At 40.6% G+C, this 144,179-nt stretch overlaps 3 protein-coding genes, 1 long non-coding RNA gene and 1 pseudogene across 8 annotated transcripts in view; 3 read left to right on the top strand and 2 right to left on the bottom strand.

Annotated features, from left to right (window-relative positions):
• The first annotated feature begins 11,735 nt into the window (after window positions 1–11,735).
• LOC108716733 (guanine nucleotide-binding protein G(I)/G(S)/G(O) subunit gamma-4) lies at window positions 11,736–37,818 on the top strand. Of its 3 annotated transcripts, none has more exons than XM_018263115.2 (4): window positions 11,748–12,207; window positions 12,756–12,894; window positions 25,137–25,244; window positions 35,456–37,818. In XM_018263115.2, exons 3-4 carry the CDS (start codon window positions 25,146–25,148, stop codon window positions 35,582–35,584), a joined length of 228 nt encoding a protein of 75 aa, XP_018118604.1. In that variant the 5' UTR covers window positions 11,748–12,207; window positions 12,756–12,894; window positions 25,137–25,145; the 3' UTR covers window positions 35,585–37,818. The 3 variants fall into 3 exon arrangements, with proteins under 3 accessions (XP_041418722.1, XP_018118604.1, XP_018118605.1); XM_018263116.2 differs by lacking the exon at window positions 11,748–12,207 and adding an exon at window positions 12,275–12,668; XM_041562788.1 differs by lacking the exon at window positions 12,756–12,894 and having other exon boundaries at window positions 11,736–12,207.
• Window positions 37,819–53,433: 15,615 nt separating this feature from the next.
• Window positions 53,434–54,164, top strand: LOC108716324 (annotated as a pseudogene).
• Window positions 54,165–75,099: 20,935 nt separating this feature from the next.
• Window positions 75,100–86,033, bottom strand: LOC108716732. Its single transcript, XR_001935739.2, has 2 exons — window positions 85,928–86,033; window positions 75,100–75,792 (listed from the first exon to the last, which is right to left on the bottom strand). It is a non-coding gene; the product is annotated as an uncharacterized LOC108716732 (long non-coding RNA).
• Window positions 86,034–86,084: 51 nt separating this feature from the next.
• On the top strand, window positions 86,085–121,218 carry b3galnt2.L (beta-1,3-N-acetylgalactosaminyltransferase 2 L homeolog). Of its 3 annotated transcripts, none has more exons than XM_041562145.1 (12): window positions 86,087–86,327; window positions 94,163–94,310; window positions 96,098–96,198; window positions 96,376–96,566; window positions 104,816–104,911; window positions 105,914–106,024; window positions 107,090–107,168; window positions 115,423–115,606; window positions 115,821–115,946; window positions 116,822–116,981; window positions 119,615–119,671; window positions 120,508–120,966. In XM_041562145.1, the coding sequence occupies exons 1-12, from the start codon at window positions 86,255–86,257 to the stop codon at window positions 120,565–120,567; spliced, it is 1,386 nt and encodes a 461-aa protein (XP_041418079.1). In that variant the 5' UTR covers window positions 86,087–86,254; the 3' UTR covers window positions 120,568–120,966. The 3 variants fall into 3 exon arrangements, with proteins under 3 accessions (XP_041418078.1, XP_041418079.1, NP_001084830.1); NM_001091361.1 differs by lacking the exon at window positions 120,508–120,966 and adding an exon at window positions 121,036–121,218 and having other exon boundaries at window positions 86,123–86,327; XM_041562144.1 differs by lacking the exons at window positions 119,615–119,671; window positions 120,508–120,966 and adding an exon at window positions 117,459–119,594 and having other exon boundaries at window positions 86,085–86,327.
• Window positions 121,219–125,220: 4,002 nt separating this feature from the next.
• tbce.L (tubulin folding cofactor E L homeolog) overlaps window positions 125,221–144,179 on the bottom strand; it is a 47,458-nt gene continuing 28,499 nt past the window's right edge. Inside the window, exons 11-17 of the mRNA NM_001095061.1 lie at window positions 141,942–142,003; window positions 140,866–141,018; window positions 139,256–139,409; window positions 138,730–138,798; window positions 137,873–137,932; window positions 126,510–126,601; window positions 125,221–125,556 (exon numbers count right to left, since the gene is read on the bottom strand). Coding sequence (NP_001088530.1) covers window positions 125,464–125,556; window positions 126,510–126,601; window positions 137,873–137,932; window positions 138,730–138,798; window positions 139,256–139,409; window positions 140,866–141,018; window positions 141,942–142,003 — 683 coding nt within the window. The 3' untranslated portion in view covers window positions 125,221–125,463. The remainder of the gene's footprint in view (window positions 125,557–126,509; window positions 126,602–137,872; window positions 137,933–138,729; window positions 138,799–139,255; window positions 139,410–140,865; window positions 141,019–141,941; window positions 142,004–144,179) is intronic.

Below are 144,179 nucleotides of genomic sequence, written 5' to 3'. Positions count from 1 at the left end.
TTCGGAAAACTTAAGCGCCGCGTGTGCTTTAGTGCAGGTGACTTTTCATCATAGCAGAAGGGAAGACACGTGAAGGCAGTTCAGGGAGATTGTCACCCAGAAGAAGAAGGCGATTAGTCGCCAAGCGACTAAATTTCCCCGAATTTGCCTGTGTGTCACAATCCTTAATAAGACCTGAAACACTGGAAATATTCCTTAGGCATTAAAGAAGACATCAACAGTCCCAGCTTTAAGTGGAATAAGTGGAATAAGTGGGGGACTCCAACATGAAAACCAGATGTCTTAAAGAGAGGACTAAAAATGTAGGTAAGAAAGGAAACTTCTAAACCTGCCTTTTCATCCTCTGAAATTCCTTCAAAGGAATAGAAGGTTTGGATGTCTCTCCACAGAAGTCTCTGAGGATACCAACCAAATACAATGTAGAATGCAGGGTATAGAGTTAGTAGCTTTAGAATACCTGAGTACCTAGAATACCCTGAAGACTGAAAGGTATAGCATGTCCTGAAGAAAGTGGAGAGACTGTCTAGACTTTTTTATTTGAAGGCAACCCTGGAATCCAGGGGTCTCTTTCCTTTTCATGAAAATTACCTACAGTCCGGCGCTGACCAAACCATCAACGGAGTTGCTGCTTTGCTTTATCAATGCAGCTTTATTAAACATTCTGTGTGATATACATTGGCAGTGGGTATGCAGTGAAACTAACTAGTTTCGTGCCCAAGTCTCTCGGCACTTCCTCAGAGTCTTCTCAGCACCAGAGAGACTTTTATAACAGGTAAACAGACAGTTTAATAAGGAAAACTCGCTGTTTTCTCTCTGATGAACTGTGGAAGAGTCTTTTCACAAGGACAGTCAGAGCTGTATCTTAAAGTTTGATATTTCTGATTATAAAGTCAGGATATTTTTGGCTATGCCAATGATTTTGACAATAGACTGTCTATGACCTACTGTAATAAGATTACCTGGGGTGCGGCTCCTGGTCCGGCGCCATCTTGATTATTCTAGGGCGCGCCTCTTAAAGGTACAGGCGCGCTGGCGTGATTGCGTCAGCGCGTTTTGACGCTCGTTTTGGCGCCAATTTTGAATGTATTTAAAGCCCATTCTGACCCCCAGCCAGTGCCCGTGATAGAACTTGTTTCTAGTGGTTTCCTGAGCCTTGTGCATCTGTTCTGAATCTCGTCTGTCTGATTATCCGTGTTTGACCTTGCCTGTATCCTGACTATTCTGAAATCTGTATCCTGACCCTTGCCTGCCTACGACAACTCTTCCTGCTTAACCCCTTGATTGACAACCCGGTTTGACCCTTGCCTGCCTGATGATTCTGATATCCGCCTGCCTCGACTCTGCTTGTCTGACGATTCTCTTGCCTGCTCCATTTGTACCGTGACCTTCAGCCCAAAAGACTCTGCTAACTGCCGTGCCCCTTCGCCAGCCAGAACATCTTGCCTTGCACCCCTCGTTAAGTCCAGGTGGCACCCAAGTAAGCTGAGGGCTCCTCCCGAAGCCCAACAGTGGTCACACTACTGGTGAAGCCGAGCCGAGACCAGGGTGCTTGGCATTTGTTCTGGTATCGGATGCCGGTCGTGACATTATCACGGGCCATGGAGGACGAAAGTCACGATGAAGCTGCTGCCGCTGCTGCTCCTCCAACTACCACCGAAGTGCTGCTTACCACTCTGTTACAGCGCTTGGAGGATCATGAACAGAAGCAAAATTACCTCCTGCAGGGTTTCCACAATCTAACCCGACAGCTGGAGGGTACGCAAGCTTCGCAGCAGCAATCTGTTCCTGTTCCAACACCTTCTGTGGGTTCCTCTGCCAATTGGGGAGACTCATCTAAACCCCATGAACCCAAAATTGTGTTCCCCCGAAAGGTTCAGTGGGGATCGTACTAAATTTTTCGTTTTCAAAGAGGCATGTAAGCTGTACCTTAGTTTCTTTCCTCATTCTTTCCAATCTGATGAGGAGAAAGTAAGGTTCATAATGACCCTGCTTTTGGGTGACCCCCAAATTTGGGCCCTCAGGCTGCCTTCCTCAGACCCTGCTCGTTATTCCCTAGAAACCTTCTTTAACAGCATGGCCATTCTTTACGATGACCCGGATCATGCATCATCTGCCGATACCGTGATTCGTAAGTTGCGCCAAGGGAAAAGGGATGCGGAGGTGTACTGCACCGAATTCCGCCGGTGGGCAGTGGAGACTGGGTGGAATGATTTGGCTCTAAGGAGTCAATTCCGGTTGGGGTTATCCGATTCTGTAAAGGATAGTCTGGTTAATTACCCCCTGCCTTCTAACCTGGATGGTCTTATGTCCCTCGCCATCCAGGTTGATAGAAGGCAAAGGGAGAGAAGGGGTGAGAGGAGTACAAACTTCCCTGGGGTTACCAATATAAGATCCAATGTGGTGACTAATGTGAAATCTCCTAACCCCTCTGTGCCTCTGCCTCAGGAGGAGCCTATGCAATTAGGCATATCCCACCTAACTCCTGAGGAAAAGGCACGCAGGCGTTCCATGGGTCTCTGTATGTACTGTGGTGAAAAGGGACATTTTCTGAACCAATGTGTTAAGAGGCCGGGAAACTCCGAAACCTAAATGGAGAAGGGGAGCTCTATTTGGGTGCAGGAGTTTCCTCTCCCCAATCTGCCTCTAAAATTTTGTTACCAATTAACTAACTTGGCCTACGGGCTCTGTTAGACTGTCCGCATTTGTGGACTCTGGGGCGGAGGGTAATTTTCTGGATACTGCTTTTGCAGCTAAATTCTGTATCCCTGTAGTTCCTCTAAGTGCCCCCATGAGAATAATGGCTGTGGACAGAAGACCCTTAAGGTCAGGTGTAATCTCTAAGGAGACGGTAACTCTTTCCATGTGTATTAATAACTTGCATTGTGAGGAGATAGCTTTTAACCTCATAGAGGGTGCTTCCTCTCCTCTTATTTTGGGGTTACCGTGGCTCCAGAGGCATAACCCTCTGATTGACTGGGTCTCAAGGAAGGTGGTTCAATGGGGTACTATGTGTGGTGGGGTATGTTTTCCCTCTGTAGTTGCAACTACTTCACTTGAAGGGTTACCTGCTGCATATGCAGACTTCACTGATGTCTTCTCTAAAAAGGCAGCAGAAACCTTACCCCCACACCGGCAGTATGACTGCCCAATAGATCTGGTCCCTGGGTCAACTCTTCCTCTTTCTATCCTCTTTCATTGCCCGAAGCCCAGGCAATGAAAGAGTATATAAAAGAGAACCTAGAAAGGGGTTTCATCAGACCTTCTAGTTCCCCTGCGGGGGCGGGCTTCTTTTTCATTGGGAAAAAAGATGGTGGTCTTCGCCCCTGTATTGATTATAGGGGGCTTAATAAGATTACCATAAAAAATCGCTATCCTCTCCCTCTAATTTCTGAACTTTTCGATCAAGTTAAAAATGCAAAAGTCTTTACCAAGCTTGATCTCAGGGGGGCTTATAACTTGATTCGAATCAGGGAGGGGGATGAGTGGAAAACAGCGTTCAACACCAGGGATGGCCACTACGAGTACTTGGTAATGCCATTCGGTCTTTGTAACGCCCCCGCAGTGTTCCAGGAATTTGTCAATGATATCTTTCGGGACCTGCTGGGGATATTCGTAGTGGTCTATCTTGATGACATTCTTATTTTCTCTTCTAATCTAGTTGAACATAGGAATCATGTTTGTGAGGTTTTACGTAGACTGAGAGAAAATAATCTATATGCAAAACTTGAGAAGTGTACTTTTGAAGTTACCTCTGTTCAATTTTTGGGTTTTAACATTTCTAACAGGGGTCTTGAGATGGATCCAGGGAAGGTGAGAGCAGTCCTGGAATGGACCCAACCCCTTTCTTTACGAGCAACCCAAAGATTCCTCGGTTTTGCAAATTATTACCGCCAATTCATCAAGAATTTTTCCCTGGTAGTTGCCCCAATCACCAATTTGACCAAGAAGGGTGCTGACCCTAGTATTTGGCCCCCAGAGGCAGTTCAAGCTTTCGAACGCCTCAAAAAAGAGTTCAGTACTGCCCCTATTTTGCAGCATCCTGATACTGCTTTACCATTCATTGTGGAGGTAGATGCCTCTGAGGTGGGTGCTGGGGCAGTCCTTTCCCAAAGGCACCCGATTACCAACAAATTACATCCCTGCGCTTTTTTTTCTAGGAAGTTTTCGCCTGCAGAGGCAAACTATGATATTGGGAACAGGGAATTGTTAGCTATCAAGTGGGCCTTTGAGGAATGGCGGCATCTACTTGAAGGTGCTAAACATATGGTAACCGTATATACAGACCATAAAAACCTGCTTTACATTGAATCAGCCACACGGCTAAACCCTAGGCAAGCTAGATGGGCATTGTTCTTCACCAGGTTTAATTTTTCTTTAACATATAGGCCTGGATCTAAAAACACCAAAGCTGATGCACTCTCTAGGAGTTTTGAATCTACCTCCTCTGACTCTAGTGAGTGCATCCCCATCATTCCTAGGGAGTTGATTGTAGCCGCATTGGATTCTGACCTCTCCACCTTGTTGTCCCCTGTCCAATCTTCTGCTCCTGCAGACACTCCTTCGGGGAGGATGTTTGTGCCTGAGGAGTTGAGGGAACAAGTTCTCGAAGAGGTTCATAACTCCAAAATGGCTGGGCATCCTGGCATTTCCAAAACTATTTCTCTGTTAGCCCGTCATGTGTGGTGGCCTTCTTTTAAACAGGATGCTAAGGTTTTTGTCAAAGGTCTAAATCCTCTCGTCAATTGTCACAAGGTCTGTTGAATCCGTTACCAATCCCTGAGAAGCCATGGTCCCATCTTTCGATGGATTTCATTGTAGATCTGCCTCCTTCCCAGGGTAAAACTGTAATTTGGGTGGTGGTGGATAGGTTTAGTAAAATGAGCCATTTTGTTCCCCTTCCACACCTCCCTTCTGCCAAAACCTTAGCCGATCTGTTTATCTCTCATATTTTCAGGTTACATGGGTTCCCTGTTAACATTGTATCTGACAGAGGAGTTCAGTTTGTCTCTAAGTTTTGGAGAGCTTTCTGCTCGTTAGTTGGGATTGATTTATCCTTCTCAACTGCTTACCATCCCCAAACCAACGGACAAACGGAAAGAGTGAATCAATCCCTTGAGCAATATCTCAGGTGTTACGTTTCTGATAACCAGTCCTCTTGGGCTGAATTGTTGCCCTGGGCAGAGTTTGCCTACAATAATGCCACTCACTCCTCCTCTGGGGAGTCTCCTTTCTTTATTGTAAATGGGCTACATCCAAAAGCATTTTCTTTTACTGGTTTAGATTCCTCTGTACCCTCTGCTAATTCCTCTGTCGATCATTTTTCTAAGGTTTGGGCCCAAGTTCATCATTCTCTTTCTGCAGCTTCCTCTGCTCAAAAGAAAGCTGCAGATAGATCTCGTAGAGTGGCTCCTCAATACAAAGTGGGAGATTCTGTTTGGCTATCTACCAAAAATATTAAGTGGAAGGGCTATGGCTCTGAGGAGAACTCCTGGGTCTCAGTCGATGATATCAAGGCTGATCAACTCAGGAAGAAATTCCATCAAAAATTTCCTGGGAAGCCTGGGGGTCCAGTGGCCCCCCCTAGAGGGGGGGGGTAATGTAATAAGATTACCTGGGGTGCGGCGGCGTGGACGGCCGCCACTCCGCTGCGCTCCTGGTCCGGCGCCATCTTGATTATTCTAGGGCGCGCGTGGCGCGCCTGCGCGCCTCTTAAAGGTACAGGCGCGCTGGCGTGATTGCGTCAGCACGTTTTGATGCTCGTTTTGGCGCCAATTTTGAATGTATTTAAAGCCCATTCTGACCCCCAGCCACTGCCCGTGATAGAACTTGTTTCTAGTGGTTTCCTGAGCCTTGTGCATCTGTTCTGAATCTCGTCTGTCTGATTATCCGTGTTTGACCTTGCCTGTATCCTGACTATTCTGAAATCTGTATCCTGACCCTTGCCTGCCTACGACAACTCTTCCTGCTTAACCCCTTGATTGACAACCCGGTTTGACCCTTGCCTGCCTGACGATTCTGATATTCGCCTGCCTCGACTCTACTTGTCTGACGATTCTCTTGCCTGCTCCATTTGTACCGTGACCTTCGGCCCAAAAGACTCTGCTAACTGCTGTGCCCCTTCGCCAGCCAGAACATCTTGCCTTGCACCCCTCGTTAAGTCCAGGTGGCACCCAAGTAAGCTGAGGGCTCCTCCCGAAGCCCAACAGTGGTCACACTACTGGTGAAGCCGAGCTGAGACCAGGGTGCTTGGCATTTGTTCTGGTATCGGGTGCCGGTCGTGACACCTACTTTATGGTCCTACCTAGATGTATGTAATAGGGTGATTAGCTTATTATTCTACCAGTATCTTCTAACATGTGGTGCAAAAGGCAGCTGTCTGAGCTTGCATTCTCAACAGTGACATCTGGTCTAGTGTGGAGGCACAATCAACTCCTTGTGTTTCTGTGGCAGTCTTCAGTAGACTCTCCCCAGCTCACCATCTGATACTTTCATTTTCAAATTAAACATGGAATCCAATTTCTATTTTTTATTAAAGCATCCATAGCTGTTGTAATCACATTTAAAAATCCTAGCTGTCAAATATATCAAATATTGTTTGCCCCCCCCTATACCTTAGGCATAGAGGCGGGGCAGACAATTACTTTTACTTTCCATTCAGCACTTCCTAGATGTCACTGCCCTGCACACATTCCCCCTGTTCTCTTCACCATTTAATTGTGTAGCCAGGGCAGGGGGCTGGACATCAGGTCCACCATTCCCGTGCACAAACAAGATTCTGAGATGATGCAAGGCTTGCCTTCCACAAAATGGCCCCTGCCTGCTTGCTATAATTATGAATTCCCAGACGGAAGGAAACAAGATTCAAAAAATTTATATTGTGTAATTAAAGTTCATTTTGCTTGATTAATGTGATAAAATAGGATTTTGAATAATTTTTTTGGGTGACGGGTCCCCTTTAAGTCTACTAGAAAATCATGTAAACATTAAATAAACCCAATAAGCTGATATTGCTTCCAATAAGAATTAATTACAAGGTACTGTTTTATATTACAGAGAAAAAGGAAATCATTTTTAAAAAATGTGGATTATTTGGATAAAATGGAGTCTTTGGGAGATGACCTTTCTGTATTTGGGTACTTCCTGGATAACTGGTCTCCGGATAACAGATCCCATACCTGTATATTTTAATAAAATCACCTTATTGGGCAAGGAACCAAGTTAACAATTTAAAGTCAGCACCTGTGTTTATTATCATACAGTTCTTAAATGAAACTACAGATCAAATAGTCATCATGTTACACAATATCATATACAAAGTGGGCTGCTACTGCTTCAACATTACTCAAAAACCCTACAAATTGATCCAAGAGAAAGGCAGACAACAGCCCTAAAAGGCCAGTCACCAGTTTAGCCTCGTTATATTCGGCCTTGCAGCATATGCACAGGATGATTTCTAGTTCTATGCAGAATCACTTGGTTCACCTTTAAGTTAACTTTTAGTATATTATAGTATGACCATTCTAAGCAACTTTTCAATTGCTCTTCATTATTTTTTTATAGTTTTTTTTTAATTATTTGCCGCCTTCTTCTGCTTTCCAAAGGGGCTCACTGACCCCATCTAAAAATGAAAGCTCTGTAAGGCTACAACTTTACTGTTATTGCTACTTTTCATTACTCATCTTTCTATTCAGGCCCTTTCCTAATTATATTCCAGTCTCATATTCAAATCAATGCATGGTTGCTAGGGTAATTTGGACCCTAGCAACCAGATAGCAGAAATTGCAAACTGAAGAGCTGCTGAATAAAAAGCTGAATAACGCAAAAACCACAAGCAATAAAAAATGTAATGCAAATTGTGTCAGAATATCACTCTCTACATCATATTGAAATATAACTCCTCCTTTAAAGGGGTTGTTAACTTCCAAACACTTTTCCAGTTCAGTTGTTTCCGGAAATCAAGACTTTTTTCAATTACTTTCCATTATTTATTTTTTACTGTTTTTCCAAAATCTAAGTTTAAAGTTGAATGTTCGTGTCTCTTGGGTTTGAGTCTGGCAGGTCAGTAATTCAGGTGCAGACTCTAAACGGTTACAATTTTGCAACATTCAGTTGATACATTTGTCTGCAGCATCTCTGGAGTATTAGCAACTATTGTATCAATTCTAACAGCTACCTGTAATGAAACCCAGAGATTCTGCTCAGCAGGGACAAAGATAAGAAATGTATCAACTAAATGTATCAATTTAGAACAGTTTCCAGGGTCCGCGACACTTTACACTTCAATGTTGTTTGAACTAGTTATAGCCTATGATTAAGTAGCTGAGTGATATGAAATGCGTAAGGCTGTATCCTTGTGTACTGAAATAAACTACTAAATGATTTGATAAGCCTGCCTAGAAGACTGGTCTCTGCTAGTGCCTGCCTTTTTGATTTATATGGTGGTCCGCTCCCCAAGCTGAGGGTTCAGGGCAGTGCACCTGGACCACCCTTTACAACTGGTGAGTTCTACTAAGAAACCTGAGATTTTTCTACTGACTACTATCAACATAAGTGTGTGATCTATATTATTTGTTTGAAGGTGAACAACCCCTTTAAAGGACAGTGATGTTTATCTGTGGTCCAGACTGTCCATTGTTAAAATTTTCCAGAATTGTTCTATCAGGATTCAACTCAATCACTCTATCAATCACCCTGCTTTAGTTTGTCAAGTGTATCCAGAAGTGTAAACTTAATACATTCAACCCAAATCATATCCATATAGCTGTTTTTGGGTTGCACCCAAAAGGTACCTTCCCAATCTCTGAAACTAGACTGTCTGTTTACTAGTGGTAATAAAGGTCTGTGACAAACATCTATTTTAGCAAATACTTCATCCCCTTAGACAGGTAACAACCCACTCTATATACACAACAATAACTATTTCTTACCCAACTCGATAAAGGGTTGTTATACCCGAAACATGTTGTGTCATTAAATGCACATTGCTGTTATTCTGCCTTTGGCCGTATACTTTCCTAATATTCAGTAATGAAGTTCCACTCTATATATCTGTTAGACCACAGAGAAGAATTAGCAAGGCTCTTCAGAACCGTGAACATAGAATTAGCAAGGCTCTTCAGAACCGTGAACATAAACATCTAATGTAGTGATGGGCGAATCTGTCCTGTTTCGCTTTGCTAAAAAATTTGCGAAATGGTGAAAAATGTGTGAAACGCATTGAAGTCAAAGGGTGTTTAAATAATTTTGACCCCTGACAATTTTGACACAAGTGACAATTTTTATAGTGCTACTATTTTGTCCAAACGTATTAAAGTCAATGAGAGTCCGAATAATTTTGACACGCCACAATTTTTATTTTTTGTAATTCGCTATACTTGTGGGTGGCAAATCAGGCTGCAGATATTATTTATCATTGCGTCAAATACCCTGTAACCTGCACTTAATGCCCCTTAAAAACACTCCCCTTAAAAAGTGAACTCCAAAAGTGAGGAACCGGTTGTTCCCACAATGTCTCCATTAGAATCTATTCCTATAGTAGATATAACCAGTAAACCCCCGATTCTCTAAAGAATCGTTAATGAAAGAATGGTAACAACAGTGAGGCAGCAAAATGCGATGGGTGCTGATTCACTCGGCATCCCCAGGCAGCAACTGGCGACGCTAATTTGTGGGGATGTAGAGTGAATCTGTGCCTATTGCTTGTTATTACCTATCTGCTATTAGAATTCTTAAATTTTGAGTTTATTGGTAGTAAAGTGTTACTGAAAAATTTCTTTATAAACAACATTTTTTGTGAAAATGTTCTCCTGTCCTTGAATGAGTTCTCCCTGGTGAGCTGTACTTAAAATCTTGACTTTAACATCAGATGAACGCTGCACTCTTGAAAATGCAACATAAAGTTGACCATGACCAAACACAGGCTCAGATAGGTAAATGCCGACTTTATCCAATGTTTGTCCTTGTGATTTGTTGATTGTCATGGCAAATGCAGCCTTAATGGGGAATTGTCGTCGTTTAAGTTTAAAAGGTAATTCCTGGTCAGAACTGGTAAGGTCAATTCTGGGAATCAAAACAGTATCACCGCTATGGGATCCTGTAAGCACTTCTGCCTTGATAACATTTTGTCTCATGCTCTTCACAACCAACCGTGTACCGTTACATAAACCTTGCTTAGTGTTAGGGTAGGGGCACACGGCGCGATTTCGCCGCGATTCTGCGCTGGGCGAGTTGTCGCTGCGTTTTTTAAGCCGAAATAGCTTTGCTAACTTTGGCGCTGGCGTCAATGCAAATCGCGGCGAAATCGCTGCGCTAATTCACACGCGGCGATTCTTTTTCTACTGTCGCCCGGAAACGCTCAGCGAGGCAACTTCGGACGACAATAGAAAACGAATCGCCGCGTGTGAATTAGCGCAGCGATTTTGCCGCGATTTGCATTGACGCCAGCGCCAAAGTTAGCAAAGCTATTTCGGCTTAAAAAACGCAGCGACAACTCGCTTAGCGCAGAATCGCGGCGAAATCGCGCCGTGTGCCCCTACCCTTAAGGTTTCTTAACAGCATGACTATTGTTCCTACTTTGAGTATAAGATTGTGTTGTGGTAATCCAGCATTGTTGATAGTGTTTAAATATTCTAATGGGAAGTTAAGTTTCTCACTTTCGTCTTCAGAATCAATACAGTCAGTACTCAGAAAGACACAGCTTTGTCCAGGAAGTAATGCAATCACTTGGTTGTTTATCATGTCAACATCAATATTTTTTGGAGATAATATAGCCCGTTTTGCTAAAAATGGCCACCCACGCAGGTACGCAACCGGTTCCCCTCCTAGAGTGACGCTAGCGCCGCCATTAGACAAACTTGCAAAGGAGTAGCAAGATGGCCGACGCTTATACAGACTTTAGTGGGCGGATGACAAACTCGCAGAGGAGTAGCAAGATGGCCGACGCTTATACAGACTTTAGTGGGCGGATTTGGCAGTGGGCGGATGACAAAGTCGCAGAGGAGTAGCAAGATGGCCGACGCTTATACAGACTTTCGTGCAGGTACGCAACCGGTTCCCCTCCTAGAGTGACGCTAGCGCCGCCATTAGACAAACTTGCAAAGGAGTAGCAAGATGGCCGATGCTTATACAGACTTTAGTGGGCGGATGACAAACGCGCAGAGGAGTAGCAAGATGGCCGACGCTTATACAGACTTTAGTGGGCGGATTTGGCAGTGGGCGGATGACAAAGTCGCAGAGGAGTAGCAAGATGGCCGACGCTTATACAGACTTTCGTGCAGGTACGCAACCGGTTCCCCTAGTGTGACGGTGAGCGCATCTGCCTCCCTAGATCCTAACCTTCCAGCGGTCGCCGCCTGAGTGAGCAGGAAAGAAGAGGCGGCGGGAGGCAGAAGGAGACGGTGAGCGCATCTGCCTCCCTAGATCCTAACCTTCCAGCGCATCTGCCTCCCCGATCCTAACCTGTTCTGATCCTAACCTTCCAGCACATCTGCTAATCGAAGGCCGCATCTATGTCTTTCGGCTGAAGTTGCGCGCGCATCTCATAGATCCTAACCGAAGTTGCGTGCGCATCTGCCTCCCCTCCACTCGGGACATAGATAGGCCTTCGGTTAGTATATAGGATTCCATAAAATTCTCATATCACCAGCTAATCATGTGCAGCAGTATATCACTTGCTGTTCCTGGGGCTGCTGCTGTTGACGTCAGCAGAAGAGCGGGGAAGCCGCGGAGGATCCGATGGTTACGTCACCACGCGCAGTCACAGCAAGCGGGTTGTTACGCCTGTAATGGACTGGCTGAGCACAATGCCCTTTGGTACCCAAGCAGGGAAGCAAGACTAGAATGCTGTCACGCATCTCCCTCTCATGTACCTGTGAAGTGCACAGGAATCCCTTGTATCGCCATTAGGGGTGTGGGAGCGCGAGGGAGCGATTTTTGGGAAGGTCTTCCCCAGGGCACTGCCAGGCTCTGCTGCTGGTTTATATGAGGGGGAGGTTTCAGCGTGGGTGCGAGGGACGGCGCGTTTCCATAGTGAATCAATTAGAGGTGTATTCAAGCCTGGGAGCTGGAATAAGCAAATCGCTCTGGCCATTGCTTATTTTACTGCCGTGCACGCTTAGTCGCACCAGGCATAGTCCTCTTTTGTGCGACCGGATGCACTGACTTGTCTCAGGGAGGATGTCAGATTGCTCTTCCACAGCCTTTCGTTAGGTGAGTTTTGGGTTCATGACAATAATATAGATATTGATATATATATTTACACACACGTCTGGGTCGGTTTCTTTTATTCGAGCATCACGTTAAGTCGAAACCGTATCTGTGGTACTGGGAAGCAAAAGGGAGGAGCCGGGTGGAGAAACACAAGCAAATGGAGATTTCCCTGGGTTAGGAGATTCGTGTCAATGGGTGTGAATGGATGATGCTTCAGAGAAAGGAAATGTAAAGGGTATACGGAGTTTCCTGCTTTATTTAGACATTTCGGCAGGATGATTGCGATGACAGAACGTTTTCCCTGATCTATTATCCGATCCATTCTAGCTGTTGTCGAACTACAACCACAATCAGCTTTTATAAGTGGGAGAATTGTAGTTGATCTGCACCTGGAGGGCCCCTGGTTGGGCACAGGCATCAGTGGATTTGTCGGCGGTGTCAAGCTGGCTACTGATATCTAGGTCATTCTCTAAGCATTGTGCAGATACTTCAGTCTGAAAGCCCACTAAATTGCTCATGTTTATTTTTTAACCCATATTTGTTTGCAGGTCATTTCCCCTGGATGATGATGTGACTTTGGTAACCCTGCAGCTGCCCAAAATAAAAAGGTTTGCATGAAAAGGACTACTTTGTGCTTAGATATTCACACCTAAGCCCTCTCTGTAAATTATTCAACCCCAGGCACTGGTGAGTTCTGTTTCTTCTGCTACACCCACTGTTCAGGCAAAGTAATATATGCTTCTAGTGAAATTAACCCACTAATTTACGTTTATTAAATCATGGTTTGCAATGGAAATATTAAACTGTAATTTGGGATTGGAGAGAGGAGCCATAGCAACTGCCTCTAGAAAAGAATGTCAAACAAGCTAAATGGTAGGATTTGGGCGGGCACTTTACAGCTGCAATTAACTGTACAGGAGTTGTATTCATTCTGATTATGTGTTAAACTGAAATTAATGTGATTGCAATTAGGAGCCTTAAGAGTAATGGCACAGGGGGTGATTTAAAGCATTTTGTCATCCCAGTGGTTTATCATTCTGGGTTTGGGAGACAAAATGCAACAACTCTCAGTGACCGTGAAACACCAATTATTCGCCTTCTCCTGCTTAATGACACATACCAGTCAAAAATGTGCGCCCTTTCATTTTCAAGCAATACACTCCTGTCACTAAGCAGGGCAAAAACAAACACCACATTTACTATTCACATTTAAGGGGGGGGGCAATTTGCAGCATTTGCTCCCCCCTACTCAGAGCAATATGCACAATTACTAGAGCCTTAAGACCTACTAAATTAGCCTTTACAAAGCACAAACACCTAGCCTTTGTACAGTGCAAACTGTAATATTTGCCTAATGCCAGGAAGAAAAGGTTTAAATGCACTTGCAGGTGTGCCCTCTTGTATGTTATGGATAATATACAAGTGTCAGCCTTCTGAGAACCCAAAGGGTATACAATTTACTATCAGGTGCAACTCTGTCAGATGAAAGTGTAAAAATTATGTAGCCTTGCAATCTGTATATTTTAATGATTTGAAAGTCAACCTGCTACATGTTTAATTCTGTGCTCAAGGGTTCTAAAATATATTGGTTAATTATTACTATGAAATAATTCTTGAAAAAGAATTGTGTGTAACCAGTTAGCATTATTGTTTGGGGAGGTTTGGAATCATTGATGCAAACTGCATTAAGCCTTGGTAATTGAGCAGAACTCATTTATTCTTGCCCTTTTATTAGGTTAAGCAGAAACCCTTTAGGTGTATTTCAAAATCCACCCTCAATTTTGAATCTTGTTCCATTTAGAGCTTGATGGCCCTTTCTCAATAAAAAGGTTTCACACAGTGAAGACATTTTGAAGGAAAACATGGTTAAACTGCAAACATTTTAAAGGAGTAATTTAATGTTTTATAGTGAACAAATCAAAAATTGACCCGATACGATATTGGACAGTAGCACTAGGAATAAATTAGTACACAAATATTGTCATAGAAAAGAGAATGAGTAGATTGTATTATGAGAGATATATCTTTATGCAATATACAAAAATTTTTAGTAAAATATTTGGAATAATGAGGAAAATACACCATATTTAATATTGTTTCAGTTATATATTGAGATAAACAGGCCAAGTGGCCATATTTGGTCCTTGGAAAATAATTAGTTTACCAGTATAAATTACCCACCCTTCACCCTGTATTGTGATTGTCTTGTTAGCAGGAGTTTGGTGTGCAGGGGTATTGTCTGTGCACTGATAATCTAATTATCTACCTCTTATGGACTAAACATGTCCTTCAGATTCCTGATTTGCCCCGTTTAGCTCATGAACTATCAAAAACCATAGATGTATTTGTGATTAAAATAATAGACAAAATGTATGTTCAGCACAAGCCCTATTAATTGAACTCATGTTGAACCACTGGGTATACTGCCCCTTTATTGAGAGAGAATATATTATTTACCAGTTGGAGCTATTTGGAAATGGTGCATAACAATTCTTTTTTATACTTAGGAACACTAGAATTTTAGATTAGATTGCAGATCTGGAAAGTATAAGACCATCCTTATCTCCCAGAAGGTTAGATAATGCTTATTTTAGGGCAAACGAGTGAACAGCAAATCTAGAAATGAATTCTCCTTGCCAGATCATATGGATATCTCCAGCATGTTCTTAATTGCACCTATGACCGCGTTCCAGCAGCTTATCTGTCAACTGGTGCAGGATTTATAGAGTATTGTTATATCTGTTATATAGATCAAGGCATAATATGTTTTTCAAAACCTGATATCCATTGTGCTGCTTTAAAGTTTGAGTAAGGAATGTATGGCTAAAATGAAAGTATGTCCAAGTATATAGCCTACTCCTATTTCCTTTGCATGGCAAATACCAGAAGTGAAGTAGGCTACAGAACTGATCCACAGAGGCATATTTGACAATGGAGTTTGTGGTGTTTATACAAATGGCCTGTAGATGTCACTGTGCTCAAGACTTATACTGTGCATACTTTCTATACAGCTTGTGGTGTTAGAGTTGTTTACTGTTGTATAATGGTTGCATGAGCCTGCTAATAAAGCACTGTTATACTCTACTCATCCTCGGCTACCAAAACATAACAGAGTTTAGAAGATATAGTTAGCATCACATAGTCACGACTCCTGGTAATGGAATATAATCAAACTTAGACCTATATGTAAGCCTTTTTATAAGCTGCTAGTTTACATTGCAGTATAACATGGAATTTGTCTAAATCTGATAGGGCCCACAAAGAGATGAAAGTTACATTGGAATACAAGGTAATGTAAAAATAAGTGGTGTAAGCATCTACCTTAAGTAATCAGTGGACAATCACTGTTTTCCAGATACAAGGTTTAATAAATGTATTCTGGGACATTAAAGAAGAAGGAAAGGCTGTTTGCACTTGGGGGTGCCAAATGTTAGGTACCCCCAAGTGATTATCGTAGCCAATACAGAACCTCTTGCGGTATGCACTTTATGGCTCAGTCGGCAGCGGTGAAGTTAAAAACAATTTTATTTACCGGACAATTTGTGGAAAAGGATTGTCCGGTAAATAAAATTGCTTTGAAACTTCACCACTGCTAAAGGAAGAGGATTGTCTGGTAAATAAAATTGCTTTTAACTTCACCACTGCCGACTGATCCATAGAGTGCACGCCGCAAGGGTTCTGTATTGGCTACAAAAGTCTCCCAAAGCTGCAGGTTCGGGGCGTCGCACCCAGGCCAGAGATCCAGAGCAGTGAGTGACCTGGTTACCTCTAATGCATATTGATCATGGTGTATTAAGTGAAAGGCCAGGGGCAGTTGCACCCGGACCCACCCGGGAGAAGGGTGAGTGTCGCAGGAGACAAATTAGCCTGTAATTTAAAGATTTGTGATGGTGTTAGAATTTGAGCACACCAGTGTACAGTGTAAACCCCCAAGTGATTGTATAGACTTACTTGAAACCCCTATGGCCAGAAAACTGCACCGGCCTGGGTTTATACCAGTGAGCACCATGAAGAGATGCTTCCTCTTTGTTCACGTGGTTGCACATGCGCAGTAGAATGAAAAGCCAAACTTTAACTAAAAAGTCGGCTCACTAGAGAACTGGCCCAGGGTTTCAGGTAAGTAACTACAATCACTTTGGGGTACCTAACATTTGGCACCCCAAGTGCAAACAGCCTTTCCATCTCCTTTAAATAGTAGATACGGGCCAAAGATATACCAAATTAAGAATATTTTTTTTACCTGAAATCACTAGTGGCAATTTAGACCAGTGGCTATATTTAGTAACATTGGTATCTAGCACTGGGTCTAAAGTATTATATACATTAAGTTAAATGTGTATATGCATTCTCAGATCATGAAATGTGGATTCTTATGGAAATTAAGGTTTGGGTTGCATCTGATACAATGGACCAAAGTCTAATTGACATAAGGATAATATGTTCTAGTTGATTTTATGTATTGAGTAGAGGCCAACTGGTCCACCATTAATTCTAGGGTTTTCAACTAAGGGCCAATGTTGAAAGATATAGCAGCATAAAATAAGATTTACATACTTTGAAAAGTAATCAAGTTCAATCTTAATATGTCAATCACTGCCCTTATCACCCTTATTTGTAGTGCCAGTTTCTCTGTGGCCATGGAAAATATCAGGGTACAATAGACACCCCTTTCTAAATTTGTACTTAGCATGAATGATTTGGTAACCCTGACCATGCAGTTGGTTGGTTCAACTGTTATCTAGCCAGGATTACCAATAGATATTCCCATTTTAGTCAGTTGACTTCTAGCATATCTGTTGAAAGTACTACTCAGGAACCAGTATTATCATGAGTAATTTGCAGATTGCAGAACAATCTTTTCAGGTTAATACTGTATACGTATCTGGCATAAAACCAGTATGATTTGAATGTTAGTATTTTTGCCTCTGTACTTAAAGGAGCTGTTTATCAGTTGAGTTGCTTTCAGATTGTATACCAGATATAAATACATTTTTAAATGGCTTTCCATCTTTTATTTTTACCATTTTTCAAAAATTTAAGTTTAATGTTTCTGTCTCTGGTGTTTCAGTTTTGTAGCTCAGTAAGCCAGGTGCAGATTCTGAACTGTTACAATTTGCTACAATAGTTGCTACATTTAGTTGCTACATTTCTCAGCAGTATCTTTGGAATATTAGCAACTATTGTATCAATTGCAAAAGCTGACTTTAATGAAACTAAGGGATTCTGCTCAACAGGGCCAAAGATAAGAAATGCATTGATTTAGAACAGTTTAAAGAGTCGGCCACCCCCTCCCACAGCTGCTTTAGAAAGACTTAACGCTTCAATATTAAAAAACACACACACAGAAAATATAAAGTTACTGAAAAAGTCTTTATATCTGGTGAACTATGTGAAAACAACTGAACTGAAAAAAATGTTTGAAGGTGAACAGCCCCAATGTGATATGGGTCGGATTGGCAGGGATTTCACCTAGTTAAAAATGAAAGCAATGTCCTTTGGGTCACATATAACTGCAGTAGATTGTTTCTAGAAAGTTTTGTAGATGTTGTGTTGAGTAGTATTATAGTATATGGAAGTAAACTGCAAAGCCCTTTATACATGTGTGGGTGCTTTGAATACAGAAGCATTAGGAGCTTGTATATGGGAGATAGCAGTGTATATGGTTGCTGATTAGTCACTAGACATTCAGGGAGAGAGGTCTTCACCATTAGTCTTCTGACACTCATTACAAAGATTGGGTGGTCATTTACAAAGGTGGAGTAAGAAAGTAAGTAAGTCGGAGAAATAAAGGATTAGGTTAGACAACCTCGCTCAGACCATTTTATACAATTTGATATTAAGTTGTTTTTTCTTAGATGAATCCTTATTTCCATTTAAGAATCATGTGACTTTGTCAGAACACCTTACAACAAATTGAAGTTCTTTGAGTGCTTTGGTGATATTGGGAATGATGGGTTATCTATTGGGGATGATTGGGGATGAAGCAATCTAACGCATGGGTTAGTAAATCAGCACATTGACTCCATAATAATTTGTAATAATTCAAAAAAGTGGATTTAATTGTTGGAACTTAGTTTGAGTTAATTGAAGTTACTCCAACTTTTTGATGTCCAAAATACCTTTTTTATAAAAAGGTATTTCAGGGGTATTATAAAAAGGTATTTGTGAATTTGGCATTAGGTGGTGTACATTAACATTTTACTCTACTTTACCTCTGCTTTTATTTATCCCCCCCCCCCAAGATCTACGGATGAAGGAGCATGAAATTAACTGATAGCAATGGACCATTTGGCAGATAGTGATTCTAAACTAAGCTAAAATGACATAGTAACAATTTCAGATTAATAAATTAGTTTGTGATATGGTCAGAATAAGATAAGCTGCATTGGTTTTTTAATGAAATCATTGGGTCAAGTTAAATTAATTCCTTCAGGTAAAAAAAATGCCATAACATATGCAGAGTGCAGGCATGCAGGCAGAAAATTTGCTGACACATTTAGCTCTCTGCTGGATTTCAGGTTATAGTAGTGCTCCGCTTACTGAATTGTGCATGTTTACAATGAAATGGCAATGAATTCTTTACTGTCTCCTCATTTTGTAATCGTTAAATGCAGCATTTTTCACCTAATTAGTCAGGCATTTCAATTGCAGTTTTAACTGTTTGCAAGATATAAGCCCAATGAAAATTTTCAAAGCCAAGGGTCATGGAAATGTTTTAACCCTGTTTTTCCAAGAGGAAATTTTATCCCAATGCAATTTACTGAATCAAATCATTAAAACACATCAACATACGTTATTCAGTACAAACAGAACATTGATTAACTTCTTATTTGTATTTATTTAATATTTATAGTAGTTTTGCTGCTTCCTTTATAAGTAAAATAACATATGATCCATTAACTCTAATGAAGCAGATGCTGATCAAATAACCATTTCAATGGCAGCTATGTAGGCAAAAGCACCCAGCAAAGGAGAAGTGCTTTGTATGCATCAGTTCATGTGCTATTTTAGGTGCATTTCATTGAGATTTGTAATTATATTTTTCCACTGCACTGCAACAAAGCAGTATCCAGGCATTCAAAAGATCAGTGTAATAATAATTTATTTTCAGAGTGTCCCTAGTTATAGGCCCATTTCATTTTAGTTATGATTAGTACAGAGAAAAGATGATTACATGTTGATTGTGGGGTTTGTGGTTATCCTTGTAAGAAAATGCAAAAGAGATCTTAATCTTGCTCACATTTCTTGCATTAATTTTTTTTCTTTATACACGCTTGTGGGAAAAAAATGCAAGATTAAGATATCCATGAAACCCTACAATCAATGGATAATAAATCAGCTTCCTCCATACCAAGGTGTAATAACTCAGGTCATAACATGTACAAAGTTTGTACTAGCTGTAGTAAACACAGAAATCAATTAGTAGCTATGTGTTACTAGACTTGTCTTTTATTTTCTCTCAAGCAAATTTATGGAGGTTTTAGTGTTTTCTCCCCCGCTATTTCTATATATTTTTCTCTCTTCCTGTTTCCCTTATATTAATCATATATTCATATTCAAAAGGTCAAGTTGCAAACGTAAATGACCCCTCATGTCTTTGCTAGCATAAAAACAGCTATAATAAAGCTGTTATAAAGATGTTTTAAGTGGAACAAGTTCTACATATATTTTAACATGTTTCAATTTAAAGCGATCCTTCACTCAAAAATATAATTTTTCCATAATGAAAGAAAATGTGTTTCCAACTTTCCTACAGAGGTGTAACTACAGAGGAAGCAGACCCTGTCAGCTTTCCTTCTGTGTCAGCCAAGTCCAGCATTAAAAAAATGCTTTCCTTCCCCCTCGCCAACAAAACCCACTGTGTAGGCAGGAGATTCAAATGAGAATCAGACTTCTGCAGTTGATTTAGTGCTCTCTCCATCCAGTGCTGGGATGCATCCATGGCATCCTGGAGATGGGGCTCTGTGAATTTTTGATTGTATCCCACATTCATTAAAATTTTTAACTCGCTACCTGCCTGAGCCATGGCGTTCCTGCCCTAGCTGCTGCTCGCTTCTACAACTGAAATAGAAAGCAGCAGCGAACGTGCTACTGGTGCCTGCAACTTACAAAACCGGAGAGGAAAATCCTGGGGGGGGTTTGGACCCTTGGCCCCCCATTTCCGACATCTATGACCCATTCTACTTTATAGTGACAATACCCATGGCACTGAACCACTAAATACAGGTGTGATGCAACATGCAGCATTCAATCAGCATTCAGTGGTGCAGTGGGTACTGACAGTATAAAACAAAATGGGGTCTGCTAACTCATACCTTCCCATGCCTTGGAAGGCATTAAAAAGCCATCACATACAGTAGGATTGAATGAAGGGATATCTGTGCGTGGCCTACCATTACCCCTTCTCATTGGGTGGATGCAGAAATGACAGCTGTTACGCTAATGCCACATGGGGGCCTGTTGAAACATGTGTGCCTACACCAGACCCGACACAACTGTTCCTGATGCAGGCTGGAGTGGAGGCTGATACCACGTAGGGGCTGATTTTTTACCTGTGTATATCAGTAGACAAATTTTGGCCCAAGTGTTATGCAGGTTCATTCCAAAATATTAGCTACAATAGTACACTATATTTATTCTGTAGAATGCTTACCAACTGGCTGCATATCAAACAAGTTACCTCATGTATAGCCACACTAAAATATACTAAAACATGGGGCTTATTTATGAAAAAAAGGAAATATTTAAAAGTATAAAACTCTGCAAATCATTCTCAAACTAACAAAAATAATTTTTTTCTGTTCATTCAAACTTCAGTCAGTTAATTTGGTGACATGAGTATAAACATCTATACAAAAACAATTAATGAAAAATCATAGTTTATACTTTACAGATTTTTATCTACTTTTGCAGTAAACATACTTCTTTTTATACTAGAAAACACAGATTTACATTTGTATTCTAAAATCATAATTTTCAATAAGGTCTAGATTAAAAAATATATTGGTATATGTGCATGTATTTATACTTGTATTTTTTTACAGTTTGGTTGGCAGATGAGATTGTCCTTGTAATTCGAAACAGCTGCTAGTTCTATAAATGTGTTAGCTAGATCATACTGACATAATACAATTAAGTACATAATGCAGTAGCTATTTTTTCCTTCATGAATATGCCAGTAGTGGAGAGCTCCCTGCTGTGTTTATGCCATAGGCCACATTGTTAACACAATGCTAAGGAAAGGAAAATAAGGAACTTCGGAAAAAGTTTGTAAAACAAATTAAAAGAACTCGTAGTGTTCCAAACACAAATCAAACCTAAAGTAACTTACTTTAACTCCTCAGCCAATAATTTGGTTCCTTTGTGTTTGTATATAATACAGCATTATTTTAAGACTTGGCTTTGCTTACATAAGGCTATGCAGTCATTTAGAAACTATAACACATTGCAAATACACCACACCCATTGCCACCAAAGGATTATGATGGTCTAAATACAGTAATTTGATGGCATAAAATACACAATTGTATTTGATCATTTTACACAGCATTATAAATAGGCCCTCTATAGTACATCTTGATAGAGTCCTTTATGAAGGAAAAATACAGTAGAAGGACACACTCAAATGGCCTTAATGCATGCTTCATCTTAGAGATTGGCAATCATAAATTAGTCTTATTTTTCGCAAACTATGATTGAGATCTGGTAAAGGCTGAATGAATATTTTTTCTTTTAAAAGAATTTGTCATAGCTATAAACCTACAACCCGCACTGTGGTAAATGTTTGAAAAAAACTTAAACTGCATTCATTTTTTTTTGCATATCCTGTAGATATACAGTATATATGGGGTATATCAGTGTGCTGCATCAAACTGTTTGAGGCAATTTATCAGATTGAAAGTTTTTTCTGTTTTTCAAATGTTCTGTCATCTTCTTGACAGAGATTTTTCTGCAAAAAAAAAAAGGATCTTAAAGCTTCCAAGATCCATTCAAGCATTTCTTTTTTTCTGTACTATAATTTTTATTTGTTTTTTAAACTTTCATTTCTCATAACTGAATTTTTTTTCACAGTATCTGACAAAGAAAATGAGATAAAGATAGACAACTTCTAATATCACTGTGTTTTTTTAAAAAAATCCAAAGCTTTTTGAAAATATTTTTTCCCAATAAAGTCTCTAGGAATCGCCAATTCATATTTTATATTACTGGTAACTTTATTTTATTATTTGAGCAGTGTTTGACACAACCTGTTTTCTCCAGTTTCTAGCAATCAAAATTCTGCAAGCTTTTAGAACTTGAAACCTTTCAAGCATTTCTTAAACATTGTCACAATTTCTCTGGTTGGCTTACTGTTCTGTATGGGAACCATGCAGAATTCTTGAGAATTTTTACACAAATGACATAATAAATTTTTTTTAAAAATTGTCTATTCTGGCTTTTATGTTTGGAGATCGACATTACATCCCAATTTGTCTGGTTACAGCCAAATGCTCATCTACAGTCCTGTATTCCAATTGCTTTGTGATATTATGGCATGGGGAAATTGTATGCCTAATTCTCACGCAGATAACAGTATGGGATCTATTATCCAGAATGCATGGGACCTTGGGGTTTCTAGATAAGGTTTTTTTTCCTATTATTTTTATCACCATACTTTATATGGCTAATATTTATTAGCACTGGAGACTGTTGCCTATATCAACCAATCAGATTGTTGCTTTTGTTTTCTAGTAGATGACTGTTCAAATCAAAATTCTGTTTGGTTGCTATGAGAAAACTCTGGTTTATATGATATTCTGGAATGGGAGAGATTAAATTATAACTGAATTTACAAGGGGCTTTGTGCTAAGATGAGAGTATTTGGGTTATTGTGGCTTTGTTAAGGCTGCCAAAGATACTATAAATAAAGTACTAGGAATCCCCCGACTTCACCTTTTCTGGATTTGGCCAAATACTGTATTCTCCATCAGGGATTCTATTGAATCAGAGCCCTCATTTGCATATGCAAATTACTCAAATACCTTACATTATTTTTTGGTGTAAAGTTATCCAATTTTAAGTCATAAAATTCAGTTTAGCCAGGCACATGAATATGGACAAATTCAATTCCTGCTGCTTAATTTCACCCGAATCCAGAACTGAATCTGGGATTTGATGCATCCCTAGAAAGCACCAATATTTCTTACAGAGCTGCGTAAAAAGAAGGCTTCAATGGGTTTTTTCCCCTTTAAATTAACTTTTAGTATGATGTAGAGAGTGATGTTCTGAGACATTTTGCAATTGGTTTTCATTTTCTATTTGTGGTGTTTGAGTTATTTAGCATTTCATTCAGCAACTCTCCAGTTTTCAATTTCAGCAATCTAGTTGCTAGGGTCCAATTTACCCTAGCAACCACATATTGGTTTGAATAAGAGACTGGATTATTAAGAGGAGAGGTCTGAATAGAAAGATGAGTAATAAAAAGTAGCAATAACAATACATTTGTAGCCTTACAAAGCATTTGTTTTTTTATGGGGTCAGTGACCCCCATTTGAAAGCTAGAAAAGGTCAGAAGAAGAAGGCTAATAATTCAAAAACTATAAAAAATGAATTATGAAGACAAATTGGAAAGTTTCTTAGAATTGGCCATTCTATAACATACTAAAAGTTAAATTAAAGCTGAACCACCCATTTAATGCATTTATGATTACAGTCTAAAAAAAATCTTAAAATAAGTTTGTATTAGGTTGTTCAAAATGAGTTGCTGATTTGCTGCACCTTAGCAATTTAGTGCCTATGTTGCACAACCAGCCTTAAGTGATATTTAGATATTTAGGACTGTTTTACTTATTTCAGCTGGTGCCTGATGACATGCTGTCATTGGATGAGCAGTTAGATGATTTTGAGGTTTAATTGATGTTGGGTTTTTTTTCAGGCCTTAAAGGACATGTAAACCCACCAACTCAAAAATATAATCGCTGAACAGCCTCTTAGAAATCTTTAGATAACTGCCACTCTGGTAGTTAAAAGGTTAACAGTAAGGCTACAGCATCCCCTTAATGACTTAGACATCCTTCTGCTCCTTTAACCCCCTCTGCCCCTTCCCTCAGGAATTTATTTTGGCTGTTGACTTATGAGCATGCTCAGTTCTTCTCAGCTTAGATGACTCAACAGCAATGAAGAGATAGCATTACTGGTTACCATAGAAACTCTAGCTGGCTGATCCTATTTTTTTCTCCTAACCACCTCTCCTGAGCTCAGCTTAACCATTACAGTGCTCAACCCCAGCAGAACTTTTTATCAAGGTATGTTGTGCCTGTATAAACCTGCATTTTGCATTGCATGAACTTTACAGCATACATGGCCTGTTTCAGATGTCAGTGTTACTGAGGATGTGTCAGAGGGAAAATGGGTGAAAGCTGCTATTTGTTTTGGGAAAATGTGATGGTGCTGGTAAATGGAGGGGGTATATGCAGTACAAATGATGTGGCTTGGGTGGTGAAGATATGTCCAACTTATATACATGGAAGGAAAATGTAGGCTTTACATGTCCTTTAAGGGAGCTCCTATTGTTACATTTTAACCAGAAGGGCAACTGCACAAGCCCCCAATGCCCCTTCCCCAACCATATAAAAGTGACTCCCAAAAACTGCCTTTTCCCTGTACCTGCAAGTCAGAGGATAACCTGTGCTACATGGTTGCTGGCTGCCAGGTTTGACCATATCATTTCCAGTCCCAGACTTCTGGTGTTGATCACTGACCAGGAGCATGCACACTGAAAGCTACTGCCTGGGGATGGGTTGAGGAGATGTGCAGGGATTTACATGGTTAAAAATTAACAGGGGGTTAGTTTCCTTTTAAAACACAGTATTCAACACCACCTTGTATATAATATATAATTAAACTGTGATATAACTGTGATATAACAAATAATATATCTTATGTTTCAGAAGCAGACAATGAAAGACAGCATGTCTAACAATAGCACAACTAGTATATCTCAAGCAAGAAAAGCAGTGGAACAACTTAAAATGGAAGCATGTATGGACAGGATTAAGGTACTAACTATGCAAACTGTTTTCAATTGCTTTCTGTTTTTCCAGAATGGAAATTTAGTTTACTGTTCCTGTCTCTGGTGTTTCAGTCTGGCAGCTCAGTAATCCAAAAGTAGAAAGAAAAGTGGTGCTCCAGAATAAATTGTAAATAACTCACCGAATAGTAAATGTGGTCCGGGTGCTCTAGCCCCAGACCCTCAGCTTTAGGGAGCGCCACGGCAGCAAATATGTAGAAAAAGCAGGGCACTCAAATGGATCCACAGGACCAAAGGAATGTAGTTAAAAAACATTTTTATTTGTACAAAGTTAAAAATGTTTATTTGCATCTCCATCCGCCCTACACGTTGCGCACCCACTCAGGGCACTTAGTCATGGGCCAGTGTTAAACTGAAAAATGTCAAAAAACAAAACAGTAGGATAATTTGATCCATCATACAGCCCCATACCTTTGCTAGCATGCCCAGCAGACACCCATCATACAGCCCCCCGTACCTGTGCCAGCATGCCCAGCAGACACCCATCATACAGCCCTCCTGCACCTGGCACACACGCCCAGCAGCCAGCATATTGCCTCCAATCTTTACCTGTGCCAGCAGCAGCCAAAAATAAATCAGATCACAATTATTGCCCAATTTGCCCCCAACTTATGTACTTGTGCCAGCAGCATAGTTACATAGTTAGTTACATAGTTACATAGTTAAATTGGGTTGAAAAAAGACAAAGTCCATCAAGTTCAACTCCTCCAAATGAAAACGCAGCATCCATACACATACCCCTCCCTACTTTTAATTAAATTCTATATACCCATACCTATACTAACTATAGAGCTTAGTATCACAATAGCCTTTGATATTATGTCTGTCCAAAAAATCATCCAATGATCTCATTGTTACCAAAAAGACTTGACGAAATGCATGTGAAATTTAGAGAACGTGGATATCCTAATGATCTGCTTCAATTCGAACGTAAAGAGATAGAGAAACTAGAGAAGAGCAGTATGCTCCAGGGCTGCAATAGACAACGGGAGGATCGTATCCCTTTTGTCTCAATATCACACTTTGTCTGAATATCACACTTTAAGCCACCAGGTGGCACATATTGTGAGAAAACATTGGAAAATTCTTAAGGAGGGTCTCCCCCAAGTGCCTAGTTTTGGGAAACCACCTTATGTCCTACAAAAAAAGCAAAAGCAAAAACCACCTTATGTCCTACAAAAAAAGCAAAACGGTGGCTTCCATGCTGGTAAAATCTGACATAGGTGGTCGAAAAGAATCACAAAGTATGTTGCGACCAGCCAGGAATGGGACATTTCCATGCTTGGGATGCAGCTGCTGTTCCAATTGCCAAAAAGGTGACGTGGTATACCATCCACGAAAAGGAACCCCCATTAAGATTCGGGGGTACTATACATGTGTGTCGAGTTTCGTTGTCTACATTATAAAATGCCCTTGTGGCTTATTATATGTGGGGCAAACGTCACGTCCCGTCCGAGAACGGATGAGGGAGCACAAATCAGCAATCAGAACCGGCAAAAGGGAACAAGCAGTTGCATCTCATTATTTGGAAGCTAGTCACGGCATACACCAGTTTAAATATCAGGTGGTCGACCATGTCCCTAATCTGAGACGTGGGGGGGACCGGGTGGGAGCATTACTCAGGAAAGAAGCAATATGGATTCGAAAATTAGAGACACTTACCCCGTAAGGGTTAAATAGGGAGTACGATCTCCAAGCTATTTTTCGCTAAAATTTTTGTTTTTAAATTGTTTTTAACATTTGTCTTTCAGATTTTTTCTGAACAAGTGATGGGGCCTGTTTTCCATACAGAATTTAAAAAAGTTCCTACTATTACTGTGACATTGTATTCATTTAGTTACTAAGGATTTGTAACAATTGTATAAACGACATATATGGTCATGTTAGTTGTAACCAGTAGGTGGCGAAATATTGTCTATAAAAGGGCCAGCTGGCCAGTGTTAAGTGAGCTTGATAAAAGGCCACATATAGGCCTGAAACGTTGCTGAACGGGTCTGCCATGTGAATTTGAATAAAGGCATTTTTAACCTCAAGGTGCTGTGCTGAAACATTTTTACTACAAAAAATCATCCAAGCCATTCTTAAAGGCATTAACTGAATCAGCCATCACAACATCACCCGGCAGTGCATTCCACAACCTCACTGTCCTGACTGTGAAGAACCCCCTACGTTGCTTCAAATGAAAGTTCCTTTCTTCTAGTCTAAAGAGGTGGCCTCTGGTACGGTGATCCACTTTATGGGTAAAAAGGTCCCCTGCTATTTGTCTATAATGTCCTCTAATGTACTTGTAAAGTGTAATCATGTCCCCTCGCAAGCGCCTTTTTTCCAGAGAAAACAACCCCAACCTTGACAGTCTACCCACATAATTTAAGTCTTCCATCCCTCTAACCAATTTAGTTGCACGACTCTGCACTCTCTCCAGCTCATTTATATCCCTCTTAAGGACTGGAGTCCAAAACTGTACTGCATACTCCAGATGAGGCCTCACCAGGGACTTATAAAGAGGCATAATTATGTTTTCATCTCTTGAGTTAATGCCCTTTTTTATGCAAGACAGAACTTTATTTGCTTTAGTAGCCACAGAATGACACTGCCCAGAATTAGACTTGCATTTATATTATTTTTGCCAAAGTGCATAACCTTGCATTTATCAACATTGAACCTCATTTTCCAGTTTGCTGCCCAGTTTTCCAATTTAGACAAATCACTCTGCAAAGTGGCAGCATCCTGCATGGAACCTATAGTTCTGCACAATTTAGTATCATCTGCAAAAATAGAAACAGTACTTTCAATGCCCACCTCCAGGTCATTAATAAACAAGTTGAAAAGCATGGGACCTAGTACAGAGCCCTGCGGTACTCCACTAATAACACCAATTAGAAAATGTTCCATTTACCACCACTCTTTGTAGTCTATCTTTTAGCCAGTTCTCTATCCAGGTACAAATACTATGTTCCAGGCCAACATTCCTGAATTTAACCAGTAACCTTTTGTGTGGCACTGTATCAAATGCTTTAGCAAAGTCTAAGTAAATCACATCCACTGCCATCCCAGAATCGAGGTCTCTACTTACCTTCTCTTAAAAAAAAATTAAGTTAGTCTGGCAAGATCTATTACGCATAAAACCATGCTGGCACAAACTCATAGTATTATGATTTGCTATGAAGTCCAGTATCTTATCCTTTATTAACCCTTCGAAAATCTTTCCTATCACTGACGACAGACTAACTGGCCTATAGTTTTGAGGCTGAGAACTTTTTTGAATAGTGGCACCACATTAGCAATTCACCAGTCTCTCGGCACTATGCCAGATCTCAATGAATCTGAATCCTGAAAAATTAAGTAAAGAGGTTTGGCAATCACAGAGCTAAGCTCGCTAATTACCCTAGGATGAATACCATCTGGCCCCGGACCTTTGTTAATCTTAACATGTTCTAGTCTCTTTTGAATTTCATCATGTGTGAACCATGCATCATTAGTTGTATTACTAGAATTGGTACTGTTAAGAAGGAAACCTTCACTTACTGGTTCCTCATTTGTGTAGACAGATGAAAAATATGAGTTCAGAATCTGCGCTTTTATTTTGTTTTCATCAACCAGCTGACCCCCCTCTGATAGTAAGGGTCCCACCCCTTCCTGCTTCATTTTTTTACTATTAACATATTTAAAAAATAATTTTGATTTTTTTTTACTGCTTGCTGCAATATCCTTTTCTATATCAATTTTAGCTTGCCTTATAGCTTCTTTGCATGATTTATTGGCCTCCTTGTACCTTATAAATGTTTCGGCTGTACCAGCTAACTTGAAAGCCTTAAAAGCACGTCTTTTCTTACCCACCTCAACACCAACGCTTCTATTGAACCAAAAAGGTTTTGCTTTGCAACGACGTTCCCTGCTTACAAGTGGAATATACTGACAAGTATATTTATAAGGCAGCATTTTAAAGACTTCCCATTTTTGTTCTGTGTTTAACCCTGTGAAAAGCATTTCCCACTTAATATGTTGAGCAACCTGATCCAAACATATATCAGATCACTGTCTGTGATCACATCATATTTCCCCCAAGTATTTATTACCTGTGCCAGCTCCCAGCCCAGCAGTAATAGAAAAAATATGGCCCATAAATCTGGAAGCTTCACAGACTAGCGTCTTGATATAGAAGAATATCAATATTCCTTCAGTTCAGGCTGAACTGAACTCAACTGTCTGTGAATACTGAGCCTGAGACAGAGGACAGAGCAGCGAGGAGTGCAAACCTCACCAATGCACCTAGTCTGCCAGCTCTCTGTCTCTCTTCATTGGTGTAATGGAATCTACCTCAGGTCGTCAAGATGGCGTCCAAGATGGCGTCCAAGATGGCGACCACCTGTCTCACCACATGGCTCCTGCTGGGCACAGGTCTATGACCTCACCTTCTTCCCACTCCAGGATTGGTCGTCGGCGACGGAACGGACGCCGGCGTCAGAATCGGGCGCCGGCGTCGAGACGTCAGCGTGAGGACGCTGGCGTCTGCGTCTGACGCAAGCGCGTCAAAATTTGGCGCCAAACCAGAGACTATTTAAACCTACTTCCCCTTCCAGTCCTTGCCCAACTATAGGTTCCTGTTACTGAGTTCCTGGGTGTTATTATCTACTTGATTCTTGTGTACCGATTCCTGCCTGTTCTTCGATTTTGCTTGTCTTCTGCCTGGTCTGACCTTTTGCCTGTATTTTGATGATTCTTTGGATAAACCCTTTTGTACCTCGAACCTGGTCTGGTCTCCTCTTTGGTCTACACTATTACTGTGCCTTCGGGCCCGTTACAGTATAGTTGGGCCATGGACCCTTCGGAGGAGGCTCCAGCTCCACCTGATGTCGGTGGCGCTATCCGCGGTTTGGCTTCCCGCATGCAGTCATACGAAGCCCAGCAGTCACACTTCGGTCAGGCTCTGGAAGCTATCCTAGACAAGTTGTCGGCATTGTCTCCTGTGGCCCCGGTCCCTGTGGCCGTTCCTGCAAGCCCACTTCAGCCTTCGGAACCCCGCATTTCTGCGCCTCCCCTCTACAGCGGTGATCCTGATGCGTGCAGAGGTTTCATCAACCAGTGCGAGATCCAGTTTGCCCTGCTGCCAGGTCAGTTTGCATCCGAACAAGCTAAAGTGGGGTACATGATTACTCGCCTGCAGGGGAAGGCTTTGGAGTGGGCATCACCTCTGTGGGAGAAGAGGGACCCTTTGATTGACAACGCCAGTGCCTTCATCCGTGAACTTCGGGTTGTCTTTGATGCCCCTGGCCGAGCTACGGCATCCTCTGCTCGCCTGTTCCAGATTCAGCAAGGCACTCGCTCTGTTCCAGAGTACGCTATTGAGTTCCGCACCCTAGTGGCGGAGACCACCTGGAACAATGATGGGTACCATGCAGCCTTCTACAACGGCCTAGCCATGCGGATCAAGAACGACTTGGTCTCCCGGGAAATTCCTTCTCGGTGGGAGGATCTGGTGGCGCTGGCTATAAAGGTTGACACCCGACAGAGGGAATTTCAACTCGAGCTCGACAGAGAGCGTTCGAAGAAGTTTCCCCGGTTCCAACCTACCCTGGCTCCTCGCTTCCAGAGACCCCTACTCTTCAATCCGGCTTCTGCTTTCCCCTCTCCTACTCCTGCGGCTTCTGCTCCCTCTGTTCCATCTACTGAGGAACCCATGCAGATTGGACGGGCTCGTCTTTCCGAACAGGAGAAGCTACGGAGAAGGGCTGCCGGCCTATGCCTGTATTGTGGGGGCAAATCGCACTTCGCCCATGAGTGTCCTGTGAAGCCGGGAAACGCCAGCACCTAGGTAGGTTTGGGGAGACCTATCTGGGTGGTGTTTGTCATTCTCCCCAACCCTCTACTCAACGCTTCCTTCTTCCAGCACAGATCCAATTCGGTTCCCAGAAGATCCCAGTGCAAGCTTTCCTGGACTCTGGTGCTGCCGGAAATTTCATGGACAGAGTTTTTGCTGCTCGTCATGCGGTTCCCCTACAACCCTTGGCCTCTCCTCTGCGGGTGTTGGCTATTGATGACCGCCCTCTGTCTTCGGCTATTATCTCTCAAACCACCGCTGAACTTTCTCTTAGAGTGGGCACCATGCATCTGGAGAGATTGGCCTTCCTACTCATCGATTGCCCTTCAACTCCACTCGTTTTGGGACTTCCCTGGTTGTGCACCCATAATCCAGTCATTGACTGGTCCTCCTCTCAAGTCTCCCGCTGGAGCCCCTATTGCCAACGGAACTGTTTGCCTGCTGTACCCCTTATCAAGGTTTCTTCTGTTTCTTCCAAGTTGTCCCTTCCATCCGTCTATCAAGATTTTGCTGATGTCTTCAATAAGGGCTCTGCAGAGACCCTTCCTCCTCATCGACCCTATGACTGTCCGGTCGAACTTCTTCCTGGTTCCATGCCTCCCCGGGGTCGCACCTATCCTCTTTCCCCCTCTGAGACGGCTGCCATGAAGACCTACATTCAGGAAAATCTCCAAAGAGGCTTCATCCGCCCTTCTTCCTCCCCTGCTGGTGCTGGATTTTTCTTTGTCGAAAAGAAGGACGGAGGTCTGCGACCATGCATCGACTATAGGGGGTTAAACAAAATCACCATTAAAAACCGTTACCCTCTCCCCCTAATCTCCGAACTCTTCGATCAGTTAAGAGGGGCCAAGATCTTCACTAAGCTGGATCTTCGGGGTGCCTATAACCTCATTAGAGTTCGTGAAGGGGACGAATGGAAGACCGCCTTCAATACCCGAGACGGGCATTATGAATATCTAGTCATGCCGTTTGGACTATGTAATGCCCCCGCGGTCTTCCAAGAGTTCGTAAATGATATATTCAGAGACCTGTTGGGGCAAAGTGTTGTCGTCTATCTGGATGACATTCTTGTCTTTTCCAAAAAATCTCCTCGAGCATCGCTCCCAAGTGAAGGAAGTTCTTCTTCGCCTAAGAAAGAATAATCTCTTCGCTAAATTGGAAAAGTGTTCGTTTGAAGTGTCTTCCATCCCTTTTCTTGGGTACATCATCTCCCAGCAGGGTTTCAAGATGGATCCAGCCAAGGTTTCAGCAATTCTTGATTGGCCCCTCCCCACAAGTGTCAAGGCTATCCAAAGATTTATTGGCTTTGCCAACTATTACAGACAATTTATTAAAGGTTTCTCTTCCAAGATCTCTCCTATCCTGGCTCTTATCCGCAAAGGGGGTAAACCACAACACTGGCCTCCGCTAGCCTTGGAAGCCTTTGAAGCCTTGAAAACTGCCTTTTCTTCTGCACCTATTCTCAGACACCCCGAACTTCTTCTTCCCTTCTTCCTCGAAGTCGACGCCTCAGATGTGGGAGTTGGAGCTGTCTTGTCACAGAGATCATCCTCGGATGGGAAGTTACATCCCTGTGCATTCTTTTCTAAGAAATTTTCCTCCTCCGAGCAGAACTACGATGTGGGGAATCGTGAGTTATTGGCAGTGAAACTCGCCCTGGAGGAGTGGAGACATTTACTGGAGGGATCCTCCATTCCCGTGACCATCTTTACTGACCATAAGAACCTTGAATTTATCCAGTCCCTCAAACGTTTGAATCCTCGACAAGTCAGATGGTCACTGTTCTTCTCCCGTTTTAACTTTGTCATCACCTTTCGTCCTGGCTCTAGAAATAGAAAGGCTGATGCTTTGTCAAGAAGTTTTGTTCCTGAAGTTCCCTGCTCCGAAGATCCTGAACCCATTGTGCCTTCCTCCAAGATCGTCGCTGCCCTATTTCCCTCCTTGGCTTCGCAAATCCTTTCCGCTCAAGCTTCTGCTCCTGACAATATTCCTCTAGGGGTTGCCTTTGTTCCTCCCGATTGTCGCCAGTCTATCCTATCCCAGGCTCACAGTTCCAAACAAGCCGGCCATCCCGGAGTGGAGAAGACTACCGAACTCCTTTCTCGCCTGGTGTGGTGGCCATCCATGAGAAAGGATGTTAAAGACTTTGTTTCTTCTTGTACCATCTGTGCCATTTCCAAGTCTGGACATTCTCCTCCCAAAGGACTCCTTCTTCCATTACCCATTCCATCTCGTCCTTGGACTCATCTTGCCATGGATTTTATTGTGGATCTGCCTGTCTCCTCCGGTCACACTGTCATCTGGGTTGTCGTTGACAGGTTCAGCAAAATGGCTCATTTCATTCCCCTCCGCAAACTTCCCTCTGCTCCTGAACTTTCCAAGCTTTTCATTCAACATATTTTTCGTCTCCATGGGTTTCCTGCCGAGATCGTCTCTGACCGTGGCTCACAATTCGTATCTAGATTCTGGAGATCCTTGTGCAAAGCTCTCAACATTTCTTTGCAATTTTCTTCTGCCTATCACCCACAGTCCAATGGAGCTGCTGAGAGAGTTAACCAGGCTTTGGAACAGTTTCTTCGCTGCCATGTTTCCCTGTGCCAAGACGACTGGTCGGATCTCCTTCCCTGGGCTGAGTTCGCCCATAATAATGCTTTGCATTCTTCCTCGCATCAGTCCCCTTTCTTCTGTGTCTACGGTCAGAATCCTTTGGCGTTCCCTCAGGATCTTCTCCTCACTAATGTTCCTGCCGCCAACGATCAGGCTGCCCACATGATGGCTATTTGGGCTGCTGTTGCCTCTAATCTGCAGAAGAGCTCCCTGGTCCAGAAGAGGTTTGCCGACAAGAAGAGGGTTTCCGCTCCACCCTATGCTCCTGGTGACAAAGTTTGGCTTTCCACCCGTAACATCCGCCTGAAGATTCCTACCCCAAAGCTTGGTCCCAGATTCATCGGTCCCTTTCCTGTCATTGAAATCATCAATCCGGTGGCGGTTCGTCTTCAACTCCCTCCAGAGATGCGGATCCCGAATGCCTTCCATGTCTCTCTCCTTAAACCTGCTGTGTCCTTTTCTTCTTCTTCTTCTTCCCCAGCTCCAGTCCTGGTTGACGATCACCAGGAATTCGAGGTGAAGAGGATCTTGGACTCTCGTTTTTCCAGGGGCACTCTTCAATATCTCATCGAGTGGAAGGGGTTCGGTCCCGAGGAGTGCTCCTGGGTCAGGAGCTCAGATGTCCATGCGCCCATCTTGGTTCGTAGATTCCATAAATTATTCCCTCTCTCCCCTAGACTCGGTGGTCCTGAGGCCCCCCCTAAGGAGGGGGGTACTGTAATGGAATCTACCTCAGGTCGTCAAGATGGCGTCCAAGATGGCGTCCAAGATGGCGACCACCTGTCTCACCACATGGCTCCTGCTGGGCACAGGTCTATGACCTCACCTTCTTCCCACTCCAGGATTGGTCGTCGGCGACGGAACGGACGCCGGCGTCAGAATCGGGCGCCGGCGTCGAGACGTCAGCGTGAGGACGCTGGCGTCTGCGTCTGACGCAAGCGCGTCAAAATTTGGCGCCAAACCAGAGACTATTTAAACCTACTTCCCCTTCCAGTCCTTGCCCAACTATAGGTTCCTGTTACTGAGTTCCTGGGTGTTATTATCTACTTGATTCTTGTGTACCGATTCCTGCCTGTTCTTCGATTTTGCTTGTCTTCTGCCTGGTCTGACCTTTTGCCTGTATTTTGACGATTCTTTGGATAAACCCTTTTGTACCTCGAACCTGGTCTGGTCTCCTCTTTGGTCTACACTATTACTGTGCCTTCGGGCCCGTTACAATTGGTGAACCATGTCAGTGACTCACATGCACATGCCGTGCCGCTGCACCAGCAGGAGCTGTTGCTTGCCGGCAAGGGGGAGGTGACAGGTGAGGGATGGATGGATTCCACCCACGCCAGCCCAGGATTACTACTTAAAAAAAATTAAATAAGCAAAATGAAAAAAAAAACAAAAAAATCCCCTTAAAAGTGCGCCTCTCAATGATGGCGCCCTAGGCAGCAGCCTACTTTGCCTACCCCTAGTTCCAGACCTGCAGTGCATTATATTTTGTTTTTTGGTGTTACTTTCCTTTAAGGAAAATGTTTATCCTTAAGCAAATATATTTGCTGATCAATAGTTAATAAAAGGGTGCATTAAACTTTGTTTGGGTCATCTAATGGTTTGCAATACAATTGACTGTTTTACTTTACTTTTCAACTTACCTATTTAAATAATTCTTCAGTTACTTATTAGGAGATGGTAATACCTGATATGTTAAATCTGAATTCTTACAATGTCTAAATTCAGTTATTTTCCACTTTCTATTTGTTGTCCAGGTGTCCAAGGCTGCTGCTGATTTAATGGCCTATTGTGATGCTCATGTAAGAGAAGACCCCCTAATTCTTCCAGTGCCTGCATCGGAAAATCCTTTTAGGGAGAAGAAATTCTTTTGTACCATTCTTTGAATTGGTCTTAGTCAAATATCCATATAGTTTAAGCATGTCATCTGCTTAACAGGACTTTACCAAGGTTGTTAACAACTGAAACCATAGTCTCAGAATTTCTAGAAGCACAAGGCATTGTCACCAGAGATATTTATGTGATTTTGTTTATTTTTTATCTTTAAATCAAGGTAGTAATCATTGTGCTAAGACATTCATGAATATAGGAGCAGAAAAGGCATGTAACTGTAAAAAGCACATATTCAGCAATATTAATTCATGGAAGTATTTCATTTCTATTTGAGTATTTCTTCATGTTTTTATAATATTCAAACATGTTCAAAGGGAGACTGAGGAAAAAAATCATAGAGGTTTTACTCACTGAAACTTTTCTCCAATGCCAAACTACAGCCACAACTGTAAATACTAACTGTTTTATAAGGTATTAGCATTTTGTTATTTTTGTAATGGAGAAGCCTACAGTTTGTTTTGTTTTGTTATGTTCTTTTACTAGTTAAATGAATGAAATGTCATTCAGTTTTATGAATAGTAAAATTGTACTTATTTAAAGTGAAAGTTAAAAAATGTCATAAAGGGGATTTTGATAAAATATATGTGTATTCTTTACAGCATTTTGAAATCCTGTCTAGTGTAATAACAAACAGCATGCTTTGCAAGTGTCAATCTTTTATCCTTAGGATAATTATGTATTATTTCGAGAAACATATTTTAATTTCAGTAGTGTTTTAGAGAATTATAAAATAATTCATTAGATTTGTTTCATTTTTATTGTAAGACCATTGTAATGAGAATCTGAATTTATTAAAACACTATAGGGGTCATTTATGTCTGCAAGTGCATTGGGCTAAGTGCAATTTCAAGCATGATCGCCATGTTATACCCTCAATGCAGAGTTTTTCTCCATGATTGTTGTATAATTCCAGCATAATAGTGGTTGTACTTCAGTACGAATCAAGAGCAATTGCACTGAATCCTTTCCATGTCTGGTTGTCATTTCCAGCATTTGGTGTAACTGTGCTGTGTCAATTGCTGCAGGGAGGGAACCTGGAGCTACCATCTGGTTTGGAGGTGGTTGTAGCTCCACAGTTTCCCTGCATCATAAGGTACACCTAGGGGAAATTTGAAACATAAGGTAAGAGGAAAGCATCAGCACTGAGGGCATCTAAACAAAAGGGCAAGGAGCGCATATTGAAACACGTACCTTTGAAGGGGTTGTACATCTTGGAGTGAACTTATAGTATGATGTAGTGAGTGATATTTTTAGACAATATGCAATTGGTGTTTTTGCGGTTTCTGAGTTATTTCGATATTTATTCAGCAACTCTCCAATTTGCAATTTCAGCAATGTGGTTGCTATGGTCCAAATTACCCTAGCAACCACCTATTGATTTGAATAAGAGACTGGACTATGAATAGGAGATGGTCTGAATAAAAAGATGAGTAATACAAAGTAGCTCTAAATTTGTAGAAAGTTGTGTAAATTTGATATCTGGGACAAGTCAGAAGAAAAAGGCAAATAATTTAAAAACTTTAAACAATTAGGACCAATTGAAAAGTTGCATAGAATTGGCCGTTTTTTAACATACTAAAAGTTAATTTAAAGGTGAACCACTCCTTTAATGAATGGGATTTTGTAACTGCCCTTGTGGTATAATATGACCCCAAATGTATAATTTTGCAAATATGTGTCCATAGTTCACAGTTGCCCTTCATTTTCACGAACAGCCCCTACTGTTTTGAATTGCTTTCTAGGTAAACATCCCTGATTTTTAAAACAGATCAGCTGCACAGAAGTATTTTAATTATCATATAGCCACAAATCAGATCTCAGGGTTCTTGGTTTGAAACCTACAGTTATTGGAAAGGGATGCTTAAAACTCAGCCTTATTGCTATAAGCATTTGAATTACCCTTAGGTTGTTTGTTAGGTATGGCATATGGTGTTCTCTTTGTACGCAGCTCATGTGTGATGCAGGAGGGTCAGTAGCAAAATGTTCCTGTATATTTGTTTGAATGTTGGTAATTGTATTTGTCTGACTATTCAGCTGACATTAGAGCTTTTCGTATGTTGTTGGCTGATGAGCCATTGACCATACCCTCAATTCTTGTTTGAACTAGGGGTGCTTTTTTGACAAAAGGCAAACTGAAAAAGCCATTCCTGGTAACTTCAAGGGGCGAGGGGGGTGGCATGTTATAGGTAGCCTCAGTACAGCACCCAGGGCAGCCATCAGGGGGGGACAGGGGGGAGAGTTGTAGGGGGCCCGAGGGTAAGGGGGGCCCAGTCACGCCGCACTTTCTTGATTAGCCGGGCCCCCCTGCTTTCTGAGAGCTGCTGACTTCGGGAAGGCAGGGCGGGAGCATGAGGGGAGGAATCTACTGTCCATTACTTTCCCTTATTGGTTACAGAGTTTAAGTACCGGTTGAGCTGCTCAGGGATTGGATAGCTGAGGTTTGAACTTCCCCTCCAGCTCATCCAATCACCATGCAGCTTTACCAGGACTTGAAATTCTGTGACCAATAAGGGAAGAAAGATGCAGCCACCTGTGCTCCCCTCCTCCCTTCTGTAGTTGGCAGCTTACTGACAGCAGGTGGGCCACACTAATGAAGTAAGTGTAACATGGCAGGGCCCCCAATAAGGTAACCCTTTATGGTCCCTGTTGTGTGGTGGGGCCCTGGGCACCAAATTTTTCTTAAACTTCTGGGGGGGGCAAGTTTTTTTACATGGACGTTTAAGGGGAGCCCTGGCCACCAATTTTCTTTTAACGTGGGGGGGGGGACCCTGGCCACCAATCTTTTCCCCATTGTGGGCTCCTAGCCACCAATATTTTTTAATGGGGGGCCCTGACCACAAATGTTTTTTTTCAATGGGGGGCCCTGACCACCAATATTTTAGTTTTTTATTAACATGTGGGAACCATAGCCACCAATGTTTTTTTTTTTTATTGTGTGGTGGAGGGTGGACCTGTGGGGTGGGGAGGGCGGACCTGTAGGTGGGGCTTGTGGTGGGCGTAGCCCAGGGGTCCCAGGAATTTTTTCCGTATGAGGCCCTGCGATTACTGATGGCGGCCCTGACGTCACCTACCCCCCTTTGTTTGATCCATTTGTTTGTCCCTGGTTTTATTCTTTTGAAAATACATCTTCTAGGAAAAGGAGCCCCCTATAAGATATATTAGATCTAACTGTCAATGATTATCTGACACCCAACTCCTGCATAAAGACAGAATGAAGATAAACAGATATCAAGAGAGGAATCGTAAAGATGAACTTGATTATTTCAGAAACAGTATAGAATTTTTAATTGATTGTACTTAGAAAGTTTCTTATTTCAGTATACCGAAGCTTATATTGCATTTTAATTTTTGCGATAATTCCCCTTTAAATTAAATAAAAGGGGCAACATTTGTTGCATTGGTTGCATTTACTGGCCAAATGCTGTAAGCAAGCATCTTCTCTCAATGCATGCATAGATCTGGTGTAAAGTCTGCTCCTTTTATTACATTATCCTGTTTAACTATTGTGGATAAATTATATTATTAATACTAACACTACAGACAAGGGATACACAATAGGCTGTAAAATTATATATACATATGTTACAGTCTGATGCTTCTATTTTTGCTGTTGAAACCTCATCTGCTATAAGTTATGTAATTGCAGTAAAAACAACACCGAAGTTCAGCTTTGAAACAGTTACATGTAGGTCTTTAAATATGCTCTTTTGTATATAGCATTTGTAAAGCACATGGAAGGAACCTGTCTGAAATATTCCGATTTTTTTTATCTTTCAAATCTGACATTTGTGACTACCTTGTATTTTCTTTTAAAACCATTGAAAATGCTCCTCTAAGTGTCAATAGATCAATGATAAATGCTGATGTTTTAAAGTAAAACTATTCCTTCAGAATGAATACCTATCCAACATTTCATTTTTATCATAAGTGCCCTATCAAATAATCTTACCAAATTATTATATACAGTATATAGAAATACTGCCCTTTAAAGGAGAAGGAAAGCTACAGAGGCATTTTATTATCAGATTACAGCAGAGAAGGGAGGGGAGGAAGAGGAGCAAACTGAGCATGCTCACGCCTGGGGCAAGGAGGTTTAAGCTCAAGGCAGGAAGTCTGATACAGAAGCCCATGTGTACACAATAGAAGGAAAGAAATGCAGTGGTTTTTTTTGACAAGGGACTCACAGCAGCATTACTTTGAGGGTTTACTTGTATATTTAGGTGGACCTTTCTGATAAGGCTTACTTAGTTTTAACCTTTCCTTCTCCTTTAACACACTTTTGTGATGGTTTGTGTGGTTTTTGAGTAAAAGACAGAGCTCTGTCAATTCATTGGCTGAAGTAACCTAGCATGCAAGTGGTTTGTGTGTGAGCACAGTCAATCAACTTAATTCTTAAAACAGCAGTTGCTACTAGAAAAGTATTTATTTAGATGAAATATATGGGCCAGTTTTATGTGATTTATATTTCTAGAGACCTGAAATGTTCAAGGTTATAGTTTCCCTTCAAGCAGCCAACTGCATAATGTACTGTATAATTAGATGTTATAGTTTACAAAGCACAAGAAGGACAAGAAGTATTAGACAGGAATTTAATGCCACATACCAGACTCTAACACAACATAAAGTGAGCATCAACATACTGAATCCCTTGCAGGTCAGCTATTAAGTCATAATTATGATTCCATTTCCTTGGGATGCAGTACATGTTAACTCTAGTATATGAGGTCTTCATCAGGGAACAACATGGAGTCTCAGAACAAAAGATCAAGCAAATCATTTATTAAGTGGCTGCTTGAAACCAGATTTGCCTCTTTGGTATATAAGATTTGAAGCCACTAATTGTCAAATGCTTTGGAAGCAGAGCAACTTTTCAGTCTACCTTCTCCTTGAGCTCATCAGGAAACCTCTTCTGAAATTAACTAATAGGTTGGTGTTGTGTTCAGAATGTCCCATATTTAAACAACACAGTCTAACAACTATCTATTATCTATTTGAAAAATTTATATTTTCTGGTCCCTCTTTCTCTTCTTTTCGCATGTAAAGTAGGAGTGTGTGAAGAAAGGTACCGATTTGATCTTGTTTGACAATTGCTTTTGATAATTATTGTTTTGCTGTTTATTAATTAAAATCAAATTATGAAATAAAAATACTGAAACAGAATGTATTGTTGTTAATCCATTTGTGCTGTGCTGTCCTCTGTGTCTATGGGGCAAATTTACTAAAGGGTGAATCTTCGCCTTGGAAGCCTCCGCCACACTTTGCGCAACTTTGTCAAATGTTAATTTGTATCAAATACGCTTATTTATAGACATGCAAAGTTTCGTCTACGCTTATGTCAATTTAAATATGGCGGGTACACAGTGTTGGACTGGCCCACAGGGATACCAGGAAAAGTCCCGGTGGGCCAAGGTGTCAGTGGGCCCTCATGCTGCTAAACATTTGGTCTATTTCATAGCCATTCCCTATTTCTATGAGAACAAAGTGGCTAAATAGATGGAATAATAGATTAAAGTATGTAAAGAAAAGGAGATTAGATGAGTGAGGAAAGGAAGAATAATAGTACTAAGAGTGGGCCCCTGGTCTAAGATTAATTGGTGGGCCCTTAATCAAAGGTTTTTGGGTGAACCTCTAGTGTCCCAGTCCGACACTGCGAGTACATATAGGTCATATATTTATATATGTCTTTATTAGTGAGTGTTGGTGAAATTGCTTGACAAAAAAAAAAGATCCACCCTTAAACAAATTTTTACAACTTTTAAACATAATCCCACATTAAAATATGAAACAACACCAATGTTTTGTCTTTTTTTATGACTTTTTTAGCATACAGGATATGATGTCACTGACAAAGGACTGTTGAGGATGTAGCTTCATTTTTTATTAATTCTCCAGGTATAACCTGGCGAAACAGACTCTGGGAAAAAGGGTAACGTGTTGGATGATCATTCACCTGAGCGAAAATTCCCCTGGCGAAACAGCACAAAACTTCTCTACTGCTGAGCTTTTTCGTTAGCGAATTGTCCTGTTAGCCTTTTAGTAAATTGGCAATGTCCCTGTGTTTTGGCAAATTTCCCTAGAAAAGCCCATTTAAAAAAAAAAAGCCCCTATGTATTTCTTGAGCATCCCAACACAATGTCTGCTGGTGCTACATGTCCAAAAACTGAGCTACAGTGACACTGTCAATCATTCATTCTCCTTTAATTAAACAAACAAATACAAGTTTAACACTTCTATTGCAAAATATACAATTTGCTGTCATTGCAGAGTGGACATCTTAGCAGTATTAAAACTGGATGTGTCTATTCTGTTATGACACAGTACTTTTTTGATTAATGATCTATGTAGTGAGTTTTATACTATGTCTTTTTGCTCATCACACGGGGGGGATGAGATTTGGTGCATTGCGGTATGTTCCTTTTGCAGCTCAGATGATTGCTATGTATGAAAAAAAATAGTTTTTTTTGGTTTCTAAAGACCTGTACATGTGGACACAGCTCTGTGCATATAGAAATTTTAAAGGGACAGTAACACCAGGGTCCGAAAGTTTCCTAAAAGAATTAGAATAATTAGAATAAGAACTGCACATCTAAAAATTTAGGGTAGTTCTGGAATAACCATTATTAAACTTTCCATAAACCCAATGGCCGAAGTTTGAACAGCAAATAAAAATCACAGAAAGCACACTTTAATACAGGAAACACAACTTCTAATTAAAAAACGTACTTGTGCAGAAAAGAAGAAATCCTCAGAAGTCTGCTACTACTACTAATCCATTATTTGTTTGATTAGAGAAACACAAACGCAGACACAAATTGCAAACTAAAATACTTAGGGACAGATTTATCAAAGGTTGAAATTAGAGCGCACCATTTATTCTTATGGGAGTTTTAGTTGTGTATTTATCAGTGGGTAAAATAAATAAACAGATGGAAGTGGATGCGTTATTGTGCGCACTTTGATAAATTAAAATCTTATTTTCTCACTCTAAGCTCTAGTCTACACATTGTTTTTATTAGAGTACCTACCATTAGGGCTATGGTACCCAGAGTATATTATCAGCCTGTGAATTTTAGCCCTTGGAGAAAAGCCTGCAACCTCCACTGCGTCCTCTCATTCTCCCAATCCTTCAGTGGAAAACAAGCAATAGTGCTTGTGAGTTTCAAACCCAATATTTTTAAGGGCCCATTATCAACACTGTTTTCCATTTCTCATTTCAGTGACTAGAGATGTCAGTAGTGGTTTGACATGAAATATGGAACAGAAAGTAAGACTCACATCATCATCCTAAAAGTTATCTTTAAAGGTGATTGCGTATGCAAATGCAAAGAACATGGCCAAAAACGGAGCAAGCTTGGTGGGCCAGAAGCACCCATGTTCTGAAAATGTTTGCTACAAGATACACTCACTAACACATAGGTGCACATTTACTAAGCTCGAGTGAAGGATTTGAAGTAAAAAACGTAAAGTTTCGAAGTATTTTTTGGGTACTTCAACCATCGAATAGGCTACTATGACCTCCGACTACGACTTCGACTCGAACGATTCGAACTAAAAATCGTTTGACTATTCGACCATTCGATAGTCGAAGTACTGTCTCTTTAAAAAAAACTTCGACTACATAATTCGGCAGTTTAAACCTACCGAGGTACAGTGTTAGCCTATGGGGACTTTCCCCATCAGTTTTCTAACCTTTTTTTGATTGAAGAAAAATCGTTTGATCAATCGATTAAAATCCTGCGAATCGTTCGATTCAACGTTTTTACTTCGATCGATCAATCGTAGTATTTGTGGTAAATCCTTCAAATTCGATATACGAATTCGAAGGATTTTACATCGAGGGTCGAATTCGAGGGTTTATTAACCCTCAATATTCAACCCTTAGTAAATGTGCCCCATATTGTGGTGTCATGCTCAAGTTGTGGCAGATGCAATTTCAATAGACAGGAGGGGATGCAGGTATTGGCACTGGCCTAGCCACACGCCAGCAATGAATCCAGCACTAGGAGTCACTATGTCTAAGCCAATAATTTTGTATAGATTCTTTTGTATATTATCACTGATGAAGAGCCATGCGGTTCCGAAATGTTTGATCTTATGAACAGTGTTAAGAGCACCATGGAATAAAGCTTGGGATCACCCCATTTGATGCATAAAGAAGTATCGGCTTTTCATTCATTGCTAGATGCAATTTAATGCATGTCTTTATGCTGGAATTGATAGGAAAAACCTCACATTATGGCAATTTGATTCACATTGCACTATGCACTGTGTGGAAATGAGGCTTACCCTGTGTTTTTGTCAAATACAGGTATGGGATCCGTTATCTGGAAACCTGCTATACAGCAAGCTCCGAATTATGGAATGCCTGTCTCCCATAGACTCCATTTTTATCTAAACAATCCAAATTTTTTCTCTGTCATAATAAAACAGTACCTTGTACTTGATCCAAACTAAGATATAATGAATCCTTATTGGATGCAAAACCAGCCTATTGGGTTTATTTAATGATTACATGATTTTCTAGTACACTTAAGGTATAAAGATTCAAATTGCAAAAAGATCCATCATCCAGAACCCTCCAGGCACGAGCATTCTGGATAAGAGGTCCCATACCTGTATTTAATTATAACAGAGAATTACTTGCTGAATATAGGGGAAAGTAAGGTGAAGGGGTCATAGGGATTTCATTTGCATCAGAATTCATGCATTAGTATGTCCATATGCCAAGAATGAACTTTACAGGATTTGGGCACTTATATAAATAGACTGGTGATAGGCAAATTGTAAAGATCCTTAAAAAGAATTTAAACCCAAAAAATGAATTAATGTAAACTACCACAGGGTGCTTTTCTTGAGCACATTTGCAATTTAAATTACATTTTCTATTTTTAGCAGTTTCTGAGATATTGGCAGTTAAAGACTTAGCAACAATTAGCAGTTTTGGGCTCAGCCGCTCTATCTGAAAGAGAGTCAGCAACCCCAGCCAGACAGTTACGATTATTGACACTCTCATCTTCAAAGAAAGTAGTTGAATAGAAAGCCTAGTATTAGCAGCCTAAAAGTTTTCAGTTTTGTTAAATATTAGAGTAAGAAAGTAATTATGTGGGAGAGGACTCTTAAATTATCATCAGCTATCTCTACCTCAGCTTCCTACCGAGCTTACATAGAAACAGCTTCAGACTGGGGGGACCAGGGCCTCAGGGTCCCCCAGGCTTCTGCCCCAGTCACATTACCCTCTTTGTCCCCCTTCCCTGCCAGCATGTACCTTGCTTCCTCTTCTCGTGCCCACTATTGTGCAGAGGGTATTGCAGCACACATGGTATCAGGTGGGGACTTATTGGGGTTTTTTCCCAGCGTCTTGTCAGCCAAGTCTGGCATAGAAACAAAGGAAATGTTTGCAGTGCCACTTACAATCCAGGTCCCTTGGTAAATCAACCGTAGATAAAAGTACTGCATCAGAGAGCTTCAAAATTAATTTAATAATCTCTGTGAATAAAGCGCCTCCGTTTGAAGTGGAAAGAACGCTCCGGGGTTTGGCGACTCAAAAGGAAGCTTATGAGGCCTAACAGAACCGCCATAGGGCAAGTACTAGAGGCGTTTCTCTCCCACATGCTATCTGTGTCTCCGGCCGCCGGAAATCCCCCCCACAGCAGTTTCTCCTCCGGCAGTGGTTTCATCAGCTGGTGAGCCGTGCATTCCTCCTCCACCTCACTATAATGGGGATCCTCAAGCCTGCAGAGGTCTCGTTACTCAGTGTCTGATCCAGTTTGAGTTTCAACCCTTACAGTACTCCAGTGAACAAGCCAAGGTGGTGTATGTGATGCCCTGTTTGGAGGGTAAACCACTAGAATGGACAACACCATTTTGGGAGAAGAATTCTTCTCTGACCTTTGATGCCAAAGCTTTCCTCCAAGCCTTCCGTACGAATAATGGATCCCATACCTGCACTATTCAAAAATATATGGTTATCAGGAGGTGCAAGTAGGAAAAAGTGACTCTGTGTTCTGAGACAATGAAAATAAAGAAACAGACATGAAATCTTCAAATTGTGGGCCTTGTTTATAAAAGGGACAAGTACTAGAGGCTCTTCTCTCCCACATGCTAATTCTCCTCCAAAGCTTTCCTCCAAGCCTTCCTTACTGTTTTTGATGCCCTAGGTCGTGTCGCTAATGGCTCTTCCCAACTCCTACAGATCCGGCAAGGGAACAGTAGTGCCAGTGAGTATGCCATTGATTTCAGAACTTTGATGGCTGAAACTAACTGGAACAATGAGGCTTATGGAGCAGTGTTCTATCAAGGCTTGCCAATCAGACTCAAAGATGACTTAGTCTCCAGGGATCGTCCTGAACAATTGGAAGATCTGATTGCTCTCACCATCAAAGTAGACATCCGACTCAGGGAGCACCAATCCGATAAGGAACAAAGCAAGAAATGTGTCACGGTTGGCACCCTAAATTGAGAACCAATGCTAAACACCCTGTTCTCGGCTCTTGCTTCCGCCTTTAACAGCCGCCTTTCACCTCGGGAGGAGCCCTCGGCTAATCGGATGCTGCCAGGTCTTATTAAGAGAGGTGCAAAGCTAAGGGTTCTGAACAAGCAAAGGGGCACAACGGTAAAGCAGAAGTCTTTTGGGCAGAAGGTCGCAGTACAAGGCGTAGACAGAAAGCGAAGTCAGATCAGGCCAGATCGGGGCAGACAGAGTACAAGCGGAGTCAAACAGGCAAGGGTCAAACCAGGAGATCAATCAGACGGAATACGGAATAGAGGAGTCGGTTACCAGGCAGGGTCAGGATTTCAGAAGTCAGGAGGATTTTAGAAGCAGGCAGGGGTCACAACAGGTAGTCAAATCACAGAATAACAGAACCTATATTAGCACAGAAGCACCAGGAACTCGCAAGGAGATTACCTATAACGGGCAAGGATCTACAGACAGAATGCTCCTTTTATACCGCTTTAAATTTCACGCCATTGCACACTGACGTCATACGCCAGCACAAATGTGCCTATAAAAGAAGCAGAGGCACACCACGTGTGCCCTAAGAAACGGCAGCAATGGAGGAAGAAGGACCTCTTGGCAGGCGTCCCCGCCGAGAAGGCGGCAGGCGTCCCTGCCACTAGACCACCGGGATGAGTTGTTTCATTTCCAGAGACCCCTCCTTCCTAGTCCTGTCTCTCCTCCTCCTGTCACTCTCTCGGAGGAACCTATGCAGATTGGTCAGATGCATCTCTTAACAAGAACAATAAAAGCTCTGGAGACGTGTGGCGTAAAAGCCCATTTTGCCAATCGCTGTCCCTTGAAGTTGGCAGGATCTCCACAATCTGGTCGAACTGGAGAATGTTACCTGGGTGGCATCGAATCAGCTTTTCTTGATTCCGGGAGCTGCAGGAAATTTCATGGATGCCTCTTTTGCTAAGTTCCTGAGGATTCCCCATATCCCCCATCTAATCCCTTGAGGGTTTTGACCATTGATGATAGACCACTAACTTCTGAGATAATATCGGAGACAACTGGAGAACTCCCACTGACGGTCGGATCCCTACATTGAGAGAAACTATCTTTCCTTTTAATAAACTGTCCATCAGCTCATGTAGTACTGGGTGTTCCCTGGCTCTGACTGCATAATCCTTCTATAGACTGGTCAGCCAACCAGATATTTCATTGGGGCCCTTTTTGTCAGAAGAACTGTTTGCCTGCTAAGTCCGTGTCCCTCACTGCAGTGGAACTTGTCTTTGCCCGCAGTGTACAAAGACTTTTCAGATGTTTTCTGAAAGGTCTGCTGAGATTCTCCCTAGGATTCATTAGACCTTCATCTTCTACTGCAGGGGTGGGGTTTTTCTTTGTGGACAAGAAGGATGGCGGATTGTGTATAGATTATAGGGGCCTAAACAAGATCACGGTTAACAACCGATACCCTCTGCCTCTCTGAGCTCTTCTATCAACTCAGAGAGGCTAAGATCTTCACTAAGTTGGATCTTCGAGGAGCTTACAACCTTATCCGCATCCGAGAGGGAGATGAATGGAAGACGGCATTCAACACCAGAGATGGGCATTATGAATACCTGGTAATGCCCTTCGGCCTTTGCAATGCCCCTGCCATCTTCCAAGAATTTGTAAATGACATCTTCAGAGATCGTTTGGGGCAATCCATAGTCGTGTACTTGGACAACATTTTAATCTCTCATGAGGGATTCGAGATGGATCCTTCTAAAGTCACAGCAATCCAAGACTGGCCTCTCCCCATGAGCACAATGCCATACAAAGATTTGTCGGTTTAACTACTACAGACAATTTATCAAGGGGTTCTCCTTTCATATCGTAAACAAAAAGAACACCAAGAGCCCCAATAGTGTAATATGTATTGGTAAGGGATAATGAAATAAGAGCAGATAACATATACTCACAAACCAGGGTTACCAATAGGCAACCACTGTAAAGACAGGTGGGGAGATTGTCCTGACCCCACTCAGGATTAAGAAGTCACTCTCTGTAGATAGAAAAAGGGTATCAACCCTCCACCCAGGGTGGACTTAGTATTGTATAAAAAGAACAGATGCGCCAAAAGAATAAAAGGATATAAACGATTTAAAAAACAAAAACTTGGTAATCAGAGGAGGCAGTAGTGGACTTACTTCCTCCAAGCAGACACAAAACGACTGTAATTAAGCAGGCAAAATTTATTGATTGGAGTTCTTAATAAATTTTGACTGCTTAATTACAGTCGTTTTGTGTCTACTTGGAGGAGGTAAGTCCACTACTGCCTTCCTCTGATTACCAAGTTTTTGTTTTTTAACTCGTTTATATCCTTTTATTCTTTTGGCGCCTCTGTCCTTTCATATCGTACCTGTCTTGGCTCTCATTCGGAAGTTAGGAAACCCCAATGTCTGGCCCCCCTCATGCTTTGGAGGCCTTTCAGTCCCTGAAAGAATTGTTTGCCTCTGCTCCTGTCCAAACCCCTCGCTCATCTGCCTCCGGCCGGCCCGTGGAGCCCGACTCCTTCCTGCGGTACTTTGCCTGAAGTTGCCAGTTCATTAACTCCATTTTCCTCTACCTGTTCCGCGAACTCCGAGACACGGGGCTGCTCCACCGGTGGCTCACCAAGAAGATACAGGTGGAACTGGATGAGTTGCTGCAGAGTCGTACGGTGGGCCATCTGCAGGAGGGACTGAGCCTGAAGGACATCTCATTGGGTGAGGCATTGGGTGAGGCGCTGCCCGTGTTCCGCTCCATGTGGATCTTCAACGGCACTGGGGAGCCCATGCCTGACAAGCTACAGTTTGAGCTGGAGAGTACAGCGGTGGCTGCCACCTGGCCATAGATGTGCAGCTGATGTTCAGCAAGTCCACCTCCCTGTCTGTGCATCTGGCACCTTGCCCAACTATAATTTCAGGTACTGGGGGGGTAGGGATTCCTGGGGCACACACGCCTGCCCAACTGGGGGGTAGGGATTCTTAGGGTACACACTCCTTCCCAACTACAATATCAGGTACTGTGGGGTAGGGATTCCTGGGGCACACACTCCTGCCCAAATACAATATCAGGTACTGGGGGGATAGGGATTCTTTGGGTACACACTCCTGCCCAACTAAAAGATCAGGTACTGGGGGGTAGGGATTCTTAGGGTACACACTCCTTCCCAACTACAATATCAGGTACTGGGGGTAGGGATCCCTGGGGTACCTGAGGGTGATGGGAGAGGAGACAAGCAGCAGGGAGGAAGGGAGAAGAGACGAATAGGAAGGAGGGAGAAGAGACTAGCAGAAGGGAGGGCAGGGAGAGCAGAAGAGCAGAATGAAGGGAGGGCAGGGAGAGGAGAAGAGCAGCACGAAGGGAGGGCAGGGACAGGAGAAGAGCAGCACATAGGGAGGGCAGGGAGAAGAGAAGCACAAAGGGAGGGCAGGGACAGGAGAAGAGCAGAACGAAGGGAAGGAGAGGAGAAGAGCAGAGGGGAGGGAGAAGAGAAGAGCAGAATGGAGGGAGGGAGAGCGGGCCCGTTGAGCTGAGCATAAAGGGCTACTCTGCAGTGAATCCCTAACGTGTTCCACGTATCTCTTGTGAAACCGGCAATCATTAATTGCTTCTCTTCGGAAAATTCTCCTCCTTCTTCTGTCTCCATGGATGACCAACAAGAATATGAAGAAGAGAAGATTTTGGACTCTAGAGGGTCTGTACAATTCCTGATCCAATGGAAGGGTTTCGGTCCCGAGGAGTGCTCTTGGATAAAACAAGCTGATGTCCATGCTCGTCGACTGGTAAGGGAATTCTACAAGCAGTTTCCAAAGAAACTACAGGGTGGTGGTCAAGTGCCCCCCCCGGGGGAGGGGGTAATGTCAGGAGCGCCCAATGTTGCTCACATCTCTGGCAGCGTCACATTCAAGATGGCTGCGCCCATGACCCAGGTAGGCTGAAGCCAAGACTTGACGCCGGCCACATGGCGTCATCACAAAACTTTAAAATAAAAGGACTTCCAGGTCACGGATTCAATGCCCAATCATTACAAATTACTGATTTGTGTTCCTGGGTTTCCTAAATTACTAAATTGTTGTTTCCTGGATTTCAGACCCTCTGCTAGAGGGATTCTTGCTGCCGGCCTGCCTTATTGAACTCTTGCCTGAACTTGACTACGCTTACGCCTGACCCTTTTGGATACTACGAACTTGGACTTTAACCCCCTAAGCTTCCTCCTTGGTCCAGACTTCTCCGCTAGGAGCTGATAGGCCCATGACAGTATATACCTAAAAAACTTCTTTGCTAAAAATTTAACACAATAATTAGGACTTGAGGTAAACTTGGATTCTACCTATTGTTTTGCTATTATAAAGCACTTATTTGAAAGTTGGGCTATTTTAATTCACATTACCCCTTCCTTCCTTTATAAACAGGGCAATTTGTTCAGAAAATCCTTCCTTCTCTAAGCAGCAGTCTTTGAGCAGCTCATTATCAGTGGCTTCTCAGTGGACTGGCAATTGCTTTTATCAGCTCCTTTGAATTTTTTCGGGGGCAGGAAGTGATAGGATGTGCTAAAGTGAAACTGGCTTCATATTCTTGTTTGGTGCCAGAAATAACAGAAACCATAGATATTTCTTGGTGTTTAAAATATTTTATTTGATTTTCATATTAAACAAATGAAATCAAAATGACAACAAATGTTATGCAGATGAAGAAAATATGTTGCATACGAGACAATGGCATGATATTATCAAAACTATATCATTCATGGAAAATAACAAAAACTAACTAAAAATTAACCAAGCCAGTGGATGCACATGTAATAAAAGAAAGAAAAAGCCTATTTATCATCTGGAATGTCAGATAGGTCATCTAACTATTGAAGAAAGCGCATTATTTGATCGCCAGTATTGGAGTTACAGATTTAAAAATAAGGAGACCAAACCAGCCAAAAAGAATCTTTGGAAATACTTCCTTTAGTTTTCATTGATATTTCTTAATTAAAGAATAGGCAAAAAGTATGTTCAGCAAATGCTCTGTTCATTGAGCTCATGTTGGAGGGGCCAGGTACACTGCAAGCCCCAACTGCCTTCCCCGCACCATTCCCACCCACACCACACCCATCCCTGTGTCAGAGTCTCCTGAACCCCTTCATCCTCCCCGGCCTAAGGTACAAAAGCAACTGAGAATGGGGGCTCCACAGAATTTTAGAGCAAGCAGACCCTGCGGTCCAGGCTCCCCTGTTCCCTGGGCCATCCCGCAACCAGGGGGTCTGCTTCCTCTATAGTTACGCCACTGAGTGTGCACTGCCTATTCTAACACAATATTCCAATAACAAGAGCAGGGTCAGAGTGAGGGGCCCGGGGCCCACCGGCACCGCTATCCAGGGCCCCCCTCCAGCCACCTTTTTTTCATTTCTACATAGTCACCTGTACTGATCAGAACAGTAAATAATGTAACTTTTTGGGGGCTGCCTTTTGCCATCATAAACTAATGGTATTACTTGTATTCTGCCCCCTTGTAATTGTGATTAATACACAAGAGACCTCATGATGGTAAGTGCAATGTGTAAAGCACTCAAAAGGACGTAAAATTAATGTGACAGCAGCTTTCACCCAGCAGCCATTTTCCCTCTGACATATCATCAGTAACACTGAGTAGCTTTTTCACAGGTGCAACATACTTTGATAAAAAGTTCTGCTGCGGTTGAACTCTGTAAGGGTTAAAGGGGAAATATTGCGAAAATGAACGTTTAATATAAGCTTCATCTTACTGAAATAAGAAACTTTCTAAATACAATCAATTAAATCTTCTGTACCATTTCTGAAATAATCAAGTTAATTTTCACTATTCCACTCTCAGCATCTGTTTCTCTTCATTCTCTTCATTGGTCATATATATTTATTGACAGTTAGATCCAATCTATCTTATAGGGGGCCTCCTTTCCTAGCAGATGTATTAGAGCTCACTCAAATAACTGATTCCAGTACAAACAAAATCTATCAAAATAACTGCCTTTTGCACAAATCCTGCATGTAGAGAGACATGATATCTGGTGATTTTAATAGACTGAGCACTAATATATCTTCTAGGCAAAAGGAGCCCCCCCTATAAGATATATTGGATCTAAAAAAAAACTTTGCATTTTTCTTATAGTAGTCAGCTTTCCTATATTACCAAGATATAGGGGATTTTATAGACGGTTCATACCATTTTTATAGAAACCTTGGGGATTTTTTTAATAATTTTTGGAAGTAATCCTCTTCTTTGTTCTTGCTCTAATCTACATCTTTGAAAATCTGTTTTCTCTCCTAAGGGCTCTGTGATTTGTGGATTTTCAGGAAAGCTAGCCTCTCACACAAGTTAGGGAAGGTAAACATTTTTTACCTTCCTCTGGATCAACTAGCAAAAAAACTAAAAGGTTGAACTTGATGGACGTGTGTCTTTTTTCAACCTTACTTACTATGTTACTTAGGCTGTTGAGAATTGATTAATTGATATGTAAGTTCATTAATAATTTATCTCTGTTTATTTATTAATTAGCACTTTAGTCACTATTTTTCGAGTTATTTTATTAATAAATAAGGTAAAATCGTGGATGGGAGTTTGGTCGAGTTTGTTTTATTGGAATTATGAGAAAAATTTGAGTTAGTAATTTAGTAAATAACCCCCTAAATATCTTTTCAACATTTTTTTTATCTATTCACCTCTTGTTTCTTGCATTAAATGATGGCATTGAAGCAATCAATGAATTATAAATCTACCTATTTGATTCAAGATATTTTAACAGAGATTGGGGTTTAACCAAGCAAATGTATTTATTTATAAGCATTTTTTTATCGATTTTATGCACTGAAATAAAACGGATTTGTGCATCAATTACAATCACAATGAGGCATAGTGCAATAAATTAAATCAAAGTTATCATTTCTGAATCTTTAGCCTCGGTTCGGCGCCTGACATGAATGGAGGCCTAGGGATCATGCACTGCTGTCCAGTGGGAAATATCTGCCATTTTAACCTGCATTTTACCCCAAAAGAGTTGGATAAAGTGGGGGAGGTTACTAGACACTGTCGCAAGACATACAAGTCTGGCTGCCGAGCGGCAAGGAGCTGAATAAAGAGACAAAGTGCGGTGGATTGTGAGGTACCTGATGTGATTCAAATGGCGGCCCTGTGACATGGTTAACACTCACAGGCACACTCCTCTCCTATACTTCGGAGTAGTGCAATACGGTGGGGGAAAACTGCCCTCACCTCAGCCTAAAGATAATCCGCTGCCCTATACAGGGCAGCGTTGATACAGCCACAGCTTCCAGATCTCATTTGTCTGGGAAGGGGATAAGCAGTGCTGCAAGGAAAGGGATACAAAGCAGTATTGGTGCCGGTGTCAACATGGCTTTCAAGTTGCCTCCCCAGTTAATGAAGAAGCACAGCCAGACGGAGTTTGTAAACTGGCTGAAAACACGCAAGATCCTTGGGTGGGAAGTGAAGATGATGATGGGGAGGTCCACAGGTCTAGGATCTCATAAGTTCTGGGAAATTAAATCAAAGTCACAGTACGAGAACCTCTGGGTTTGAGGTTATGGCAGTTCCTCATGGCCATTATGTTCACAAGGATCGCCGTCATGGCTTTGACCTTTCCAGATCAGCTGTACGCAGCTGTGTTCGCCAGTGGCCCTGTCAGCAGCAGGACTTCCACTCGTTCGTATGGAGGAGCCCTTTCGAGCATTTCCCTCATTATATGGAACTCCTTGTACACGGCGGAGAAAGTCATTCAGGCTCATTTATAATTACTGGGCAAATTTGCCCCTGAGCAGTATCCCATAGTAACCAATCAGTGATCAGCTTTTTTCAGCCAGCTGTAGGTTGAACACTGAAAGCAATCATTTGATTGGTTTCCATGGGTTACTGCCCAGGTGCAAATTTGTTTAGTGTTTATAAATAACCCCCATTATGCGGTGGACACTAGTGACAGAGGCCTGCTACCTTAGCATCCATCTCATCGTGACTGCAGTGACAGTGATTAAGAGCAGAAGCATCTCCCTGACCAGTGTCCTCTCCAGCTGCCTACTCTCAGCATCTACTACTATTGCCAAGTCGGACACAGACCCAAGAAGATTTGAATCTGTCTCTCGGCTTCCAGGACTTCCAGACCATTCCCATTACATGCTTAGAGAATGGGTTGAAGTTATGACTTTTTCCTAAGCCTCAATTAGAGCCTTATTGAGTACCATTGCTTATGCCATCAGACATAAAACTCCTTGTACAGTGATTAGTCTTGATGCTGAAAATGCATTTGATAAGGTAGTATGGGAACATCTTTTTAGTTGTCTAGACCAGGGCTGTCCAACTGGCCCCTTGTGTGCCCCCCCACATGAAAGTCTGCCTGCTGTGTCTGCTTACCATGTGTAAGATTTTAAAGGTATCACTACAGAGATTAACTGGCCTCTGCATTGTTTAAACCTCAGATTCAGACTGTAATCCCCTGTATTGTTCACACATGTAATCTCCCCCTGCATTGTTTACACTTGTAACACCCCTATTGTTCACACCCCTAAAACCCTGTACTGTTCACACCTGAGACCCAGACTGAAACTGCCCACATTGTTCACCTGTTCACACTTCATACAAACTGCTGAAGGGGCACCAGCACTGTGTCACTGTAAGTAGTACATCTTAGAATCCTGATACATTTTAGGTGTGCCATTCTCTGGCTGCCCTATGCTCCCTGTGTGTGCCATACTTTGCCTGTCCTATGTTGTGCCATACTTTGGCTGCCCTATGTTCCCTGTGTGTGCCATACTCTGGCTGCCCTATGTTCCCTGTGTGTGCCAAACTCTGGCTGCCCTATGTTCCCTGTGTGTACCATACTCTGGCTGCCCTATGTTCCCTGTGTGCCATAATCTGCCCGCCATATGCTCCCTGGGTGTGCCATACTCTGCCTGCCCTGTGCCATACTCTGCCTGCCCTGTGGTCCTTGGGTGTACCATACTCTGCCTGTGTGTGTCCTGCTCTGCCTGTGCAACATAAGCCTGGTATTTGTTCTGGGGGTTTGTTTGAAAATTATTGTTAGGAGCCCCAAGGTGTTTAATCATGTGCTGGGGGTGCTGTGTTATACACAGGGGAGGAGGAGGCATATGGATTTAAGGATATGTCTTAATATAAAAACTTTTCACATGAGTGATATCCCTGAGTGAGCACCAACCATTTGGTTGTTTGGTGTGCTACCACCATTAATGTGGACATGCTCTTATGGTAACATGGGTGTAGTTTAAAGTAGGTGTGGTTTAAAAACAGGGTGTGGTCAACACTGACTTCCATTATCGACACTCCACCATGTAGGCCAGAAAAATTTCGGTCCTCGGTACCATAGAAGTTGGACAACACTGGTCTAGACCATTTTGTATATTCCTCTCCAACAGCTCGATTACTAAATGCTGGTGAAAATTCCCCCCCCCTCCAAAATATTTAAAAGGACCAGACAGGGGTGCCCTCTTTCTCCCCCCCTCTTTAATCTTTCATTAGAGCCCAGGATTAAAGCACTAGATAATCTGGAGGTATTTCAAAGTGTTAAAATCAACAAATTACATTTTAAAACCTTAGCATTTGCTGGTGATTTATTATTAGTTGTTCAGAATGCTATCAATTCACTTCCTGATATCTTTTACTTATTACGCAATTTTGGCACTCTTCCAGGTTACAAAATGAATTTATGAAAGTCAATGCTCTTTATCTAGATCCCTACTGTAGAACCTGAGACTTGATTATCCAAAATCACATCTTAAATACTTGGGGCTTTATTTCTCCCAAAGACTTAAGGAACCTTGAATCACTAAACATTACACCAGCCATAAACAAAATATTATCTCTTTGCCATAAATGGAATCCCTCTTAATCTAAAAGGAAAGATAGCTCTATTCAAGATGTTGATATTCCCCAAATTAATCTATCCATTAACGAACTTGCCGATTCTAATTAAACACCATGACATTAAGAAACTTGATTCAGTACTGAATACTTTTATATGGAGTGGTAAAAAGCCTAAAATTGCCCTATCCGAATTGAGAAGCCCTATGCTTTAGGTGGCCTAAAGTTACCTGATTTCAGAATCTTTAACTTAGCTGCATTTACCAGATAACTAATACAGTGGACACTTAGGGGCAGATTTATCAAAGGTCAAAGTGAAAATTCAAATTAAAAAAATTCGAATTTTGAGCTAATTTTTGTGTATTGCGACTAGAGAATAGTCCAAATTCAATTAGAATTTGAAAAAAATTTGAAAATTCGAATTTTGAAATTTATCATGTACTGTTTCTTTAAAAATTTGACTTTTGACAATTCACCATCTAAAAACTGTCGAATTGCTGTTTTAACCTATGAGGGACCTCCTAGAACCTGTTTGGAGTCAACTAATGGTCTTTGAAAAATCAAAGGTTTTTTTGGGAATAACTTCAAGTTGTACAATTCGAATGTGCCATACTTTGATTTGTGCAAATCGAATTCGATTGAAAATAAACCTATTTGATCAGTTTTCAAACAAAGTTTTTCAAATTCGAAATTCGACTCTATTTGTCTGCCCATTAAAGGAGACAAATATAAAAATCCTGCTCTTGAACTTTTTCCCACAACCAACTCCCACATTTTAAATATCCTCTATTTGAAGTGCAGAGGTGTCGGAACCCCAGAATTTGCCTCCTGGGTTTGGAAGTTTTTTTTTTTACAATTTTGTTTTTGTGTGTTTTTTTTCTGGTGTGTGTCTATGTAAAGGAAGCCTTGCCTGCCGTAGAGAGGGAGCCTGGAATTGGAACCAAGCTTCAGACATGTTCGGCGCGTAACTACGGAGGAGCAGGGGGGTTCGGTGCATAACTACAGAGGAGCAGGGGGTTCAGCACGTAACTATGGTGCACCAGGGCCCCTCTTCCCCCACGGCCCGACGGAGACTGAGCCACTCCACAGTATGAAAAAGAATCTTGAGGTGGGCGGTGCACATCCCCTGGTCCCTTTCCACCCCAGAGAGCTGCACACAAATACCTTCAATGGTCTCCATCAATTAGTGCAGAAAATTAATGGCTGCCCAGCCCTTCCGGCATCTGAACAAAATACAAACCAGGGACTAGTGGAGTTACTGAAACCCCTCATCCATCAGTTCAACCTGTGGCCCTTTAACTGCACTTGAAATGCAGAATCCCCACATCAGCAAACAGATATGGATACTGGCTACTATAGCTACAGTAGCTATAAGGGGGAGTGGGGTACAAAGGTACTGCACTGAAAAACAGCTTTAGATCCTGCTGAGTATAATATGGGACCCCAGATGGAATATGGAACTAAGCTAAGCTGCAATATAGCTGGCGAGTCACAGGTTGGTGAAGGCGAGTCTATAGATGCCTCCTGACAAAAAAACAGCCTGCACACTGAGCTGAGGTAAGTCAAGTGGGGAGATTCTCAGCACATTCTCACACAGTAGTTGTTCAGGGACGTGCCCTTTGTCAGACATATGAAACATACACAACATGCAAACAAACATAAGCACAGTAAACTCAATGCTGGACTTGGTCTTCTGTGGGCATTTATACATGAAATTGAACTGTGCCATCCTACTATGAATTCCAGGGGCATTTATACATGAAATTGCACTGTGCCATCCTACTCTGAATTCTGGTGGTATTTATACATGGAATTGTGCCTGTGCCATCCTACTTTGAATTCTGGGGATATTTATACATGGAATTGCACTGTGTCATCCTACTTTGAATTCTGGGGATATTTATACATGGAATTGTACTGTGCCATCCTACTATTAATTCTAAGGGTATTTATTCATAGAATTGCAACCATGCCATCTTGATATAAGTTCTGGGGGGATTTATACTTGGAATTGCCACCGTGCCAACTTGATATAAGTTCTGGGGGTACTTATACATGGAATTTCTACTGTGCCATCCTGCTTTCTGTGTGGGAGTATACCGAAAATACAGGGTTAAAGATCTTAGTACAAAGTTAATCCAGAAAATGGTCCAATTGTAGTCAGGAAGAATTTTTTTGAAGCAAATTGGTGAAGCTTTAGAAGGGGCTGTTTCCTTTGTATCAGCTAGAAGTTAGACAGGTTTTACTTAGGCCAAAAGGCTAGACGTCTTTTTTCAACCTAAATTATTATGTTTATATATACCGTATATACTCGAGTATAAGCCGAGGTACCTAATTTTACCTACGAAAACTGGGAAAACTTATTGACTCTAGTATAAGCCTAGACACAACTACAGCCCTGTCTCCCAGCAGCGCACATTGTGCCAAAGCAACCGCCCCAGCGATCAACCGGACTTCTTTGCAAAGTTGATGGTGACAGAGAATTGCCAAACGGATTACTGTGTGCATTGTCCCACTACCATGTGCAGAGGGTGCTGTGTGATATTGCCATCACTGTTAATCTTTCGTATAACCAACAGAGGGCGCTGTGTGATATTGCCATCACTGTTAATCCTTCATATAACCAACAGAGGGTGCTGTGTGATATTGCAGTCACTGTTATTCTTTCATATAACCAACAGAGGGTGCTGTGTGATATTGCAGTCACTGTTATTCTTTAATACAACCAACAGAGGGCGTTGTGTGATATTTCAGTCACTGATATTCTTTCATATAACCAACAGAGGGCGCACTGTTATTCTTTCATATAACCAACAGAGGGTGCTGTGTGATATTGCAGTCACTGTTATTCTTTCATATAACCAACAGATGGCGCTGTGTGATATTGCAGTCACTGTTATTCTTTCATATAACCAACAGAGGGCGCACTGTTATTCTTTCATATAACCAACAGAGAGCATTGTGGGATATTGCAGTCTCTCCCCAAGTGAACTGTTGGTATAGGAATGATTAAAAGTGACTGCAATCTCAGCTACTGCCCGCTGACCCGAGTATAAGCCGAGGTAGACTTTGTCAGCACATTTGGATGCTGAAAAACTCGGCTTATACTCAAGTATATACGGTAATTATTATGCTGATGCAGTGGAATTGGAGCATTTGTACAACTGTCCCATAATAATATAACATTTCTGTCTAACTAACAGAAAAGGGATCCATGTAGTGAGAGATATTTGTTTTTTTCACATTACTAATGCAGTCACTGCATGGCTTTCCCTACTACAGGTTACACAATGCTCCAGACCTACAGCTCCTCATACCTTGCATTTTGGCAGAGCAATAGAGTGAGGCAGTACATCGAGAGGTGCTAGAACTTGGAAATAGGCTTGGAGTGCCTGTGCTCATTGATTCTTACTATATAATGCATTCTTGTATTTATATCCAGGCCTGGACTGGCAATCTCACTGTTCGGGCAAATTCCAGAGGGGCCACTCTAGTTCTTGTTCAAGTGGGCCGCTCAGATTTCACTTTCTTTCAGTGTTTCCCCCTCCCAGGCACCTCCCTCCCTCCGTTGCCTTGAACGAAGGCAAGAAAAAAAAAAGGGCACAACAATAGGCAGCCTGTGGGTGGGGCTTCATTACATCCAGCTCTAATGAATAGGCTGCTGCTACACGGAGCATGGGGGCGGAGTCGGGGGAGCAAGCAAGAAACTTTCTGAAGAAATCTCAGACCAAGACTTGCACAGACAGATGTAGCTGGGCAGGCAACAGGAGAGGCACAAATCACAGTAAGGCTGCACCCATACGGCTTCCTCTTATTCTCCCCATATATTGCTGCACTCCAACTCCTCTAAGTAATATTAGTACATGGGTGCAAGTTCCTACTATTTTGTCATTATATGGGTATGAATAACCAGTGTTTCTTACTGTGCACAGTGTGTTTTGAAATCGTATGTTATTTTTCCCTATTCTGTGCTTAGTTTTCAGGACTCCCTGCTTCTTACCATACATAATGCACTCAGGTGCCAGCACCCCCAGTCTCTCCCTGTATATAATGCACTTGGGTGCCAGCACCCCCAGCACTTGGCTATCAAATCTTATGTTTAAGGCATGTTTTCTTTGTTACTTATTATTAATACAACAGAATCTGACTGATTCTTTCTGAAGAAACTAAAACAAGCTGAACACCTGTAAGTTGAGACAGGTGGGCTGAGGGGTTGTTCTGTGACCATATAAAGGCACAAGGTTGCAGGCTGAGTTATACAGGGAACTCTGAGTATCACTTAGGTATTATAAGGAATAATGTACCCCCTACTTTAAATGATAAGGATATTAGAAGTCACTGAGGGGTTCTGTGACCATATAAAGGGACAAGGCTGCAGGCTGAGTTATACAGGGAACTTGGAGTATCACTTGTATATTATAAGAAGTAATGTACCCTATACTATAATGGTAAATAATTGAATCCTTGTCACTTTTAAATAAGATGTTCAAAGCTTATAATAAATGGGAAATCAACAAAATGGTTAATAAGGACACACTAGATTTGTGTGGTGCCATTAAAGAATATTTTACTGTACTGTAATGTAATAATAAAATAATATATTATATATTTTACATTAATTACAGTTATGTGAGAAAGGCAGCTCTTTATGCACATACTTTTTGCAGTTTTACCCCAATATACTATATGTGTGGATGAGTACAAAACCATTGTATGTTTACATGTGGGCTGCTTCATTATTTTATGTTTAAAATATTTTATTTGATTTTCATATTAAACAAATGAAATCAAAATGACAACAAATGTTATGCAGATGAAGAAAATATGTTGCAAAGGAGACAATGGCATGATAGTATCAAAACTATATCATTCATGAAAAATAACAAAAAACGAACTAAAAATTAACTAAGCCAGTGGATGCACAAGTAATAAAAGAAAGAAAAAGCCCATTTATCATCTGGAGTGTCAGATAGGTCATCTAACTATTGAAGAAAGCGCATTATTTGATCGCCAGTATTGGAGTTACAGATTTCAAAATAAGGAGACCAAACCAGCCTAAAAGAATCTTTTGAAATACTTCCTTTAGTTTTAGTTATTAAGGCTTCTTGCCAAGTAAGCTGATTCATATAAGAGATGATGTCCGATAATGAGGGGGGTTCCTTTTGTAACCAGAAATTAAATAAAGCTTTCCTAGAAGCAGCTAGAAAAAAGGAAGTCAATAATTTACTTTCATGGGAGATAATATTTGACTTAGGATTTGCAGAAAGCATATTAATATCTAGATGCAGTAAAGCAATACACGGAGATAGTTTAATTTTTATCTTCAGTCTAGAATTCAAAAAATTAGTAACTTCCCTCCAAAAAAGGTTAATTTTTGGACAGGACCATAAATAATGAAAAATTGACACATTAGTCTCGTCACATTTAGGACAAAATGATATAGGACTATTAGAGGTACTTTTAGCAAACATTTTCCCATATCCTAAATGAATAAGCTTAAAGTGTTGTATTCTCCAACTCTCTGCCAAAATTAATTTATTATAAGTATTAATAGATTTCACCAAATCTGAGGGAGACACTTGACATTGTAAAAACTCAGTCCATTTAATGGACGATTTAGATAATGGATGTGAGTCTGTACCATAAATATTCCAAAATTTTTTAGATAAAGAGTTAATTGAAATCAAACAGGGGAGTTCCAAAAATTCTGCCAAATCATCTGCTAGCTTGTGGTCAGCTAAAATCAAATTGTTTTTATCATGCAGTAGAGAAAGACCGCATTGACAAGCTAAGTAATAATATCTATCAGATTCATTAAGCTTGTACTCATTTTTGAGTTTTGACCAAGACAATAAAGTTTTCTTATGTGGATCAAATAAGTCTTTAACTAAGACTAGTAAATTTCTCTTAGCAGAAAATAGAAAGGAATCAAGACTTTTGATAATCTGAGGGTTTAAGTAAGAGCTTTGCTGGCATGAAAGGGGTTTCTGTATAACTATACCCATGTTGAGAGAATAAATGTTTCCACACAAAAATAGAATCACGATAAAGAGGATTCCTTTTAAAGTCACAAGGAACATTTCCCCATTTGCTATGTAAAACAGATAAAATATCAAAGAAGGGTTCTTGAAAGATCTCGATGTCAGGGTTTGTAAATTTATTGCCTTGAGAGATCCACTCAATACAGTATCTAGTGAGGGCTGATAAATTAAAAGCTCTAAAGTTAGGAAGATTTAACCCTCCAAGTTTAACTGGAGCTCTTAATTTATGAAGTGCAATTTTTGCCTTTTTACCATTCCAAATAAATTTATTTAAGGCAGAGTCAAGTTTCTTAATATCAAAATGTTTTATAAGCAAGGGGAGATTAATTAATGGATATATTAACTTGGGAAATATCAAAGATTTAAAAAAGAGTGCTCGTCCCTTTATATTAAGGGGAGAATTAGCCCATTTTTCACACATGGAAAAAACCTTTTGACAGGCTGGAGTGATATTCAAAGAATATAAATTATTTAGATCTGATGGAATTATTAATCCTAAATATTTGATCTGATTCTTTGGGTTTTTAAGTTGGAATTTTTTAAGTAAAGATTTAGAAAAAGAACCATAAATATTCATTACTTCCGATTTCTCAACATTAATTTTATAACCAGAGAAGGACTGAAAGTCTCGGAATAAATCAAAAACAACCTTAAGTGAGGACTCAGGATTTTTTAAAATTAGTAATAAGTCGTCGGCAAAGGCTAATACCTTGAGATGTCTTCTATTAATGGTAATTCCCGAAATTGACTTGGATTGATCAAGGAAACGAATTAGCGGTTCCAGAGCAATATTAAATAAAAGGGGCGACAAAGGACAGCCCTGTCTTGTCCCTTTAAATATTTCAAAAGGTGGCGACCTAGCTCCCCCAAAATTATTTGTGTTCTGGGATTTTTGTAAAGATATTTGATATATTGGAAAAAGGGGCCTGTGATACCAAATTTCTTAAGGCAAACAAATAGATGATCCCAGGTAATATTATCAAACGCCTTTTCAGCATCAATATTAAAAATAGAACTGGGGATTTTATGTTTTTTGGCGAAGTATAAGATATGGATCAGAGCCCTAATATTCTTTACTCCTGACCTATTCTTAATAAAACCATTTTGGGCCTCGGATATTATAGAGGGAAGAATTAAAGAAAGCCTATCGGCAAGGACCTTGGATAGTATCTTGATATCTTGATTTAACAAGGAAATAGGCCTATAGGAGGAGGGAAGGGATAAGTCTTTGTCTTTTTTTGGGATAACTCTAAGATTTGATATTTCACTAGAAGGTAGGCTCTTTCCAAAGAATAATATATCATTGAATAGGTTTGTTAAAAAGGGTGAGATTTTATCTTTCATAATTTTGTAGAAAGAAGGAGTTAGGCCATCAGGGCCACCTGCCTTTGCAGTTTTCAGATTATTAATAATAGTGGACACTTCCTCAGAGGAAATTGGACTATTTAGCTTTTCCAACTGACCCTTTGAAATCTGGGGGATTTTACAATTTACAAAGAATTCTTGCATTTTCTCAGAGTTTATATTTGGATTAGAGTACAAATCTTTATAAAAAATCTTTGAAAATGCTTACAATTTTATTGTGATCATTTGTTAGCTGATCATGAGTATCTTTAATCTTAATAAGTTTAGCCTGCTTATTTTCAGCCTTAGTAAGATTAAAAAGCAAATTATTTGCTTTGTTACTTAAGTTTTTAAGCCTAGCCTGCGAAAAAGATGCAAAAAAATTTTGTCTCAATTTAATCCATATTTTAAATTCATCTAAAATATTCTTATATTTTTGAGCATTCTCAAATGAGGGATGTTGTTTAAATCAAATGTAAGAGATGCTTTGTCTTTTACTCAACTCAAGAAAGTTTTTGTGAACATTCCTAAAGAAGTGAGATTTAAAAGAAGATATTTCCCCTCTAACCACTGCCTTCCAAGTTTCCCATAATAAGGATGGATCTTTTGAATGTAATTTGTTTTCCTTGAAAAACAAATCCCATCTGCTATGTAGCATCTTAATGAAGTCTGGATTATCTTTAAGCGAATCAGGAAAGGACCAAGAGACATAGTTTCTAGGTGCAGGTGAAATGGAGACCACAAATGAGATTGGTGCATGGTCTGAGATATTAATGTCTCCTATAGTTGCTTCAATAGTTCTATGTATCAGATTATTGGAGCTTCATTATTTTACCCAGGCTGCTTTTTACTCCCAGTCTGGCCCTGCTTATACCCACTTTGTTTTATTGTATATTGTGCTTGGCCTGCCAGTATTCTCTATATTGTACTGCTTGTGGTGCCATTGTCCATTGCTGTCTATGTATTTGGTGTACCAGTGCCCGCTGCTTTTTACTATATAATTTTCTTTATAGTGCTTGTGGTGCCTTCTCTATATTATGTTCTTGGTAGATTAGCACCTACTGCTCCTTTATGTCTTTTAAATACCTCACAGTCTCTGCATGTAATGTACTTTAGGTGCCAGAATCTTTTTCCCCCTTTTCCCTATAATGTGCTTGTAGTGCCAGCATTCACAGCTCCTAGTTAAAATTGTACATGTGGTGTTAATACCCCCTTCCTGCAGTGCCAGACATTAAGCAAAATTTGCCCCCACTGCTATGGTTTGATTTTCCTGAATATTCAGTGAAAGCACACAGGAGAGTGGGAGGAGTCTAAAGGGAGTGGCCAAAAGGGGGCGCTGCCTATATTCTTCTGCGGGCCCCCCCTGCCAAAACCATCTTCTGCTGCCTATGTTGAAAAGGAAATATGTCCTTTTTGAATGTAAAGTAAACCCTCTATTTAGGGACTAAATTTTTACTTGGAAATAGCTATTCTCCAGTCACAGTTTTAACCATATGTAGACACATGTCAATCCATCTCCTTTGGAAAAACTCAAAACCCAGATACTCCTCTTTCCTTTCCCCCTCTAAAAAACACCATCCCCTTATGATTAGAAGACTTTGTGGATCCTACTAATGGGAACCTCCTTGCTTGGGCAGTTTTAAAAAGACAACTTGGTTTGAAGATAGACCACTTTCTCTATATTATTGTAAAAAGCTCTTTCCTTTCAGTTATCAACAAAATACTCTTTGCTATTCAGAAGCATTAGTTAGCTGAGGAGTTAGCTAAAATGGAAGATAACTGGGGGATCTTAATTATAGATTATATAACTTGGAAACCTTTATGTTGAGCAATGAGAATTGGCCCAAGGCCCCTTTAAATATTTAAAGGACAAGGAAAGGCGAAAAAATAAAATCCCATTTTTACTTTCTTTAATGAAAAAGAAACCTATCTCCAATATACTTTAATTAAAAAATGTGTTTACCGTTTTTATAAGAAACCTGACTGGATGCAGTGAAATTCTCCCTTCATTTACTGCTGTGGATAGGAATTGTCAGATGGTCCCTAACTGCTGAGCAAGGTAACAATCATACTTATGAACAGCAGGGGGAGCCCCCGCCTTACTTACCAGCCATGCAGAATTCAAGCAGCTTTGTTTATGACGATCCCTAAGCAGCCCAGACCACACTGAGCATGTGCAGGGTCAGGGTCAGGCAAAAAAGCCCCCTGTGGCCAACTTTGAAAGCATAAATCATTTGTTTGATAAGGCTTTGTGGTGCAGTAAGTTCATGCTTATGTTTAGTATACAAAATACAGCATTTCTAGCCTTATTCTATTTTAGACTTATTCAAAACGCAATGACGTAATGACATGCGGAGCACAAACCCGGAAGCGAGCGATTAAAACCAGGGCTGCTGGCGTTCCTACCAGGAGTGCATTGGGCATCCCCCCTGGGCCCACTAAACCACCAGGTAACCTCACATCAGCTTTAAAATGGACAAATTATTTACATTGTAAAATCACCGCTTCCCGTTGTCCTCTTCCATTATAAAATTTAACACCTGGGATACTGGAAGCTTTTACGCAAAGGTAAGGGATTGGGTCACGTCTCATTTTGCCCAAAATGTAAGCATGAGAATGTAGACCTGTTCTGTTACTTATGGAGTTTTGCCCGGATTAAGTTGGTCTGGCAAAGACTAAAAGACTTCATTAGTTCAAAGTTGAAAATATGCTTTAATTTCTCTCCAGCTTACATGCCCTTAGATATAAGCTCATCTTTTTTCTCTAGGACAAATCAGTGTAAACCCAATGTTAAAGTGTTAGCCAACTTAATCCTTTGTTTCATTGCTGCCGCAAAAAAAATTTACTCTTTGTTGGCAAGAAGCAATATGGTCAAAAACAGCTACCCTAATTTTTTTTAAAGCGCAAATTTATGGATGACTGGTCTCTTTTCTTCAAACTAATTGATCCGGGTCACAAATCTAAAGTCTTAGGACTACTACATATCTGTTGATAATTCTTTTAACATAAATCTATAAATCCACTGAGTAAAGTTTTGTTTATTATTGTTTCTTCACTTCGTTATTTAATTTACTGTGATACCTATTTTTGTTCTTGAATGTTTGATTTTGAGTATGTATATATATTTGTTTGAACCGTTGTCATGTTATACATCATTGTATATTCTTTTCTTTTGTTATCTTGACATACTCAAACTGCGAAACAAATTCTATTATGTTTATGGAAAACTCAAAAAAAACATTTAATAATGTGGATTCTGTGTTTTTAAAATTTGACTCCATGTATTATTGGATTTTTAATTCATGGGTCTGCATTCAGTGTCTGTCCATATTCGGAAACATCAGTTGGTTCTTGAGTTCATCCCTGTCAGGGGCCTATCGGTTACAAGCGCAGAGAAGTCCAGACCAATGAGGCAGCTTTAGGGCAAAGTTCAAGTTTGTGGTAACCAAAGGGATCAGGAGTAATCGTAGTCAGAATTCAGACAGTATTTCAATAGGCAGGTGGCAAGGATCAAAGTAAGAAGGTTCAGACAAGGTCAAAAGTCCAGTAATATAATTATAATAAATTTAGAAACACCCAGGAATACAAGTTGGCAATTCCTATAATTGGGTATTGAACCCGTGACCCTGGCATCCTTTTATTTAAAAATCTCACACCGTGCTGACATTGCGCGCATGGCACAGCGTGATGACGTCAGTGCACTGCGCTGGGTGCCGCCATCTTGTATGCAGAGCGCTCTGTAACGGATCGCTTCTATCACCCCTGACAATCCGATCTGTTAATGCAGCTTACCATTTAAATATTTGTAATAATATTGCTACCTGTGATGTTGCTTTGTACGTATTACAATGGAGTGTGTCATTGTAAGTGTGAGGAGGAATGGAATGCAGAACCACCCCCCAAACACACAAAAAGTTGTCTCCTAACCTGTACAGAAAGGTACCCAAAAACTAATGAAGTATAGGCATTCCCATATATCATTCATATACTCAATGTCTTGTATAGTGACAATGGGCTGTTGGGGGTGTTTGGAATTCCAATATTAAGAAAGGGAGTAAAGCATTATTATAGTTCCTTCTAATAATTAGAGTTTGTATGTATAATAATATAGTAGTTAGAAAGCTCTCATAGCTGTGTGTCTATGGCTCCTAGTGTCTTTTTGCTCCATCGTTTACATATTAATCAATTAATTCCCATAGCAGAACCCACTGTAACAACCTCCTGCAGAGATATCAACCCATCCAATTCTTTCACAAAACCTTTCCTTCAGCAACACCACCAGTTTGAACCCCTGCACTTTTGACCAATTTGAATAGCCCTGGTATTATTAATTTCCCCATAACATAATTGTTCAGTCATCTTTAGCAGAATGAGGCAGAGAAGCCCCCTTCCTCCCTTACTATTCACTATATCTTTATCTGCAGTTGTGCCCATTCCTGATAGAGGAAGCTATCATAAAACATTGTGCTGTCCTTTAAAGGACATACAAATTCACTGCGGACATCAATATGTAAGGCACACCCAAGTGGATATAATCAATACATTTTCCCTTTTCTTTAAAAAAAATTAGAGCACAGCGCCTTGCCACCATGATTCTTAGAAATCTCTCTGAAATTGTTCTCTAAAGTGCAGGCATAAGTGTAAGTCTGCTGAAGGATACCTGGGAAAAGTAAGTGCAACATACCTCCAAAGTTTCAAAAACAGAAAGAGAGACAAAAATATCTGTCCAACGGTGGTCACACTACTGGTGAAGCCGAGCCGAGACCAGGGTACTTGGCACCTGTTCTGGTATTGGGTGCCGCTCGTGACATTATCACGGGCCATGGAGGACGACGGTCACGAAGCTGCTGCTGCCTCTGCTACACCCTCTCCTCAAACTTCCACTGAGATGTTGCTCTCTACTTTGCTGCAATGTATGGAGGAGCAAGAGCAAAAGCAGAACTATTTGCTTCAAGGGTTCCAAAATCTGACCCGTCAGTTGGGGCCTTCTCAGCAGCCGTCTAATCCTGTTCCTGCATCTCCTTTGGGTTCTTCTGACCAATTGGGGTAACTCATCTAAACCTCATGAACCCAAAATTGTGTTCCCCGAGAAATTCAGTGGAGATCGCACTAAATTTTTCGTCTTTAAAGAGGCGTGTAAACTATACCTTAGTTTTTTCCCTCACTCATTCCTCTGGTGAGGAGAAAGTAAGGTTCGTAATGACCCTGCTTTTGGGTGACCCCCAAATTTGGGCCCTAAGGCTGCCTTCCTCTGACCCTGCTCGTTATTCCCTTGACACTTTCTTTAACAGTATGGCAATTCTTTACGATGACCCAGATCATGCATCTTCTGCCGACACCGCAATTCGTAAGTTGCGCCAAGGGAAAAGGGATGCGGAGGTGTACTGCACCGAATTCCGCCGGTGGGCAGTGGAAACTGGGTGGAACGATTTGGCTCTACGGAGTCAATTCAGTTTGGGGTTATCCGATTCTGTAAAAGATAGTCTGGTCAATTACCAGCTACCTTCTAACCTGGATGGTCTCATGTCCCTCGCCATCCAGGTAGATAGAAGGCAAAGGGAGAGAAGGGGTGAGAGGAGTACAAACTTCTCTGGGGTTACTAATATACGATCTAATGTGGTGACCAATGTAAAATCTCCTAACCCCTTTGTGCCTCTACCTCAGGAGGAGCCTATGCAATTAGGCATATCCCATCTAACTCCTGAGGAAAAGGCACACAGTTGTTCCCTGGGTCTCTGTATGTACTGTGGTGAAAAGGGACATTTTCTGAACCAATGTTCTAAGAGGCCGGAAAACTCCAAAGCCTAAATGGAGAAGGGGAGCTCCATTTGGGTGCAGGAGGTTTCCTCTCCCCAGTCTGCCTCCAAGGTTTTGATTCCGGTTAAACTAACCTGGCCCACGGCCTCTGTCAAGGTGTCAGCATTTGTGGATTCTGGGTTGAGGGAAACTTTCTGGATGCTGCTTTTGCAGCCAAATACAAGATTCCTTTGGTTTCCCTAACTACCCCCATGAGAATATGGGCAGTGGATAAGAGACCCTTAGGGTCAGGTGTTTTTTCCAACAAACCGTTTCTCTTTCTATGAGTATAAACAATGTGCATTATGAGGAGATAGCGTTGTACCTTATAGAAGGGGCTACCTCTCCTCTCATTTTGGGGTTACCATGGCTCCAGAGGCATAACCCTCTGATTGACTGGGTTTCTAGGGAGGTAATTCGATGGGGTTCTAAGTGTGGTGGGGTATGCTTTCCCTCAGTAGTGGCAACTACATTTCTTGAGGGGTTACCTGCTGCATATACTGAATATGCTGATGTGTTCTCTAAAAAGGCAGCAGAAACCCTACCCCCTCACCGGCAGTACGACTGCCCAATTGATTTGATTCCCGGGTCCACTCCTCCTCGTGGTAGAACCTACCCTCTTTCATTGCCGGAAGCCCAGGCCATGAAAGAGTATATAAAGGAAAATCTCGAGAGGGGTTTTATCAGACCTTCTAGTTCCCCTGCAGGGGCGGGTTTCTTTTTTGTTGGGAAAAAAGATAGTGGTCTTCGTCCCTGTATCGACTATAGGGGGCTCAATAAGATCACCATAAAGAACCGCTATCCTCTCCCTTTAATTTCCGAACTTTTTGACCAGGTTAAAAGAGCTAAGGTCTTTACCAAACTTGATCTTAGGGGGGCTTATAACCTGATACGTATCAGGGAGGGTGACGAGTGGAAGACAGCGTTTAACACCAGGGATGGCCACTACGAGTATCTTGTAATGCCTTTTGGTCTTTGTAATGCCCCACAGTGTTCCAGGAGTTTGTCATCTTCCGGGACCTGCTGGGGATCTTCGTAGTGGTCTACCTAGACGATATTCTTATTTTTTCCTCCAATATGAAAGAACATCAAAATCATGTTTGTGAAGTCTTACAAAGGCTAAGGGGAAATAATCTTTATGCGAAACTAGAGAAATGTACTTTTGGGGTTTCTCCTGTTAAGTTTTTAACATTTCCAGCAAGGGTCTAGAAATGGATCCAGGCAAGGTGAGAGCAGTCCTGGATTTTGGAAAAATTTTCCTTCATTGTGGCCCCCATCACTAATCTGACTTAAAAGGGTGCTGACCCCAGCATGTGGCCCCCTGAGGCCGTTCAAGCATTTGAAATCCTCAAAAAGGAATTCAGTTCAGCCCCCATTCTCAGACACCCCGATACTGCACTACCTTTTATTGTTGAGGTTGACGCCTCTGATGTAGGAGCTGGGGCAGTCCTTTCTCAAAGGCACCCGACTACCAACAAATTGCATCCCTATGCCTTTTTCTCCAGGAAATTTTCATCTGCTGAGGTGAATTATGATATTGGTAACAGGGAGTTTTTGGCAGTTAAGTGGGCCTTTGAGGAATGGCGGCACCTCCTTGAAGGTGCAAAACATGTTGTGACGGTCTATACTGACCACAAGAATTTACTTTATATTGAATCCGCTAAGCGCCTAAATCCTAGGCAAGCTAGGTAGGCTCTGTTTTTCTCACGATTTAATTTTTCTTTGACATTTCGGCCAGGGTCTAAAAACACCAAGGCGGATGCACTCTCTAGGCGTTTCGAACCCATTTCTTCTGACATTAGTGAGTGTACTCCCATCATCCCCAGGAAAATTATCGTAGCAACCCTAGAATCTGACCTTTCTTTTTTTTTTTTTTTTTAATTTAAAATTTTTATTGACCTACATTTCCAAATAAAGAAAACCGGTACAGCATTGATGCAAAAGAGTAAGCAAGTGATAGTATCAGCTGTTTCATAACAGAATATAACTGTTCAATTAGCTCAATCAGCACATATGTACCATAGCATGAAGATAAGCATTGCAATAACGAGAAAATGAATCCTCATGGAAATGAAAGGAATTTAGTAGAAAGGTAAACAGAGAAAAAGAAAAAGGAAAGTAGAAAGATAGACAGGTCTGACTAGATATGGAAAGGTAGGATAGTCAGATCAGTGCACAATACCTCGAAGTTGCAAAGTCTCCAGGTGTTGAGCCCACGGATACCACTCCAGTTCCCCCTCATAACCTCTATCCTGAAGTCTGTTCCGTATGGATTCCATCACCCTAATCCAATTCACCTTTGATATCAGAATTTGTAGGCTCGGAAGTGTAGGTTTCTTCCAATTTGCCGCCAATAATGATCTTGCTGCTGTCAGGATATGAGTAGCTAATGTACGTGTTTGTTTCAAGCGTATGGCCCTAATCTTCATTCCCAAGAGAAAAGTGTGTGGGGAGGGCTGTATAACGCAATGTAGAACATCGGAAAGCAAGGTTGCCACCATCTTCCAAAACACCTGAGCTACTGTACAGGTCCACCAGGTGTGCAGGAAGGAGCCCCTCTCCCCACAGCCCCTAAAGCATTGCGAGTGATCCGGGTTACCGCTTAGTGTAGCAATACGCGTTGGGGTATAGTACCAGCGAAATATTATTTTATAAGCTCTCTCACTAGAGGCTGCACATATTGAAGTGCGTTTGGCTGTGTCCCAGATTTCCGACCAGGACTTTTCAGAAATCGCAAGGTCTAAATCCTGTTCCCACTTCTGCATATAAGGCTGACGCGTGACTGTGTTGTCAGTCGCGAGGCTCACATACAGAAGTGAGATAAGGTGTGTTGGGTATGTGTGGCTGCGACACAGCTTCTCAAAATATGTAAGGGTGGAAGACGTTTGGGACTTACAAGCAGTGATCACGTAGTGCCGAATCTGCAAATAGCGATAGAATTGCGCATGGGGAATACTATATTCTTCCCTAAGTTGTTGAAAAGATTTGAATCTGACCTTTCTTCTTTATTGCTCTCCTTACAAACATCCGCTCCCAATGATACTCCTTCTGGGAGATGGTTTGTACCTCAGGAGTTAAGGGAACAAGTATAAAGGGAGGTTCATGATTCTAAAATGGCATGGTTTTCCTGAAAATATTGTTTCTGACAGGGAGGTTCAGTTTGTATCTAAGTTTTGGCGTGCTTTCTGTTCTTTGGTTGGGGTTAAATTATCCTTTTCTTCTGCTTATCACCCCCAAAACAACGGTCAAACCGAAAGGGTAAACCAGTCCCTTGAGCAATACCTCAGGTGTTATGTTTCAGATAACCAGTCCACATGGGCAGAACTTTTACCATGGGCAGAATTCGCATACAATAATGCTTCCCATTCCTCCTCAGGGGAGTACCCTTTTTTTGTGGTTAATGGGTTGCACCCCAAAGCATTTTCTGGTTCTGGTTCCCCTGTTCCCTCTGCTAATTCTTGTATTAACCGTTTTTCTAAGGTTTGGTCGCAGGTTCACGACTCTCTGTCAGCAGCTTACTCAGCTCAGAAAAAAGCTGCTGACAGAACCCGTAGAGAAGCACCCCAATATAAAGTGGGAGACTCATGGGGCTCTCTTCCAGGAATATTAAACTGAAGGTTCCCTCTCTCAAATTGGGGCCTAGATTCATTGGTCCATACCCCATTTCTGAAATTATCAACCCTTCTTGTGTTCGTCTTAAGTTACCTGCAAATTTCAAGATTTCTGACTCATTTCATGTTTCTTTGTTAAAACCTGCTAACCTTGTTCGTTTTGTTTCTGTTCCTCCTCCTGTGCTAGTTGAAGGTCAACCTGAATTTGAGATCCAGGAGTTCCTTGATTCCTGCCTTGTGCGTGGTAAGTTACAATATCTTACCAGATGGAAGGGCTTTGGCCCTGAAGAGAACTCCTGGGTCTCAGTTGATGACATCAGGGCTGACCGCCTCAGGAAGCAATTCCATCTAAAATTTCCTGGTAAGCCTGGGGGTCCAGTGGCCCCCTCTGGAGAGGGGGGTAATAGAAATACCTGTGCGGCGGGGACGCCCGCTGCATGCTCCAATGCCATCTTGCCCCACTATGGGCACGCGCGCCCCTCCGTGTCCCTTAAAGGCGCGTGATGATGCCAGCGCGCAATGGCGCCAAATTTAAACAGTATAAATAGGCTGAAAGGGCTTCCAGAGGTTGCCCGTGATAGAATCTTGATTCTGGTGGTTCCTGAAGCCTTGTGCTGTCTGTTCCTGTGAAACTTATATCTGTTATTCTGGTTTTGATCCCTGCCTGTTCCTGACAATTCTGATATCCGAATCCTGACCTTTGCCTGCATCTCGACTACTCTTTCTGCCTGACCCCATCTGTTTGATTACCCGGTTTTGACCCTTGCCTGCCTGACAATTCTTGATATCTGCCTGCCTCGACCCAGCCTGTTTGACGATTCCCTTACCTGCTCCATTTGTACCGTGACCTTCGGCCCAAAAGACTCTGCTAACAGCCGTGCCCCTTTGCCAGCCAGAACATCTCGCCTTGTTCTCCTTGTTAAGTCCAGGTGGCACCCAAGTAAGCTGAGGGCTCCTCCCGAAGCCCAACGGTGGTCACACTACTGGTGAAGCCGAGACCAGGGTACTTGGCACCTGTTCTGGTATTGGGTGCCAGTCGTGAAAGTACTTAGTGACTGAATTCACTAGGTGGTGACCAACATATTGGTACTCAACAGTAAATGTGGTTCTCTTTGTCCTTTAAACATTTTTGTGTGTGCTTTGCTTGTCCCATAATTCTGACACCATATCACTCCACTGTGCTTTGCTTGTCCCATAATTCTGACACCATATCACTCCACTAGCTGAAGCAGTTTAATTAAATATATGACGGGACGACCAATATTCATGTACTATCCATGACTAACAACAGTTGTGGCCATTCCACCCATGTTTCATGAGCTGAGCAGTAAACAGTCAAAGAAATACACCATATTCGAATGTCATACTCTTCATAAGCCGAGAAAAGAAAATAATATAGTTAAGGCCTCGTGAGCTGCAATCCTTTTTCCACGCATTGCCAGTGATCTAAAAGAAACTTTCAGTTACTGACAAATCTTTAAATTTAAATGAACATATAAGTGCTATGTAAACAATAAACAGGAATGTATCAACCATACAGATATGTAGTAAACTACAACTCCCAGCATCCTTTGACAACCATGAGGTTACAGTTCAATTGGGTGTATCAATGAGATGGAGGAATTGTATTTCAGTGGAGTAACATAAAAAGACAAGGGTTACGTTTCAAGGTTATTTTTCAATAATATACTCTAATGAAATAGATTATTTTACAAAGGGAGCCCTGTTTATCTGCAATTTGTGTTTGTTGTTATGAGTGGAAGCAGCCATGATTGCTGAGAAGGAGGCCTAATTTGTAACTGTAAAGAAACAGTGACCTCTGGTGGAACAGTTGCTTGGTTTTTCTAGGGAATTATATTTATATTTGTATTTGGCATGCAAATACCATTGTTTTCTAGCATAGCTATGTGTCTAACATTTACATGCAGCTAATTTACCAGCAGGCCCTTATTTACTCCAAGAACACCATTTACACTTAAAATTCAGACCTCATTGGATAGTGTACACTGATATAATTCCTTTTAAAAGGACAAGAGGTTTAAAAACAAAGCTAATTGGCACAGACCGAGTTACTGATAGAGGAAGAAGAAGCAGTGGCGGAATTACCAGGGGAGCAGGGGGTGAGATTGGGCCAGGGCTCGCACCCCCTTAGGGCCCCCGGCAGCTTGCGAACTGCTGATTAAGGCTGATTCAGGGCAGAAGATAGCGTACAGAGGGGGCGGGGGGCGCCGGCTGCACGTCCTGCACTAGGGCCCGCCCCCTAGGGCCTACCCCCCTAGGGCCTACCCCCCTCTAGTTACGTTACTGAGAAGAAGCAGGTAGTATCTTACCTGCTTTGTGCTAAGATTTTAGTTTAAAAGTCAATATAAATGCACTCATAAAGATTATGTCAGATTTTGTTTGTTTGACAGTTTTAATATAAAGGCATAGGATTCCTTTTCCAGGAACCCATTATCAAGAAATTACAGGAAGGCCATCTCCCATTCTGTTTAAATCAGATAATACGAATTTAAAAAAAAATAATTGTCTTCTTTTCTATAATAATAAAACAGCACCTTGTACTCAATCCATATTGGAGGCAAAACAATCCTATTGGGTTTATTTAATGTTCAAATTATTTTTAGCAAACTTAAGGTATGGAGATCCAAATTACTGAAAGACACCCCCCCCTTATATGGAAAACCCCAGGGCCCAAGCATTCTGGATAACAGGTCCCATGCATTCGGCTCCTGTGTAAGACTAGACGGGTCACTGGTGCGCAGCAGCGCATGTGCTTCACAGGAAAGCTACACTGCAGGAAGAGGCATATTCACGCTGAAGCCGTGGCTGTGGTGCTGGTGCGGGTGGTGAGACTCTGCAATCTCCAGATTGACGGACCTGTTGGATGAGATACTGTGGGGGGCTGCTGCTGTCCGAACTCTATGTTGAACCACGAAGGGCTGAGTGCAGGAGACATGGACTGGGGAGAAGAACAAACCCTGCTCCGCCAGACAACGCTCCTACAGCTTCAGCCTCCTTCACACGCTGTCACTACAATAGCCAGGGAGGAGAAATCGAGCATCGCAGTATGGATGGTCGCCGTGTCGCCTTTTCTGTAGGGGACAGGAAGTCGAGTTTCAGTAAGTTATTCCTTAATAAAGGATTTGCAATTTAAAAGTTTAACTTGTCCTGGTGTTTTTTTCATTGTATTCTAACGAATTTTTAAAAAATGTTTTTTGATGTTACTGGTCCTTTAAATAAGCCTCTTACATAGCAACATATAATGCTGCACTTCTTCTGTGTACTAATGTCATTCAATAGATCCACACTAAACAGGAGCTGAGTAACCGTATCACTCTTTTCATCATGCAAATCATTAGTTATCAGTAGTGAACAACCCCTTTAAAGCTATATTTGCAAATGTAATTGCCATTGACAGCAGTATCTGTCTGATCCTTTCTTTTCGCTGCCCTGGTGGCTATGACTTTTTAAGTAATGTAACAGAAGTCAGCTGATTTACATGTGCATACCTCCCAACTGTCCTGATTTCTGCAGGACAGTCCTTGACAGCTCAGCCCGCAGTCCCGGGTTATTTACTGAAATATCCTGACTTTCTTTTAGAACTCCTGCACTGACTAGAGAAAAGATACAAAGTTTCTAAAACTTAATTAAAATAAGAGGCTTTTTGGCAGAGCTGAGAACAGTCAGCAGCTGCACTGATACTTTTGTAACAATTTAAGATAAACAAAGATATAATGGTAACTATTTAAGATAAGCAGGTCTCTTGGGAGAACTAAGACTAGCATCTTAAGAGGCAATTCACTTTCATTAGCAAAACTGTTATAATACATAAAACATTGCACTAAAACTCAAAAAAAAATGTGTTCAAACTTTCAAAACCTGCCAAATTTTGTAAAATGGACATTGTAATTAGGGGGTGTGGCCATAAAATGGGCGTTGTGTGTTTTTAGACTAAGTTAGTCCTTTTACAGTTTAGGGCAAGTTTTAATCTACGAGACCACAGTCACGGTTACCCCACCTTCTCCAGCTTTGTGGTGTCCCAGGGATACAAATCATTAGGCAGTAGTTTTGGGACAACTCCACCATCCTTTATATCATTAGTGGCTAAATGATTTATTCTAATTTTTACGCTTATTGACTCGTCTTTTACTTATTTATTAGAAATCATTTGGGAATCTAATTTGATTTAGTGTTTTATTAAAAGAGTCCACCACAGTTCGCATGGGAATAGTTGTCTTATGGCGGGGAGATATATCTCTATATGGTAGACGGGCTAGAGCTTCTAGGGAGCCTATAACTGTGGTACCGTATTACTGTAGTACCCGGGTCTGGTTATTTAGTTTGGAGGACATCCACCAGTGTGCAAACACCAGTTGGCTGGCCAGGAAGTACATGTGAAAGTTGGGTAGTGCTAGCCCACCTCTGTTTGTAGGGGCTTGTAAGGTTGAGAAGGCAAGCCTTGGTCTTTCACCATACCATAGGAAACCCCTTACCATTGAGTCCAGCATTCTAAAAAGACTTGCAGGTGGGGGCTACCAGAGAATTATGAAAAACTTACAACAATTTTGGAAGAAACACCATTTTTAAAATATTTATTCTGCCGGGGAGAGACAGAGGGAGCCCCTGCCATGCAGCAAGAAGCGACTTAAGGTTTGTCAATATGGGGGATATAATAAGGGACATGTATTGCCCAAGATCCCTGTGTATTACTATTCCCATGTATTTAAATGTGGGCACTACGTGTAGCTGTTGGATAGTGGTAGGGGATTCCCGTGGCAGGGGATCAATGGAGAATAGTAACGATTCATTGTAGTTCACTCGGAGTCCCGAGAAGGCCTCAAATCGTGTTCTTATCAGAATCTGTAGTGAGGCTCCTGGGTTTGCTAGATATAAGAGCATGTTTTCCGTGTAAAGCGAGACTTTTTTTTACATACTTCCCCCAGATGGAGCCCTTCTATGGACTGATCCGCTCTTATACTGATCGCCAAGGGCTCAATAGCCAGAGCGAACAACACTGGAGACAGCAGGCAGCCTTGCCTAGTGCCTCTCTGAAGGTAGATAATCGGGGAGGTGAATCCGTTCACCTGGATTCTAGCCTGTGGGGAGACGTAAAGAGCACAAATCCAGTTCCTTAGCTGGGAGCCCAGGCCGTATCTGCCGAGTACTTCCCATAGATATGAACATATGACCATGTCAAAGGCCTTTTCTGTGTCTAGGGAAGCCACCATTTTACTGCCATGGTTCTATAGAACACATTTACTGGTGACTGGTTAGGGACAAAGTGCAAAAGAAAGGTGCTTTAGCACAACGGTTGTCACTTTGCCTGGTAAAAATGATGCTTGGTACCAATATTATTAATAGGAAAGAAAGATAAACATATAGTTTTCCACAACAGGTGGCAACTACAGTTGGACTATGAAGATTTTCATTCATCCAGGTCATAGTATATCTAGTATAGGTCAATCTAAAAACAACTGGACTTGCTGAGTAATCAATGAAGACGTTTCACTACTCATCCGAGCAGCTTCTTCAGTTCAACTGACTGGTGTGGGAAATTCTCGGCATATAAACTCTTCCACTAATCCATTTACAATGGCACATTGTAACTCTTCAAAGAGGTGACATCTGAAGAAACTCACAGAGGTGTTGATTCTGTGTAGTTGTGATAGGATTATCCAATGTGTCATGCAACTCCTAGATACAGGTGTTACTTGTGAGAGTTGCATGAATGGATGTGTGAAGTGTTCTGAATCCGCCGGGGTACAGATGTTAGAACAGCATTGTATGTAGCAGACAGGTGGTGTCGAAGGCCCCCACCTCTGTTCAGAGATGGTCTCTCCACCTTGACATGAATCGCCTCTTTCAAGCCTCGTTCAAACCAGTGGTCTTCTTTATCCAAGATTTGGACCTTGCTGTCTTCAAAGGAGTGTCCCTTGTCTTTTAAGTGTAGAAAGACAGCTGAGTTTTGCCCTGTAGAGTTCTCCCTCCTGTGCTGAGCCATTCGCTTGGAGAGCAGTTGTTTTGTCTCCCCAATATATAGATCTGTGCATTCCTCGCTACACTGGACTCCGTATACCACATTGCTTTGTTTTTCTTTTGGTGTTGGATCCTTTGGGTGTACCAGTTTTTGTCTCAGTGTGTTGCTAGGTTTGAAAAACACAGGGACATGGTGTTTGTTGAAAATCCTCCTGAGTTTCTCTGACACTCCAGCTACATATGGGATAACTATGGTCCCAACCAAGTTTGTGTGTTGCTAGATTTGTGCCTTAACACCACATACTTCAAGTACAAGAACCTTTTTTATAGACAGAAACATGGCTGTGCAATGGGTTCTCCAGTCTCTCCCATTGTAGCAAACTTGTACATGGAGGAAGTGGAAAGGAAGGCCTTACTTACATTCCAGGGAACTACACCGACTCACTGGTTCAGGTATGTGGATGATACTTGGGTTAAAATCAGATCCAATGACGTGGCGGCCTTTAAAGAACACATTAACTCAGTGGACAATAACATCAAGTTCACAAGGGAAGATGTCCACGAGAACAAACTTGCTTTTTTGGACTGTTTGATATGTATCCAAGAGGGGGGTAACTTGAAGACGGAAGTATACAGGAAACCCACTCATACGAATCAATATCTGTTGTTTGATTCCCACCATCCACTGGAACACAAACTGGGTGTCATTCGAACCCTGCACCACCGGGCGGAATGTGTGGTAACGGATACAGAGTCCAAAGACAAAGAGCAAAAACATCTCAGAGGAGCTTTGAAAGCGTGTGGCTACCCAGACTGGGCCTTTGTCAAAACAGCAGCAACCAAGCCCAACAGGAACACCAATAGAAATAACCGCCCGGAGACACATAGTAGGCGAAACAGTCATCCCATATGTAGCTGGAGTGTCAGAGAAACTCAGGAGGATTTTCAACAAACACCATGTCCCTGTGTTTTTCAAACCTAGCAACACACTGAGACAAAAACTGGTACACCCAAAGGATCCAACACCAAAAGAAAAACAAAGCAATGTGGTATACGGAGTCCAGTGTAGCGAGGAATGCACAGATCTATACATTGGGGAGACAAAACAACTGCTCTCCAAGCGAATGGCTCAGCACAGGAGGGAGAACTCTACAGGGCAAAACTCAGCTGTCTTTCTACACTTAAAAGACAAGGGACACTCCTTTGAAGACAGCAAGGTCCAAATCTTGGATAAAGAAGACCACTGGTTTGAACGAGGCGTGAAAGAGGCGATTCATGTCAAGGTGGAGAGACCATCTCTGAACAGAGGTGGGGGCCTTCGACACCACCTGTCTGCTACATACAATGCTGTTCTAACATCTGTACCCCGGCGGATTCAGAACACTTCACACATCCATTCATGCAACTCTCACAAGTAACACCTGTATCTAGGAGTTGCATGACACATTGGATAATCCTATCACAACTACACAGAATCAACACCTCTGTGAGTTTCTTCAGATGTCACCTCTTTGAAGAGTTACAATGTGCCATTGTAAATGGATTAGTGGAAGAGTTTATATGCCGAGAACTTCCCACACCAGTCAGTTGAACTGAAGAAGCTGCTCGGATGAGTAGTGAAACGTCTTCATTGATTACTCATCAAGTCCAGTTGTTTTTAGATTGACATATACTAGATAAACTCTACAGTTGGTATTACTGTCATGGCTGGTAAAAATGATGCTTCATACCAATATTATTTATAGGATAGCAAGATAAAGGTCAATATTATTCTGAAGAAAATGTGGCAACCCTATCTATCATTTGTATCCAGAGTCAAATTAAGCATGAAATCCAATTTCTATTTTTATTAACCCTTTCCCTGCCATCCGTTTTGTCCTAGATGCGAACATCTACTCCCAAGCAGTTTTTAGATATTTTGCACTCTTTCACTTTAAGGGCCTTTCCTGGGGTGGTCTTTTAGTTTACCCAGGAAAACAATATATTGTTTTTTTCAGGACAACCTGAACTTTCACAATATGCAAGAATTTTGGTGTAATTCTACTTCTGTAAAAAAATATAGGCTTCTAAGTGTCTAATAAAATGAAAAAAAAATCATGTTTCACAAAGAACAATCACATATATCAGAAACATAATTTATTTGATGTATGAGAACACAGCCGATTTAGAAAGGTCTATGTCTCCTGAACGCGGCAATACCAAATATATATAGTTTTATGGAGATTTCTCACTTGTATAGCTCAAAATCTACAAGCAGTACACAACCAAATTTCCAAAGCACCGCTCCCCAAACGGCATACTTTTGATTTCAAGGCCAAACATTCCGCTAACAGTAGGTTTACCCTAGAAAACTACCTATTACTAGAAAGAACAGATTCTGGTGAATCAAAAATGGGTAAAAATATCTTTGTACTCCAAACTACCAAGTTGCAATTGTTTCCTAAAGTTATAATGTTTTATAGAAATTGGTGAATTTTTTGAAAAATGACCTCAAAGCTTCCACTCTACAGCAACATATCTCCCACACATCTTTAGGTATCAATGTAAAACACCCCAAATATGAAATCCTGGGGTCCACTGAACAGTTTGATGCCCAATATGTATAGGTGTACCCAAGCACGTCATTTCAGATACTGCAAAATCAACACATTTACATAGTTTTGGGGGGCGGCAAAGGTAGAAAAAAGTACGTTCACCCCAGAAAACCATATATTTTCGGAAAGTACACATTCCCCTGAATCCAAATTGGGTATGCATGTCTTTCTACACCAAAGTACCAAGCGGCAAACCATTCCTAAATTTGGTGATTTTGGCGACATTTCCAAAAATCACCTCAAAATTTCTACCCTGCAGCATCGTATTACCCACATACTTTTAGGTATCAAGAGAAATCACCCCAAATATGAAAGCCTAGGGTCCTCTGAACAGTTTGATGCCCAATATGTATAGGTGTACCCAAGCAAGTGGCATATAGGGGCCTGAAAAGGAAGACCCCCATATGGTCTGTCATTTCAGATACTTCAAAATCAACACATTTGCATCATTTTGAGGGGAGCAAATGTAGAAAAAAGTAAGTTCACCCCAGAAAACCATATATTTTCGGAAAGTACACATTGCCACGAATCTAAATTGGGTATGCATGTCTTTGTACTCCAAAGTACCAAGCCGCAAACCATTCCTGAATTTGGTGATTTTGGTGAAATTTCCAGAAATCACTTAAAAATGTCTACCCTGCAGCATCGTATTTCCCACATACTTTTAGGTATCAAGAGAAATCACCCCAAATATGAAAGCCTAGGGTCCTCTGAACAGTTTGATGCCCAATATATATAGGTGTACCCAAGCACGTGGCATATAGGGGCCCCAAAAGGAAGACCCCCATATGGTCTGTCATTTCAGATACTTCAAAATCAACACATTTGCATCGTTTTGAGGGGAGCAAATGTAGAAAAAAGTACGTTCACCCCAGAAAACCATATATTTTCGGAAAGTACACATTCCCCTGAATCCAAATTGGGTATGCATGTCTTTCTACTCCAAAGTACCAAGCAGCAAACCATTCCTAAATTTGGTGATTTTGGGGACATTTACATTGTTTTGAGGGGGGCAAATGTAGAAAAAAGTAAGTTCACCCCAGAAAACCATATATTTTCGGAAAGTACACATTACCACAAATCTAAATTGGGTATGCATGTCTTTGTACTCCAAAGTACCAAGCCGCAAACCATTCCTAAATTTGGTGATTTTGGTGACATTTCCGAAAATCACCTCAAAATTTCCACCCTGCAGCATCGTATTTCCCACATACTTTTAAGTATCAAGATAAATCACCCCAAATATGAAAGCTTAGGGTCCTCTGAACAGTTTGATGCCCAATATGTATAGGTGTACCCAAGCACGTGGCATATAGGGGCCCCAAAACGAAGTCCCCCATATGGTCTGTCATTTCAGATACTGCAAAATCAACACATTTACATAGTTTTGGGGGGGAGCAAAGGTAGAAAAAAGTACATTCACCCCAGAAAACCATATATTTTCGGAAAGTACCCATTCCCGCGAATCCAAATTGGGTATGCATGTCTTTGTACTCCAAAGTACCAAGTCGCAAGCCTTTCCTAAATTTGGCGATAAAAGCAACAGTTTTTACATTTTTGAAAATTGCCTAAAAATATTGCAATTGGCCGCATTTATCTCACCCAATTTCTTACATACAATTGTAAAACACCATAAATACTGATGCCAAGGGTCAACTGAACCGTTTGATGCCCAATATGCATTGATATCCCAAGGCAGCTGGCATGTGCGGACCCCAAATGAAAATAGTGCATATGATTTTTCTCCGCTGCCGATTCGCCTTCTGTGAACATAGACCCTTGACTTCATATTATGTACCTCAAGACCCTCCTAACAGCAAAGACCCCCCCAAAACCATATATTTTTGGAAAGTACACATTCTGACAAATCCAACAAAGATAAAGACGTCTTTCTACGCCAAACTACCAAACTGCAAAGATTTTCTAAACGTAGAGGTTTTTACAACATTTCTGAAAATCGCCTAAAATTGTTGCAGTTTGCCGCATTTATCGCACACAATGTTTTACGTATGAAGAAAAATCACCCTAAATATGGACGTCAGAGGTCTACTGAATAGTTTGATGCCCAATATGCATAGATTTACCAAAGTATGTGGCGTGTACGGACCCCAAATGAAAAACGTGCATATGACTTTTCACGCTAGCCAACTAAGCTGCAGAAAAGAGAGCCCCAACTGTGTGTTATGTGCCGTAAGACCCACAAAATTTAAAAAGACCCCCAGAAAACGATATATTTTTGGAAAGCATATATTCTGGCGAATCAAACTAAGTAAAATAAATCTTTCTATACCAAAGCACCAAACAGCAAAACAATACTAAAGATTCATAAGGAACAATAATGCAGGGATAAAATTGCAATAAATCCACAAAAATAGTGTAAATCAATGAAATAACAAAATAATTCATCCGACAGCGTAATTAGTGGCCGAAATCGATTATACAATAGTCACGCTGTCAAAATAACATGTTTTTAGGCAAAACAAACGGTACAATGAATAAGTAAATAAATTAAAAAACACCTGTTTGTGAATTTTTGTGTATACATATTTGTGCACTAATAAAAGTTGTCTGAGTACATGTAATTAAGTGTAAATAAGTGTACAAAATCGACCAAGTGTGCTAAAATAAAAAAAATAAAAAAAAAATACAAATTTTTACTAAAATGTTTGTGTAAGTGTATAAATGTACTGTAGGTATGTGTAAGTGCAGGTAAGTGTGTAAAAAAATGTGCACTTACCGTTTTTTTAGCAGGAGGATCGCTGGAACCGATGGAGGCAGCCAGAACAGCGTGTCTGCAGAGTTACTGTGCAGCAGGAAGTTGGTGGACGGCTGTGCAGGAAGGAAGAGGTGAGTATGCAGCAGCAGCGCTATTTGCAGCGCATTTGCGACTGTGAAGTCGGATCTGCGACAATCGTGTCGCAGATCCGACTCGACAGCCCCCCAGCCTTGTTGCCCAGGGGGCTGTCAACCCTTCTGACTCTCTGCGGAGGCGGCAAAAGCCGCCGATGCAGAGAGAAGGGCTCACCTGCAGGAGAACGTACAAGGTACGTTCTTGGCAGCCTGAGCCCTGAACCGCCAGCACGTACGCCGTACGTGCTTGGTGGTTAAAGGGCTAAAGCATGCATAGATGTTGTAAGCTCATTCCGCCAGCACGTACGCCGTACGTGCTTGGCGGCTAAAGCATGCATAGATGTTGTAAGCTCATTTAAAAATCTCAACTGTCAATCAAATATTGTCTGCCCTTCCTCTATGCCTTAGCACTTCCTAGATAGTCACTGCTCTCCACAAATTCCCCAGTTCTCTTCACCATTTAATAGTTTAGCCAGGGCATGGGAATGAACATCAGGTCCCCCATTTTGGTGCACATACAAGATTTTGAGCTGATGCAAGGCTTGCCTTAATAACACTGTGAACAAAATGGCTCCTGCATGCTTGCTATAATCATAAATTCCCAGACTGAAGGAAACAAGATTCAAATAATTTATATTGTGTAATTAAAGTTCATTTTACTTGACTAATGTGATACAATAGAATTTTGAATAATTTTTTTGGGTCATTTTTTTGGGTCATTAAAAGAGACATATAGGATAAATGAAAAACCCTAATTTTGTAGGCAATTATGAGTAATATATAGTGTTGCTTTTACATGGTGCTAAAAATTAATAGCATTTTTAAAAATAGCCCCTTTATTAGAGCTCCCTATACATGTTCATTGGTTCCTGTCCATGTTTCGAATGATGGGTGGGCGTGTCCTAACGGTCCCTGCCAGAAGCACAGTAGGAGAGGGACAGCCAATCACAGCCCTGCAGTCACACAAGCACAGACAAGCTTCAGTTCTCTATCAGGCCAGTGCAGTGAGCTGAGTGCCCCTGGCTCTCATGCACAGCCTGAGAATTCAGGGAGCAGGAAGTGGAAGAGAAGGGAAGGATTATAAGGGGTTTTTGCAGAAATACTCAATAAATCAGCCTGAAACACTACTTTTTTAAGCACAATTCTTTTATATCTAAATGAGTATAAAGCACTGGTAAATTCTTATTTTTTACACAAAATAAAGTGCTGGTTCGCCTTTAAGTTAACTTTATTATGTTATAGAATGGTCAATTTTAAGCAACTTTTCAAGCGGTCGTCATTATTTATTTATTTATTTTTTATAGTTTTTCATTAGCATCATATACGGGCCAACAGCAGTATGTCCAACTCGGGGCCCACTTGCTGCACGTGGCCTTCTAAAGAGTCTGCTCAAAGGCTGCACAAACTTCACTGTATGGCATTTATCATTTTTAATCCGCCTATCCTGCCGCTAAAAACACCGAACGCTATTGCTGCCATTGTTCCAGGACCACGGGCTAAGGTTAAAGCAATCAGCAGCGTCCTTATCTGTTCTGCACTTTCTTCTCTATTAATAACATTGGCACAGGGCATTTGCTCTTTAGTTCCATTCTGTATTTAGTAACTGAGCTCAGAGCTATTAACGACTTGACACAGGACACACTGGCACTAAAACAGACTTCTCCACCATGTAAAAGCGTCTATTACTGTACATGACATACTGAGAGAACTTTAACCAGGGAAAACAGCTCTAACTTCCAGGGACCACAGTTTACGATACTTTAAAAATACAGCACAGTCACATCCTCTTGTATAAATATTGAACAACCTTTGCGTCAACCAGAATGGCCGCCCTCGTTTATTCTCCTTGCCGAATAGAGAAGGCTCTGACCGGCCTCTCGCAGCCCTTAACCAATAAGGCTGCACGACAGACGCTCTTACCCGCAGTTTGCGTAAATCCCGCGCTCCTATTGGCTGCTTGTGTCTAATCACTTCCCGAACACCCAGCTACCAGTCAGCAGTGGAACGATCATCGCATAGCAAGGTAGGGAGTCTCTGGAGGTCTCTTGATGTCTCATGCTCTCTGGCAGGATTGCTCTTAACCACCTTGTGCCTGATGGCCCAATGAACTGTGTCCACCCGGAACGGGCGGCCAATGCGACATCTTTTATTCCTGTGTCCCTGCGTGATCGGGGTCGCCTTCCATCTCTGGCTGTTTAACTTCTCAGGTAGGCTGGTGTCATGAACATTTCCCAGCTGCCCTCCTCTCTGACCTTGCATGCAGGGCATGCACTCGCATAACCCTATTGGTCTCGAATATTTGGTGCTAAAGCAAACATGCTACAACAAATATGTAATGTGTCAGGTTCTGTCAGACTTCGAACATGGGCAGAATTACTATATGTAAATAGAATTAGTGGTCACTGTAGGGTGCTGTGAGGTAGATTGAGCTGCAATTAATTTTTGTTCAGAAGTAGTAGTATTTATCCGGAATGCTTAACGTTATAGGAAAATACCTCCTTCAAAGAGAGTGCTATAGGTGATAAGAAGGGTTGCAAACTTTGCTTTTGATGTTACATAACTCCTTTATTGTCTAAAAATATCCAGACACCTACCTTTCTCATAGCAAGGTATGAATATGCAGATGGTCCTCCCTTTGCTGCTAATACAGACTCTGCACTTCTAGAAGGCTTTATACTAGAAGTTGGAATATCATTGGTGGTGTTTGCTTCCATTTGGCCACAGGAGCATTCGTTTGGTTTAGGATCTTGGGGGCTAACAGGATAAGAGGTAATATGCGGGATGGAGGAGATAGAAATGGGGCAGACCAGAGGCTGGTTAGAGGTAAAGCAACTAAAGATTACAAATTTATGGGCAATTACATTTTAGTACCAGCTTTGCAGGCTTCGGAAATCTGTGCATTCTAGCAAATCCCAAAGGGGCTGCTGTAAGATGCCATAGACAGTCACCATTTAGAGGGCTATTTGGGCCTCTGTGTTCTTGAAATGCTAAGGCCTATTTTGAACCCAGTCCTGATTGGTATTTTACCAGTTAGGCTGGTGAAATACTGGCCAGGTGACAAACCTGACCAGTGTAGTTCTACACCAGTCTCATTTTGAAAAGACCTGACTTTGTGGGGTGGGGCATTATTGTTCTGAAACTGGGAGGAACTTTTCCAAATTGTCGCTACAAAATGTGAAGCACTAAATTGTATTGTATGTCTTTATACTTTTTTTGTTTGTATCACTTCAGGGGACATGTTTCCAGTGCTGTAGGGTAGCAAACTTTATACCACTCCTACAAACCCTGGATTATTGAGATGATATTGCTTCTGAGACAGTTTGGAATTGAGCAGTCTGTTCCAAGGACAGGTCATTTTTGATGCAAAGTCCCAACACACACACACACACACACACACATTGTGAGCAGAATCATACGAACAGACAGGTCTTGAACAGGGTTAAGTCCATTTATTGTTCACATATAAAGATTCTGTGAGCAAAGCAGCATAAAACAAAACAAAATCCTTGCCACACTTGGGCTCTAACTAATACACAGAGTAGTTTCCCTCTCTACTGCCGGTCCCCTACTGGGATTTCCGGTCAATCACAAACAGTACAACTCCCCAGAGTCACAGTACCTTTGTAAAAGTCCTTTCCCTTTACCTTATATTTCACCTCACCAACTTTTTCAATAATTTCGTAAGGCCCCTGCTACTTAGCCAGGAACTTACTTTCAACTGTGGGGATAAGTACCAAGACTCTATCCCCAGGATTAAAGGTCCTTACTTTTGCAGACCTATTATAGATCCTGCTTTGGGCCTCCTGTGCTTGGGCCATGTGCTCCTTTACAATAGGTAATACAGTTGTAATTCGCTCCTGCATTTGAGCAATGTGTTCTACCACTGTCTTATAGGGGGTAGCCTCCTGTTCCCAAGTTTCCTTAGCTACATCTAGCAGACCCCTGGGGTGTCTACCATAGAGTAACTCAAATGGGGCGAACCCAGTAGAAGCTTGTGGTACCTCCCTGATTAAGAACAACAAAAACGGCAATAAGCAGTCCCAATTTTTCCCATCTTTATCTACCACCTTTTTCAACATGGTTTTCAGGGTCTTATTAAACCTTTCCACCAAGCCATCAGTTTGAGGGTGGTACACTGAGGTACGTAAGTGTTTGATACCTAAGAGGCGACATAACTCTTTGGTTACTTTGGACATAAAGGGTGTGCCTTGATCTGTCAGTATTTCTTTAGGTATTCCCACCCTAGAAAACAAATGGACCAGCTCTTTGGCTATACATTTTGCTGAAGTATTCCTTAAAGGTACTGCTTCTGGATATCTGGTTGCATAATCCAATATTACAAGGATATGTTGGTGCCCTCTAGCGGATTTTGGCAGGGGACCAACCAAATCCATGGCAACCCTCTCAAATGGGACCTCAACTATTGGAAGGGGAACCAAGGGACCTCTGTAATGGGGTCTTGGTGCTGCTAACTGACAATCTGGGCAAGAGTTACAATATCGCTTTACATCTCCAACCACCCCAGGCCAAAAGAACCTCTGAAGAATTCTTTCTGTAGTTTTATCGACTCCCAGGTGGCCGCCAAGTACATGTCTATGTGCCATATCTAATACCACCTTTCTATATTGCTGGGGTACCACCAGCTGTTCTATAATTTCACCCCTTATTTTGCTCACATGATATAACATATCCTGGTTCAGGGCCATGTGGGGAAACACTGTTTCTGCCCCTGGACATTGAGGTTCCCCATTTATAACTTTTATATTTTCTCTAGCGTGGCTCAGAGTGGGGTCCCTCATATGGGCAGTTCCAAAGTTCTCTTTGGAAACCTCTAAATCAGGTACCATGTCACCTTCCTCTACCCCCTCTTCAAGTCATGCCAACAATTCTAGGGGTGAGGGAACATCAGGGGTCACCCCTACTTTATCATCATTCTCAGGGTGTGTAAAGGGTTCTGGGGACAAGCATGTTTCCTCTGCCTTACATGAGGAACCCTTTTCAGAATTACTCTCCCCACCCCACAGTTGCCAGAACAAGGGAAAATCTCTTCCCAATATAACAGCATGCATTAAGGTTTTTACAACCCTCACTTGATACTTTACAGTTCCCGACTGAGTTTCAAACAGAACCAAAGCAGTTGGGTAGTCTTTAGTGTCCCCATTAATGCACACTACCCCGACCCGTGGGTGGGTAGAGTCAACGATGTCCACCAAACTAGCGTGAACTAATGTTACCAAACTCCCTGAATCCAGGAGAGCGGTCACCCGGTGTCCTTCTATGACTACTGGGCAAAACTGTTTACCAGTCTCTTCTTGTAGAGAGGCCAGACAGGCTGGCAGAGCATACAGGGATTCTTGTTTCCCCCAACTACAATCCATAGGCTCTGACGTTAGGGGGCAGTTAGCAGCGAAATGGCCAAACTCTCTACACCTCCAGCATTGTAACCCCCTTTTATCTCTGTCAGAGGCCTCTTGACCCTGACTGGTGGCCACCCTATCTTTGGCTCCAGTACTCAGTCCCAAAGTCATATCAGAGGTTTTGTCCCGGTTACCTTGGGAAACCACCCCTTTAATAAATGGAACAGTCTTACCAGGATTTCCTTGCAATCTCGGAGGCTTGATAGGGCGCTGGACAGAGGTTCCCTCTCCTAGGTAGCTCTCAGTAGTCATGTACCTCTCCACAAGTTCCACCATCTGGGTCATATCTTGGGGGTCTGCCTGTCCAACCCATCACTTTATATCCCGGGGAAGACCTTTCCGGTACCGGTCTACGACGATCCTTTCCACCACTTCATCAGCTGTGTTGATGTCTGGTTGCAGCCACTTTCTTGTGAGACCCAGGAGGTCATGCATTTGCGCACGTGCAGGCTTGCCTTTGCTGTAAACCCAGTGATTGAACTTTTTTGCGTGAACCGCCGAAGTGATTCCAAGGTGGGCCAGGATTTCCTCTTTTAACTTATTATAGTTATGAGAGTCATGTTCTTTCAGATCAAAGTACTCCTTTTGGGGTTCCCCTGTTAAGTAAGGTGCTATCACTTCAGCCCAGTCCTCTGGGGATAACTTTTCTCGTGTTGCCACTCTTTCAAACACTGCCAGGTATGCTTCGACATCGTATGCTGGAGTCATCTTTTGCAGACTTTTTTGTACCGCTTTGCGGATATTTAAAGGTACTTGTCCCAGGGCCGCACTACCCTGTATTTCTCAGCCAGTGCTTGGATCTCCTGCTGCAAATGCATGGTAACACTATGTTGTTGTGCTAAGGTAACTTTACTGGATTCCGCTTGGGCGTTAATTTGTGTAATCAGCAGCTGATTGGTTTACTGTTGGGCCCTTAAGGACTCCTGATGGGTTAGCTGTTGGGCCCTTAAGGACTCCTGCTGAGCCCTTAAAGCTTCCTGGTGATTTGCATTAGCTTGCTGCTGACTGGCATGATTTAGCTGCTGGGTTTGCAGCATCGCCTTCAATCTCTCCTACATTTTAATATCTGTTGAAGACTTCCCCTTTAAACTGTATGTCCCTTTAAACTTTGGTCTTTGCTATTTTCAAATGAAATTTCTGCCCATTGCATACCTCCACCAATTGTGAGCAGGATCATACGAACAGACAGGTCTTGAACAGGGTAAAGTCCATTTATTGTTCACATATAAAGATTCTATGAGCAAAGCAGCATAAAACAAAATAAAACAAAACAAAATCCTTGCCACACTTGGGCTCTAACTAATACACAGAGTAGTTTCCCTCTCTACTGCTGGTCCCCTACTGGGATTTCCAGTCAAACACAAACAGTACAACTCCCCAGAGTCACAGTACCTTTGTAAAAGTCCTTTCCCTTTGGGGAAACATAAACAGCCACTTCCAATGGCCACACTCAGCTCCCAGCTCTCCTCAGTGTGTCTCAATCTTTCACTCTGAGCCCCAACCCTCTCTAGCAGCTAACTGATCTAGCCTGCTAATTATTCCCCAGGTGAGACTTTCTAGGGGAATTAACCCACTCAGAACTGCTGTACATATGGGAGTAAGACATGAACCTAGGGGAAATATATCTCCCTTCACACTGTGGTCCAGTTACCTGTTCACAATAGAGAGAGAGAGAGAGAGAGAGAGAGAGATGTGGCAGGTGTAATCAATGTTCAAGTGTTATACGCACTAATGTCTTTAACCACCCACATACAGGAAAGAAGTTCGAATTGCGAGGTCACTATACATGTGATACCGAATATGTGGTCTATATGCTCAAGTGCCCTTTGCGGGCTTGCATATGTTGGGGAGACGGTTCAATCTATACGAGATCGTATCAGTCAACATAAATCCACGATCAGGAAGGAGGTACTAAAATTACCAGTACCAGCCCATTTTCACTCGGCACGACATTCCGTGGCAACCCTCAGGTTTCTTGTTTTGGAGTCTATTGCCCCCCCACGTCGGGGGGGCAATAGACTCCTACAACTCCAAAAAAGAGAAAAATTTTGGATACATACATTGCAAACATTGTCCCCTAAGGGGCTTAACAGAGAGTATGATCTATATGCTTTCATGTGATTGCTAAGAATTTCTGTAGCATATTTCTTTGGGTGGTTGGGGCTAATTGAATATGGCATCACGCATAGTCCTTATAACCTTAAAACTTTTGTTTCACTTATCACATTGTTATTTTTGACCAATATGTTTCTCTATGTTGGATGTTTCTATTACTATGATCTAATTGACACTGTTGTGTTATATTGTTTAAGTATATGGTCATTGGTCTATGTGCATTACATGGTTAACCACATCCCACCTATGGGAATGGCTTGAACTTATGGCTTTAAAAGGATGTGATGTCATTTAAATCTTTATTGCTTGATAAAGAGGCGGGAGCTTCGAAACGTTGTACTTATTACTTGCTTGATAAAAGTTTTTTTCTTGATGAACAAGCAAGTTGTCTGGACTTTTTTGAGAGAGAGAGAGAGAGAGAGAGAGAGAGAGAGAGAGAGATGATCTCAGTATTAATGGGCCAGGAGAAGTATACCACATTGTAGAATCCTTCTGAGATTTTTAAATTCTTTTCTTTGCCTCTTATGAACTAAACCTCTTGTATGAAGTCTAACATGTGGAATACATGTGTTTATGGATTCTGAATATATTTTGGGCTAGATCTGATAGACACTAATGTAATAATTATTGGTCTGCCTTAATTAAGATTGTGTGGAGTTCCTCTGGTAATTTCAAATGGCTTCATTCCCCTTTCTTAGACTTTGGAGTGGTTAACCTCCTCTGACCCCCAGAGGAGTGATGTCTAGAAATTTATTTTCTGACATACTAGCACCTGCAGAGGCTGTATATTTTGGCTTTAAATTTAAACAAGCAAGGAAAACCAGTAATAATTATAGTCAATGATATTGGTCCATAAACAACTGAGTTCAAAATATCGTAACCTAAAAAAAGGGGATTTAACCTCCAAGACTTTATCCCTGAATAGCAAAATGTCATGAATAATCCAATGTTTCTAAAAAGGCAATATTTATTTACAACCATGCCCTGAGTATCAATTAAAAGCAAGTTTAAAAACAAAGATGCTGCGCATGGGAGGAGGGATCCTTCTCCTTAGATTAATGAACCACTCGGCCCAATTTAAATAAATCCGGTGGGAGGGACGTATGTAGTACGTAAAATTATGCAAATTATAAGGTGATATTTATACTGCTATAAGTTACAAGACAGATCTGTCTATAAGGTGTATGACATGTCAACATTCAACTTATGCATGCACCTATACCACCGCACATATTATATCCGTGATTGATTAGCACACAGCTGGTTAAGCAGTATATTATGGCAATGGGTGGTAAGATGGGCAACAAAGCATAGATTATAAACACTGTCAAGAATGTTATATGCATTAGAAGTTGTCCCAATAATGCGGATGCTGAATCTCCTTCGGAGAGCAACGTCCCAAAGTGTCAGTCAGGGACACTATATGATGGTTATATGGTGAAAGTCGGCAGTGGGGTCTGTATATAGATAGTAACAATTGGTGGTATTAGGAATCCATATGGGAAAAGTCTAACGACATCCTTAGCAATTTAGCAATCGCAGTATTCCGCAAAAGGTTTTTGTAGCAGTGATATGAATAACAGGCCTCATGGAATCCTATAATGGCACTGTCCTGCCCGATCCAAAAATAGCACAAGTAAACATACAGACCGTATTCCTGAAGTTTTGCCACAGAATTACAAATGAGTAACTATAGTTTTCCAAAAACTTTCACTTTTCACATATACTTAGGTAGAAAACCAAAATATAAGAACTATGAATGCTGAGAGTCTTCTGTAATTCTTTGATCCCAAGTATGCATATATATACATCAACATGAACTTGGGATTGTCAGAGTATTGCACAGAGTATACAGAACTCCACGGTGGTCTATATCTGTTCATTATGATACATATTCTGCTATCACATGTCAGGTGACGATCACGTCCTCTTTGAGCGTCACTTTTATGATGGCCAGCTGAGTGGCCATTTTGCACTGGAAAACCTCTTGTCTCATGTATGAAATGCCCCTGCATATTCTTTATATTTAAAAAAAAACATACACCATGTATTCCATAAAATCTGCAATGACAGGTTGCTGCTATATAAATCAAGATACGCCTATATTTATGATTATACATAATAGTTTTTATAATTTGTGAAAAAACTGTATATCTCTGGTAGCAGGAAAATGCTTGTTACTATTAAAGAATGTGTTAATAATTAAAGGAGAAAAAAAGGCACCTTTTCTAACAATAGTATCTTTTATAATGACATTTGCTTCTGGCTAAATTAAAGTTACAGAATGCAACAGAGGAGTCCAGAGGGTTAGCTGAATGATTTCTTAAGTAGCCCTAAGTAGAAAAAATAAGCCCATTTTGTTTCTCTGGTCTTTAGTTGCATTTCAACTTGTGTAACTTTATCTTTCTTTCTGTTAATTTGACATATTCAGTCCAAATGTTTCTGTTGGCCACAAAAATAGATTTTTGGTTTTTTTTCTTAAATTGTTTTCCTCCACTTTTAATTTACAGGTTTATTTTCTTGGTTTCTTGTATGGAGTCCACATAGTTATGATATTGTTGTGGGTGTGTTATCAGCTCGACATAATCATGAACTGCGAAATGTCATACGACACACATGGCTTCAGCACTTAAATCATCATTCATCATTAAGTCAACGGTAAATGGCGACCTTGTAACATTTTTTATTGAAATGCCTTTGTGATTTTTCAGTGTTTATAGTTTCCTGTTATACCAAATCCTAAGAAAATGTTACTATATAATTTTTACTGCAGTATGTTATTGATTCCTTGCTTAATACTTACCAGAAAAGAACAAAAAAATATCAATTTACTTTCAACCCATTCATTACTGGCATTTTTTGCCATTAACCTTAAATTGTAGTTACTTAACTGCTTTACTGTGTACTGATGTATTTCAGTTTTTTCTGGATTGGTAACATTTTGTGACTGCATGAAAGCCTGTAAATGACTGAAAATCGTATTATAGATGAGGGAGCTGCAGGGACCAAATGGTTTTCCTGAATGTTCCAGCCAGTTACTATTCCCTGGTACTTCTGATATATTTCAGAGGAGGGATACTCGAGAACTGTGATCTTATCAGAGACCCTACAAAAGAATAGAGCCTACAGTTAGTTAGACATGTACCCAGAGGTGTTGAGTTTCAGTCTGTCATCTGATTACCCCCCAAATTACATGCCTCCTGTCTGATTGATGAGATTGCATCTCTCCATAGTATCATAGAATTGCTGAGCAAGACATTGTTGCAAAAAATAAAAACATGTACAGGTATGGGACCTGTTATCCAGAATGCTCAGGACCTGGGGTCTTCCAGATAAGGTATGAAGATCCAAATTATGGAAATATCCTTTAAGTCTACTAGAAGATCATGTAAACATTAAATAAACCCAATAGAATTGTTTTTCCTCCGATACGGATCAATTATATCTTAGTTGGGATCAAGTAGAAGGTACTGTTTTATTATTACAGAGAAAAATAAAATTATTTTTATCTATGGGAGATGTACTTTCCGTGTTTCAGAACTGGATACCGGGTTTCTGGATAATGGATCCCATACCTTTACCTATGGATTTTCAAAGGTGCTTTGCTTCAGTCTGCAGTCTGTTTACCCACAAAAAAGGCCTGCCCATATGACTAATGAGATTGTGCCATTCCATACCAATGGGAACTCAGCAGTGCACATCCTCAGTGTGCTTTGAGCAGCTTTTGAGAAGCTTAGTTTAGGGGTTGCCACAAATTATCAAACAGAAAATGAGATTGGCCTGTAATATAAGCTGATGCTACAAGGCTGATTATTAAATTCTGATGTTGGTTGCACCGGTTCCTGTGCTGCCATGTAGTACTGTATATTGTGAGTCTGTCCTTAAGTTCAGTAACTGACGGCAGCACAGAGCATGTGCAGTGAATCTGCAGAAAAGAAGATGGGGAGCTGCTGGTGCATCTTTGGAGGCACAGATATTCACTGCTAAAGGGCTGTGGTTGCCTTGGGTTGGTACGGAAGCCCAAACCATAATGTACAACATTTCTAGCCTGCTTCTTAAGTTAAGCTTTAGTTCTCCTTTAAATGGCAAATCCGTTGTAGAGTCCATTTCACTGCTATTATACAAACGGGACAGAACTGAAAAATTAATTACAGATCATTGGGAATTGGAAAGCTGCCCAAGAAAGACATATTTATGTCAGAGATGGTGAACTGTTTTAACCAAATGCTTAAATGTACTGATATGCCAAAATCATCTGCATTTTTAGTGCAATTTTTAAATGCATGCTACCATGGGAAATGTAAATATTCCTCAGGTTGTGTCTGACTTATTGTTTATTACTAACTCTTGCAATAAGCCAATTATAAAAAAATACATTGTTATATAGTTTACAGGATGGAGGATGGAACCAATATTTGATTTGACTGGTTTCTGTTTTCTTGCAGTGTCCTTGTTAAATTCATAATAGGATCTCATGGGTGTGACATACCTGTAGAAGATAGAGAAGATCCTTATTCCTGCAAACTCCTAAACATCACAAACCCAAGTATGCACAATTTAAAGGAAAAATATGTTCTTTCTAATTGCATGAGTAGTACTTTTAAAGCCACATGACATTAAGGGGCCTACAATCAGTTCTCTACCAGCCAAATCCTAATCTTAAATGTTAATCTTACTAATTGTAGCATTTCTGTTTATAGATTTATATTTATTTATTTTACAGCACTGAAACAGGAAATTGAATCATTTAGTATCCCAGATAGCGCTGCTGTAATCACAGAACACCATGTTGTCAATGTAAACTTCCGTGTCCTGTACCCAGTGGTAATTACCAGATTGGGGGTTTTTCAGCATGACAGTGCTGCAGGATTCCAGAGAAATATAACTGTCAAACTTTTCCAAACCGAACATGAGGTATATTTAATTATTGTGTTGATTTGCAGTATTTTTTTTTTTTTGTGGATGATCTATACATTTATAATGGCAAGCATATATTTATGTTTATCTGCATATTAAGCTACAAATATTCAGATAAACAAGACTCTCTTTGCAGAATAAACTAACCTACTGTACATTTTAAATGTAATGATGACTTGAAACTTTGCCACACCTTTCTGCAAAACTCAAATTGCAGTAAAAAGTTTGTTACTGTATTTCATTTCTGTATGGTTCATGCCATATGTTATGTTACTATTCTAGAATGTGGGGAATGCTAAGGATTTAGAACAAATCTATTTTTCTTTTGTCTTGAAATAACTTAAAATTAGTCAGACTCCTTTATCCACTTATCTGTAGTTGCTATTATTCCACAGATGTTGCTTTGAAATGTATCAAGTAATGTAGCAAATTGTAATAGTTCACAATCTGCCCCTGGATCACTGAGCTGCAAGACAAACACCAGAGACAGGAACATTTAACCCTTTGACTGCCAAGCATGTAGGTATTCATCCTTCTGGCCCTGGAACTGACCTCACGTGATCAGCGCCACCCACTCACTACCTGCTTCTCATCGCTGTGATCCTGGACCCTCCAGCTCCAGAAGTTTGCTTTTTTTTTTTCTACATATTTACGCTCACACACTCACACACACACTTACACACACACTTACACATACATTTACACATACACACACACACACATACACACACACATACATTTACACACACACACACATACATTTACACACACACACACATACACATACACACACACACACACACACACACACACACACACACACACACACATACATTTACACATATACATTTACACATACACATACACACATTTACACATACACACATTTACACATACACACATACACATAACTAAATGCAGTTTTTTTGTTAAAATTTTCTGGCTTTTTTGTTTTTCACACATTTTAACATATTTACACTGTCACATACACGCATTTATACACTTTTTAGAGCTGTACACACATGCATACACAAACACACACTTATAGTTTTTTTTGTTTTTTTTTTAAATTTTTTTAGTTCCTCATTTTATCAGTTTCCCTCTTGTTATTCCCGTAAAAACTGTTGATTTCCCAGTGTGACTAATGGATCAAGCATTCTGAACTCTAACCACGCTATCAGATCAGTTATTTTGTTATCTCATTGATTTGCCTAATTCTATTTGATTTTTGTGATTTTATTTGCATTGTTGTTCCTTAAGTTTTTTGGCGTCGTTTGCACTTTGATCATTTGTAGTACCAAACATTTTTATCAATTTTGGATTCGCCAGAATGTGTTGTACAAGCCTGAGGGGATATATTTTGGATTGCAGATATGGATCCCCTGTTTTTAGGTTCTGAGCCATCCAGTTAAGAGTGATCCCTTTGAGAACTGGACAGCCAAGAGGCGTTTAAGGGAGTGAGCTGCAGGTGTGCAGGTAGTGAGTAGGAGCTGCACAGGAGAGCTGCCCTGTATTTGTTTTTTCACAGGCTGAACTTTCAGAGACCTGGGGGTCTGATAACATGAGATTTTGCCGGTGGGAGTTTTCCCAGAGACCAAGCCTGGTTAGTCTTTTGGGGTACTGACTGCTAAACTGGCTGAAGTAAGCTATTTCTGTGATTACTGGACTTTCTGTTGCCGACTGAAGCTGTACTTTCTGTTGCCATTTGATTGCTGCTGGAAGCTTTTTGTTTTCAAAATAAACAAACTGTTTACCTTTCACCTTGGAGTGGCCTGCATTTATGCTGAAAATCCTGATGTGATCCCCCTAAACATCGCAGTGTAGTTTAAAAAATATATGGTTTTGGGGTGGTCTTTGAACAGTTACGGGGTCTTGCAGCGCATAATATGCAGACGGGGGCTTTTGTTACATAGTAAGTTAGGTTGAAAAAAGACACACTTCCATCAAGTTCAACCTTTTAACTTTTTTCAACCTGCCTAACTGCTAGATGATCCAGAGGAAGACAAAACCCTCTCCTGACTCCAAAATGGCAATTGGACTAGTCCCTGGATCAGGCATGTCCAAAGTGCGGCCCGTTTTCAAATTTACACCGGCCCTCAGCCTCAGTCATGAAATTAATAATAATGTGGCCCTCCAGCACAGTGCAAATGTGGAATCGCGTACCCATAATATTTGGGCACGTTAGTGAAATGCCACTTGGTCTATACTGCTGCCTGTGTGCTGAAGGTGTTGGCAATAGACACATACTAGAACGTAGTGACGCGCCGCTCTCACAGACTTCTTTATGGCTGAATGTGTCAATAGACATACTGATGTGCCAGTACAGTAAACTAAAGAAGTATGCGAGAGTGGCGCGTCACTACGTTCCAGTACATGTCTATTGCTAACACCTTCAGCACACAGGCAGCAGTAAGACCAAGTGGCAGACCATTTCACTAATGTGCCCACATATTACTGATACAATTACTCGATTCCTGTAATTTAATGTTAATGGTTCAAAGAATTTCAGGCTGAATGGTTGGCCTCCACACATTTTCGCCTCACCAAATCTGGCCCTCGTTGCAAAAAGTTTGGTCACCCCTGCCCTGGATGAACTTGTACTATGAGCTATCTTCCATAACCCTGTATTCCCTCACTTGCTAAAAAGCCATCCAACCCCTTCTTAAAGCTATCTAATGTATCAGCCAGTACAACTGATTCAGGGAGAGAATTCCACATCTTCACAGGTCTCACTGTAAAAAAACCCCTTTGAATATTTAGGTGGAAACTCTTTTCTTCTCGGAATGGGGGACCTTGTGTCAGTTGGAAAGACCTACTGGTAAATAAAGCATTAGAGAGATTATTATATGATCCCCTTCTATATTTATACATCGTTATCATATCACCCCCATGGCCAGTCTTTCCTCATAGCTAAGATTTTCCATACCTTTTACCAGCTTAGTTGCCCTTCTCTGTACCCTCTCTAATACAATAATGTCCTGTTAAAGACCAAAACTGTATGGCATATTCTAGATGGGGCCTTACCGGTGCTTTATACAGTGGAAGAATGACACCTTCCTGCTGTGAATCAATGCCCCTTTTAATACAGCTCAAGACCTTATTTGCCCTTGAGGCTGCTGACTGGCATTGCTTGCTACAGCCAAGTTTATCATCTACAAGGATTCCAAGGTCCTTTTCCATAATGGATTTGCCTAGTGCAGTCCCATTAAGGGTATAAATAGCTTGGATATTGTTACATCCCAGGTGCATGACTTTACATTTATCAACATTGAATCTCATTTGCCACATAGCTGCGCAGATTTCCAGTTTGTTAAGATCCTGTTGCAAGGATGCCACATCCTGTATGGAATTAATTGGGTTGGATAGTTTTGTGTCATCTGCAAACACTGATACATTACTTACAATACCCTCCCCTAAGTCATTAAAGGACCAGTAACAAAAAACACAAAGTCAAATTAAACTTTAAAAGTCTTTATTAAGAAATAACTTACCAAAACTCCGCTTGTGCTCCTCTTCAGAAATGGCGATACGGCGTCGATCCATCGTGCGGTGCTCGATTTCTCCTCCCTGGCTATCTCCTATAAGGAAGGCAGGGAAGAGAAATTAAGCGTCGCACATTGGATCGCCCAATTGCTTTCTGAAGAAGAGCTCAAGTGGAGTTTCGGTCAGTTATTTCTTAATAAAGACTTTGTAATTTTGAAAGTTTAATTTGTGTTGGTGTTTTTTTTCCCGAAGTATACTAATACATTTTTATTTTTTCGATTTTTTTTTTACGTTAATGGTCCTTTAAAGAAAAGTGGACCCAATACCGAGCCCTAAGAACATTACTCAAAGGAGAGAATGTACTGTTAACAACCACCCTCTGTACCTTATCCTGTAGCCAGTTTCCTATCTGTGTGCAAACAACTTCATTAAGCCCAACAGACCTTAGTTTAGAAAGCAGTCGTTTGCGGGGCACGGTATTGAACGCTTTCGCAAAATCCAAATAGATCACATCTACTGCTCTCTCCCCCCCCACTTTCCAGCATCTTACTTACCCCATCATAAAAAGCAATCAAATTTGTCTGTAATGACCTTTCCTTCATAAAGCCAAGCTGATTGCTGCTCATACTGCCATTCACAAAATTTTGAATGTGATCTTTTAACAAGCCTTCAAATAATTTTCCCACCACAGATGGATTTAACAGCTAATTCTAATCCCTTTTTAAATATTGGAATGACATCAGCTTTTCTCCAATCCATAGGTACCTGAGCAAATGAAAGCAAATCTGAGAAAATCAGAAATTGGGGCCAGTCTAAAACTGAACTAAGTTCTTTTAGAACCCAGGGGTGTATGTCATCTGACCCTGGTGCCTTGTTTACATTAATTAATTAAAACTTTATGAATCATATCCTGAGTCAGCCACTGACTAGATTGAGCTGAGCCATCAGTGCAGCTATGAAGTGAGCCTGGGAACTCTGACTCCTCTATTGTATACACTGAAGAAAAGAACTGATTTATCACATTTGCCTTTTCTGTATCTGTTACAACCATACTGGTACCAACACTTTCAACCCACTTCTTTTTATTATTAATATACTTAAAAAAATGTTTTGGGGTTAGTCTTAGCCTCAGCCGCAATACACTTGCCTTCCAGATTGCATTTATTATAGAGTTTTTATATTCATTAAATGCAGCTTCTGTCCCTACAGACTTGTAGTTTTTAAATGCCTTTCTCTTTTTTCCTATTAACTTTTTTTCCTTCTATATTAAGCCACATAGGGTGATTCTTAGTGCTTCCTGAGAACATTAATTGTTTAATATAATTTTAAATGACAACCAATTCTGTTCTGTGTTTTTAGCTGAAAACCTAATGCTCTGAAGGGCAGCCCTCAAGGCACTAAAATTAGCTTTTAAGAAAATTCATGGTTTTTGTTTCATCAGTGTATATTTTGCACCAGATATTAAGGGTCAGATTTATCAAAGGTCGAAGTGAAAATTACTTTGACTAGGGAATACTCGATTTGAATTAGAAAATTTGAATATCGGAATTTATCATTTACTGTCTCTTTAAAAATTTGACTTCAACCATTCATCATCTACAACCTGCCGAATTGCTGTTTTAGCCTATGGGGGACCTCCTACCACTTATTTGGAGTCAATTGATGGACTTTGAAAAATCAAATTTTTTTTGGTTTTTTTTTGGAAAATACTTTGATTTGTACGATTCGAATGCTCTATTACTTTGATTCGTACGATTCAAATTTGGACGAATACGGACTATCCACCTGCAAATTAATTTTTTTAAAGGAGAAGGAAAGGTTAAAACTAAGTAAGCCTTATCAGAAAGGTCCATCTAAATATACCAGTAAACCCCCAAAGTAATGTTGCTCTGAGTCCCCTGTCAAAAGAAACACTGCAATTCTTTCCTTCTATTGTATACACATGGGCTTCTGTATCAGACTTCCTGCCTTCAGCTTAAACCTCATTGCCCTGGGCAAGAGCATGCTCAGTTTGCTCCTCTCCCCACCCCCCCCACCCTTCTCTGCTGTAATCTGAGCCCAGAGCAGGGAGAGACTCAGGCAGGAAGTGATGTCACACCACATTAATACTGCAGCTCCTATTCTAAATAAACAGAGAGTTTCTAGAGCTTTTTACTCAGGTATGGTAAACCATTCTACAGAATAAATATAGCATTCTAGCTTGCACTATTGCAGCTAATCTGTTGGCAATAAAATGCCTCCGTAGCTTTCCTTCTCCTTTAAATACATTTCGGTTGGTCTTTTTGAATTCGAGTTTTGAAGATTTTCAAACTTTAAATTCGACCCTTGATAAATCTGCCCCTAAATGATAGAACATTATGATTACATTTGCTTTAAGTTCTGGGTCATTAGAGATCACTAGATCCAGAATATCATTTTTTCTGGTTGGCTCCTCAACAACCTGTGGCATAAAAGTTTATAATCTTGTTCCTATTAACTGATCTTGCAGTACTGGTGCTTCAGTCAATATCTGGATAATTAAAATCCCCCATTATCATTACTTTACCCAAACTAGCAGCCTTTTCTATTTGCATCAGGAGCTTAGCCTCCTCCTCCTCACTTACAATAGGCGGTCTATAGCGACTCCTACAATTAATTTGCTGGACTCTTTACAATCGGTAATGAGCTCCACCCATAAGACTTCCGCCCCTCATTTACTAACATCATCTCCTCCTTCATATTAGCTTTTAAATACTGCCTAATAAAGACATTCCCCTCCTTCTTTTCTATTGCCTCTGTCCCTCTGAAACAAAGTATAGCCACGGATATTAACTTCCCAGTCATGTGACTCAGCCATATTTAGGCCACACCAATCACATCATATTTTCATTTCAGCACCTTCAGGTCTAACATTTTACCAGTCAGACTCCTTGCATTTGCAAACATACATTTAATACTGGTACCATAGTGAACAAATGACATGTAGTCCTCCCTATCCTTAACAGTAACCCAAACCAAATCTCCTCCCCCATTTTCCCTTCCTTTGCCCACTATATATATTTGCCAGCTGCTTTTGGTATATCTATGCATATTGGGCATCAAACTGTTCAGTAGACCCTTGGTGTCAATATTTAGGGTGTATTACAATTGTATGTAAGAAATTGGGTGAGATTAATTCGGCCAATTGCAATATTTATAGGCGATTTTCTGTCATAAAAACCACTGCCTTTAGCGTAGCTTTGCAGTTTGGTAGTTTGGATTAGAAAGACGTAATTACCTATTTTGGATTTGCTAGAATGTGTGTTTTACAAAAATATATGGTTTTTAGTGGTCACCATAACTTTTTGTAGCTTTTATCTCACATAAAACTGGCAAGGTTTATAAATTGGTGTAAATGTTAACCATCAAATAAGTATGCACAAGGTTTTGGGGTCTTTACATGACATGTACTTCGATAAACCTATGTACATTGGGCATGAAACTGTTCAGCAGACCCCAGGTATTCATATTTTGGGGTGTTTTATAATAGTATGTGGGAAATAAGATGTCGCAAGGTGTAAGTTTTGAGGTGATTTTTGGAAATGTCACAAAAGTCACGAGATTTAGGAAAGGTTTGCGGCTTGGTGCTGTGGAGTAGAACATACCCAATTTGGATTCGGAGGAATGTGTACTTTCTGGGGTGAACGTACTTTTTTATACCATTGTGTTGATTTTGCAGTATCTGGAAATACAGAACGGATAGCTCAAATGGGGTGTCTACATTTTGGGGCCCCTATATGCCACATGCTTAGGTAAACCAATACATATTGGGCATTAAACTGTTCAATGGACTCCTGGCATTCATATTTAGGGCCTTTTACACTTTTTTCTAATGATGCGTGGGCGATATGATGCTGTATATTCGAAGCTTTGAGGTAATTTTTCAAAAAATGCACCAATTTCTATAAAATTGGAGTGCATAGAATTGGAGTGCATAGATCTATTTACCCATTTTTGATTTGCCAGAATCTGCTCTTTCTAATAATGTGTAGTTTTCAAGGGTAAACCTACCGTTGGTGGAATGTTTGGCCTTGAAATCAGAAGTATGCCATTTTGTGGAGCGCTGCTTTGGAAATTTGGTAGTGTACTGCTTTGAGATTTTGATCTATACAAGTGAGAAATCTCCATAAAACTATATATATTTGGTATTGATGTGTTCAAGAGACATAGAACTTTCCAAATCTGCTGTGTTCTAGTACAATAAATAAATTATATTTGTGATATATGTGATTGTACTATGTGAAACATGATTCTGTTCAGTTTATTAGACACTTAGAAGCCTATATCTTTTTACAGAAGTGAAATTACACTACACCAGCTTGTCCTGAAAAAAAACAATACATTTTTTTTAAACTTTAACTTGCTCAGTGTTCACTTTGCTATTTGCATTAATTCTGGTTTAATCATTTCTTAGAAACCAGCAGAACTCCTGCTATCCCCAGTAGAGAATTAATAGGTCCTGTAATTAATGCAATCATCTATAAATCCACTTAAAGATTATGGAGATGGTCAGCTCAGAAGCTGTTCATATGTAACTAGTAATAGGCATTGGCCTTTTTTCTTCATTTGTCACTATTGGGTACAGGCAGTTTTGAGAATAGGTGGGACTTTCAATAGAAGCAGTGGTATTGGCTGAAACTTGATACCTTTTTTTTATTAAGGCACCTAATTTTACTCGTAAATAATGGTCTTGCAACTAATCTGATTCTCAGTAGACAAAGCAGGTTTTTTTTTTCTTTAACCAGGAAGCACTCTTTAGTGCCCGTTTTAGTCCTGCTAGTTCTGGTGTACAAGTAAACGGAATATGGTACAAACCTGTGGAACAGTTCATATTACCGGAGGTGAGTTGAGCATCGATGCTAATCTGTACATGTCCAGATTTAATTTACAACTCTGTAATATTCTTTTCTAATTGTGTGATTGCTACTGTGAGCATGTGTACACGGTTCTCTCCATCAAGCTATATAGCAGATGAAACTTTAGAGAATAAGTATTACTGGTCAAGAACTGGATGAGCCCACATTTCTGCACTAGTCTAAATCATGTCCGTGCAAATTCATGTCCGTGCAAATTACCCATTTACATTTGTGATTAAATGTAAATATTCGGCCATTCTGCTTTGGCGCTGGCAGTTTGATTTAAAAAAAAAAAAAAAAAGGTTGTTACAGTGGGGTGGATGGGTGGCAGTGATTTGTTTACTGGTACGATACACGATCTTAAAAGGGTTGTTCATCTTCAAACACCTAGTTGTTTTCAGATAGTTAACCCGAAATAACGACTTTGTCCAATTACTTTCTACTTTCTATGTGTGACCGTTTTTCTAATATTGAAATGTAAAGTCATGTCATGTTTCACCTTCTAAAGCAGCTCTGGGAGGGGGGTTGCAGACTATGTAAACTATTCTAAATTTATACATTTAGTTGATACATTTCTTATCTTTGTCCCTGCTGAGCAGAATCCCTGAGTTTCATTAAAGGCAGCTGTTAGAATTGATACAATAGTTGCTAACACTCCAGAGATGCTGCTGAGAAATGTATCAACTAAATGTAGTAGCAAATTGTAACAGTTTATAGACTACCTGAATTGAGCTGCCAGAACACCAGAAACGGGAACACTAAACTTTAAACTTAGATTTTGAAAAGGTAAAAAATAAATAATGTAAAGTATTTGAAAAAAGTCATTATTTCTGGGGAGCAATCTGAAAACAATTTAAGTGAAAAAAGTGTTTGGAAGGTAAACAACCCCTTTAATTGGTAGAAAATAAGTTCATTTTTATCGCACAATTGCTTTCTTTTTAACCAAATGTATAGAGTTATTGATTGTTACTTTCTCTTTTTCTTTAGGGCTTTGAAGGGACTGTAGTATGGGAGAGCCATGACCCAGAAGGTCTACTTTCAGGAAATGTGCACCATGTTATTGTAAATGATGGAGGTGGGATATTTAGACTTACAACAGTAAGTAATTTACAGTGCAGTCAGTGAAAGTAACACAAGACTGAAAAGGCACATTATAATTTACACTCACAATTCCTTTTTAATGCCTAATTGATTCTACTTGGTACATTGTACATCTTTTGCTATCCATACAGGGGCCATATAAGCAGCCAGTTTTTTTTTTTACTCTTTACTGTGTAAGCATCTTATTAACCATAATGGCAGCTTCTCTGACTTATATTTGGTCACAGCTTGGCCAGATGTTTAAAAAAAACTGGCTGAAAAATTCCTTTAGTCAAAGACCATATTGGCCATGGATTCTCTTACATGTCTGCATAGGCCCTTTATGTTATCTGATTGTTGGTCTTGGGACTGGCCGAGTTGGGAAAAGTTCCATTCTAAGTGGATCTTGGCATATATGTTAATGTCAATTGTTTTTATATTGAGTTTAACATGACTGGCCTTTGAAAAATGTAATTCAAAATGTATAATTACCATTTTTTTCCTGCTTATTAGATTTCAAGATGATATCTGGTATAAATTTTGTGGTTATAAAGAATATGTTTAAAACTCAATAAGGAATTAGGCTAGAAATTTTAAAAAGTATGTATTGAGGTTCTGTACTTGTCCAAAGCTACCGCAGCCCTGTAGCATCAGTTTCTATAACAAATGGATTTTTGCTTTAATTTCTTGTTTTGATAATTTTCCCAAACCCCTAAATTGCAGCAGCCCAGAGCTTACAGAGAATGTGCAGTGCCACTGACACATCAAAGATGGCATAACAAGATCCAAGATGGGGAGCTCTATGGAAGATTATGAAGGCTTAGATCAGGGCTGCTGAACTAGGCTGGTACATTAAATTTAGTATAAAAAATACAGCATTTCTAGTGATATTTTTCTTTAGGCTTTAGTCATCCTTAGGGAACACTTATAGAGTTTTCACAACTAGAAAATAAGCTAACCATTATGCTATTACTTTATCAATTATGCTGAAAAGGAAAGTGCCAGGTCCAGGATGATTTGCTGTCCGTTTCCTACTTTGGTACATAAAAAGTGTCACTGACATTAACATCTGTGATTCTTTAGGTTAAAGAGGGTTTGTTGCCTTATGAATTTACAGAAGGTGTCGAGGGCATTGCAGGAGGATTTACCTATACTATTCATGGTAAGTTCTTTAAATCATGTTCTGACCTTTATCACGCTACTAACTTAAATCTGATTTTCACATCATGTATTCTGTCTGACAAGGCATATGAATTAAATCAATTTAACTTTTTTATGCCAGATAGGTGTATTTAGTATGACCGTAGGATCCATTACCACAGATGATCAGACTGGTGCTGTTGATATCACTAGTATGTGCTAGTTGACTTAAAACACCAGTGTATTCTCTTCCTTCTGCCCATTTTGGCTGTATGACTAAAGTACTAAAGCTATGGGACAAATGTTTCTTCAAAGGAATTGTTCAATATAAAAATAAAAACTGGGTAAATACTGTAGATAGGCTGTGCAAAATAAAAAATGTTTTCAAAATAGTTAAGCCAAAATATGTAATCTAGGCTGAAGTGACTGGATGTCTTATCATCATAGCCAGAACACTACTTCCTGCTTCGCAGCTCTCTTGGTTTCCACAGATTGGCCCCCCTTAAAGTCGCTGACTAACTCAGAGTTAGAGAGCTGAAAAGCAGGAAGTTGTGTTCTGTTCTGTTAGATATCCAATCACTCCAGCCTTTATAGATTACATTTTTGGATAACTATATTAGAAACTTTTTTTATTTTGCACAGCCTATTTACCCGGTTTTTATTTTTATGCTGAACTTCTCCTTTAACTGTGAATCCAGCTTCACTTGTGAACATGTTTGTAATTCAAGTAAGACACAAGGGTCCCATGGTCCTCCTCTGTTCTGAATTGAAAATGATACCTACAATTTAATCAAGGTTTTATTCTACATCCGAGTCTAGAATATTTTTTCTTTAAGCTATAAATCAATAACCTCTGTTTCCAATAATGAATCTTTATGTGGAAACCATAACAACAACAGTAATCAAGGCTGAAACCTTTAATCTAATAGCCATTTTGGGTGTGATATTCCTTTTGGGTAAGATATCTGTTGTCATGATGAAAATCTGAGCATTAGAGTTTAGAAGAACCCTTTAAATGAATACTGGTATATCATACCAACGACTTCCATCTGAAGCAACAAAGTTATGCTGGAGCTAGATTTGCTTGTAAAACGTTACCCTCTCAAAATTTCCTGCAGTCATGGCATACAGTTGTATTTCTACAACTCTATAAGGCAGTACATAGTTGTGCTGCATAATGAACATGATTCTCAGTCATATTACAAGGTTTCTCCTTTAAAATATGAAAAGCATAAAAGCAGAGGTACATGGCTCTTTCTTTGTTGTTCTAAAATACTTACTTTATTAGTGATGAATGGGTGGATTGAATGTGTTTCTTTATTCCTTCCTTGTTTTATTTAGTTAGGTGGTTGTATATAACCACACTTAATGATCAGGCATACAGTCTTATACCTTTCTGTACTAATTTGTGTGTATACAAGAAGAGTGGTGGTGATGGATAAAGGATTTGACGCTTCTCAAAATTATTTATATTAGGCTCAGGCCTATGTATTTTGGGTCACTGAATGCCTTTTAGGAATGGTATTATTTTAAACAGAAACCTTTTTGAGTCATAGATAAACCTTGGGGCTTATTTTGTAAACTGCAAAAATTATTTGCTTCTTTTTTTTCTTTCCAACAATGAAGCTCTTTCTTACAGAGCACTTCAGTGTCATTGCACCCCCACTGCACGCAAGCAAAAACCAATATAGGTAATCCCTCAATTACATAATTTGGGCATCACACAGGTGATATTGCCTTATATATTCTGTGTATACACTATTTATTTATTCAGAACAAAACGCATTACGTGGTCACAGACTACAAATCTTGTCACATTAACACCTTGTCAATAGCAAGTGTAAAGTACAGAGTACCTACTATGCCTCAATTGCAGTTAACTGGCACAAAGATGTGTGCTAGACCCTAAGATATTGCCACTACATAGTCATACTGCTGTCTGGGTGATCATCAGGCCCGGACTGACAATCTGTCAGTTCGGGCAATTTCCCGAAGGGCCGCTCCATTTACCTTAGAAATGGCCCGCTTCTGATTTGTGGCGTCTGGGCAGGGGGGAGAGACTTACAGCATGCACGCTGTGCTTCTCTTTCACACACACACACACGCTGCGTGTTCCTCCTCCCTCCTCCTCAGAGTCAGGGAAAGGCAAAGGTGATTGGCCAGCAGACGGGTTGTGAGGTGTCAAAGTTCCCGTGCTGTTTCACGAAGCTCCTAGAAGAGGTAGGGGGGAGGTAGGGGTGTCTGTGTGTGTTTGTGTCTTTTTGTGTGTTTGTGTCTCTGTGTTTGTCTTTTTGTGTGTTTGTGTCTCTGTGTTTGTCTTTTTGTGTGTTTGTGTCTCTGTGTTTGTCTTTTTGTGTGTTTGTGTCTCTGCGTTTGTGTCTTTTTGTGTGTTTGTGTCTCTGTGTTTGTGTGTCTCTGTGTGTGTCTGTGTGTGTTTGTGTCTCTGTGTGTGTGTCTCTCTGTGTTTGTGTGTCTCTTTGTGTGTTTGTGTCTCTGTGTTTGTGTGTCTCTTTGTGTGTTTGTGTCTCTGTGTGTGTCTGTGTGTCTCTCTGTTTGTGTGTCTTTTTGTGTGTGTCTCTCTGTGTTTGTGTCTCTGTGTGTGTGTGTGTGCCTGTGTGTGTCTTTCTGTGGTTGTGTGTCTCTTTGTGTGTGTTTGTGTGTGTGTGTTTACATGTGGGCTGCTTTGTTTGTTTTTTGCCCGGGCTGCTTTTTGCTCCCAGTCTGGCTCTGGTGATCATCACAATGTCCCACTGGAGAAATAATTTTGCAATATCAACATAACATGCTTCAGATTACTCTGGATCCTCCTCATTTGTGTATTTAGTCTCTGGCATATATATGGATGCCAGTTTGTGTTCCACCTTTATGCATAGCACTGTGCTCCACACATAATGAATACAATGAGGTCCCTTATGCGTATTTTTCACTTTAGTTTTTGTAGCTGACAAGAAGATAATTCCACTCAATAAAAACTTGCTTTTACAGTAACTAATAAATGTGAGAGGATTTCCCCAAGTCACCCATGATCAGCATTCACCAATGGGTTAACTTCCCCCTGCAGGCCAGCGGACAGGACCTCCCACTCAATTAAAAGTTCCACCTCCTCCCTTACCCCCTAGTCTTTTTTTGTCCGGGCCAGGGAGAGGATATCCTGTTTGGGTGAAGAAAACGTGGCTACTAGGAATGGACAACTGTAAGGGCCTAAAAATAGCTCCCCAGAGAGGGGTCAGCAGGGGCTTACTTACATGCCCGTGTTTCTCCTCCCGTGTTCGGGTTAGGGGGATGCGGAGGAAGCATGCCCGTGATTATAGGCTGATCCTCTGGCTGTGCTGGTCAGGCGAGGCCAGAAAACGGAGTGGAAGTACTCCAGGAGCTGCGTGCCAGTTACGGAGAACGCCGTGGACCGGAAGTGACGCAGCAGCGGAAGTGACACACTGGCCATCTTAGATGAGGGCAAAACGCAAGAATTTCTAAGATGGAAAAAGTAAGTTATGGAGGCGATTTTTGGCGCCAAAACGTCAGCGTCCTAGCCTGGAGAAGGCAGAAGAGATATGTGAGGCAGTCAGGAAAGGAAAAAAAAATATTTAAATCAGTACACACTTCCTGTGGGTGCCATTTTGCCATCAGTTAAGCTGAGCATTTATGCACACAGGTATGTGGGGGATATCAGCTAGAGTTCCTTTGTGATTTCTAAGGACCGGTGGCTGATTACTTTTATTTTTTCTATTCTCTTAACCAGTTTTTCCAATGGAACCTGGTATGATGGGAAAAGCCTCTCACCCTAAAGGGAAAAGGTAATGTATGATGTCAAAGAGAATATGGCAAGGATAGAGGGCTCAGTTTCTAACAGTGTTGTTATTTTATGCAGCCTTCCTGCCACAGATGTAAGAAAAGACAAGTCTCCAGAGAAAACAACTTCTGCAGAGAAACAATAGGAGCCTGGATCCTCTGTATCACAAGAAAACCAATGGGAGTCCTTAGCCTCAGTGATAAAACAGGCAGTTATTCAAGGATTCCAGGAGGTATCGGGCACTAAGAAAAGACCAAAACACCATCATGGGAGACAAGGGGAGTCTTTTTCAGAGGTATCAGGGAGACTTGTCATTTGATTCAGACGTCCTGTCACAGGCAGGATCAGAGGAGGGTGAAATTGATTCGGAAGAAGAATCAACATTTGATTTAGTTGTGATTGATCCGTTAATAAAAGCAGTCAGACAGACTCTCTAACTTTTCCGACAGAGTTGACAAAGTTATCATCGGCAGATAAACTCTTTCCATCATCCAAAAAGAAATCCGTGTGCTTTCCTGTGCATTCGTCTATCAAAGAGATTATTGCGTCGGAATGGAAGAAGACTGAAAAAAGGACAACAGGAAAATTCAATAAAAAATATCCTTTTGACGAACAAGATTCTAAAACCTGAGGCTGGCTAAGAAAACTGCGCTTCCAGTAGATGATGCAGCAGTCTTTAGAGAGCCGATGGAGAAAAAGAATGTAATCTAAGGAAAGCTTTTTGTGCCGCAGGAGCAGCCTGTAAACCAGCAGTTGCACTGACTTCAGTGTCTAGAGATTTGAAGGTGTGGTTGTCGGAACTTGGGGAAGCAATATCTTCTAATGTGAAGAGACCAAGACTTTTGGAGATGTTGACAGATTGTAAAATGGCAACAGAATTTATATCCGAAGCTTCGATAGACCTAGTGCATTTTTCGGCAAGATCCATGGCGCTGTCGTCAGCAGCCAGAAGAGCCTTATGGCTGAAGACGTGGGCAGCTGATACAGCTTCAGAACCTAATTTGTGTCAGTTGCCTTTTAAAGGTGAGATGTTGTTCGGAGAACGCAATTATAAAGAAGGTTTCAGGTGGAAAAGTGTGTTCCTACCACAAGAAAGTCAAGCGAAGAGACCACGCTTTGAGACGAACTACAACAAACCGAAGGATAAATCATTCAGGACGTCTAAACAATGCAAGCCTGGTAGAGAGTATTCCAGGCAATCTTCTTGGAGATCAGGACGTCCAAGTTCCAGAGGGGCAGCGAAAAGACCTGGGTTTTTTTCCTCAGCCCCATCTACTTCCGGTCAGCAATGAATGTGGCAGGGCCCAGAGCATGGTGGGTGGCAGGTTAGCCAATTTCTCTCATGTCTGGGCCACAACTATACAAGACACATGGGTACGAAACGTGGTGGAATCAGGTTTTCGCCTAGAATTCAAGTCCGTACCCAGAAGAGATTTTTTCATAGAGTCTGTGGTCAAGGGGACAGAGTCAAGCAAAAAAATAGCCCAGGAGTACTTGAAGCAGTTGTTCGGGTCGGGGGCAATAGATACGGTCACTCCTCAAGAAAGACACACAGGCTTTTATTCAAAAAATTTTTTTGTAAAAAAGGCATCAAGCGCATTAAGACCGGTGCTGGATATGAGAAAGTTCCTGCAAGTGAGGAAATTCAGGATGGAATCTAAGATTCTCAATAGACGACGTACATGTACAATTCAAGTGCCTACCGTTTGGTCTAGCCCAATCCCCGAGAGTGTTTACAAAAGTATTCCTTTCTCGCGGAATTGAGAAAGGAGGGCTTGGCAGTGTACCATTATCTGGACGACATCCTGGTGGTAGCAAACTCAAAGGCAGAAGCAGAGATTCATGCTGCCAGAGTAAAGGAATTTTTGCTAGATCACGGTTGGATAGTAAACCAGGAGAAAAGCAGTTTATTTCCCACTCAGACCCTACAATATTTAGGGGCGTTGTTTCAAATAGAAATTTAGTCAGTCTTCCCTTGGAGCGTCAATTAAAGGTTGTCGACTTGGTAGAAGATTTCAAGAAAAGAAAAACAGTTTCCTTGCATCATTGTCTGAAAGTGCTGGGATCCATGTCGGCCACAATACAGATAGTGAAATGGGCAAGATGGCACTTAAGACCCTTGCAGATTTTTCTTCTAAGAAATGTAAATCAGCTTCATCTACATTTACAGAGGAGACTGTTCGTACCACAAGAGGTAAAGAAAACCCTATCATGGTGGTGTAGAGAGGAGAATCTGGCGAGGGGAATGCCGCTGGAAGAACCAGAGTTGGTGGTAGTAACCACCGATGCGTCAAGTGTGGGATGGGGAGCCCACATAGGCGAAGAAGTTGTAGAGGGCACATGGAATGGAGAAAATGTGCCGTCAAATCTTCTGGAGTTGAGAGCGATAAGAGAAGCCCTCATATATTTTACACATCTACTGAAAGGAAAACAAGTAAAGGTAATGTTGGACAATACTACGGCAGTCGCTTATTTAGCAAAGCAGGGGGGCACCAGAAGCGTGTCTTTGCTAGAGGAAGTAGAACCGCTATTTCAGTGGGCAGAAGATTGGCTAGAAGGGTTGACCGCAATCCATCTCCCAGGGAAAGAAAATTGTAACGAATACACAATCAAATTTTTGAAGAGATGGTGAGAAGGTGGGGGCATCCAAAGATAGATGTGATGGCATCCCCACAGAACCGGAAGTGTCACCGGTTCTTTTCAAGGTTTCCCTGCAAAGAGGCAGAGGTGGTAGACGGCTTGAGACAAAGTTGGTCAGAGGGCATGATTTATGTGTTTCCTCCATGTCCGTTAATTTGGAGAGTCTTGAAGAAGATAAGGAAAAACAGAGCAGAGGCCATTGCAGTAATCCCTTTCTGGCCCAGGAGGCCATGGTTTCCTCTACTCCAGAAGCTGGCCATAGACAAGCCCATGCAGATTCAGAGCTTTCCAGGATGGCTGACGCAAAGGTCAATTCAAATCCAAAGCCACAATCATCTATCTTTGATGGCTTGGCGGTTGAGAGGAAGAAATTAAGACAGTTTTTTCAAAAGAAGGAAGTCAAAGACTTATTATTGAAGTCAAGGAAACAAAGCACTTCCCAGCAATACTATAGAGTATGGGAAAAGTTTGTGGAATTTGTTACTGAAAGAAAAGAAGACCCTTTGTATCCTTGTATCCATCAGCTCCAGTGCTGGTAGAATTTTAGTTCTCGGGATACGAGAAGAGGTTGCATTTTAACACACTGAGGGGACAGGTGTCAGTAATTTCGGCATTAACAGGGAAGAATTGGGCAGAAGAAACGTTGGTGAAAAAATTCTTTAATGCCCTAATAAGAGTCAGACCAATGAAGAGAAGTTGTCTTCCTCCATGGGATCTTCCCTTCGTCTTAAAGATCTTAACTGAGCCATTGGAGGAGTCCTCCATATGGAATATGACGCTAAAGGTGATTCTTTTGGTGGCAGTAACATCAGCCTGTAGAGTGGGAGAGTTGGCAGCTCTGGCGGTTTCAGAGCCACATACATTGATGTTTGAACACCGAGTAGTGTTGAAACCGGCATTTGGGTTCCTTCCAAAGGTTATGTCCAAATTCCATATGGACTTGGAAGTCATCCTGCCTGCTTACTTTCCAGACCCGACATCTGCAGAGGAAAAGATGTGGCACACTCTTGATTTGGAAAGCGCTATTAAAATCTATGTGGAAAGAACAAAAACATGGAGAAGGTCAAAGCATTTGTTCATAATACCTAACGGGTATAGGAAAGGTCAAGCTCCAACGAAGAGAACTATTAGTTCCTGGATCGTGGCGGCTATAGCGAAGGCATACAACGTGGCAGGAAGGAAAGTACCTAAAGGGTTGAAGGCTCATTCTACCAGGGCATTGGCAAGTTCCTGGCCGGCGCAAGCCAGGGAGTCGCCAGAGAGCATTGGCAAGATGGTCTTCTTTAAATACATTTGTTAAACATTACAAGTTGGATGTATTGTCTTCCCAAGAAGCCAAATTTGGGAGAAAAGTTTTACAGTCTGTAATGTTCTCCACTAAATGCATTTGTGTCCCACCCTCTATTTTAGCTTGGGTATGTCCCATTGGTGAATGCTGACCATGAGTGACTTGGGGAAAACAGGAAATTGTTTCATACATACCTTAATTTCTGTATCCTGGTCTCTTCCATGTCAGCATTCACCAGGGAGTTTCCCACCCTTTATAAGGGACAGCTTTAATACTGAGACTAGGGGGTAAGGGAGGAGGTGGAACTTTTAATTGATAGTGGGAGGTCCTGTCTGCTAACCTGCAGGGGGAAGTGAACCCATTGGTGAATGCTGCCATGGAAGTGACCAGGAAACAGAAATTACGGTATGAATGAAACAATTTCCTGTTTTTTTTCTTTCATTTATACTTGTCAGTGTTTCCTAGTGGCATATTTCAGCAGCATTTCACAACAGAACAGTTCAGTGTTAAAATCTACAGGCTGAATGTCACATTTAAGGATTTAATTCTCTTTTACAGAGGGTGAGACACTTTTAAATACTCTAGAGACACGCCCAGAAAGAATACAGAATCATTTAGCTGCACTAGAAAAAGAAGATGCCTTATTACAGGAGGAAAGCACAACTTTTCAAGATATTGTTTTTGTCAACGTTGTTGACACGTACAGAAATGTTCCTTCTAAGCTACTAAATTTCTATCGATGGTATGACATTTATATTATTCATTTCTATTGTCTATTAGGGATAAACAACTGAAGAAAAGAGCTGCTTAAAGTCCCTATCTGATATGTGCATCTTCCAGTACAAGTTTTATTCAGTCTTTATTTTTCTAATGAATGTCCTAATACTTCTGATGACTTCATTTTATCTTCAGTGTTGCCTGTGTGAAGTAATTAAATTTGGCCATTCCTTGATTAGGACTGTACAATTAACAAGATTTGAGTTTTTGCTGAAGACTGATGATGACTGCTTCATTGACATTGACAATGTGTTAAAGATGGTTGCTCAAAAGGAGCTACAGAAGGAAAATGCTTGGTGGGGAAAGTAAGTCATATTATGTCACTTTTATTCCTTAACAACGTTCAGAAAGTCATTCCAGATGCCTATAAGCCAGGTCATATTTTTGTTCCTTTTTGGAACAGGAAATGATAGAGAACTCCACTTACACAAACACAACTATAATAGTAATTGAGGCTCCCTCTGCTAAATAATCCTTGCTTTATAGCATTTATAGAAAACAAAGCATTACATCAGGCAAATGTTAAAATGATACATTAATGTATTTTCAAAATACCATGTGCTTCCTCAAATAGCTTTTTCAGAACTTGCATTGTAGAGAGGTTAGGGATCATATAGGTGGGAGTTTGTTCTGCTATCAGCCCTTAGGTTGCATCCTTGTGCCTTTAACAACAAACCTCTCACCTAATCAGGTCTGCTGTCAAGGTGTGGGTACAGGGAGTACTGCAGTCAGGGGCCCCATGGCAGACTGGGGCCCTGAGATGGAAAAGCATGTTTCATGGGGCTGGCTTTGGATAGTGTATGTGGTTTAAGTGGATCATGGGTGAGTTTTTGTCATAATTTGGAGTGATTAGAGTAGTAGCTGTGCTCGCAAAAGGCATTTTTGGGCACCCTAGGGAGAGGGGTTCCCCAAGATTAATGGTGGTGTCCTGCTCAGACTTCTGCAGTAAGATAAGTGAAGCGCTGCTATGTTTGAATAAAACAAAACATTTTAGTAACTCCTTTTATATGCTATGAAAATTGCAGATTGGTGGCTTTATTTACTGTACCTGAATGATATTATTTCTCAGAACATTTTACTTGGTAGTACTAATATTAGTGCACTTTTCCAACTAATTTTTTTACTGTTTATGTAAACTTAGCAACTGTTGCTTCATTATTAACGTCCTTGTTTGGTTAAGTTTTAGGTTAAATTGGGCCGTTGATCGGACTGGAAAATGGCAGGAATTGGAATATCTTAGTCCAGCCTACCCTGCATTTGCCTGTGGTTCTGGGTACATTATTTCAAATGATATTGTCCAGTGGCTTGCAGTCAATTCTCAACGACTGAAAACTTACCAGGTGATTTTTTTTTTTGTTTTATCCTCTAAAATGTCACTCCTCTCTTCAATTTACACATATGGAGACTAAATCAAGAGTGAGGATGAAACAGACTAAGTATTTGACAGCTTATCAAAACTTCTTGCTTCTGTGATTAAGAACTGAGCTCTTAACACAATAAAATTACTGGGCCTCCATACTTTTCTGTTAGTTTCCAGCTGGCTGTAAATTTTATATATATATATATATATATATATATATATATATATATATATATATATATATATATATATATATATATATATATATATATATATATATATATATATATATATATATATATATATATATATATATATATATATTGTCTTTTATAATTAAAGACCTAGCAATTGTTATTGCTGCACTTTCCTCAGAGCTCTCACTCCTCGCCCTCGCATCTGACTTCTCCGCCTTCTCCAGTCTCGCTCCCTCTTACCCTCTTGTTCTTTCTCCCAGCCTCTGTCCCTCTCCAGTCTTGCTCCACCTCACTCCCTTTGCGACTCTCCGATCTCACTTCACCTGCTGCTCCCAACATCCATCCATCAATCAATCTCCAGTCTCACTCCTTCTGCTCCTCCTCCCCTTGTTCTTTCTCTGGTCTTGCTTCGTCTGTTGCCCCTACATGGAAACCAATTAAGGAAATCATCAGCAATCTCCTAAGCACATGGATTGCAGCTCCTCCCGGTATGTTCATTACCCATTCAAACAGGCTCTATTTACTCCTCCATCCTGGCTGCATATCTAGCTCAGATCTCCCCCTATTACGTAACTTAGCCTAGATGGTGACAAGGAGGCAGTCTGTGGGGATCTCTCATAAATCCTACAGTATCTTTAACACGTGTGGAGTCCAGGGTGTAGGATGGCATGGACATCACATGAGGTTGCAAAAAGGAGTCAAAAAAGGAGGGAAACTGGTTGATAGAGAGAACCTACCGCTGAGATGATCGGTCTAATAGGAGGTGCTGATTGGGATTTGTGGATCTTCGGTAGCGTATATAGGATTGGAGTCTGTGGGTATTCAGTGGTCATGTAGTTATAGGTGTCATTGTTAATCCATCCCGCACTGTGTGCCATAAGTATACAACAGTCCAGTTCACATTTGAACTTTAAAGTAGGGTCACATGTGAGAGGTTAGTAAATAGATGAGTCAGAAAGCTGTGAAAGAATTTCATCACGGTAAAATTTGTAATCCAGTAACACGATTGTGCCACCTTTTGTCTTTTGTTATTTTTAAAACACCCAATAGCCCCGGGCTCCGCTTTACAGAGATTAGGAAACCCCTGAGTATTTTGGGTAATTTTTGCGGCTTCCTTGTTCAGTACCTTGGTAAAAGTACGAATGGCAGATGGTGTATTGTTCGGGTCCAAGTAGCTTTTGGCCCTAAAACGGGGAGCAGTCTTGGATACAGTGTCACAAAAGTTTTTTTGTTTTTTTTTTGGTATCGGTGTATATCGATAAGGAAGTTGAAGGTGTCAGGTTTCTGGTGAGGTACAAAGGTAAGACCCTTGTTTAGTAGTGAAACCTCACCAGACGTGAGCACATGGTGGCTCAAGTTAAAAATTGCATTCTCCTGGCTCAGTGTGGTTTGCCTTTTACGTTTGTGCCCACCCCGTCTGGTATGTCTGCGCTGTCTTTCCCTGACCAGTCAACCGACTCAGACTCTGGTTCCACACTCCAAGAAAGATACGGACAAAGGGAAAGACTGCGCAGGCATACCAGTAACGTAAAAAGCAAACCACCCGAGCCAGGAGAATGTGATTTTTAACTTGAGCCACCATGTATTGTTCATGGCTATGATCTCCCCAAGTATTTTTCATGCCTGTAAAAAGATGTACTTCACACCTCAGACCTAGACTGTAAGTGACTGCATTGTTCACCTCATCAAACCTCAGACAAGCTGCTAGAGTATTTATGAACACAACTGTACATATCATACTATGCTCCCTGCATGTTTGCCATACTCTGGCTGTCCTACACTGCCTGTGTGCCATACTTTATGGTGTATGGCTGAGATTCTAGATATGTTTATAACACAACATTATTTCACAGCTCATCTCTGACCCCATTATAAACAACTGTGCAGGGGGAGGGTTAAACATATTAATGGAACGGATGTCACATTGTTACTGCAATCCCCATAATTCATTGCAAATGGCAGGCTACTGATTGGCGTGATTAGCTCCTCCAGGGGGATGCAGATCTTAAGTCATGCCAGGGGGAGGACTTTGTCAGGAAGTAGGAACATTCTGGGAGCTGACAATGATGACACTTTGTCAATGCTGCTTTTCAGTTTGTCTGCATGGGATTAGCAAAAGATTAGTTAAGGATGCAGAGGTGAGATAAAGCTATCGTTTCATTATGTAATAGGTTTAACTCTGAAAAAAACACTATTACTTTTTTATTGTTAACTTTACTGTGTAATACTTTATATATCTCATGACAGTTCTCCTTTAAATGAGGTTGTTGATGCCTCGTGGATCAGCAAGTTACAGGATATGTAAACCATGAAAACAAATGAATGTAATTTATTTTGCTCTTCTAACCACTTTTACCATGTAGGAAACTCAATGTCTTGTAGTAAAGATCTTTTTCACCAGAGATCTTTTTCATAGGGTGAAGATGTGAGTATGGGAATCTGGATGTCAGCAATTGGTCCCAGCCGATATCAGGTGAGACTCAAACAAAAGCTTTTTCAATTTTTAGGCTCAGCATTCAGAGAACATTTGTTGTAATATTCCAGCCTTTTTAACTGTGTACTGTTCATAACAGCTAATCTGACTGTGGGGTAATGAATTAATGGTTGGAGTAGAAACAGAACATCAAGCACAAATAAACAAGCTCAAGGGCAGCAAGCAACCACTGAACCTATTTCTAAAAAGTGGGAATCTTAATAAACTACATAGATTTCTGCACATGTATATAAAACAATGTAAGGGATCATTTACAATCCGCAAGTGCAATTGTGCAAAATGGTTGCATAATCCCATTCATTAGAGAGCAGTCAACCCCAAAATAAAAATTTGCCAAATAAAAGAAAACCTAATTTTAAGAAACTTTCCAATAGACCTCTATAAACAACTTTCAGTGCTTTTAAAGTTATTTGTAATAACAATTGCTATTGAAAGCAGCATTTGCTTATCTCCTGGTTAAGTTTTAAACAATGTTGAAAAAGTCTTCGTTCCCTAGCAAAGACAGGTCAGTTAATCAGCTGCCTTGCCTTACATTGTATCAACAGTCTGAGCCACTAGGGCTGGGAAAAGAAAGCGACAAACACTGCTTTCAATTGCAATAAATATACAAATGACGTAAAAACCATAGGCAATTTGTAATGAATGTATGCAAAATTGCTTAGAATTAAGTTTTCTCCTATCAGGCAAATTTTTATTTTTGGGTTGACTTTCCCTTTAAGGGTACTTGTGTCAAAAGGTGTTCCTTGCCCTTTTGCATCATTGTGCTTTGTGCAGCTCAGTCATTTCTGAATTAAATGCAGTGCACTTATTGACAGATGGGGACCCTGGAGCTCCCGCCACCTCTGAAGAAAGCAGTAACTCCAGGATTTCCATAACAGCTTGTGTCAATCATCACAGCACAGTGGCACCTAAAGAATGGGATGTACATGTCATTTTAAAGGTTACTCATCTGAAGTGAAAGTGTATCTGAAATTGCATTTTGCACACTCAACCACTATAATCTTGGTGCATTTGTAAAGTGCAATGTTTTAACTAATATCTGCTATGTATGCACTGAATTCTCTATTTTGGAACTTGGCTAAATCTGAACCCATAATTGTTCGTGTGACAAAGTCATATGACTTTAAGGATTCAGATTGGCCAGGCACTTGGATTTGGCCGAATCCTGCTGAAAGGTTGAGTCTCTATTCAAAGCCTAAATTATATCTGTACATTTTATTTAGTAAGATGTCTACACTATTATGGGATTCACTGAAAGGATACTAGTAAGAAAACCAAACTGTACTTAACCTTTCTCTTACCACAGAAGAGGGTGGATTCATTTGTTTATTTTTTTTATTTAGGATAGTCGTTGGCTGTGTGAAAAGAAGTGCGAGGCCGGGATGCTGTCGTCACCACAGTACACTCCACAGGAACTAATGGAGATTTGGCAACAGAAAGAACGATGTGGGAATCCTTGTGCATGTGAAGACAGATGACCAAAGAACCTACCCATTCATATAATATAATAAATTTTATACTGCAAATTTCCCATCACTGTATGTATATATCGCTTATAAGATGTCTTGCTGGGGGGGGGGGGTGCTGGATATTGAAACCAGGAACTAGTCCATCTATAAGCTCTTTTGACACTGCACCACCACCTCTAAGCCTCTGCATCATACAGGCATAAGCTGCAAAAAAAAAAAAAAAATTCTCTCTAGTTAATATTTTCAAAGGATAAAGCAAACCTTAGAGCTCCAACTTAAATGTGTGGTTCAACTTTAAGTTAACTTTTAGTATGTTATAGAATTGTCTTCATTTTTTTTATAGGTTTTTTTATTTGCCCTTTTCTTCAGACTTTTTCTAGCTTTCAGATGGGGGTCACTGATTCTGTAAGGCTATCAAATTGTCTCAAAATATCACTCTACAGCATACTAAAAGTTAACTTAAAGGTGAACAACCCCTTTAAACTGGTCGCACCTAAGGAAAAAGTGCTCTCATGTCTCACCTGTTGGAACTTCCAATCTGTGCAGCTTTAGGTATATGAAATGTTTCTCTGCAGGTTTATTTCAGTCTCATCAGAGAAACACTTGATAAATGTTTGAAAGGTTGCATATTAAAAACAATAGAGCATTTCTTGTAACTGCCTAACATTTACATGATTCTGGACTGCCAACAACCTAGTGATAGGAAGTTTCCAGTGATGTCAGTGACAGGTGGCACAGAGTAGAGAGTAGCACAGAGCAAGTGTTTCTCCACCAGCTATAACTGGATAATCACTACCTATGGCATAAATGACCCAAATATAACCGTTGAGGTTAAAAACAGAACTACTTCAAACAGGCTACTTACTGACTGGAAAAAGCAAACACATCAACTGAAAAGGAAAAGTATTAGTAAGGTTTTATATTTATATACTGTGGTTTCATTTGTATAGGTTTTTTTCTGTCTTGGGTGCTAAATAGCAAAGGTTGGTGCGCTATTGTGCTTACAACCTGCTTTACTTTGCAGTTAGTTTTCCCTCGGGTTGAGGGGGTGGGGTTTGATTAGTTGCACCTGAACAGACTATAAATAGAACCCCTGGGACTCCAGTGGAGCTTGCTCTATTGTTTAGCTGTGGGAGATCTATAAGTGGAGTTGCAAACACCAGAGTTAAGTGGGAAATCTGCAGACATACTAGGTCAAAAGTTTGTTCTAAACCCTAATTTTTTTTCTTTTTTTATTCCTGTTTTGATCTGTAAATGGGATAATGAGTGCTAGCAACACTGAAGTTCTGACCCAGTGCAGAGTCTGCCATATGTATGCAGATTTGGAACAAGAGATCCAAAATGCTTAACTCTGTAGTGGTTGTAAGCAAATTGCCACTTTGGAGGCTCGAGTTAGAGCACTAGAGCAACAAATTGCAATACTGTGGTTGATTGACAATCTTGAAAGTCTCTTGCTCACTGAGCAGGACCTAGCTGGGTCAGATAGCATGGGGGAACAGAACAGCAGCAGGATAGCTGGCAGCTAGCTGGGTGACAGAAAATCTAAGGGCAAAAGGAAAATGGAGGTTGATCCGGAGTTTACACAGTGCATCAAATTTGCCAGATTGTGTTAAGAAAATGGGAGTGTGAACTCTGGATTGGCAATTCAATATGGGGCTGATCTCTCCAACAGCCAGATACCAGTCTCTCTAGTAGTGGTGGGGAGGAGAGTAGAGTCAGGCCTAGGCAGATTGTGGTTGTAGGGGATTCAAATATTAGGAAAGTGGATAGGGTAATCTGTCTTCCAGAACGCTACAACCGAAAAGTTTGCGGTCTACCTGGTGCTAGGGTTTGGGATGTGGTTGATCGGGTAGGTAGACAAATTATTGGGTGGGTCCGGGCATATCGGTACAAATGACAAAATAAATGGTAGCTGGAAGACCTTAAAGAGTGATTTCAGGGATCTAGGCTCTAAGATCAAGGGACGGTCTTCCAATGTCATTTTTTCTGGAATTTTGACTGTGCCACGTGCAAGTTTAGGAAGACAGCGGGAGCTTAGGGAGCTAAATGCGTGGCTCAAGTCTTGGTGTAGGAAGAAAGGGTTTGGGTTCCTAGAGAACTGGGCTGATTTTTCAGGTTGTATAGGTACAACCTATACAGTCATGACAGTTTGCACCACAATGGAAGGGTGCCCACTGTGCTTGCAGCAAGCAGTAAAAAGAATCCAAAATTATTTTTTAAATATTTTAATGGTAAAACAATTAAGCAGGAAGGGATGAGACCTTTAATACCAGAGGGGGTCATCTAGTTGATGGGGGGGAAAAAAAGGGCAGATTCTGAACACATATTTTTCGTCTGTCTACACAAATGAGGAACCAGTTAATGAAGGTTTCCTTCTTGATAGTCCCAATTCTAGTAATACAACTAATGATGCATGGTTCACACATGAGGAAATTCAAAAGAGACTAGAACATATTAAGATAAACAAAGGTCCGGGGCCAGATGGTATTCATCCCAGGGTACGTAGCGAGCTTACCTCTGTGTTTGCCAAACCTCTTTACTTATTTTTACAGGATTCATTGAGGTCTGGCATAGTGCCGAGAGAGTGGCAAATTGCTAATGTGGTGCCACAATTCAAAAAGCGAAAAAGGCCAGTTAGTCTGACGTCAGTGGTAGGAAAGCTTTTCGAAAGGTTAATAAAGGATAAGATACTGGACTTCATAGCAAATCATAATACTATGAGTTGCCAGCATGGTTTTATGCGTAAGAGATCTTGCCAGACTAATAATTTATTTTTATGGGATGGTAAGTAGGGACCTCGATTCTGGGATGGCAGTGGATGTGATTTACTTATTTATTAATGACCTGGCATTGAAAGTACTGTTTCTATTTTTGCAGATGATACTAAATTGTGCAGAACTATAGGTTCCATGCAGGATGCTGCCACTTTGCAGAGTGACTTGTCTAAATTGGGAAACTGGGCAGCAAACTGGAAAATAATGTTCAATGTTGATAATTGCAAGGTTATGCACTTTAGCAAAAATAATTAAATGCAAGTTAAACAGTAGTGGCAGTGCATTGGGAGTTTCCTTAAATGAGAAGGATCATGGGGTTTTTGTAGTTGTCTAATTCTGGGCAGTGTCATTCTGTGGCTACTAAAGCAAATGAAGTTCTGTCTTGCATAAAAAAAGAGCATTAACTCAATGAATGAAAACATAATTATGCCTCTTTATAGGTCCCTGGTAAGGCCTCATCTGGAGAATGCAGTGCAGTTTTGGACTCCAGTCCTCAAGAGGGATATAAATGAACTGGAGAGAGTGCAGAGACATGCAGCTAAACTGGTTAGAGGGATGGAAGACAAATTATGAGGGTAGACTGTCGAGGTTGGGGTTGTTTTTTTTCACATGTGAGGCGACGTGATTACACTTTACAAGGACATTATAGACAAATGGCAGGGGACCTTTTTCCCATAAAGAGGGTCACCACCCCTACAGACTTGAAGAAAAGAACTTTCATTTGAAGCAACGTAGCTGGTTCTTTACAGTGAGGTTGTGGAATGCACTGCCGGATGATGCGATGGCTGATTCTGTTAATGCCTTTAAGAGTGACTTGGATGATTTCTTGGATAGACATAATATCAAAGGCTATTGTGATACTAAAATTCTATAGTTAGTATAGATATGGGTATATATAATTTATATGAAAGTAGGCAGGGGTGTGTGTATGGATGCTGGGTTTTCATTAAGTGGGGTTGAACTTGATGGACTTTGTCTTTTTTCAACCTGATTTAACTATGTGTCCATAGATGCAGTTGTGTGTGGCAATTGGCAGTTAGGTACTGATGGGATAAGGTAAGTAGCACCTGACATCAGAACAACCAGTGCCTCTAATTCCAGTTTGGCTTCATGATCAGTCAGATCACATTTGACACAAGCAGTTGTTCCAATGGAATAGAAATATTTGCCACAAAGTACTTTTGTAGCAAAATATTCTCCTTCACCCATCTGTAGTACTAAGTGGTTTGCAGAAATAAGCATTCTCATCTTCCAATGGAAATATAAAGCAACAAAACAACCAGAATTGAGGCAAACATTTAATCAGCAATTAAACCACAGTTTTTAAATGGAAGGATATTCTTTAAGATCTTTGAGTTTCTTTATAATAAATAGAATAATGGCTGCAATACAACAGAAACAACCTTCACTGAAAGTGTAAATGTTCTGCTTTCAGACCATGATTTTGTTCACTCAGATTCTGACTGATGTAAAAACATTTCCATTGACAGAAATCTTGCCCAGCCAGTCAAACGCCTCTTTTTCTCTTTTACCATCTCACCAGTAGGCAGTCTCCATTTTCTACAGAGTAAAACTGCAAGGGTTTTAAATCATTTTCCAGTTCAATTTCTTTGCCTTCCATCTGTACAGAGAGATGTTAAACAGTAAGATTAAATGCACTTCCATTTACCCTCCATACCTCACCTATAATGAGCAACTGGGCAGAGTCGGGTCTTAATACCACTCATTTGTAATTCTTGCCCAATATAAACACTTTATAAGCACTTGTGTTCAACCCCAGCATTATATAATGTGTGTGGGATTAGTTAACTACCACTACTTGACGGTGCTTCTTATGTAACATGTAGATCTCTTATTTAGTGGGGTGGAGAGGGTCCTACACATTATGCAGCACAGCCATGTTTAAAGCTTGGTGGAGCTTATCTGTTTGAAAAAAATAGAGCTATGACTACTAGTTTGTACAAACTAAAGCTGGCCATACATTTAAAGATCCACTCATTTGGCGAGATTTTATCACAATCACAGGCCGTCAGGAGAGGGTCGCTTCAACATGCCAATGTGGTACTTGACCCCAGGGGATAAATCTACTTATCAATTTTTTTCTGTTGCTTTCAATTCTAACAGCTGCCTTTAATGACACTCTGGAATTCTGCTCAGCAGGGCCAAAGATAAGTAATGTATAAAATGTATCACTTTAGCACAGTTTACAGGTTTTTTTTACAAGTGATGTGCATGTCATCTAAAAGTCGGCTTGCATCTGACCCTAACCTGCTCGCTCCTGACCGGGCAAAGCACCTATAGAGCCGCACCCGCTCTGCCACATCTGTGATTAAAAAAAAGGGGCGGGCAGATACACGGCTATAAATAGAGGCTGCCGGAGGCGGAATCTGGGCAGAATAAGGTTGTGGAAGGCGAATAACACCTTTAAAAGAAAAATCAACTGATAAAATATGTAAACTGGATGTCCTTAAACAGGAGTTTTTATAATAATGCAAAGGTGCACAAACCTGTATCTTTTTTTGTATATTTAAAAGGCCTTGCACCCAAATCTTGATATAGAAAGGCGATACTCACTTTTGAACTTTGATATGAGAGTTTCAAGTCTGATCCTGGCACTTTGAGCAGTCGATAAAGAAGTCCCTTTACTTTCTGAACAGTCATTGAGTCTGAAAGAAAACAAAATGTGAGTTTTTTCAAACACAGATACTTAAAGTATACCTTCAGAATGAATACTTAGCATATAATTCATATTAAATAAGTGACTTAATAAAGAATCATACCAAATTGCATATACAGGTGCCCCTTTAGATCTATTACATTGAGCCACCTATTTTTGATGGTCTTTGTGGTTCTAACTGTAACAGGAAGAAGTGTAAAATACCCAGCGTTGTCCATTCACTGGCTGATGAACCTTAACATACTGTATATGAGTGCCCTTTGGTTTGTGTGTTATTTCTAATTGCCTCAAGCATACAAGCTACAAATGAATTGAGTACCTCAAATGGCAATTTTCTATTTGGGATTATACAATGGTACATATTACTAGGAAAGTATATTTTTATGAAAAGGTTTATTTATATGTATTTTATGTGAGTTATCTTTATAGAGACATGCAGTGTTTAGTGGTAATGGTTCCTTTAATCACAGGCACACCTACAAAGCTGAACTTCTAAACTAAAAAGTTGTTGCTAAAATAATTATTAAAGTACAGCCATTTTTAGAGCCTAGTGTAGACCAGTTTTATTTTTTAAATTAGGATTTGGACCTCTGTCTTCTCAACAGCCTGCAACAACACACACTGATTTACTGTACAGTTAGGTCAGAGACAACTTTTTTCTAATTTTGGTACTGTACATTACCACAATGAATTTTAAATGAAACAACTCATATGCAGTTGAACTGCAGACTTTCAGCTTTAATTCAGTGTGTTGAACAAAAAGATTGCATAAAAATGTGAGGAACTAAAGCCTTTTTTTAACACATTCACTTCATTTCAGGGGCTCAGTAATTGGACAATTGACTCGATGGCTATTTCATGGGCAGGTGTGGGCAATTCCTTTTTTCATGTCATTATCAATGAAGCAGATAAAAGCCCTGGAGTTGATTTGAGGGAGGGTGCTTGTATGTGGAAGATTTTGCTGTGAACAGACAGCAGGTCAAAGGAGCTCTCAATGCAGGTGAAACAAGCCATCTTTAAGCTGCAAAAACAGAAAAAACCCATCCGAGAAATTGCTACAATATTAGGAGTGGCAAAATCTACAGTTTGGTACATCCTGAGAAAGAAAGAAAGCACTGGTGAACTCAGCAACGCAAAAAGACCTGGACGTCCACGGAAGACAAGAGTGGTGGATGATCGCAGAATCATTTCCATGATGAAGAGAAACCGCTTCACAACAGCCAAACAATTGAACAACCCTCTCCAGGAGGTAGGCGTGTCGATATCCAAGTCTACCATAAAGAGAAGACTGCATGAAAGTAAATATAGAGGGTGCACTGCAAGAATAGAAATGCTAGATTGAACTTTGCTAAAAAAAAAAAACATCTAAAAAAGCCAGCACATGTATGGAAAAACATTTTTTGGACAGATGAAACCAAGATCAACCTCTACCAGAATGATGGCAAGGAAAAAGTATGGAGAAGGCGTGGAACAGCTCATGATCCAAAGCATACCACAGCATCTATAAAACATGGTAGAGGCAGTGTGATGGCTTGGGGCGTGCATAGCTGACAGTGGCACTGGGACACTAGAGTTTATCGATGATGTGACAGAGGACAAAAGCAGCCGAATGAATTCTGAGCTGTTCAGAGACATACTGTCTGCTCAAATCCAGTTAAATGCAGTCAAATTGATTGGGAGGCGTTTTATAATACAGATGGACAAACTTCCACAAAGTTCCACAAAAACAGCAACTGAAATCCGTTGCAGTAAAGGCCTGGCAGAGCATTAAAAAGGAGGAAACCCAGAATCTGGTGATGTCCATGAGTTCAAGACTTCAGGCTGTTATTGCCAGCAAATGGTTATCAACCAAGTATTAGAAATGAACATTTTATTTTCAGTTTTTTAATCTGTCCAATTACTTTTGAGCCCCTGAAATGAAGTGATTGTGTTAAAAAAAAGGCTTTAGTTCCTCACATTTTTATGCAATCTTTTTGTTCAACCCACTGAATTAAAGCTGAAAGTCTGCAGTTCATCTGAATTGTTTCATTTAACCTTTTCGCTGCCAGACAATTTGGCTGATTTGGTACTTCTATTGCCAGACCATTTTTGAATATTTTGTACTCTTTCACTTTAAGAGCCTTTCCTGGGGGGGTCTTTTAGTTTAACCAGGGAAACAATACATGTTTTTTTTCAGGACCTGAGCTTTCAAAATATGCTAGAATTTTTGTGTAATTCAACTTCTGTAAAAAAAATATAGGCTTCAAAGTGCCTAATAAAATGAAAAAAATTAGGTTTCACATAGTACAATTACATATATCAGAAACATCATTTATTTTATGTACGAGAACACAGCAGATTTGGAAAGGTCTATGTCTCCTGAACGCAACAATACCAAATATATATAGTTTTATTGAGATTTCTCACTTATATAGATCAAAATCTACAAGCAGTACACTAGCAAATTTCCAAAGCACCGCTCCACAAAACGGCATACTTCTGATTTCAAGGCCAAACATTCCACTAATAGTAGTTTCACCCCAGAAAACCATATATTTTCAGAAAGTACACATTCCCCCGAATCTAAATTGGGTATGTATGTCTTTTTACCCCAAAGCACCAAGCCGCAAATCTTTCCTAAATTTGCCAATTTTGGGGACATTTCCAAACATCACCTCAAAACTTCCACCCTGCAGAATCTTACATCGAACATACTATTGGTTAACAAGACAAATGACCCCAAATATGAAAGCCTAGGGTCCGCTGAACAGTTTGATGCCCAATATGTATAGGTGTACCTAAGCACGTGGCATATAGGGGCCTCAAAATGAAGACCCCCCATTTGGTCTGTCATTTCAGGTGCTGCAAAATCAACACATTTACATCATTTTGGGGTGGGCAAAGGTAGAAAAAAGTAAGTTCACACCAGAAAACCATATATTTTCAGAAAGTACACATTCCCCCGAATCTAAATTGGGTATGCATGTCTTTCTACCCCAAAGCATCAAGCCGCAAATCTTTCCTAAACTTGCCAATTTTGGGGACATTTCCAAAAATCACCTCAAAACTTCCACCCTGCAGCATCTTATATCGAACATACTATTGGTTAACAAGACAAATGACCCCAAATATGAAAGCCTAGGGTCCGCTGAACAGTTTGATGCTCAATATGTATAGGTGTACCTAAGCACGTGGCATATAGGGGCCTCAAAAGGAAGACCCCCCATTTGGTCTATCATTTACATCATTTTGGGGTGGGCAAAGGTAGAAAAAAGTACGTTCACACCAGAAAACCATATATTTTCAGAAAGTACACATTCCCCCGAATCTAAATTGGGTATGCATGTTTTCTACCCCAAAGCACCAAGCCGCAAATCTTTCCTAAATTTGCCAATTTTGGGGACATTTGCAAAAATCACCTCAAAACTTCCACCGTGCAGCATCTTATATCGAACATACTATTGATTAACAAGACAAATGACCCCAAATATGAAAGCCTAGGGTCCGCTGAACAGTTTGATGCCCAATATATATAGGTGTACCTAAGCACGTGGCATATAGGGGCCTCAAAAGGAAGACCCCCATTTGGTCTATCATTTACATCATTTTGGGGTGGGCAAAGGTAGAAAAAAGTACGTTCACCCGAGAAAACCATATATTTTCAGAAAGTACACATTCCCCCGAATCTTATATCGAACATACTATTGGTTAACAAGACAAATGACCCCAAATATGAAAGCCTAGGGTCCGCTGAACAGTTTGATGCCCAATATGTATAGGTGTACCTAAGCACGTGGCATATAGGGGCCTCAAAAGGAAGACCCCCCATTTGGTCCATCATTTACATCATTTTGGGGTGGGCAAAGGTAGAAAAAAGTACGTTCACACCAGAAAACCATATATTTTCAGAAAGTACACATTCCCCCGAATCTAAATTGGGTATGCATGTTTTCTACCCCAAAGCACCAAGCCGCAAATCTTTCCTAAATTTGCCAATTTTGGGGACATTTCCAAAAATCACCTCAAAACTTCCACCGTGCAGCATCTTATATCGAACATACTATTGGTTAACAAGACAAATGACCCCAAATATGAAAGCCTAGGGTCCGCTGAACAGTTTGATGCCCAATATGTATAGCTGTACCTAAGCACGTGGCATTTAGGGGCCTCAAAAGGAAGACCCCCCATTTGGTCTATCATTTACATCATTTTGGGGTGGGCAAAGGTAGAAAAAAGTACGTTCTCCCCAGAAAACCATATGTTTTCAGAAAGTACACATTCCCCTGAATCTAAATTGGGTATGCATGTTTTTCTACCCCAAAGCACCAAGCCACAAGTCTTTCCTAAATTTGTCAATTTTGGGGACATTTCCAAAAATCACCTCAAAACTTCCACCGTGCAGCATCTTATATCGAACATACCATTGGTTATCAAGACAAATTACCCCAAATATGAAAGCCTGGGGTCTGCTGAACAGTTTGATGTCCAATATGTATAGCTGTACCTAAGCATGAGGCTTATAGGGGCCTCAAAAGGAAGACCCCCATTTGGTCTGTCATTTCAGGTGCAGCAAAATCAACACATTTACATCATTTTGGGGTGGGCAAAGGTAGAAAAAAGTATGTTCTCCCCAGAAAACCATATATTTTCAGAAAGTACACATTCCCCTGAATCTAAATTGGGTATGCATGTCTTTCTACCCCAAAGCACCAAGCCGCAAATCTTTCCTAAATTTGCCAATTTTGGGGACATTGAAAAAATCACCTCAAAACTTCCACCCTGCAGCATCTTATATCAAACAAACTATTGGTTATCAAGACAAATGACCCCAAATATGAAAGCCTAGGGTCCGCTGAACAGTTTAATGCCCAATATGTATAGGTGTACCTAAGCACGTGGCATATACGGGCCTCAAAAGGAAGACCCCCCATTTGGTCTGTCATTTCAGGTGCTGCAAAATCAACACATTTACATCATTTTGGGGTGGGCAAAGGTAGAAAAAAGTACGTTCACCCTAGAAAACCATATGTTTTCAGAAAGTACACATTCCCCCGAATCTAAATTGGGTATGCATGTCTTTCTACCCTAAAGCACCAAGCCGCAAATCTTTCCTAAATTTGGCAATTTTGTGGACATTTCCAAAAATCACCTCAAAACTTCCACCCTGCAGCATCTTATATCGAACATACTATTGGTTAACAAGACATATGACCCTAAATATGAAAGCCTAGGGTCCGCTGAACAGTTTGATGCCCAATATTTATAAGTGTACCTAAGCACGTGGCATATAGGGGCCTCAAAAGGAAGACCCCCCCATTTGGTCTATCATTTCAGGTGCTGCAAAATCAACACATTTTCATCATTTTGGGGTGGGCAAAGGTAGAAAAAAGTACATTCACCCCAGAAAACCATATATTTTCAGAAAGTACACATTCCCCCGAATCTAAATTGGGTATGCATGTCTTTCTACCCCAAAGCACCAAGCCGCAAGTCTTTCCTAAATTTGCCAATTTTAGGGACATTTGCAAAAATCACCTCAAAACTTCCACCCTGCAGCATCTTATCAAACAAACTATTGGTTATCAAGACAAATGACCCCAAATATGAAAGCCTAGGGTCCGCTGAACAGTTTAATGCCCAATATGTATAGGTGTACCTAAGCACGTGGCATATACGGGCCTCAAAAGGAAGACCCCCCATTTGGTCTGTCATTTCAGGTGCAGCAAAATCAACACATTTACATCATTTTGGGGTGGGCAAAGGTAGAAAAAAGTACGTTCACCCCAGAAAACCATATGTTTTCAGAAAGTACACATTCCCCCGAATCTAAATTGGGTATGCATGTCTTTCTACTCCAAAGCACCAAGCCACAAATCTTTCCTAAATTTGGCAATTTTGTGGACATTTCCAAAAATCACCTCAAAACTTCCACCCTGCAGCATCTTATATCGAACATACTATTGGTTAACAAGACATATGACCCTAAATATGAAAGCCTAGGGTCCGCTGAACAGTTTGATGCCCAATATTTATAGGTGTACCTAAGCACGTGGCATATATGGGCCTCAAAAGGAAGACCCCCCCATTTGGTCTATCATTTCAGGTGCTGCAAAATCAACACATTTTCATCATTTTGGGGTGGGCAAAGGTAGAAAAAAGTACATTCACCCCAGAAAACCATATATTTTCAGAAAGTACACATTCCTCCGAATCTAAATTGGGTATGCATGTCTTTCTACCCCAAAGCACCAAGCCACAAATCTTTCCTAAATTTGCCAATTTTGGGGACATTTGCAAAAATCACCTCAAAACTTCCACCCTGCAGCATCTTATATCAAACATACTATTGGTTATCAAGACAAATGACCTCAAATATGAAAGCCTAGGGTCCGCTGAACAGTTTGATGCCCAATATGTATAGGTGTACCTAAACACGTGGCATATAGGGGCCTCAAAATGAAGACCCCTCATTTGGTCCATCATTTCAGGTGCAGCAAAATCAACACATTTACATCATTTTGGGGTGGGCAAAGGTAGAAAAAAGTACGTTCACACCAGAAAACCATATATTTTCAGAAAGTACACATTCCCCCGAATCTAAATTGGGTATGCATGTCTTTCTACCCCAAAGCACCAAGCCGCAAATCTTTCCTAAATTTGCCAATTTTGGGGACATTTCCAAAAATCACCTCAAAACTTCCACCCTGCAGCATCTTATATCGAACATACTATTGGTTAACAAGACAAATGACCCCAAATATGAAAGCCTAGGGTCCGCTGAACAGTTTGATGCGCAATATGTATAGGTGTACCTAAGCACGTGGCATATAGGGGCCTCAAAAGGAAGACCCCCCCATTTGGTCTATCATTTCAGGTGCTGCAAAATCAACACATTTTCATCATTTTGGGGTGGGCAAAGGTAGAAAAAAGTACGTTCACCCCAGAAAACCATTTATTTTCAGAAAGTACACATTCCCCCGAATCTAAATTGGGTATGCATGTCTTTCTACCCCAAAGCACCAAGCCGCAAATCTTTCCTAAATTTGCCAATTTTGGGGACATTTCCAAAAATCACCTCAAAACTTCCACCTGCAGCACCTTACTTCATACATACTATTAGGTATCAAGATAAATCACCCCAAATATGAAAGCCTGGGGTCCTCTGAACAGTTTGATGCCCAATGTACATAGGATTATCGAAGTACATGGCATGTAAAGACCCCAGAATCTACCTTTTGCATACTTATTTGATGTCTTACATTTACACTAATTTCCAAACATTACCAGTTTTATATGGGATAAAAGCTACAAAAAGTTATGGTAACCCCTAAAAGCCATATATTTTTGGAAAGAACACATTCTGACGAATCTAAAATGGGTAATTATGTCTTTCTACTCCAAACTACCTTACTGCAAAGCTACGCTAAAGGCAGTGGTTTTTATGACATTTCTGAAAACTGTCTAAAAATATTGCAATTGGTCGCATTTATCTCACCCAATTTGTTACATACAATTGTAAAACACCCTAAATATTGACGCCAAGGGTCTACTGAACAGTTTGATGCCCAATGTGCATAGATATACCAAAGCAGGCATGTGCGGACCCCCAAAAAATTTGTGTATTTGAATTTTCTCCGCTGTCTTTTCGCCTTCTGTGAAGTATGACACGTGACTGTGTATTATTTGCCAAAAGACCCTCCTAACAGCACATAGACCCCCAAAACCATATATGTTTGGAAAGTACACATTCTGACAAATCTAAAATGGGTAATTATGTCTTTCTACTCCAAACTGCCTTACTGTAAAGCTACACTAAAGGCAGCGGTTTTTATGACATTTATGAAAATTGTCTAAAAATATTGCAATTGGCCGCATTTATCTCACCGAATTTCTTACTTACAATTGTAAAACATCCTAAATATTGATGCCAAGGGTCTACTGAACATTTTCATGCCCAATATGCATAGATATACCAAAGCAGCTGGCATGTGCGGACCCCCAAAAAAAATGTGTATTTGAATTTTCTCCGCTGTCTTTTCACCTTCTGTGAAGAATGACCCGTGACTGCGTATTATTTGCCAAAAGACCCTCCTAACAGCAAATAGACCCCCAAAACCATATATGTTTGGAAAGCACACATTCTGACGAATCTAAAATGGGTAATTATGTCTTTCTACTCCAAACTACCTTACTGCAAAGCTACGCTAAAGGCAGCGGTTTTTATGACATTTATGAAAATTGTCTAAAAATATTGCAATTGGCCGCATTTATCGCACCCAATTTCTTATATAGAATTGTAAAACACCCTAAATATTGACGCCACGGGTCTACTGAACAGTTTGATGCCCAATATGCATAGGTATACCAAAGCAGCTGGCATGTGCGGACCCCCAAATAAAATTAGTGCATTTGAATTTTCTTCTCTGTCTTTTCACCTTCTGTGAAGAATGGCCTGTGACAGCGTATTGAGCCACAATACCCTCCTAACAGCACAAAGACCGCCAAAACCATATATTTTTAGAAAGTACACATTCTGACGAATACAAAATAGGTAATTATGTCTTTCTACTCCAAACTATCGTACTGCAAAGTTACGCTAAGGCAGCGGTTTTTATTGTCTTTTCGCCTTCTGTGAACATAAAGATAAACATAAACATAAAGACTGTATATTGTGCCACAAGACCCCCTAACAGCACAAGACCCCCCAAAAACATATATTTTTGTAAAGTACACATTCTGACATATACAAAATTGCAAAAAAAAAAAAAAGCCTGAAAAGAAAAAGAATAAAGCTAACTTAGTAAAATGTGTATTGTGTATTTGTACATGCATGTAATTAGTATGTAAATGTGTGTATAACTGTAAAATAAATGCTTACTTACAGTTCTGATGTCCAGCAGGGTCCTGGGTAGCTAAGGGGGGGTCCTAAAGCAGAGTGCACGCAGCAGGACGCAGCAGGACGCAGCAGGCTGGCTGGAACAGGCAGAGGAGACGCAGCACAAGGAGCAGACACGTGTCTGCATAACTGTAGACGGGTCCTGCGATGATCGTGTCGCAGGACCCACGTGACCTCCCCCTCCTCTCCCTCTACTCATTGCCTAGGAGGTGGGGAGACTAACAGAAGCCTCTGCTGAAGCGGCAATCGCCGCAGATGCAGAGAGGAGCCCTTTACAGCCAAGAACGTAGGTACTGCGTGCTTGGCAGTTAGGGCTTTTCCCTGGAAGAACGTAGTACGTACGTTCTTGGCAGGTAAAAGGTTAAAATTCATTGTGGTAATGTACAGAACCAAAATTAGAAAAAAAAAGTTGTCTCTGTCCAAATATTTATGGACCTAACTGTATGTGCAGTAACTGCAAAGGCTGCCATATACTGCAATATTCCACAGGTAAACAATCTCACCAATAACGAGGCTGCATTAGCAATGGTGTTAATTGTTTCTCACTGTGGTAACCTTAGTTTCACCCCCAGGAATCAAACAGCAGTGTATATTAATAAGGGAGAAGGGTAGTTATTACATGTGCTATCTTGTTGACATTTTTTTTTGCTTTTTATATTAAGTCCCAAGGCTTTATATCACCAATGACAAGACTCCTTTTCTCCAGTGTAAATAATCCCACAATGCCCCATTCTTTCTAATCTGATAAGTATATGGTAGATCTTGGTAAATTTCTTATTGAATACTAGACACCAAAAATGCACTGAATATTCTAAATAGAGCCTCATCAAGTGCTTTGTAAATGGGAAGAATTAGAGAACCTCTCCTCACATGACACTTAGGGCCTATTTATCAACAGCCATATTGTTGTGATTTTAGTGTTTTTTGAAACCACAACTAAACTCACAAATTCTAAAACTACTAATGTTGTGAGATTTATTACAAAATCCAAATTAGAAAAGTACAAACAGAAAAGTATGCTGAACTTAGTGCTAAAAAATATGAATAACTCTAAAACCTAAAAACAATTCCTAGCGAAGAAAAAAAATATGAAAACTTCAAAGTCCGAATTGACTTAGAGTGTTTCAAAAAGATCATCACAACTGCCACTGACTTATATAGGACCTCTACAACTTTTATGTGCCAATGTTTTGTATTAGTGGATTTCATGGTTTTTATACTTCAAAAATCTTGAATTTTTAGAACTTTTTTCTAAAAAAACAAATTTTTAGATATTCGTGGAAAAATTTTAAATTTGATTGTTAGTAAATGACCACCTTAGACTTTTCTCTAAAGATCTAGGGATATACTGAACCCTGCTTTTCAGGATACGTGCAACCCCCCGAATCCTAGGGTTCAGATTCGGGCAAATACCGATTTAAAACCTAGCCCTCGTCCCAGCAGAAACTGCTGGTGCACAAGCAGAAATACCTGATGCACACAGTTTACATGCACACGAAATGTCGCAAAGTGCGCCCATCAAGTTTTTTCAGTTATATAGGGTTAGGATTAGTTTCGGCCTGGCTCATGGATTCGGCTGAATCCTGCTAAAAATTGCTTGGATTTGGTAAAAAACCAAACCAAATCCCGGATATGGTGTATTCCTAGTAAAATCACTGCAATGAGTGTATGAACCCCACACATGCCAGTAAAGTCACTGAAGAAAATGGGTAATGCACACTCCATTAACTGCAGACATGACAGAAGATTATTGTAGAATAAGCACTACATTACCACAAACATGCAGTAAGATCACTGCAGAAAATAGACTGAAAGCATTACCACACAATTTCACTAGCAGAAGTTTTCTTCTCTTCTAGTGCTCCTATGCCGTTACTCTGCCTCCCTCTGCTTAGCAATAAAATTGGCCATGTGCTCCAGTGTGAACACACAGTGATCTTTTGTCTCCTTTTAAATGAAGGCAAACATTTCAGGCAGCAAGCGGAGGCAGCACAGTCCACCAGGGCCCACTGGATTTTTCCAAGGTAACATAGTAACATATTAAGTTAGGCTGAAAAAAGACACACATCCATCAAGTTCAACCTTTTAACCTGACTAACTGCTAGTTGATACTAGACAGGTACCCTGACCAGTCCAACTTTGCTGATTACACTATCATTTCTGAAATAGAGGTAAAGCAATTAGGTTGCCTTAAGAGTATATTTTCATACTAAAAAGAACTAGAAGCAGAATTGTGATATTATATGCAAAATTTTTAATAGTACTAAATACATTTGACATATATTCTCTAGAATTAAGAAATTCATAATACATAAAAATATATATATATATATATATATTTGACATGACATAGTAATCAAGTCATGATGATGTTAAGTTACTTACCAGGCAGCTTTTTCTGTATTGGTTTTTTGTCAGGCTTTTCAGGGCACTGAATTGTTAATGCTTAAATAAAAGAAGAAGACTAAGAATTATTACTGCATACGGTAAACATTAAAAAGCTAAATAATTCCCTTTAAAATTCATCAAAAATGGACAAAATGTCTCAACAGTTAAAGGGAAAGTCCATCTAAACATTTACCTGTCTTGTAGATTTAATTTGTGTGTGTTTTTGTAAACTGCTTTCTCCAGCAGCAAATGTAAAATGTTATCTGGTTGACAGGGTCAATAATGTTCCGATTCATGGTAATACTAGACATAGCTATGATTTTATCACTGATTATATTGGCTTTTCTCTCCTTGTAGCATTCAGTGCAGTGCCTGGCAAACAAACAAAAGTCGAGAAACCAAACAGATGGACCAGAGGTTTTATGGAATAGTATTAACCCAATATGTCTCTGTCTTTTTGTGATGTATATTTGCATGGTATATACGAGAATGTGCAATTATTGTTTTTCAGTGTCAGACAAATATAAACCTAGTGATTAAGTCAAAAATATGACTTAATATGACTAACCTCATAGGATTTTTACTAACTGCTACAGAACACCAGGTTGAAAATTATACCAAGGTGGTTATGTAATAAAAGGTGCAAATCCAGCTACTAATCACAGTCCTTAGTAGTGACTAATCAGCAGGTAAAATGTGGTCACCTGTTTGAAAGCATCTTATTGGTTGCTATGGGTTACTATACCTGGACAAACTTTGCACCTTTTAATACACATGGAAGTAAATACACTAATGCCACTGTTGGATTTCTGTCACAGTAATGTCCCAAACGGTTTACAATAGCAACACCTTACTTAGCAACTGGTTTTTCAATGCAAATGGCTGTTGCTGTTTCAGTTCTCCTTCATCGGGAGCACCATATTCTGTTAAAAGAAAAGAACAAGATGTTTTGCAGTGAAGTTGCATGTTGAAGTTGATGCAGACCACTCTTCCATATAAAACCACAAGTATAATAACAGTTATGGCACTTGTTATGCAGAATGCTTGGGACCTGGGGTTTTCTGGATAAAAAGTCTTTCCATAATTTGGATCCCCATATAATTTGTCTACTAAAAAAACATTAAAACAATCTATAAGTTTGTTTTGGATCCAATAAGGATTATTTATATCTTAGTTTGGATCAAGTACAAGGTACTGTTTTATATATACAGAGAAAAAGGACATTTTAAAATTTTTTAATTATTTGATTAAAATAGATTCTAGGAATATGGCCTTCCCATAATTCTGAGCTTTCTGGATAACAGGTTTCCAGACAATGGATCTGTACAATACTATAGACCTCAGATTGTCATTGAAGTAATTAAAGAAAATTCCCTTTACTTTTTATAAGAGCACTGTATCTGGGATGATCCTGAAGAAAGTCTCTGCTAGGTTTGTTAAATTCTTCATTCTGACTTCCACCAGCTTTTAGCCATTCATTGCCAAACATCTTTCTGTAGTCAAGTTCAGCTCCTCTTCGTTCCGTTGGAAATATCTGTCATAGAAAAGCAGTATATGGATGTGTCTATCACTCTGTATATCTATCTGTGCTAATTATTAGGTGGTACCTAGTAACCTCAATCTATCCATCACATAGCAGGTGTACTTTCAGGAATCTGAATGCATACACAAAGCACAAAAATCATGTTATGTCTAACATGAGTGAAGGTAACATACAAAATGCTCTTTAAAATGAGACCAAATAGATTTTTATAACAGTGGCAGTACAATTTAAGAACAGCAAAAACACTAATAGATATTGGGCACCTGATGTCCAAAAAACTCTCTAGTTCTGAAACCAAAAGTATTATAAGGAATTAGGTCCTCCCTATGCTGCTATAACAGCCTATACTTTATAGGAAGGCTTTCCTCTAGATTTTGGAACATAGTGGATGGAATTTTGTTCTTTAAGCCACAAGATCATTACCAGGTTGGGCACTGACAGCTGACTGTGTAAGACTTGTCGGCAATCCAATTTATACCACAGCGTTTCAGTTAGTATGAGTTTAGCCCTGTGATAGGTCAGCTTTGGCCTTCCACTACTATCTCACAAGCCCGATTGATATGTGCCTCAACTTTGCATTAACTTGGGGCATTATAATTCTAAAAACTAGAATGGTCTCCTTCAAACTGTTAAAGGAAATTAGGATGTGTAAAACTGTCATGAATTTAATTATATGGTGTAATGTTCAAGGGTTTGATTTTTTTGGAAGCAGAAGCCCTATCCTAAACCTCAAAATACAGCCCAAACTATTATTCCTCACTTGCCAAAGACAGACTAATCTCAAGCTGATATTTGGTCTTGCATGTGGTGATATTAAACTTGCCCATGGAAACAGTACTTTGATAGATAGTCTGGAACACGGTAGGAAGTGTCCCAAGTGAAATGTGCAATAATTACATAATACGTTTTTCAACTCTCTGGTCCCTTTCTATGAGTTTGGTTTGAGAAACTGCAGTCCAGTCACATCACATCAAGGAAGCAGGCCTAAGGCAGGAACTTAAAAATGTTTGTGTTTAACAGCTGTCAGCCTGTGATGATTTGTACATTATGATTGTGTGGCTGTGTCTTCAGTTACTGTATACACCTGCATCAGCATAGGGTTTGGCTTAAAAGACAAATCTGTGGAGGGGAGTCCAAATGCTTTTGGCCAAATGTATATCATACAATCACTGCCCAGAAATTGTTGCCTAAATATCTACATGTATCATTTCCAGTCTGCATCAATGCATCATAGAGTGTCTATGCTATTTTCCCAATATGACAGCCACATGCAGCTTAGTTACAGCATCTGTTCTCCCAGGGTGCATAGCTTATAGGCTGTGGTGGAATGTAGAAGCCCACAAACATAAGGTATACCATTTCCAGCCTAATACTTTGTTGAGCTTCACTTCTCCTTTAAGCATAACCTGGCTGCCAGCTTTATATTTGTCTATATTCAGTCACGTACCTCTGTCTTGTTTAAAAACTTCAAATTTTCTATCTTTGCAATGATAAGCTGCCGGACAGTTTCAGGATTCTTATCAAGATCCATTAATGGGTTTCCGTGGCAGTTCAGAGACTCCAGGTGCAGTAATTTGTGCAGCTCATTTATTACGCACCACTTGAAAAAGAACAGCATTAAATAAAAAATTTTATTAAAAAACATATAGTTAATTAGTAACCAATTTAACTATCCAGTAATATCACAATAACCAATTAAACTATCCAGTAATATCACGTGAAATGATCCTGTGAGGTACAGCACTATAACCATTCAGAGGCCTCCCTGCCTCATATCATTTTAGCATATTATAAGGAGACAGTGTATGTAACAGATACATTGACTGAGGGAAATAGGAACTGCAGCTGGAGGAAAATGAGGGAAAACCTAAGTTGTATAGAAGTAATGTTGGATAATCTGCTGGCACTATATAAATAAACGAAGAGGACCAGTGATCCAGCTGTTGTCAAACTGCAACTTTTATAGCATGTGGCACAACTTCATAGGTGTGGGTAGTATCACACTGGCAAATCTATCCTGTTCCAGTTCTGTGTGCAAAGTGACATGAATGAATGAAATATGCCTGTCACTGTTTTCTGGCCAAAATCTTGTGTGCACAGTGACAAGCAGATCTCATTCATTATTTCGCATATGTGGCTATATATGTGGTTGCTGGATAGATTGGCCTCTCACTAGTATAAAAACCCTGTCAGAGAAAACAAGCATTGTGACACCTGCCTAGAAATGATAGCAAGCCTCTAAACAAAAGTAACAATGGATTCTAGACATGATACTTATTTGAGATTTTTCTAGTTAATTTAGAGTATGCAAATGTGTCCTTTAATTATTGTTCATGCATTTAACAAGGGCATGAATATTTGAAAACTGACATGGACCCGTTTTCCGTTTGCCCTGCTAAGCTTTTGTATCTCATTCACTGTACCATTTTTTTATTCTCAAATTAACATGGTTATAATTAACTTGATTATTTAACAAAAAAAATAAGTAAAAAAAACCCATGAAATAATTAGTTGCTTCCTTACCTCGGATATATTATTGCCATTGACTGCCAAACTAGTTAGCGAGATAAACATTGCCGTGTGCCCTAAAGAAATAAAACAAGTATTAAAAACAACATTAAAACTTTTGCTAGAATTTCAGCAAGTTTGTCCATAAAAAACAAACCCCAACATGTATATGCTGCACACATGAAACTTAAAAGACACAAAACTTAACTACATGGGGGGTGGGGGAAAGAGAGCATTTGTAATGCGAAAATGACTAAAGCCTTTTACCCTGGGGCTGGCTCAATTCTAATTAAAAAAAAATCCTGAGTCCTGGTCTCCAGAGTCATGTTTTTCTCTACTCCATGGTTTCCCTTGCATCGATTCAATCTGGGTGCATGCGTGGTACAGTAAGTTTAGAAGTGCATACAAAGTGCATTTACATTAATTTGAAAGACCTACTGAAAGTACTAGTTTTGTTTATATTTCTATTTACCTTATTTATTGCAGTTTTTTAATACAACAAAACTATCACATAACAGTAAAGAAATTGAAAAAATAAAAAATAAATGAAATAAATCATACACAGCATCAATTATAACCAAAATAACAATGTCAGTGGGGTACAATTGCTGGCATGTCAGTGGGGTACAATTGCTCATTTATATTCGAAGGTTTCATAGTTACAAATATGGAGTTGGGACTCAAAATAGTAGTGCATTGAATAGATAAATGAGGCACCTGGGGTTTTGTAAAATTATGCTTAGTATATTTATATAGACAATAAAGCCTGAGTCTGAGTACCTGCATATCTATAATCTATCCAAGTTTTTACAAATTTGGTGTGGGTGTCCTTTACTAAACTGGTTAACTTCTCATTTGTCGTAATCCAGTCTATTTTTTGCTTTAAAGCTGAGAATGAGATGGTTTTACTCTTCCATGCTTTAGCGATGGTTTGCTTGGCAGCTGTAAAGATAATTGTGAGTAGCTTTTGTTTGAGTTTAGTGAACCCCTTGCATTTACCATTTAGTAAAGCTTGTACTGGGTCCTGTCTGAGATTAACACGGAATATTGAAAATAGTGCATTTTTTATATAATAGTGCAATATTGCTGGATTTGATTTGCCCCAAATGTGAGGGGAGCTGTTGTCACTCTTGTAAATTTAATTGAGTAAGTGGGCCTCTGAAAAATTGGGTTACTGTGGTGAGGTGATTTTCATACCACCATTGGAATGAGGCAACAGATTGACATGTAATAAACAAGGGATTCATATATCTGGGGGCAGCTGGAGTATAGGGGGACATATATTTTGCAGAATACATAATCCTGTCCCATATTGCCAGGGTGGTTTTTAGGCATGGACTGATTGTGTCAAGGCATCTATTAAAAGGGGACCAGACCATGGCCTCTGCACTGCATTGGGTGAAAAAGTAATTTTCCAAAGCGACCCGCTGCGGGCCAGAAGGTCCTTGGTGTAAAATAGGTATAGTGGTTAACTGTGATGCGTAATAATAATGAAGGAAGTTGGGAAGCCCCAGTACCCCTTGGTTCTTGGTTGCGTATAGTGTTTTCCTGTTCCTCCTAGGGGGTTTATTTGCCCATATCAGTTTCTATATGTTTGCCTGGAATCTCTTTAGATCTTGGCAGTGTCTGAAAATAATACAGTACATAGGATTTTTGGCAGTATGATCATTTTAACTGCATTGATCCTTCCAATCCAAGAGATCTAATAGTTGATCCACTCCTGCATTAATAGAGATGAGTATAATTTAGGATAGTTTACTGCATATAGGTGGGAAAAGTGGGCCGGGATGTTGACTCCTACAATGGAAATCGAGTTTGATTTACATTTAAATTCAAAGTTTATTTTTAACAATTTAACTATATCCTGGGGTAAAGAGAGATTGAGGGCTTTGGATTTATTGTGATTGATCATTAGACCAGAGATCCTACCAAATTTGTGCAAAATGTTATAGAGATTGGGGTGCAACCTCATGGGTTGTGAGATCAGCAGTGTGACGTTGTCGGCAAACATTGAAATTTTATGGTGTGTCTCTTTTATTGTGATTCCAGTAAAACCCAGAATGAAAAAAGCACAATCCCCAAATCACACAATAACTGGCCTTCAGGTTTGTCCCCCTCCCCAGCTACTATTTGGGTGACTAGCCCCACTGTTTCGAAATCCCTCATTTCCCACCAATCACACAACACAGGTGGGTCATCTAAAGCCAATGTTTTTGAAGTGTGCAAAACAAAAAACACATTCAGAAGCAAGCC

This window comes from Xenopus laevis, chromosome 5L, assembly GCF_017654675.1.
Source record: "Xenopus laevis strain J_2021 chromosome 5L, Xenopus_laevis_v10.1, whole genome shotgun sequence".
NCBI classification, from domain to species: Eukaryota; Metazoa; Chordata; class Amphibia; order Anura; family Pipidae; genus Xenopus; species Xenopus laevis.
Note: the sequence above shows the minus strand (reverse complement) of the source record. Positions and strands in the feature narration are given on the sequence as shown.

Excerpts from the sequence above, each read along its gene's own strand:
- LOC108716733 (XM_041562788.1), top strand. The coding sequence starts at position 25,146 with ATGAAAGACAGCATGTCTAACAATAGCACAACTAGTATATCTCAAGCA. Across the intron at positions 25,245-35,455 it reads CATGTATGGACAGGATTAAG|GTGTCCAAGGCTGCTGCTGA; the intron begins GTACTAACTATG and ends TTTGTTGTCCAG.
- b3galnt2.L (XM_041562144.1), top strand. The coding sequence starts at position 86,255 with ATGCGACATCTTTTATTCCTGTGTCCCTGCGTGATCGGGGTCGCCTTC. Across the intron at positions 94,311-96,097 it reads CATTCATCATTAAGTCAACG|TGTCCTTGTTAAATTCATAA; the intron begins GTAAATGGCGAC and ends GTTTTCTTGCAG. Across the intron at positions 115,947-116,821 it reads GAAAATGCTTGGTGGGGAAA|TTTTAGGTTAAATTGGGCCG; the intron begins GTAAGTCATATT and ends TGTTTGGTTAAG.